This window comes from Pristis pectinata, chromosome 20 (genome assembly GCF_009764475.1).
Source record: "Pristis pectinata isolate sPriPec2 chromosome 20, sPriPec2.1.pri, whole genome shotgun sequence".
In the NCBI taxonomy this organism is placed as follows: domain Eukaryota; kingdom Metazoa; phylum Chordata; class Chondrichthyes; order Rhinopristiformes; family Pristidae; genus Pristis; species Pristis pectinata.
In genome coordinates this window covers 8,635,473-8,779,651 of record NC_067424.1, presented here as the reverse complement: position 1 = coordinate 8,779,651, position 144,179 = coordinate 8,635,473, and the positions used below count along the sequence as shown (strand labels likewise).

Below are 144,179 nucleotides of genomic sequence, written 5' to 3'. Positions count from 1 at the left end.
CCTGGACACACCTAACAAACTCTGCCCCATCTATCCCCTTTACACTAGAGGTGTCAATCAATATTAGTGAAGTTGAAATCGCCCATGACAACCACCCAGTTATTTTTGCACCTCTCCAAAATCTGCCTTCCAATCTGCTCCTCAGTGTCTCTGCTGCTATTGGGGGGTCTGTAGAATCCTCCCAATAGAGTGATTTCTCCCTTCCTGTTTCTGACTTCCACCCACACTGACTCAGTAGATGATCCCCCAGGACGTCCTCCCTTTCTACAACTTATATTGTCCCTGATCAGCAAAGCCACTTCCCCACATCTTTTACCTCCATCCCTGTCCCTTTTGAAGCATCAAGACCCCAGAATATCCAGCAGTCATTCCCGCCCTTGTGACAGCCAAATCTCTAATGGCCACAATGTCATAGTTCCACGTACTTACCCATGCTCTAAGTTCATCACCCTTGTTCCTGATACTTCTCACATTAAAGTAAACACACTTCAGCCCATCCAACTGACTGCAATTTTGCCCTTTCAACTGCCTATCCTTCCTCAGTCTTTCTACGTGCTGCATCTACTTGTACACTAAATGCACCAACCTCTGACCTATCACACGAGTTCCCATCCCTCTGCCAAACTTGTTTAAACCCACTCAACAGCTCTAGCAAACCTGCCTGCAAGAATATTTGTCCCCTTCCAGTTCGGGTGTAACCCTTTTGTACAGGTTGTACCTTCCTCAGAAGAGATCCTAGTGTTAAACAAATCTGAAACCTTGCCCCCTGCACCAACTCCTCAGCCACATATTCATCTGCCAAATCAACCTATTCTTACCCTCATTGGTAAGTGACACAGGCAGCAATCCAGAGATTACTATGCTTGAAGTCCTGCTTTTCAGCTTCCTACCTAGCTCCATATTTTCCCTCTTCAGGACCACATCTCTTTTCCTACCTATGTCATTGGTACCAATATGTACCATGACCTCTGGCTGTTCACCCTCCTCCTTCAGGATGTTGTGAACCCCATCCGAGACATCCCTGACCCTGGCACCCGGGAGGCAACATACAATCCGGGAGTCTGTTTCGTGTCCCCTTACTGTTGAATCCCCCATCATTACCAGTCTCCTCTCTCCCCACTTCCTTTCTGTGCCACACAACAAGGCTCAGTGCCAGAGACCTGGTCACTGCAGCTTTCCTCTAGTAGGTCGTTCCCCCCCCCCACCCCCCACAAACAATACCCAAAGCGGTATACCTGTTATTCAGGGGAATGGCCACAGGGTTACTCTGCACTAACTGCCTATTCTCCTTCCTTCCCCTGACAGTCAGCCAGCTACCTGCCTCCTGCAGTTTAGGATTGACTCTTATCCCTGTAGCTCTTATCTATGAACTCCTTGTTCTCCAGTAGGAGTCGAAGATCATCCAGTTTCAGCTCTAGTTCCCTAACATGGTCTGTAAGGAGCTGCAGCTGGATGCACCTCATGCAGATGTAGCTCTCAGGGAGACTGGAGGTCTCCCACAACTCTTATATCTCACAGGATGAACACACCACTGACCCTGAAGCCATTCTAAGTACTATGTGGAAGCATTGGAAAGGGCGCAGAGGAGATTTACCATGATGCTGCCTGGTTTAGAGGGTATGCATTATGAAGGGAGACTAAGGGAGCTAGGGCTTTTCTCTTTAGAGAGAAGGAAGATGAGAGGAGACATGATAAGAGGTATACAAAATATTGAGAGGAATAGATAAAGTGGACAGCCAACACCTCTTTCCCAGGGCACCATTGCTCAATACAAGCAGGAATGGCTTTAAAGTAATGGGTGGGAAGTTCAAGGGAGATATCAGAGGGAGGTTTTTTTTACCCAGAGAGTAGTTGGGGCATGGAAATGCACTGTCTGGGGCGGTGGTGGAGGCAGGTACATTGGTCAAATTCAAGAGATTACTAGATAAGCATATGGAGGAATTTAAAATAGAAGGATATGTGGGAGGAAGGGGTTAGATAGTCTTAGGTGAGGTTTAAAGGTCAGCACAACACTATAGGCCAAAGGGCCTGTATTGTGCTTTACTGTTCTATGTTCTTCAGCCTGGCAATAAAGGAAAAAAATCAAAGAAAGAAAGAAGCTAACCAGAGACTTACCTTTTCCTTGGCCTCCTCTCACCAAAGCCTCAGACCACCCCCAGTCTAACACTGGTCCACTCCAACAATAACCACTCCACTTGACGCTACCTTCTTTGTATTGGCTCCTGTTAATTAGCCAATCAACTATTAACAATTTGCAAATGTGCCTCTTTTAGACTCCTGCAAGGTGAAACCCAATAGCACAGAGACTCACCTCTTTTCAAAGTTCCCGCTCCAAAAATATTGATGTTTCAATATGAGACATCACAGTATGTGTTAGAAAGCTGAGTTATTTTAAGGGAGTTAAGATGAACTAAACTGAAAGGATGTCTACCCCCTCCCCCTCCTTTCACACTGTGACATTTCTCATCTTGCAGTGATACCACTTCAGACACAGCCAGGAGTCTATCACACTTCACTTGCACCACGCTCTGCCTCACCACAGCTGCAGAGCTTGCACTGAGGGGTTTTTCCATGGTCTTCTACTGTTCTTGTGTGACAGTCTTTCGAGTTTGTTTACAAAATCCCCTCAAAGGACTGTGACACCCTCACTGACTCACAGGAATCCTTGACCCTGAGAGCTCACAGAATGTAAGAGAAGCTTCCTGGAAGGAATTGGCCACCTTGAGTCCTGAGGAAGGGGGCAGAGAGTGGAGGGAGCACATCACATTCCAAATGGCCCTGTAAAACATCTCCTGCTCCAACCATGGTGGACTCTGCAGATCCCACACAGGGCTCTTCAGCTACCTCAGAACCCACAGCACTTAGGTGACAGGAGGTCACCCTTGATCCTGAGGCACTGCCCAAGAAGAGGAGGGTGACAGTCAAAGAACTGACACAATAACACATCAGAGACTAACGCTGGCTGGCCTGGATGTGAATGGTGATGGCAAAAAGAGAACCTGGAAATAGGTACTGAACGTGGCAAGTCAGGGATGTTAAATAAGGATCGTGCATAGTCCCACCTGGAATGATGACCTGAGACGGGGAGTGGGGAAGCACTTCTTCTGGCTGAAGAGTGCTTCCCATTTCCCAGGTTCTTACTCCACACAGGCCCTTACCCTGTGTGAACTCTCTATTGGAAGGTTGAGGAGAGAGGGGGAAGGGGATAAAGAGGGAGAGAGAGAAAGGAGAGAGAGGAGACGAGAGTGGATAAAGAGAGAGAGAGAGGAGACGAGACTGGATAAAGAGAGAAAAAGAGAGGAGAAAGAGAAAGAGAGAAGGTGAGACAGAGAGAAAGAAGAGATCAGGTAGAGAGAGAGAGAGAAAGGAACAGAGAGATGAGGAAGTGAGGAATGTGTCTGTGTGTGAGAAAGAGCGAGAGAGAGACAGAGAGAGTGACAGAGAAAGAGAGAGGGAGAGAAGAGACAGACAGATAGAGAGAGAGTGAAAGAGAGAGAGAGAGAGAGAGCAAGAGAGAGAGAAATAAAGAGAGAGAGATATTTGGAATTAACCAGTAATCATCACTGGTTATCCCTTGATTTGATGATGATCTCTTCTCAGTTCACTAATGGATCCCGGCGTGACTTTGTAATCCAGTTCTTGGTCCACATATCCTTCTGAGGTTTCCTTGAGGAAAAGCTGAAGATCAGTGGGGCTTCTTGCCTTTCCCTATCTACGTTTTTTGAGGCTGGCCCCCACAAAAGAGGTAATGATCTAATGAGATCAATTTGTGACCAGCTTTGATGTTCACATCTGTTTTCTTGAAGTTTGTCCTCAGTGTGTCTTTGTCGCATTTCTTTCAACCTCCATGTGGCTGTGAGCATAAAGCTTGTTTGGGGGTGAAGTCCTACCCTCCACCAGAGAGACAATCCTAACCCATCTACCTCCAAACCATCTGTTGCTGAAAAGTTCCTGTCAGGGTGTGGGCTTGGACCACCTTGAGGAAGATGTGATGTGATCTACATTTTCAGGTGGACCCACTGGGAGTAGTACTCCTACAAACCTTTCATCTACCAGGCCAAACCCTTTATCTCCATAAGTCTCAAAGCTTTTTTGGATGGTGCTAACCAGATTTGCCAGACTTACAAAATTCAAGATTCTGAGGCTTCCCCATGACTTGTCAAGTAGACAGGATGGTGAAAAGGTGTTTAGCACATTGGCCTTCATCAGTTAGGGCACTCAGTATAGGAGTTGGGACATTACGTTGTAGTTGTATAAGTCATTAGTGAGGCTGCACTTGGAGTACTGGGTACAGTTTTGGTCACCCTGTTAAAGGAAAGACATGGTTAAACTGGAAAGAGTGCAGAAAAGATTTACGAGGATGTTGCCAGGACTAGAGGGCCTGAGTTATAGGGAGAGGTTGGCCAGGCTAGGTCTTTATTCCTTGGAATGTAGGAAAATGAGGAGGCGACCTTAGAGAAGTGTTTAAAATTATGAGAAGTATAGATAAGGTGGATGGTAAGAGTTTTTTCTTCAAGGTAGGGGAGTCCAAAACTAAGGGGCATAGATTTAGGGTGAGAAGGGAAAGATTTAAAAGGAACCTGAGGGGCAACATTTTCATGCAGAGAGTGGTGAGTATATGGAACGAGCTGCCAGAAGAAATGGTTGAGGCAGGTACAATAGTATCATTTAAGAAACACTTGGATAGGTACATGGAGGGCAGGGAAGGGGACTGGAGGGATATGGGCTGAATACAGGAAAATGGGACTAGCTGGATGGACAACATGGATGGTATGGACTGGTTGGGCCGAAGGGTCTGTAACCGTGCTGTAACTATGACTCTATGATGACCACCAGGGTTTTCCACAATGATTCAAGTCCAAGTGCACTCATCATATGGAATGAGGTCAAGTAAAAATGCTTGATTACCCCACTCTTCTTCCTGGTCTGCATTCCAAATAACACCGCCCCAAACCAATTGGAACTGTGGCTAAATGGGCTGGATTCACACAGTCAGTTGGATCCTGGTGGACCCAGGGTTGACTCAACTGGTTCAGCTCACTCTGTGTTCAGTCAAAATTTCCCTCTTCCCCGCCAGCTTGAGTGAGCTGCAGTAACTCAAAGTTTAGGAAAAGGCCGTTTTGAAAAGCTGATTCCTTTATAGCTTCTGCCTTTAGAAACTACTCAGGACCACAGACCAAAAACTGGGAAGTGGGATTAATTTGGATAATTCTTCCTCTGCTGGCATGGACACAATGGGCCAAATGGCTGTCTGCACATTGTAAACCTCAATGATTCTACAAGTGGATAGTGATGTAGCTGGTGGAGCTGCTGCCTCACAGTTCCAGCTTTGTTGATCTAACTGGAGCACAACAGGGAGAGGCAAAACTGTTTCCTCTGTTTTGTGAATGTGAACAAGGGCCAAGAACCATGAGAGATAAAAGCAGAAACGCTGCAAATATTGCAATCAATGACCTCCACTATAGCTACAGCACTCACTAACTACAGCTTCATCATTTTCTCCTATAGTGGAGGGGTGAGGGAGCTGCGGTGGAGGAGTGAGGGAGCTGCAGTGGAGGGGTGAGGGAGCTGCGGTGGAGGAGTGAGGGAGCTGCAGTGGAGGGGGTGAGGGAGCTGCAGTGGAGGGGGTGAGGGAGCTGCGGTGGAGGGGGTGAGGGAGCTGCGGTGGAGGAGTGAGGGAGCTGCAGTGGAGGGGGTGAGGGAGCTGCAGTGGAGGGGGTGAGGGAGCTGCGGTGGAGGGGGTGAGGGAGCTGCAGTGGAGGGGTGAGGGAGCTGCAGTGGAGGAGTGAGGGAGCTGCAGTGGAGGGGGTGAGGGAGCTGCAGTGGAGGGGGTGAGGGAGCTGCGGTGGAGGGGGTGAGGGAGCTGCAGTGGAGGGGGTGAGGGAGCTGCGGTGGAGGGGTGAGGGAGCTGCAGTGGAGGGGGTGAGGGAGCTGCAGTGGAGGGGGTGAGGGAGCTGCGGTGGAGGGGTGAGGGAGCTGCAGTGGAGGAGTGAGGGAGCTGCGGTGGAGGGGTGAGGGAGCTGCAGTGGAGGAGTGAGGGAGCTGCAGTGGAGGGGGTGAGGGAGCTGCAGTGGAGGGGTGAGGGAGCTGCAGTGGAGGGGGTGAGGGAGCTGCGGTGGAGGGGGTGAGGGAGCTGCAGTGGAGTGAGGGAGCTGCGGTGGAGGAGTGAGGGAGCTGCGGTGGAGGGGGTGAGGGAGCTGCAGTGGAGGGGGTGAGGGAGCTGCAGTGGAGGGGGTGAGGGAGCTGCGGTGGAGGGGGTGAGGGAGCTGCAGTGGAGGGGGTGAGGGAGCTGCGGTGGAGGGGTGAGGGAGCTGCAGTGGAGGGGGTGAGGGAGCTGCAGTGGAGGGGGTGAGGGAGCTGCGGTGGAGGGGTGAGGGAGCTGCAGTGGAGGAGTGAGGGAGCTGCGGTGGAGGGGTGAGGGAGCTGCAGTGGAGGAGTGAGGGAGCTGCAGTGGAGGGGGTGAGGGAGCTGCAGTGGAGGGGTGAGGGAGCTGCAGTGGAGGGGGTGAGGGAGCTGCGGTGGAGGGGGTGAGGGAGCTGCAGTGGAGTGAGGGAGCTGCGGTGGAGGAGTGAGGGAGCTGCGGTGGAGGGGGTGAGGGAGCTGCAGTGGAGGGGTGAGGGAGCTGCAGTGGAGGAGTGAGGGAGCTGCAGTGGAGGGGGTGAGGGAGCTGCAGTGGAGGAATGAGGGAGCTGTGGTGGGGGGAGTGAGGGAGCTGCAGTGGAGGGGGTGAGGGAGCTGCAGTGGAGGGGGTGAGGGAGCTGCGGTGGAGGGGGTGAGGGAGCTGCAGTGGAGGGGGTGAGGGAGCTGCGGTGGAGGGGGTGAGGGAGCTGCAGTGGAGGGGTGAGGGAGCTGCAGTGGAGGGGTGAGGGAGCTGCAGTGGAGGGGGTGAGGGAGCTGCGGTGGAGGGGGTGAGGGAGCTGCAGTGGAGGGGGTGAGGGAGCTGCGGTGGAGGGGGTGAGGGAGCTGCGGTGGAGGGGGTGAGGGAGCTGCAGTGGAGGAGTGAGGGAGCTGTGGTGGGGGGAGTGAGGGAGCTGCAGTGGAGGGGGTGAGGGAGCTGCAGTGGAGGAGTGAGGGAGCTGCAGTGGAGGGGGTGAGGGAGCTGCAGTGGAGGGGGTGAGGGAGCTGCAGTGGAGGGGTGAGGGAGCTGCAGTGGAGGGGGTGAGGGAGCTGCAGTGGAGGGGTGAGGGAGCTGCAGTGGAGGGGGTGAGGGAGCTGCAGTGGAGGGGTGAGGGAGCTGCAGTGGAGGGGGTGAGGGAGCTGCAGTGGAGGGGGTGAGGGAGCTGCGGTGGAGGGGGTGAGGGAGCTGCAGTGGAGGAGTTGCTGCCAGAACTGCTGAGCATTTCCTTCTTGAACTGTTTTTATTGAAGTTTTGCAGCATCTGCTGCCTTTTGCCCTTTGAAAGAAAATTAATCAACTGCACTTAATCTCCCCAGCTACAGAGGAGGTCTTGAACAGAAAACCCTCTGATACCAGCTCAGTGATGTAATCATCCCACTACCATACCAACAAGTATGTTGAGATATAGGTCAGCTTTGAGGTGGTGACTGATCTAAAGGGAACAGAATTCCCCAACTAAACTGACATCCTCCTTATGACACACAGAGTGGGAAATAACTGGGAAATAGACTGGCATAATTATTCCTTTGGAATTCTGAAGGCTGAATTCAGATATAAAATCTGAAACGTGGTGTGAGCAAGTGCTGCTCTGTATTTGAACCATGATTTATTTAAAGAGTCAGTCAACTACAGCTTCTGTGGTTCTGAACTCTGACAGCAGAACCTTTGTTCTCTAAGCCCTTCTTTGTTCTCTAAGCCCTCTCTGTATTGTATCTCACTGTGAAAATTATGAAAAGAAGTCGAAGTCGAAGTCAAAGTCAAGTTTACTGTCATATGTGCAAGTACATCGATGCACAGGTGCAATGAAAAGCTTAATTGCAGCAGCATCACAGGCACATAGCATCAGATACTGTAAGCAGTATTCACAAGAAAAACATAAATTAAATATAAATTAAGCACAATTTTTAAAAGAAAGAACACAATTAAAACAAAGGAAAAACAAAGTCCATTTTATTGCAAAGTGATCAAAGTGGTCATAATATAGCTAAGCTCTAGTGATCAGGGTTGTGACAGTTGGTTCAAGGGAAGTAGCTGTTCTTGAACCTGGTGGTGTGGGACTTCAGGCTTCTGTACTACCTGCACGATGGTAGCTGTGAGAAGATGGCATAGCCCAGATGCTGGGGATCTTTGATGATGGATGTTGCCTTCTTGAGGCAGCACCTCCTGCAGATACTACCGATGGTGGGGAGGGTTGTGCCAGTGATGTATCGGGCTGAGTCCACTACTCTCTGCAGTTTCTTCCAGAATGGCAAGATATCTTTATAAACTTCAATGGCAAGATGTCTATAAATCCCAATAGCTGTGTCACTGCTTCCTGCAGCAAGAAATCATAAAAGAGAAAAGCATCATCTGATTTATTTTATTTTATTTCATAAATAAACTTCATTCATAATAAAAACTACATACTAAAGAATAAACACAGTGCAAAAAAACCTTTACATTCATGGTCATAGTGTAGCGTAAGTACGGTAGTGCAGCTGTTAGCGCAATGCTATTACAACGCCAGCGACCCAGGTTCAACTCTGGCCACTGTCTGTAAGGAGTTTGTACATTCTCCCTGTGTCTGTGTGGGTTTCCTCCAGGTGCTCCGGTTTCCTCCCACATTCCAAAGATGTATGGGTTAGGAAGTTGTGGGCATGCTATGTTGGCACTGGAAGCGTGGTGACACTTGTGGGCTGCCCCCAGAACACTCCACATAAAAGATGCATTTCATTGTGTGTTTCAATGTACATGTGACTAATAAAGAAATCTTATCTTATCTTATCGATACATTCAGTAGTGGTAATTTTTTTTAAACTGTAACACCATTTCCACTCATGTGGCCCCCATTGTTTGAGGAGTTCCTCCACTGGACTTAGCCCCTCCAAGTCCGGTAGTGGAAGGGGTCTAGACTGTGGTCCTTCCCCACAGAGCCTTTGCGTTGGCTGCACCAAGCTTCAGTTCATCCCTCAGCAATTACTCTGCAGCTTGGAAAGTGCCAGCTGGCAGCATTCCCTTATGGACAACTCACTGTGCTGGAAGACTAACAAGTGTCTTTCACTGAGTTGGTGATCATCAGGCAACACATGATGTCTGTCTCGGTGTAGATCAGCCTGTAGATCAGAGAGTCCTCTGTTACGCAGCTGCTGGGGATGTACCAGGACAAGAACCCTTGCATCCTTCTCTACACCCTCTTAGCAAATCCACAGTCTGCAAAGAGTTTGGACCATATCCCTCTAAACCTTTCCTATCCATATACTTGTCCAAATGTCTTTTAAATGCTGTTATTGTACATGCCTCAACCACTTCCTCTAGCACCTTATTTCATATACGCACCACCCTCCGCGTGAAGAAGTTGCCCCCAGGTCCCTTTTAAATCTTTCCCCTCTCACCTTAAACCTATGTCCTCTAGTTATTGATTCCCTTTCCCCGGGAAAAAGCCTGAGTGCGTTCACCCTATCGATGCCCCTCACAATTTTGTACACATCTTTAAGGTCACCCCTCAGCATCCTTCGTTCCAAAAAAATAAAGTCCTAACTTGCCCAACCTCACCCTCGAGTCCTGGCAACATTCTTGTAAATCTTCATTGCACTCTTTCCAGCTTAATGATGTCTCTTCTATAATAGGGTGACCAAAACTGTACACAATACTCCAGGTGTGGCCTCTCTAACTTGGTTGGATGGGCATCTTGGATGGCATAGACCAGTTAGGCCAAAGGGCCTCTTTCTGTGCTGTATGACTCTATGACTCTAACGTCTTGTACAACTGACGTTTCTCGTGCAGCTTCTTGGAGATAATTTCAGTAATGGAGGAAGTATAGGAGGGTGGCAAAGAAGAAGATGTGGGCACTCTGGAGTGAGATGGGGGATCACGAGGGTTTAGCAGTGGAGGGGAAGATGGAGCTCAGGCAGAGAGGCTGAGGGGAACTCTGGGGTGGAGGGAGGGGAAGTGACTGAGCTCCAATGAAGGGAGTGAGGGAGAGCTCAAGTAGGCAGTCTTTCATGGAGGGAGTGAGGCTTTAGTGGAGGAAGTGAGGGAGCCCAAGTGGAGGTGGGTGAAGGAGTTCTAGAGTTTGGATTGCTCAGTTGTGTAGTATGCAGCATCCTGCGATGAATTATCTGCAGCTGCTGTGTAGTTACTGCAGGCTTCCCTGCAACAGTCCAGGCACCTGGATATCCTTTCCAGAAGGATATTGGCCTTTTACCACAATGATTCTGTTGCCCGCATGACCCTTGTGTTATAGATGAGGTAAGAGTGTGAACCGGTACCAGGACCCAGGGGAGTTGGGGTACTCCTCACGCCCCAGGGTCCACCTCCCTGGGCAGTGCTGGCTGTGGTAAATCTCTGAAGACGAAAGCATCACGAGTGCTTTGCAGAACCACGGCATTCACTATCAGGAACATCTTCTGATCCTCAACCACCTGCTGGCTGTGGTAAATCTCTGAAGACGAAAGTATCATGAGCGCTTTGCAGAACCACGGTATTCACTATCAGGAACATCTTCTGATCCTCAAACACCTGCACGTTAAGGAAAACAAAACCCTTTTTGAGCGGATAGCTATTAAGGGAAGGGCAGGACAGACCCAAGTAGTTGAGCCGTTATCTCGCAGTGCCAGAGACCCTGGCTCGATCCTGACCTCTGAGGGGAGTTTGCACATTTTCCCTGTGACCGTGTGGGTTTCCTCTGGGTGCTCCAGTTCCCTCCCGCATTCTAAAGACGTGTGGGTTGGTAGGTTAATTGTCCACTGTAGATTGCCCCTGATGTGTAGGTGAGTGATAGAATCTGGGTGAAGTTGATGAGAACGTGGGGAGAAGAAAATGATTAATGTAGGATTAGTGTAAATAGGTGCGTGATGGCCAGTAGGGACTGGGTGGGCAGAAGGCCCTGTTTCTGGGTTGTATCGCTCTATCACTCAATGACTGACTAAGTGTAATCAAGACGGAGGTGCACTGTGGGGGTTGGAGAGTGGAGGTCAGACTTCACTCTTCCTCACCCTCACCCTGCATCTGGGCCTAGGGCCTGAGACAGGGCCTGGGACCTGATAGAGTTTGGGCTGTGGCTCATTTAGTCCTGAGGTAGGAGTCCCATGTTGGCCGGGGAGCAGGAAACCATCTCTGGATGGCGATCAGGTACCAGCTGAGCCTGGGTCCAGGGATACGTCTGGGCCACAGAGCATCCTGGGCCTGGGACCTGGGTCAAAGACATGGGTGCACTACACTGCTGGGCATGAGTCTGTGAATACCACACTGAGTACAGCATTGATAAGTGGGTGCAGTACTGTATGGACAGGTCTGTCATTGTTTAACACAGCGTGCAGACTTGGTGGCACAGGTCTGTCACTTTATTACATGATGTACAATATTGGTGGGTCTGACACTGCATAACACTGGTGTACAATGTTGTTGAATGAAGGTCTGTTACTATATAATACTGGGGTTTAGTACAGGTTGGGATGAGCCTGTCACTATATAAGACTGGGTTCAGTCCTGGTAGAGATGGGTCTGTCACTATATAACACTGGGTTCAGTACTGGCGGGGCATGTCTGTCACTATACAACACTGGGGTTCAGTATTGATGGGGACAGGTCTGTCACTATACAACACTGGGTTCGGTACTGGTGGCGACAAATCGCTCACTTTATAGCACGGTACAACACTGGTGGGTAAGGTCTGTCACACATAGGGTACAGGAGTGACAGGTACAGGCACATCACTTGAGCACAGCAATAGTGGCTACAAGTCTGTCACTGTTATACACAAGTGCTTTGCAGTTACAGGTGGTGTGCTTTTCAAAGTTATGATCACTCTGACAAGGTGAAAGTGAACAAACACATTGTTGAATTGATTAAGCAATTTTCTTCTTTGCTATGATAATGTAAAAACTTATTTCTTTTTATTTCTCTTTTTCTATCCACAAATTGTACATCCGAACCAAGCATTATTAACTCTAGTCTTTAAAGATCTACAACATTACAGCTTTTTTTCCAGTTAAATCAACTGTTTGGAATTGGATGTAGAATTTTCACAAGCCCCAGATGTTAGCATGAATTAGGGGATTTACCAGCATGTGTTTGCAATATATTATCAGGGACTAATTGAATTATAAGTGAATGGGTCTGAATCTGATAATTTAATCTGAGTTTTAAATTTGTGGGCGTTAACATATCGAATGACCTGTCCTGGCCCTGCACATAGATGCAATCACAAGTCAGCATCTTTACCTTCTTAGGAGGTTAAGGAGGTTTGGCTTGTCACCAAACCCTCTAACAAATTTCTACAGATGGACTGCTGAAAGTATCCTGACTGGTTGCATCATGGTCTGGTATGGCAATTCGAATGCACAAGAATGCAAGAAGCTGCAGAGAGTAGTGGACTCTGCCCAATACATTATGGGCACATCCCTCCCCACCATCCGTAGTACCTACAGGAGGTGCTGCCTCAGGAAGGCGACATCCATCATCAAAGATCCCCACCATCCAAGATGAGATCCATCTTCTCGCAGCTACCATCGGGCAGGAGGTACAGAAGCCTGAAGTCCCACACCACCAGGTTCAAGAACAGCTACTTCCCTTCAACCATTCAGTTCTTGAACAAACTGGCACAACCCTAATCACTAGAGTTTAGCAACACTGTGACCACTTTGATCACGTTGCACTAAAATGGACTTTGTTTTTTATTTGTTCTAATTGTGTTCTTTCTTGTAAAAATTGTGGTTAATTTATGTTTATGTTTTTCTTGTGAATGCTGCTTATATGATGCTATGTGCCTGTGATGCTTCCACAAGTAAGTTTTTCATTGCACCTATGTATACATGTACTCGTGCATATGACAATAAACTTGAATTTGACTAATTTGACTCTCACTCTAGTCATGAGGCACATGATCCAGGCTGATGCCTCAGTGCAGCACCAAGGGAAAACAGTACTCTCTGGGATGCTGTTTCTCAGGTGAGACATTGGCTCAAATTCCACTTCCAACTGGGATGCCGTCCATTCACCCTCCTTGCCCAGTACTTTCCTTGCATGTGTGCACATGGCTAATCTGACACAAGAACATAAGAAATAGGAGCAGGAGTTGGCCATCCACCTACCTGCCTTTTCCCCATAACCTTTAATTCCCCATGTTATGCAAAAAATTATCTAACTGTATCTTAAATATATTTAATGAGGTAGCCTCTACTGCTTCCATGGGCAGAGAATTCCACAGATTCACTACTCTCTGGGAAAAGCAGTTTCTCCTCATCTCCGTCCTAAATCTATTCCCTGAATCTTGAGGCTATGTCCCCTAGTTCTAGTCTCACCTACCAGTGGAAACGACCTTCCTGCCTCTATCTTATCTATCCCTTTCATAATTTTATATGTTTCTATAAGATCCTCTCTCATTCTTCTGAATTCCAGTGAGTATAGTCCCAGGCGACTCAATCTCTCCTCATAGGCTAACCCCCTCATCTCCGGAATCAACCTGGTGAACCTCCTCTGCACCACCTCCAAAGCCAGTATATCTTTCCTCAAGTAAGGAGACCAGAACTGCCCGCGGTACTCCAGGTGCGGCCTCACCAGTGCCCTGCACAGTTACAGCATAACCTCCCTGCTCTTAAATTCAATCCCCCTGACCTCCCCCTCCTTTCCTGAATCGATACAGGGGCTTATCTGATGAGCTGTGGGGATGGATACATTCTTTAATTGATCAATCGGATTCACACCAGCCATTCACCTAAATGGGGTCATCAAAATGGATGCAAAAGATAATTGATGGTAAGGACTTTTTACTTCATTTTAATGAATATTTAGTTTTTAATTAATCTACGTCAGTGTAAAAAGCTGGACTATAGGGGGATCCATAAAGATCAGAGGTAATCATCCCTGGTTTAGGTACACAATTACAAGGACAAGAGAAACACTAAAAAATGATTTTAATATTTAATAAACAATAAAAAGTCTAATCCGTTCAACAATATATTTACTGTCTATATCATCTCACTAGAGTGACAATCCATTTGAATTTGTAATTTTTCAGTTTTTTAAAACATTATTTGAATGAATTTCAACTGTTTCTAAATGTCTCTGGTCAAGCTGGATCAACCTCTGGCAGCATGAGCTGTCCGGGCCATCAGTGTTGTCGAGGTCAGGGTCTCTCAGGTCCCACTGCCCCCTGTTCACTCCACCTCGAGGAGGAGCTTCCACCACAAGGCCTCGAGGATGTTGGCAACCATGCTGACACAAAAAATTAATGCAACCCTGGAGACCAAAAAGTGTGAGGAAGGAGGGAGATATAAGTGTAAGACATGGCCTTGGTCTAAGATGAACAGGTTAGGACTTTATTCCTTGGAGCATAGAAGAACGAGGAGAGATTTGATAGAGGTTTACAAAATTATGAGGGGTATAGACAGAGTAAATGCGAGTAGGCTCTTTCCACCTAGATTAGGAGAGATAAGTACAAGAGGACGTGGCTTTAGGGTGAAAGGGGAAAGGTTTAGGGGGAACATTGGGGGGAACTTCTTCACTCAGAGAGTGGTGGGAGTGTGGAATGAGCTGCCCTCTGACGTGGTAAATGCGGGCTCACTCTTAAGTTTTAAGAATAAATTGGATAGATATATGGAGAGGAGAGGTCTGGAGGGTTATGGACCGAGTGCAGGTCAATGGGGCTAGAGGAATAAAGTTTCGGCACAGACTGGAAGGGCCGAATGGCCTGTTTTCTGTGCTGTAGTGTTCTATGGTTCTATGGTTCTATAACCTGGGCCATTACGCTGCAACGGCATCTGCCTCTCTGATGGACATTAAGACTCCCTTCCTGAAGAAAAGCAGAGAAATTATTCCTGGTGTTCTGGCCAATAGTGATCCCCCACCTAAAATCATGAGAACTGATTATCTTACGTTCTCTTGAAATGAGATACATATCCCATTGTCACTGAATAACCCAGAAACAAATTTAGAAACAAGTTTCAAGGTTACAGAACACCACCAAGTGGGCATCTCACCTATAAATACGTCACTTATCCACATCCTGTAGAACAGCAATGGCATTGCAAAATCCTAATGATGGGAATTTCAGTGCAAAACTCTCTGTGGGAGGAATTTGGCTTTGTTTGCTAGCATTAAACATTACCAAGAGGATTGGCTGGCAGTTGTACCCCTGACTTTTAATTCTGTCAATTTCAATGGAATGAATATGTGGGAAGAAGTGATTCATCAAAGGTCAATATTCTCAGAAGTGTTAAGTAATAGAGTCATAGAGTTATTACAAGATCACAAGGGAGCAGAAGAAGGCCATTCGGCCCATCGAGTCTGCTCCAAAGAAAAGGGGAAAAAGAAAAAAGAAATGAGAAATGGGGAGGGGAGGATGTCTGCTCCATGAGCAAAACAAAACTATTCTAACCCCAATTTCCGGCCTTATCCCCATATCCCTTGATACCTTGACTAATTAGATATCTATCTATCTCCTCCTTAAACGTCTCCAATGCTCTGGCCTCCACTGCTGTACGTGGCAAGGAATTCCATAAATTCACTGCCCTCTGACTAAAGAAATTTCTCCTCATCTCTGTTTTAAACCTGTACCCTCTAATTCTAAGATTGTGCCCTCTGGTCCTGGAGTCACCCACCAAGGGAAACAGCTTGGCTACATCTACTCTGTCCAGTCCTTTCAACATTTTAAATGTTTCTATGAGGTCCCCTCTCATTCTTCTGTACACCAGTGAGTACAGTCCAGAAAGTATAGAAAGTACATTAAGTACAGAAACAGGACGCTTGGCCCAACTGGTCCATGCCGACCAAGGTTCCCACCTAAGCTAGTCCCAGTTGTCCGCGTTTGGCCCATATCCATCTAGATCTTTTCTACCCATGCACCCGTCCAAGAACTTTTTAAATGTTGTGGATGTACCTGCCTCAACCACTTCCTCTGGCAGCTCATTCCATGTACTGTCCACTCTCAGGGTGAAAGAACTGCCCCCTCAAGTTTCCTATTAAATCTCTCCCCTCTCACCTTAAACCTATGCCCTCTAGTTCTTGATTCCCCAATCCTGGGAAAAAGACTATACGTATTCACCCTATCTATGCCCCTCATAATTTTGTATATCTCTATGAGATCACCCCTCATTCTCCTAAGCTGCAATGTAAAAAGTTCCATCTTGCTCAATCTCTCTCCAGAACTCCGTTCCTGAGTCCCAGCAACATCCTCATAAATCTCCTCTGCACTCTTTCCAGCTTAACGGCATCTTTTCAGGATGACCAAAACTGAGCACAATGTTCCAAATGCGGCCTCACCAATGTCTTGTACAGCTGCAATGTGACATTCCAACTTCTATACTCAGTGTCCTGAGTGTTCTAATGTGCCAAAAGCTTTTTTCACCACCCAAAAAACCTCACCACCTCCCCAATTTTGGATGGGGAAGTTTCTGTGAGATAAGTTTTTAAAATGCTGCATTTTAGCAGTTTGTTATATGTTAGAATATACCCCATGTCTGGATATTTGGTAAGGAGCTTCTGTGGTTTCTTGGGATTTTTCCACCAAAAGTGCTTTAAGGTTAAACTGGGAAAATAGAACAGCTATCAGAGTTATCCCCAACTAAACACTCTTGTTGTTATGATTTTCCATAACCATAAGCTTGGTTTAAAAAGGTTCTCCAAATTCATCTGCATTGAATAATTACACAGAGTAAAATAAGCTTGGTTGAACCTTCAGTTTTTAACATTTCTTTGTTTGGATAATCTTTAGAATTCAGGTTCTTGACCCAAAACCTTAACTATCCCTGTGCCTCCACAGATGGTGCTTGACCCACTGAGTGAGCAGCTTGCATTCAGGTCTGCATTTTCTTGCTAAGTGTTGCCTTGTTCCAACATGTCGCTTCAGTGGCTCAGCAGGTACAATCATTCAACTGGCCAGCGTGTTGGAAGGCTGGGAAGTTGGGTGATCACATAGCCGGTGGACAAAGGAGACCCCATCACCATCAGCAAACTAATGAGTATGGGAGTATTCTGTAGGAAGCAATGAGTAATGCACGGTTAATGTTCAATCAGTGCTTGCAAATTCTGCACATCAAAAATTTCTCACGATAACATCCTGTGAACTGAAAATAATTCTGCTGGTGCCCCAGATGGTAATCAAAGCATCTGATGCAATATCAGGTCACGGGCAATTAAGAAAACTGTTACAGTGGCATCTCTGTACCACAGCTTTCATATTCTCATAAAGTCCGATATCATGGTACAATCAGTGAAACATTGCTGAGGTGTTGCTTCTGCCGTTGACTGAGATCCAACAAAGACCAACTATCAGAAATATAATCATGAAAGTCAGGTTGAGGGAAAAGTATTGTTCAGGGCACTGGGGAGAAGCATTTCTCTTTCCACAGATGCTGCCTGACCTGCTTAGTATTTTCAGCATTTTCTATTTTCTGTTTTTATATCACATTGCCTCAGTTTTTCTCATCCTACTTGTATAATTCTAGTCTGCCAGGCAGCTCCCACCACCTTACCATTAACAACACACTGCACAGACCAAGAAGCTTAATGTGCTGGAAGCTTAAACTGCTGCCATTATGACATTTCAATTAAATCCTATCCCAGACATTCCTTTTATTCTGCACATCCCCCTCCCCCACCTTCTATCCTATGAAAATGTACTTGCATCTTTCTTCCCCCGTTCTAATGAAGTGTTGTGGACGTGAAGCGTTGACTGTTTCTCTTTGCACAGTTGGTGCTGAGTTTTTCCAGCCTTTTCTGTTTTTGTTTCAGAAGCATGTGTACGTGCAATTGTTCATGTTACGTGTATGTGTGCTTATGCATGTTTGTGTGTGCGTATGTGTGTGTGTGCATGTATGTATGTGCGCATGTATTTGATTTCATGTGTCTATGTGGACATGTCCATGTATTTGTGTAAATTTACAGGTATATGTGTATGTGGCATTCACTGTATCAGCACAGTCTTCAGCCATCTGACTGTTCAATAATCAAGATCTCATACTTGTACAAAACTCATAGTCTGCTGGGTAACAGTGATCCCTACCCTTGGAGACATGGACCAACTAAAGCAGGCACCTCAAAGCACTGGAGAGATATCACTGACACGATCTTTGGAAAGTTATTCCAAATCCACTGGCAGGATCAATGAATCAATGTCACTTCTGCTACATTTGCACTATCCAGATTCTAATTGCACTTAGCCAGCTATGGTTGGTGGACCATTTTGTCCACATATCTTGCAAAGCAAGCACTCTGCACAAGAGATTTCCTAGAAGTCAGGGGAAATGATTCAAGAATGTTCTCCAAGCTCTTTGAAGAAAACCTAGATACTCATTGACTGGTGGGAATCCCTGGCCCAGGAACACTCAAGACGGAGAAGGAGCATTTGGGAAGGCATTGAGCATCTCGGATCTTTGAACGGAGCATGTGGAGGCCAAGGGATAATGATGTAAAAATTGCAAAACCTTCTAAGCAGTCCACTCACCTTGCCCATCATTGCCTCCTCCCACAACTGTGGGTCCCACATTGGCCACTAGATCTCAGAGAACCTGCCCTGCTGTTGCTTCCTGAACGCACCATTTCAGAAACACAATTTTGTTCTCTGCACTGTTATAATTAATTTGGTTTTCCCAGCCCATGTGTAGATTAAAGTCTTCATGACTGCATTACACTTGTCATGCACCTCTGATTTGTTGGTTTATACCATGACCTACATTACCACTACTATTTGGGTGCTTAAAGACAAGTCCTACCAATATATTTTTATCCCTTTCTTAGACCACCTACACTGATTTGAGCCATGTGTGTAGGTATTCCTTTACTGTATCTAGCAAGTAGGTGTTTGTGCTCTTTGGACTAGGTACAAGTGTGGCAAATCCCCAGAGAAGGGATATTGGCTGCGAAAGATGGAATGGCCACAAAGGAAATTGTGAAATATTCCTCAGGATCTTTGAAAATGCGGAGGTTGGTGCCTGTGCCGAACATATAATGTTAAGCAAAAACTTCCAGAGAAAAATAGAACAGAGGAAAGAGGAAAAAGGATTTTGCAAAACATCAGTGATTGACATTGGAACAGAGCAAGATGTAAAGAAAATAAGAGGATTATCAGATGATGTACAGTTTGGCAGAAGTTTTTCATAAGTTATTGAAACTGTCTTTGAAGTTGAGTTTGTTGCTGCCAATCTTAATCTGACTAGGGAAAGGATGATGAGTTCGTGCAAAATTGAGAAAAACTTCTGGTTTAAGCTTTGGCTGCAGAGAGAACAGCAATACAAACATTTAGAACTTCTTGAAGTTAACATTAAATGATTTCCAGTTTTCAATGTACAAGGAAAGTCCCAGGACGTTGACAAGTAATTCAAATGAGTTAGATCAACAAGACAGGTAGTGTTACAAAATCTTTTCTGAGAGCCAATGCAGGCGATACAGTCATCACAAGTAACCCCTGGTCAATGAGAAAGTGATGACATTCTGCTCTGTGTCATAATGATGGAGTATCATGTCCAAGGGACAAGCTAGACATGAGTGTGATTAGGAATCTGACCCTTCCTCACACCAGGACGATCTTTTGACCCTTCCTGCATCTTACAATCCAGATATTGGATGCAGTGAATGACATGGGACGGTCTCAGTAGAACTAAGAGCACATCGGGCTGCTTCTTGCTTTCTTGTTACTTAGAGGACTCTGGGAGACCTGAGTGGGCAGGCTCAGAACAGAATGCAGCTTCCAATGTCCTCAGAGTTCAGTGCAACCAGCCAAATTTCCAGTATTTCATTGATGAGCTACGCGTTCATTGGTGCCTCAGTGATAGAGGCAGCTTTCCATTATTGGAAACACGCTTATTGGAGACCATTATTGGAGACTTAACAGACTGCAGATGCTGGAATCTGGAGCAACAAACAATGTGCTGGAGGAACTCAGCAGGTCGAGCAGCATCTGTGGAAAGAAAGGAACTGTAGACATTTAGGGTCAAATTCCTGCATCAGGACTGAAAGTGGAGAGGGGAGATGGCCAGTATAAAGAGGAGAGGGAGAGTGATGAGACAGGAGTCTGAGGTTATTGCTGGACTGAGGAGGGGTGAAAATTGACAGGTAGGTCGTGCCAGGTAAGGAGGGGGAGCAGGGGAGGAGTTGGGAGACAGTGGCAGGCAAATAATAAGTGGCAGGTTTGTTGATTCCATTATTGGACTTATGGTCACTCAGTGAGGATGGAGGTGGGGGGGGGGGGGGTGGGGGGCGAATGGTGTCCTCAGGGAAGAAGGCAACGACATGCCCATCTATGAACAACTAATCCCCAAGAATTTCGGAGGCATGTGGGTTATGGGGAACTGGGACAGAAGAGGAGCTGAGACCAGCATAGATCAGCCACGATCGTATTGAATGGTCAGAGTCAAGTTTATCGTCATATGCACTGGTACATGTATGCACAGGGGCAATGAAAAACTGACTTGCAGCAGCATCACAGGCACATAGCATCATATAAGAAGCATTCACAAGAAAAATATAAATTAAACAAATTATATACAATTTTTAAAAGAAAGAACATAATTAGAACAAAAAAAATGTCCATTTTAGTGCAAAGTGATCAAAGCGATCATAGCGTTGCTGAACTGTAGTGATTAGGGTTCAAGAGTCAAATGGTTGAAAGGAAGTGGCTGTTCTTGAACTGGCAGGTTTGAAGGGCCGAGTGGCCTCCTCCTACTCCTTTTTTTTGCGTCCTTTGTATCCCACTTGGAGCAACCTGAAGAGTTGCCATAGGATCACCATGGCAACCCTGACCTCACCCTATCAGTGATATTCCCTTTGTCTATCCATCCTCCCTGTAACTTATTTGTTTCTCACTTCCCCAGTTCTGATGAAGAGGCTTTGACCTGAAACATTAACTCAGTTCTTTTGTTGTTCTTTCGACCTATCAAGTGTTTCCAGCATTTTCCGTAATTATTTCAGGTTTCCAGCATCTGCAGTTTGTTGATTTTCAGAGTACTAACAGATTCATGTTTTCAAAGTCTTAACTGCAGATGTATGTCATAGGGGAGAGCAGTGGGGAGACTAGCCCATGGGGGCCTGGTCTGCTCTCCCCGTGGAGGTCAATATTACGGTAACTCTCAACTTCCTGGCCCCTGAATCATTCCAGGCAGCAGCATCAAATCTCTTCCCTCTTCCTCATCTTGCTTCTCCCTGCAGCATCAGGGGTCACCCAGGCTGTGGACTCACAAAGAAATCACTTCTCTTCTTTACTTCAGTGAGGAGGGAGATGGAAGCTCAGGCCTTTAAATTTGCCTGCATTGCTGACCTCCTGCGGTCACTGTTCCCCCATTAATAACCAGGATCTTTTCATTAACAGACAGGGTTTCCACTTCCTAAAGGTACAACCGACAGCTGGTCAGGAGTAAAATTTCTTGATGGTCAACATTATGTTTCATGACTCTTTTGCCCTGATGTACACTTTCAGCAGCCAACACTGTCCTGACAGGTGGATTCTGGAGGTCAAAGTATAACGTCTACTTCTGTGGTCGTTCAGATCAATTCAGACCCCAACCATAGTAGGTGATTGCTGTTACAGTGAGAGCCACCCAAGAACCACAATAGCAGTCTAAGGTTGCATTGCACTGGTGAGGTTGCATTGCCCGCATTAGCCTGAGAGTGCAGTGCAGTACACTCCAACTGATGGTGGAGTCTTCAGCACAGGGTGCTGCACTTGCAGGGAGGAGCTGGTGCCGCGGGAGGAGCAGGGAGACCCCGATCCTGAGGGCCATGTGATAGAGCCTGAAGAGCAACAGGAGCAAAGAGAACAGGAGAAGGAGGGAGGATACACGGCATATCCCAGCTTCTCTTCGATTCAAACAGCACGGAAACAGGCCCTTCAGCCCACCAAGTCCATGCCGACCATCAACCACCCATTAATCCTACACGAGTCTCAGTTATCTTGTTTTCTCTACATTCTCAACTCGCCCCAGATCCTCCCATGCACCTCCACACCAGGGGCAATTTCTGCAGACAATTAACCTACCGCACATCTTTGGGGTGTGGGAGGAAGCCAGATCATCTGCAGGAAACCCGTGTAGTTACAGGGAGAACATGCAAACTCCACACAGACAACACCCAAAGTCTCTGGCACTGTGAGGCAGTTGCTCCATTAACTATGGCACTGTGATGTGATGTGATTGAGAAAGACTTTCCACAAGGATCCTGCTAAATCCTAGTCCCCAGTGCAAGCCCTCTCCAGCGTGGAGTTCATGGTTTTGCAGCTTGGCACATCCTCCTGCCAGATCGTGGAAATGCATTCCTTCACAGTCCTTGTCATCTCCTGCATTCCACCAGGCAGGTCGATCAATGTGCTGAGCATTTGCTTGTGTATTTGGATCAGCCAGCATACCAATTATGTTCCTCATCTCCATCCTCTTCTTTCACAGTCAGAGAGTCATAGGGCCAGACAGTATGGAAACAGGCCCTTTGGCCCAACTGGTCTATGCTGACCAGCTAAGCTAGTACCAGTTGCCTGCATTTGGCCCATATCCATCTAAACCTTTCCTATCCACGTACCTGTCCATACCTTTTAAACGTTGTTAATGTACCTGCCTCAACCACTTCCTCTGGCAGCTCATTCCATATACTGACCACCCTCTGGGTAAAAAAGTTGCCCCTCAGGTTCCTATTAAATCTCTCCCGTCACACCCTAAATCAATGCCCTCCAGTTCTTGATTGCCCAACCCTAGGAAACAGACTGTGTGCATTCACCCACTCACGATTTTATACATCTCCATAAGATCACCCATCAAGTCTCCTATGCTCCAATGAATAAAGTCCCAGCTTGCTCAACCTCTCCCTATAACTCAGGCTCTTGCGTCCTGGCAACATCCCCGTAATTCTTTTCTGCACTCTTTCCAGCTTAATGGCATCTTTCCCATAGCAGGGCAGCCAAAATCGAACACAATATTCCAAATGAGGCCTCACCAACGTCTTGTACAACTGCAACATAACATCTCAACTTCTATACTCAATGCCCTGACTGATGAAGGCCAACGTGCCAAAAGCCTTCTTCATCAACCTGTCTACCTGTGACGCCACTTTCAGGGAACCATGAAGTTGTACTCCTAGGTCCCTCTGTTCCACAACACTCCTTGGGATTGAGGAAGACACGAGATCTGAGGACAGGGAGAGGCCTGCCTGTGCATTCTTTTAACTGCAGATGCTACTTTTGAGTTGACAGAGTGAGGTCTTGGTCCAATGGCAAACATGTCCAAGGTGATTGGAGACCAGGTTCTGCTGAAGAGGGTTAGTATATGCACAAGCGTGTGTACATACACACTCACTCAGACACGAAAACATGCACTCAAACACTCACTCAGATACCTAAAAATACACACACACGTGCTCTGGCCAGCACACACGTGAACATGCTTGCACACAAACACTCAGACACACACACACATACATACACAAACACACAGATACACAAGTGTTTGCACACACACATAATGTCTAGTTCAAACCCATTTCCTTGGCACCCCTCCATCTTGCTAATCTATCTCCAGCTCTTTCTCTCTATCTCACTTGTTTACAGGAAGTGACTCTGAATTGAACCATAATGTGAGATATGGAAACCAATTCACATGGTTGAGAGGTCAGCCTGAGCTGGCACCTGCCATATATCCCTTGTTCTTTTTCTCTTGCTCCTCTCTGCATTCAACAACAGAGCGGGGAAGATCCCAAAAACAGGTAAGGTAGCAAAGCCCAGTACAGATGCAGGGACCCCCTTCTAATGAATCCATATACCAGATCCTCTATGCCTTGTGCCAAACTGCAACCCATTTGTTCCTAGTTTATCGCCTCATAACATGAGCCGCTCTCCCTGACACACAGGGCCTCCCTCTTGGCATATATCTTACTTATGTGTCCTTCATCAAATTTTCTGAGAGGGACCAATTCATAAGTTTTGAAGACTTTGGTCTGAGGGCTTGGTCCCTCATCTCTGCATCCTCTTCCACTCCAGGCAGCTGTAATGTGTGTTATGACTGTCTGGATATCTTGATGACTGTACTTTCTGTTGGAGCAGAGTTCTAGCTGTTCTAAAAGAATGTGTTCTTGCAGGAGCCTAACAGAATCCACATCAGTGCTTTTCTCTTAGTCTAAGCCACCTTAATACCATTGCAATCTGCCTCTCTACAGCCCAGTAGTGTGCCCTCAAATGCCATTGAGCAAAAGTTAGAACAAACTGTGTTAGAAAAGGCATTGCAACCATCTGAAGCGAGGGAATGGAGTGTTGGAGACAGGGACAAATCAAGCACTGGGGTCTGAGTTTAATTTTTTTTAATTTAAAAAGTACACACAAAAAGAAAATCACAGTGCAAAACTTTTTTACATTCTTAGTTACTTAACTTGCTGTGAGGAGTAATGATCTGATACCTCTCCTGCTTAGATTAAGTTGAACCTTTCTGTATATAGTTTGGGTTTGTCAAGCAGTAAAAACCTCCACCTCCAATTACCTGAGCCAGTTTTGCTCTGCTACAATTGTATGAGACAGACCAACTTGCACGACATTAAAGGCTGTGTATAAATTATCACATTGCTTTGCATAGAGGGGGAGAGCATACAAGGAAAGAACACAACGACCTGAACTTTTGAGCAACCTGGTCGAAAATTGGACAGGTGAAGGGATCCATTGAGGGAAGGCTCGTGTCAGACGACTGTGGCTGAAGGAGTTATAAAGCAGGCAAAGGTGGGTTGAAGTGATAAGTGCTTGAGCTGGAGGATCAGATGGATAAGAGGTGGTGCCGGGGAAGCAGCAGTGTTAGCCTGGGGACGATGGATGTTGATGTTGGCAGACTGCTGGTCAAATGATCAGCTGGGATGTAGGATTGCAGCTTTATGTCATGGTGGGCAGGGGAAGCATAACTTAGTAATGAACAGGATGTGGGTGAAGAATATTCATTGAATGAATAGTGCTTTCACATATACTGAGTCTATTTATAAAATCATGATTAATCTGATTAATAGTTCCTGTGACTCAAGACTAGGCAGCAAGACAACACTTCCTCCCTGTCCCTTTTTTCCTCCTGACAGGGAATACTCTCTCCAGGCAACTTTTATTTGCAAGATTGACTGTCACTAAATGATAAGTTCTTTAAATCCCTACTGCAACATCTATCTTGGATTGACAATTTATTAAGGTAGTAATAAAAGCAATACTTTCTTAGCTGTTTAACACACATGAACAAAGTCTCTAAATCACTTTTGGCACCTGACTCTACTGTCAACTCTATCATGCCAATGAAAGATATGACCTGTTATTTGAGACATCCGAGTGTAATTAGGGCTGAATAAAGACATTTTATGTCTACAGCTGCGGTCTCCATGTGGTTCATTCGAAGTTACAACACTTTCCACAAATTCACATTGACTATTCAGTCTTATTATTCTTTAGGATGTGTTCTGGTATGATATCGTTCATTACAGATGCCAACATTTTTCTTCTGAGAAGAGACTAATATATTGACAGTTCCCTGTTTTCTTTCCCTCCTTTCTTAATGATTTATGCTCCGTTCTGTGGGAAAATTTCCTGAATCTGTAGAATTTGGAATGTTTACTAACTTCTTGCTCAACTCCTTTGATGGATGTAAATGTTTATCACCTGATAGATTGCCACCCTCTCCAGTACTTTTCCTGCTATTACATCTCTTTCAGTTCCTTGTTCTCACTTGAACCTTGGTTCTCTTATATTTCTGCTTGTTTTTTGTGTCTTCATCCATGAAGACTGACACAAAGTTGTTCTTTAATTCCTCTGCTCTTTTCTTAATCCTCGATATAAATTCTCCTGGATCCTCAATTGCATTTATAACACACTCATAGCTGCTCCAGACCATTTTTATGTTTCATGCCAGTTTACCCTCATACTCTATCTTACCTTCAGGTATGATATCTTTATTAGTCATATATACATTGAGACACACAGTGAAATGCATCTTTTGCGTAGAGTGGTCTGGGGGCAGCCTGCAAGTGTCGCCACGCTTCCGGTGTCCTTTCCTGAGGCCTGAATGCTCCCAATCCTCACGCTTACTGCTGTTTCTAGCAACTTTATCAGCCTCTTCCTTGATTTCATGATATCCTGGATATCCCGTCACCCACAGAAGGACTGCATATCCTATTGGCTTTCTGTACCTTAAAGGAATATTTTCTTTCTGCATTTTTAGGTACTACCACATGCTTGACTACTCCTCCCTTAGAGGCCAGTTTACAAAAAGATTATCAGTTAACACTTTCTCACTGCACAAAGCAAGATCTTGTTACCTCCTCAACATTTGGATCTGGATAACCATTTTGATCTGGATATCCGCTATCTATTCCTGCTAATTTGGCTTGTTCAATTTAAATGTAGAATAAAATCCTCCTTGTTTATAATCCCTGTTAAAACCACCTCCAACTTCCTCATTTATGCCATGCACGATATCACTAATATTTGGGTGTGGCTATAAATGACCATTTGCTGTTTCTTAGCTCGATCCAAACTGATTTGAATGCTCCATCATGATCTGCCAAGGCAAGATCATCTCTTCCTTTTGTACGGATCTCATCCCCTAGCATTATCCCACCTCTTTTCCCTGTCCTTCCTAAATGTTGACTATCCTTGAACATTCGGCTGCCAACTTTGGCAGCCACTTTTCTGTAAAGGCAATTAATTCATACCCATTCACTTGTCACAATGTTGAGCGAAGAGCGAGCTCGCGGAGAACTGGTATGAGACTGGAGTCGGGATGCTTCCTCAGAACCAAATGCAGGCAGCAACCGGAAGGAATCTTGCCTCGGGGCTCTGAGGTGGGGCCCTAACATGAAAACTGGATATCCTAAGAGGAACAGTGAAACCGGGACTACTCTAGAGTTGCCAGCTCTAAGCAGCCAGGAGACAAAGTATACCCAAAGGTTGACCAATACTCTGGCAACTAGTGCCAGTGAAACCAGGACTCTTATGCTAATCTCCTGATGGGGCTTAGGTGTGTGTCATTATGTGATAGTAGTGTATGGACTCCATGTGCTGCACAACAAGGCACCATCAATGGAGCCGAATCGAGGGCCAGCACTCGGAACCATGACAGTATCCACCCCCCCCCCCCCCCCCCCCTCAACGGGAGCCTCCAGGCAACCCACTGGGCTTACCTGGATGGTTCTGATGGAGTTCCAGAATGAAGGAGCGAGGAACCCAGGAACGTTCCTCCAGACCTTATCCCTCCCAATTGAACAAGTACTGAAGGCCCCTACCCCGGCGGCGTACATCCAGTAAACACTGGACAGTGTACGCTGGGTGGTCGTCAACAATCCGGGGGGGGAGTGGTGGAGGGTGCTCGGCTGGAGGGCACAACAGGCTGCTAGCCACTGGCTTCACCTGAGACACGTGGAAAGTGGGATGTATCCTCAGAGTCATAGGCAATTTGAGCCGGACCATTGTGGGATTGACAATCCGCTCAATTTCAAAAGGTCCCAAGAAGTGAGGAGCTAGTTTCTTGGGCTTGTTCTTGAGGGGGATGTCCTTAGCCGAGAGCCAAACCTTCTGCCCAGGCTGGTACACTGGTGCGGGAACCGGCTGATCAGTGAATCTCCAGTCGCGGCTGGCAGTATGGAGCAGGGCCGTGCGTGTCCTCCCAGACCTTGCGGCAATGGCAGAGATGGCCCTGAACTGAGGGCACAGCGATGTCCCCTTCATGGATGGAGAACAGAGGAGGTTGGTAACTGAGTGAGCATTCGAAGGTGGATCTTCCAGTGGCAGTGCAGACCAGAGTGTTGTGGGCGTACTCAACCCAAGCAAGGTGGGTGCTCCATGTCGACGGGTCGTTCGCTGTTATGCAGCGTAGCACTGTTTCCAAATCTTGATTCGCCCATTCGTCTGTGGATGAAAACCCAGCGATAGGCTTACAGACATTCCGAGGGCCTGACAGAAGGACCTCCATATTGCAGAGACAAACTGGGGACCCCGGTTGGAGACAATGTCTGTAGGGATTCCATGGAGGCGGAAGACGTGTTGGATGACCAGGTCGGATGTCTCTCGAGCTGTAGGGAGTTTGGGAAGGGCCACAAAATGCGCTGCTTTGGAAAAGTGGTCCACTATGGTGAGGACAGCAGTGTTGCCGTGAGAAGGGGGCAGTCCCGTGTCAAAATCCAGGGTGATATTGGATCAGACGGCTAGGTACAGGTAAGGGATGAAGCAGTCCAGCGGGTGGTCGGTGGGAGGCTTTTCCACGGGCACAGACAGTACAGGCAGAAACAAAGGAACAAGTATCAGAGTCCATGGAGGGCCACCAGAAGTGTTTCTTCAGGAGGAAAAGTGTCCTATCAATCCCCAGATGGCAGGCAAAACGAGAAGAATGTCCCCACTGCAGAACCTGAGACCACATGGACTCTGGTACAAAAAGGCTGTTGGGTGGTCCGTTACCTGGGTCAGGTTGGGCTCCCTTCACTACGGCCTCTATCTCCCAGTTGAGGGCTGCCACCATACAGGACCGGGGAAGGATGGTCTCGGGATTAGGATGGTCCTCCTTGGTAGTGTATTGCCAGGAGAGAGCATCGGGCTTCCCGTTCTTGGACCCAGGACGATATGTCAGCGTAAACTGGAACCTGCCAAAGAACAATGCCCACTGGGCTTGATGGGAATTCAGGCGTTTCGCAGTTTGTATATATTCCAAGTTCCTGTGGTCTGTCCAAACGATAAACGGATGTTCCGCCCCCTCTAGCCAGTGCCTCCACTCCTCTAACACAGGTTTGATTGCCAGTAAATCCTGGTTCCCCACATCGTAATTACGTGCTGCGGGGGACAACCAGCAAGAAAAAAAAAGCACAGGGGTGCCGTTTCTGATCCAAACCGGAGCGTTGAGAGAGGACTGCTCTCACCCTGGAGTCAGAGGCATCGACCTCCACAATGAATTGGCTGGAGGGGTCTGGTTGGACCAGGATAGGGGAGGACGTGAAGGGTTTCTTCAGGTCCGTGAACACTGAGTCAGCTTCAGGGTTCCACAGAAAAGGGGTCTTACGTGAAGTGAGTTGAGTAAGGGGCACCCTCACCCAACTATAATCCCTAACGAAACGGCAATAGAAATTTGCAAACCCCAGAAAGTGTTGGAGTTGCTTGCATGTCGTGGGGTCAAGGCCATTCCACCACTGCCTGGATCTTCTCGGGATCCGCCCTCAATGATGTAACCTAAGAAGCTGACAGAAGGGGACATGGAATTCACATTTCTCAGCTTTGACGAAGAGTTTGTTCTTCCAAAGCCTCTGGAGAACCTGACGGACATGCTGGGCGTGTTCCTGGAGAAGATCAGGATGTCATCCAGATAGACAGACACAAATCGATTTATGAAGTCCCGTAGGACATCATTGATTAGAGTTTGGAAGACAGCAGGAGCATTGGTGAGACCAAATGACATTACTAGGTATTCGAAGTGGCCGAGAGGGGTGTTAAATGCTGTCTTCCTCTCATCTCCCTCCCTTATCCTGACCAGATGGTAAGCGCTTTGTAAATCAAGTTTAGATAATATGGTGGCCCCGTAAAGAAGTTCAAACACAGAACTGATGAGCGGCAGTGGGTACTTGTTCTTGACAGTTATGTTATTTAGGCCCCAGTAGTCAATACACAGACGCAGTGAGTCATCTTTCTTCCCCACAAAGAAGAACCTGCGCCTACCAGGGAGGATGAGGGATGAATAAGATTGGGAGAGTTTCATTGACATACTCCTCCATTGCTTCCCTCTCTGGTCAGGACAAGTTATATAGTCGACTGGTAGGCAGTGGAGCTCGTGGGAGAATGGTCAATCGCACAATCATATGGCCAGTGTGGGGGCAGGGAAAGAGCCCTTTGTTTTCTAAATACTTGCCCCAGGTTGTGATACTCCGCTGGGACCCTGGACAAGTCTGGGGTTTCGGTGGCTGACGAACTAGCGGTAGCCTGTACCAGAGAAAGGCCTGACTGGAGACAAGTGGAGTGGCAGAACAGACTCCAACTGACTATCCTGCCCTTGGCCCAATCGAGGTGGGGATTGTGGCGGCTCAACCAGGGGTACCCAAGGACCATCAGCATCTGCTGGGAGTTTATCAGGTGAAATCGGACCTGTTCCCGATGGTCTCCAGAGATCAGCAATGACAGCAGAGGTGTACTGTGCACGACTCGGGTCAACAGTCTGCCATCTAGTGCCCGAACTTCTAGAGGGGTACTTAGTGGCTCCTGAGGAATCCCGGCCCAGGAGGCTACATCTTCATCCAACAAGTTTCCCTCGGCACCAAAGTCCACCAAGGCGGAAAGGGGTAGAGACTGTTGGAGGTGTCTTATGGTAGCTGGGATCAGCATCCAGTTCTGGGAGACCATAGGGAAAGTTGCCTGGCTCACCAGGACCCCCTATCTACTGGTGAGCCCTCTCCTCTTGGCCAAAAGGCAAGAGTGGCAAGGAAATGGCCAAGCTGGCCACAATAGAGGCAACTCCCAGCTCTTCACCACTGACGTCATTCAGAGGGAGAAAGGCGGTTCTGTCCCAGATGCATTGGTTGCTCTCCCGGGGTGGTGCAATTGGCTGGGTCTGGAGCACCTCTAGGTGCAGGAGAAGGAGCAGAGGCTTGTGCCAGGAGAGGCTGGGAAGGTGACCCGTGGGGTGAATGGAGGTGTTGGCTGAACCATCCTCTCTCTGCCATTCCCAGAGTCGGCTGTCCAGTCTAGTAGCTATGGAGATCAATGCATCCAGGCTGGTTGTCTCATCTCATGCCACCAACTCGTTCTTTATCCTGTTGCAGAGGCCTTGCCGAGAAAAAAAACACCCTGGAGAGCCTCCTCATTCCACCCTGAGTCGGCCACTAACGTCCAGAACTCCATGGAGTATACCATGATGCTGCGGGAGCCCTGACAGAGGGCGAGTAGTCGTTTGGCTGCCTGCTTACCCCTGATGGGATGGTCAAAGACCTTCCTCATTTCCTCGATGAAGGTGTGAAATGAGGAGCATGTCTCTGGCTGATTGTCCCAGATGGCGGTGGCCCATTCCAGCACACTTCCTCGCAACAACCCCACGATAAATGAGATCTTGGATCTCAGTGGTGTACGTGGAGGGCCACTGCTCAAGTACTAACAAGCATTGTAGTAGGAAGGACCCGCACTTTCCCAGATCCCCAGTGTGGAGTTCTGGGTCAGGTTCCTTGGGTGGTCGGGTAATCGAACCATAGGGTGATGCTCCTACAGATTGTCCGGGCTGATCAGAGTTCTCGGAGCGGAGAAGGTAAGAAGAGCAAAGACTCAGCTGATCTGTTAGCTGACCTGCCCAACATTAGAGTACAGCAGACTGCCATAACCTCCTGGAGCTGCTGGTCATTGCCAGCCCAGAAGTGAGCCCTGGCTAGTGAGGGCTTCATACAGGGGATTCACATCCACTGGGTTCACGGTGGCCAGAGTATTCAGTCACAATGTCAAGCAAAGAGTGAGCTTACGGAGAACCCAAATGCAGCACACTGGTACAAGACTGGAGTCAGGATGCTTCCTCAGAACCAAACGCAGGCAGCAACCAGAAGGAATCTTGCCTCGGGGCTCTGAGGTGCTGTCCCAACACGAAAACCGGATATCCTAAGAGGAACGGTGAAACCGGGATTACTCTAGAGTTGCCAGCTCTAAACAGCCAGGAGACAAAATATACCCAAAGATTGACCAATACTCTGGCAACTAGTGCTAGTGAAACCAGGGCTCTTATGCTAGTCTCCTGATGGGGCTCAGGTGTGTGTTGTTATGTGATTAGTAGTGTATGGACTCCATGTGCTTCACAACAAGGCACCATCAATGGAGCCGAATCGAGGGCCAGCACTCAGAACCATGACATCACTTCCATCAACACCATGAACCCATCTAATACTATCTTGTTGCAAATGCTATCAGCATTTAAGTAAAGCATCTGTAATTTTGCCATTTTAACATTCCATCGTACCTTAACCCCAGTTCTGCTTACCTTTATTTCTGCTGCCGATTTATTTTGCTTACTTTTTCTCTAACTTCAGTTCCCCCTTTCTTGAATTTCAACTGAGGTTCCCAAAACCCTGCCAATCCAGTTTAAAATCTCCCCAATCACACTAACCCCCTTATGCTCCCCACCCCCATGCAAGGATATTGATCCCAGCACAGCTGAGATGTAACCCATCCGACCTGCACAGGTATAATCTGCCCCAGAAACTGTCTCAATGCCTCAGAAATGTAAAGGTCTCCCTCTCGTACAATCCCAAAAACGAATCATTCATTTGCTCTACCCTCCTATTCCTGTACCTGTTGGGATGTGGCACTGGGAATAATCCTGAGATTACTACCTTTGAAGTCCTGCTTTTACTGTCTCCTTAGAATCTACTTGCAGGACCTTATCCCTTTCTCCAGCCCTATTGTTGGTATCATTGTGGATTCTACGGTCCCCATTCTGGACTCCAGATCCCAACAGCACTTTATCTCAGGTCCTGCTTCAACAAATCTTTACAATTACCTTCACTTTCACCTCATCAAATCACTCACCCCCATCCTGCAAACTCGCCTGGGAAGCCTTAAATGTGACTCACCCCAAACCGTAGCTAAGCAGATTCATAATTCATTGAGTCTTGTTCAGGGGCTGGAATCACTTTTATATGTTATCTGTGTGCTTCTCTCTCTCTCTCTCTTCTCTCTTCTCTCTTCTCTCTTCTCTCTTCTCTCTTCTCTCTCTCTCTCTCACTCCCCTGATGGGCAGGCACGGTAGTGTAGCGGTTAGTGTAATGCTTTACAGTGCCAGCAACCCGGGTTCAAATTCGGCCGCTGTCTGTAAGGAGTTTGTACGTTCTCCCCGTGTCTGCATGAGTTTCCACCGGGTGCACTGGTTTCCTCCCACTTTCCAAAGACCTATGGATTAGGAAGTTGTGGGCAGGCTGTGTTGGTGCCGGAAGCGTGGCAACACTTGCGGGCTGCCCCCAGAACACTCTACACAAAAAAGATGCATTTCACTGTGTGTTTCAATGTACATGTGACTAATAAAGATAAATTATTTTATCTTATCTCAGTCCTGAAAGGCTAACTCATTATCTAATTCTGGCCCCTTTGTCTAACCTGAAGGAACAGCCTCTTAGCAGCCACTCTGTCAATCCCTCTCAGAATCGAATGTGTCTCAATGAGATCATCTCTCATTTTCTAAACATCAAGTAGCACAGGCCAAACTTCTCAGCACAGAAGCCAAACCATTGAATTAATGTTGAACTAAGTCCAAGGCAAGAATGTCTTCCATCCTCCTTGGATTGTCTAGATCTTTGGTGGAGGAGTGTTTCGGACACGAGCTATATTTAACAGACGGAAAGACCACTGCACAGAATCTGTCCATCTCCATTATCAACATCTACAACATCCACCTACAGGGCACTGAACCCCAATGGAAATGTGGGCAGGAGTTTCCAACAGCAATGAGATAGCTGTGGATTATCTTGCAAGGGATTCCTCACTTCTGTAGAAGTTGAGGATCATGGGAGGGACAAGATTGAGGGGTGGGTAGGTGGGAAAGAGAGCGTGATGTCTTGACAAGCAGTCAGTTCCCAGAGTTATGGTGAAATATTCCCCACAGAATCTAACTGCAACCTTAATAAACAGAAAGTAAAATATAGACATGGTAACATATATCTAAAACAGACAAAAAGATATTCAATGATTTTAGTTCAAATATTTGGAACGCATTTCACAGTTTGTGCTCATGATTCTGTGGTCAGTGGTGGTTCGTGGTGTCTGTGCCGTCCGACTCAAACCAGACCCAGCCTCAACCCCATTCCCAATGCCAACTCCAAACACAGCCCAGCTCCAAACACAGCCCAGCTCCAAACACAGCCCAGCTCCAAACACAGCCCTGCTCCAAACACAGCCCAACTCCAAACACAGCCCTGCTCCAAACACAGACCCATCTCCAAATACAGTCCCCACTCTTAATACAGTCCCTACTTAAAACACAGCCCCATCCAACCACAGTCCGAACTCCAAACACTGTCCCACTCCAAACACAGTTCCCACTCCAAACACAGTCCCAGCTCCAAACACAGTTCCAGCTCCAAATGCAGCCCAACAAACACAGCTCCAACCCAGCTCCAACACCATTCCCAAATTCAACCACAACCCCATCTCCAAACACAGATACCAACGCCTCCAACCCAGCCCCAGCCACAGCCCTGCCCCCAACTCAATAGTCAAACATGAATCCAGCCCCAGTCCTACTCCCAGTCCCAACCCTACAGTCCCAATTACACTCCCAACCCCATCCTCAATCCCAACCACAACTGCAGACTCAGCCTCCAATTCAACCCCAGGACTAACTCTGGCCTCAGCCTCAGCCACAGTCTAGTTCCATCCCAAGCCTCAGCCTCAGCCCCAGCCCCAAACCAGTCCAACCCGTGCTCCTGATCCAGACCAAACCCCGGATCAAACCACAGCCCCAACTCTAGATAAATGTCTCGAGCTGAAATGTTGACAATTCCTTTCCCCGTTGAGCTCCTCCAAGTGTTTGTTGCTCCAGATGGAATCCCAGTCCCTGCCCAACCCTAAGATCTGACATTGGGTCCAGGTATCTGTAACTCACTTCCATACAGTGGATACACACATACCTCGGGATGGAGGGGACACAAGTAGTTGAATGGAGTGGATCTTATCCAAAAATCCCATTGGATTTTGCATTGTTTCTGACTTTACAATAAAATTGGAAACTGAACTGTACAAAAGTTCAAGAATACTGCTAGAAGACAAGCCTGAGAAAAAATAAAATGAGGAAGAATATTATGACCTAAAGGATAAAGGTTAAAGAAGTTAAGAATTGTGGAAGAAATAACTATGATCTGAGCGATGATGTAAGTCTGTAGGACTTTGAGTTAGCATACCATAAAAAGTTTTGATGAAGAACTGTACTTGAAAAACACAACAAGCTCTCTGGGGTCAAGGCTTAGGTCACCCAATGAATTGTAGTGGCTGTTGCTTCCCTGCGGCTAAAATATCTTTTACGACAAGCTATGAGAAGAGGAAAAGAAGGCCAAAAGGAGCACAGGGAATCCATTGAAAACACTAAGGGTCCATCACCAAATCACTTCCACAGCATGAGAGGTTAGAAAAGATAATTACATTGGGCAAAATTTCCAACTTGTGCAAGATCAAGTATGAGGAAATATTGATGGACTGCTCATTATACGATCTGCCCAGTGCTACTTTGGGAATAATAGATATCATCCACCATATTGATGAAAGATTCACCCATTGTAAGGAGTTCACATTAAACTTTCAAGTAAAAATATACATGAATGCTGCAGAGAGAGAGAGAGGGGCATGGAGTGATGAATAGGGGAAATCTTTTCTCCTTGCCTTGTTTTCAGCTTTTTTGGTCTGGTGGACAACTCTGAGACTCAACAAGCCAAGGATGTGGGGATATTGGATATATAAGATATTTAAGATACTTATTTATTACTCACATGTACATCTAAACACAGTGAAATACGTCTTTTTGCGTTACTGAGAATGTGCTGGGGGCAGCTCATAAGTGTCGCCGCTCTTCCGGCGCCAACATAGCATCTTGTCGTGGGGATGTGTCTTCATTTGCTAATTACTTTATCATCCTTTGTCACCGAGTTTGACAAGCGCTTGTTCCAATGAGTCTCTGATGCTCTCTGCCCTCCACCTTTCCCCCTCATCTCTCTGCTTCTTTCTCCTTTGCACTTTGAATTCATTTTATGTCTAAATATCCTTAGTTCTGATGAAAGGCCATCATTGACTCTCACCATGCATTCTGCCTGACCTTTGAACAGTTCCAGTGCTTCTGCTTTATTTCAGATTTCCAGCAGCTGAAGTTTTTTGCTTTAAACTAAGACATTACAACATACAGATGTGCAGTACCATTCCACCACTAGGAGAAACAAGGTGCCCCAGATATTCCAGGACTGATGCCTCTGTGCATTCTACATTGTCTTATCAATTTTTTATTTCTTCATGGATTGTGGTCATCACTGGCAAACCCAGGTAGTTATTGGCCATCTCTAACTGCCCTTAAGCTGAATACACTGTAAGGCCAATTCAGAGGGCGGTGAAGAGTTAACCACATCACTGTCACACACAGAGCAAACAGGAGATCTCCTTGGTGACCCCAAATGGATCGTTAAGACAAGGCAGCAGTTTCAGAGTTACCATTACCATCATCAACAAGATTATTTATCGAGTCACAGAGTAATACAGCACAGAAACAGGCCCTTTGGCCCAACTCATGTATGTTGACCAAGGTGCTCATCTGAGCTAGTCTCATTTGCTCACATTTGGTCCATATCTCTCAACCTTTCCTATCCATGTACCTGTACAAATGCCTTTTAAATGTTGTTGTACCTGCCTCAACCACTTCCTCTGGCAGCTTATTTCATATACTCACCACCCTCTGTGTGAAGAAGTTACCCCTCAGGTCCCTTTTAAATCTTTCCCCTCACACCTTAAACCTATGCCCACTAGTTAATTCACTAAATTTAAATTCTCCATCAGTTGTGACAGGATATAAATGCATATTGTTCAGGTTAATTATTCAGGTTATAAATAGAAAACTCAACAAGTGTTTCCGATATTTACTATTTTTTTCAAAGTTCAGTTTAAAAAACATAACATAACCGCAATGCCACCATATCCTCAGGTACTATGTCACAGCCTAATCTAACCCATATGTTAGAAGCAAGAGATCTGTGTTTGTTGGGCCTGCTAATGCCAAGTTGGTCTAACAGACTCTATGACTTGGATGGATATATCCTACAAGAAGCCAATAATAAATCACAGATACATCCATGGAAAATCTTCATCATTGAGGCATTTACCATTGGAAGAGTGGCACTGTAGGCAGTGCTACTGCCTCATGGTTCCAGGAACCTGGTTTCAACCTCTTGGAATTTGTTCTCCTTGTGACTGTATGGATTTCTCCAGTGCTCCTGCTTCTTCTCACACCTCAGGGATGGGACGCACTGGTTGGTAGTTTAGTTGGTCAATGTAAATTTCTCCGACTATAGGTGGGTGGTGGAAAAATCAGGACGGAGCTGATGAAGATGTGAGTGAGAATGGGTTACAGAGAAATAATCAGGTTTCAGATAAAAACAGAAAATGTCTGAAACACTAAGTAAGTTGTTAGGAATTCAGGAGTTATGGGATTATGTGAATATAGCAAGCATTAATTTAAACGAGAACCAGTCTTTAGTTCACAATGTAAATTGCAAGCAGTTTGAAACACCACCTATAAATTTGCCGATGACACCACTGCTATCGATAGAATCTCAGATGGCAATGTAGTGGCATACAGGGTGAGATACATCAGCTGGTTGAGTGGTGTCTCAATAACAACCCGCACTCAACGTCAGCAAGACCAAGGAACTGATTGTGGGCTTCAGGAAGGGGAAGTCCGGAGAACACACACCAGTCCTCATTGAGGGGTCAGCGGTGGAAAGGGTGAGCAGCTTTAAGTTCCTGGGTGTCAACATCTCAGAGGATCTATCCTGGGCCTAACACATTGATGCAATCACAAAGAAGGCACACCAGCAGCTCTACTTCGTTAGGAGTCTGAAGAGATTTGGTATGTCACCAAAGACTCTTGCAAATTTCTATAGATGTACAGTAGAGAGCATCCTAACTGGTTGCATCACAGCCTGGTATGGAGGATCCAATGCACAGGATCGCAAGAGGCTGCAGAGGGTTGTAGATTCAGCCAGCTCCATCTCGGGCACAACCCTCCCCACCACCAAGGACATCTTCAAGAAATGGTGCCTCAAAAAGGTGGCATCCATCACTGAGGACCCTCACCACGTGGGACATGCCCTCTTCTCATTACCACCATTGGGGAGGAGGTACAGGAGCCTGAAGACCCACACTCAACAATTCAGAAACAGCTTCTTCCCCTCTGCCATCAAATTTCTGAACGGTCCATGAACACTACCTCGTTATTCCTTTCTATTTGCACGATTTCCCTTTGTAATTTATAGTGATTTTATATCTTTGCACTGTACTGCTGCTGCAAAATGACAAATTTTATGTCATATAAGTCAATGATAACAATTCTGATTCTGATTTAGGACAGCTTTGTAAACAAACAGTACTGCCTACAGAGCACAGTCTACTGACCCACAGCAAGAGGCTGGCTGTTTAAGAGATATGGTTTGTAAAGTGATGTGACCACGAGGCATTCTCATCTGCATCAGCCAAACCTAAGATAATGGGGGTATGTTAACTGGCCTACATCAAACCAAGAGCACTGGATAAATTGTTTTGCATCTTTGTGACCAAGTTCAAGGAAGCTTGCAGACCAGACTGACGTTGTCACTTAACACATCAAACATGGTCACAGGCAGACTTGCTCCATCAATAGTTGGGATATTTGTTTACACAGAGAGTCAGCCCTCACAACAGTAATTTTGGGTGTCTGGGATCTCTATCCTCAGAAGCTTATTGACCATCCTTGTGAATTACTTTGTCCCAACAAAGGTATTTGAACATTCAGAGCTGTCTCCCATTGTAGATATGTAACTCAATGGAAGCACTGTCAGACTCAAAATATTGAAGTAAACAATGTCATATAGCGACTGAAATTGTATTGAATCACCTTTCTATAATCTTAAGATTATAAAATCTTGATGTATTTTAAGTTTGGGAGACTCTGCTGAGATGGTCTCCAGGAGAATGCCTGCTTATTGTCACAGTCAGATCCTTCCCTGTACAGACGACACATCATCCCCAATGCACACTGCCCTCAGGACGGCTGTGGTGGGGAGGAGATGGTCACCCAGCTCTTTGCAGACTGTGGATTTGCTAAGATGGTGTGGAGACGGATGCAAGGGTCCGTGTCCCCGTTCATCCCCAGCAGCTGTGTGACAGAGGACTCTCTGATCTACAGGCTATTCCCAGGGGCACACACCGAGACAGACATCAAGTGCTGCTGGAAGGTCATCAACTCGGTGAAGGACGCCCTGTGCTCTGCCCAAAGCTTGTTGGTCTTCCAGCACAGCGAGCTGTCCGTAGGGGAACGCTGCCGACTGGCACATTTCAGGCTGCAGGAGTACGTGCTGAGGGACGCACTGAAGCTGGGCGCAGCCAACGCAAAGGCTCTGTGGGGAAGGACCACAACCTAGGCTCCTTCGGCTACCGCACATGGAGGGGCTGAGTCGGGTGGGGAAGCTGCTCAAGCACTGAAATGGAGTATCACCCCAGGGAGCCACATGAGTGGCAATGGTTCTACAGCTTAAAGAAAAAGTGTTAACACTACTGAATGTATTGACCATATGACACCAATAATATAAAAAGTTTTTTTGCAATGTGTTTACCTTCTTGTATTTATTTTTTATTATGAATAAAGTTTATTTTTGAAATATAAAAAGATCTTGTGATGAATAAAGACCATTTACATCAACCAGCTTTGGTTTCTCTCCAGACTCAGTACATGGACACAACACAAGTCAGACAACATCTGAGATCAAAGAAACCCAATTAATATTTCAGGTCAAAAATTTTAAAAAAGACCTGTGGATGGTGGAGATCTGCTGAAGGGTTTTCGACCCGAAGATGTGATGTGCCCTGTTGTAATCTGTTGTAATTAATGTTTAAGATTCATGGCCTTTCATAAAGTTTGATCTGAGTAGTTAGTAAAATTTTTACGATCTGTCAATTAGGGCAAAGGTATTTGTTTTGCTTAGAAAAGGTTGAACTGCAAATATGAGAAATGTATTATGACAGACTGATTTGTATCTGCGCTCCAATGTGAGGTTGCTGGCTTCTGCTGATTAGGTTGGAAGGGGTGGATGAAGGAAAATTTGTTGAGGGGATGTGGTAACAGTGACGAAAGGGTGGTAGCTGTTGTGGGTTATCTCTTTTAGAACTTAGAACAGTACAGCACAGGCTCTTCAGCCCACCATAATGGCAATCTAAACAAATCCTATCTGAGTGACTGCACATGGTCCATACCCTCTGTTTACTTACCTGTTCATGTGGCAGTCTAAATGTCTCTTAAAAGTTGTTCTCGTTTCTGCTTCCACAATCTCCCCCTGGAAGCGCATTACAAGGTGAGGCTGGATAGAACATAGAACATAGAACACTACAGCACAGTACAGGCCCTTCGGCCCACGATGTTGTGCCGATATTTTATCCTGCTCTAATGTCTATCTGACCCTTCCCTCCCAGTTCTCTATCATTCATGTGTCTAAGAGTCTCTTAAACGTTCCTGATGTATCTGCCTCCACAACCTCTGCCGGCAGTGCGTTCCACACACACACCACTCCCTGTGTAAAAAACTTACCTCTGACATCCCCCCATACCTTCCTCCAATCAACTTAAAATTATGCCCCCTCGTCTTAGCCATTTTCGCCCTGGGAAAAAGTTTCTGACTGTCCACACGATCTATGCCTCTTATCATCTTGTACACCTCTATCAAGTCACCTCTCATCCTCCTTCTGTCCAAAGAGAAAAGCCCCAGCTCACTCAACCTATCCTCATAAGACATAGGTTGGGGCTTTTTCCCTGGAGCTTGGAGACCGAGGGGTGACCTTATAGAGGATTATATAATCAGGAGGGGCATAGATAAGGTGAATGGTCACAGTCTTTTCTCCCAGGCAGGTAAGTCCAAAACTAGAAGGCTTAGGTTTAAAGTGAGAGGGGAGAGTGAGTCCTGAGGGGCAGTTTTCCCACACAGAGCGTGGTGGGTTTGCGGAACAAGCTGCCAGAGGAAGTGGTAGAGGCGGGGACAATTATGACATTGAAGAGATATTTGGACAGGTACATGGATAGGAAAGCTTTAGAGTGATGTGGGCCAAACGCAGGCAAATGGGACTAGCTCAGTGAGGCAACTTGGTAAGCATGGATAAGTTGGGCTGAAGGATCATTTTCCCGAGAGAAACAAAGGACTGCAGATGCTGGAATCTAGATGAAAAAACAACAAGATGCTAGAGGAACTCAGTAGGCCAGGCAGCATCCGTGGAGAAAAGCAGGCGGTCAACGTTTCGGGTCAGGACCCCTCTTCCTAAAGATAGGAAAAGGGGAAGCCAATATACTGGGGGGGAAACAGAGCAGTGATCAAAGAGGGGAGGCAGGGTGGGCACAAGGTGGTGATAGGTAGACGCAAGTAAGAGATAGTGATGGCAGATGCAGGGGAGGAGGGGAGAGCAGATCCACCAGGGGATGGGTCAAAGGTATGGAGGAAGGCACCCTTGGGGAGAGGGGAGGAAAGGAAAAGGAGAGAGAGAGAAAAAATGGCAAGGAGGTAAAAGAGGGATAGGCTAGGAAAGGGAAGCAAAGAAGAGGCAAGGTTTTGGGGGATGGGATGGGGGGGGGGGAATTGGTTTACTGGAAGTGGGAGAATTCAATGTTCATCCAGTTAGGCTGTAAGGTCCCAAGACGGAAAATGAGGTGTTACTACTCCAGTTTGCATTTGGAATTCTCCTGGCAGTGGAGGAGGCTGAGGACTGACATATCAGTGCTGGAGTGGGATGGGGGAGTTGAAGTGACTGGCAACGGGGAGATGCAGATCGCGGTTATGGACGGAGAGTAGGTGTTCTACAAAATGGTCACCTAGTCTGCGTTTGCAGTCGCCAATGTAGAGGAGGCCACACTTGGAGCACCGAATGCAGAAGATGATATTAGGGGAGGTGCAGGTAAATCTCTGTCTCACCTGAAAGGACTGTTTGGGTCCCTGGATGGAGATAATGGAGGTGGTGTAGAGGCAGGTGTTGCACCTATGGCAGAGACAGTGGAATGTCCCTGGGACTTGATGGAGAACTGGGAGGGAATGTCATTGGGTGTATTTAAGTCCGAGGTTGATAGCTTCTTGATTGGAAAGGGGGTTAAGGGTTACAGGGAGAAAGCAGGAGAATGGGGTTGAAAAAAAATCAGCTATAATTGAATGGTGGAACAGACTCAATGGACGAAATGGCTTAGTTTTGCTCCTGTATCATATGGCTTTATGAATCAGAAATAACCCCATACCGAAACTCCTCTTTGATATTCCCTTGAACATCCCTTGCAGGATTGCAGTTTAAAGCTGACAACCAAATAACTATAAGCACAATAAATGCTTTCTACAAGTTTTCATTCATAATTATGTGATGCAGCCTTTCATGAATACAATGTAAAGCGAATAGCAACTGGAATGTAGTAAATGAGAAAATTCAGAAATAATGCAAATATGGGTTACATTAATAATGCCCAGGATCCACAGGTGAAGTTTCAAAAAAGAAATCTAGTTGGTACGTCAGGGGAAGTTGCACCTGAAGAAAATGTCATCCTGCATTCCACTCAGAGATGATCCACTCCAACCGACTGTCATTTCGCTAACCGCTCCAGTGTTGCCCTGACAATGGCTTCTCCTTCGACATAATTCTTATGAACTTCCATAGCAGGCTGAAGACAGATTCCGTTCCTTCTCACCCAGCATCAGGCCTGACACAACTCATCTTTTCGGTCAAGGATAGAATGCAGAACTATTGTGGCGTAGAATGATCTTTATCACAGTATGCTTCCAGCTGGACCAGCCATTTTCAGTTATCTTTTAATGTTATACGTTTCAGCTACAGCTCTGAAAGCCAAGATGCAGGTGAAGCAGGAAATTAGAAAAAGGTATGTTGATCTTTATTACAAGATAATTTGAATTCAGCAATGGTGTAGTCTTACTCCAAAGTGAGACTGCACCTGGAGTATTGTGTACTCTTGTAGTTTTCTTACTTAAAAGTACATAGATTTTCCAAAGAGGGAATGTAGCAAAAATTCACTAGCTAGTTCTGGGAATTATAGACCAGTGAATCTTACTTCAGTGGTGGGCAAATTATTAGTAAGGATTCTTAGGGACAGGATTTACAGCATTTGGAGAAGCGTAGTCAGATTAGGGATAGTCAGCATGGCTTTGTGAAGGGCAGGTCATGACTTATGAGCCTGATTGAATTCCTTGAGGATGTGACAAAATACATTGATGAGGGTAGAGCAGTGGATGTGGTGTATATGGACTTTAGTAAGGTGTTTGATTAGGTTCCCCATGAAAAAAAAAACCCAAGAAAATTTTAACCGCGCATAGAGTTAGTAATGTTAATAATTATCATGCTACACAACTACAGACTATCAGATTAGTACAGATACATGTTTCCCATTTAACATCGGGAAAGACAATCAGCAATCACATTATCTTTGCCTTTAATTTGAGTTATCATGAGATCAAACTCTTGCAAAATTAAACTCCAGTTTAACAGCCTTCTGTTCTTGTTTTTGACTCGGCTCAGAAACACCAATGGGTTATGATCTGTATACACAGTCAATGGTTTCTGAGCGGTGCAAACATATACACTGAAATGTTGCAAGGCTAAAACAAGCGACAGTAATTCTTTCTCTATGGTGGAATAATTCTTTTGATGCTCATTAAATTTCTTTGAAAAGTAAGCTACAGGATGGTCAATATCATCAAGGTCACCCTTCTGCAACAACACAGCTCCTGCAGCTTCATCACTGGCATCTACTGCTAATGAAAATGGCTTTTCAAAGTCAGGTGTTCTGAGCACAGGATGGTAGCATAAAATGGCTTTCAGCTTCTCAAATGCTTCTTGACAAGAATCTGTTCAAACAAACTTTACTCCCTTCTTCTGAAGATTAGTTAGGGGAAGAGCAATATCAGCAAAATTTTTACAAAATTTTCGACAATATCCAACCATTCCCAAAAATCTTCTAACAGTCCTCGTACCTGTGGGAATAGGGAACTCAGATATTGCTTGAACTTTTGCCTGAACAGGAGCTTGCTTGCCTTGACCTACAACATAACCAAGATACGTCACAGTGGCATGGCCAAATTCACTTTTAGCCAAGTTAACTGTAAGGTTAGCCTTGGAAAGTCTTTCAAACAACCTTTCTAACGCAGAGATGTGATCTTCCCAAGTATCATTCCCAGTCACTAAGTCGTCAATGTAGGCATCTGTATGTTTTAACCCATGAATCACTGAATTAATCATTCTTTGAAATGTTGCCGGAGCATTTTTCATTCCAAATGGCAAAACATTGTATTCATACAATCCAGAAGGGGTTACAAAGGGTGAAATCTCCCTTCCTCTATCTGTTAATGGAACACACCAGTACCCTTTTAATAGGTCAATCTTTGTAAGAAATTTTGCCTTTCCCACTCTGTCTATGCAATCATCCACCCTAGGAATAGGGTAAGCATCTGACTTTGTTACAGCATTCACTTTCCTGTAATCTGTGCAAAATCTAACAGTTCCATCAGGTTTAGGTACAATAACACAGGGCGAACTCCAATTTGAAGTAGAATGTCTAATAATATCATTTTCCAACATGTATTTGATTTCCTGATCAACAAGTTTACTTTTTTCCACATTCATTCGATATGGGTGTTGTTTGATTGGTTTTGCATCCCCAACATCAACATCATGGGTAATTATCGATGTTCTGTTTGGAACATCTGGGAACAGATTTTTAAATTTTAAAATTAATTCTCTCATCTGTTGTTTTTGTGAAACTTGTAAATGGTCCAACTTCGTTTCAAGGTTCTCCATGATATTTTGGTTTTTTAGTTTCGATGGAACAATATTTGGTCTAAATTGGCCTTCCTCAACATCAACATCAGGCATTCTAGAAACAACCTTTTCACCATCCACCAAGGCCACAACTGAATCCCTCTCATAATAAGGTTTTAGCATGTTTACATGACAGAGTTGTGTTTTCTTGCGTCTATCTGGCGTTTTGATTATATATGTTAGATCAGTCACTCGAGATTCAATAACATAGGGTCCAGAAAAACGAGCTTGCAAGGGATTATTTTGGCTAGGGAAAAATACCAACACCTTTTGCCCCACTGCGAATGTCCTAGGCCGAGCACGTCTATCAAAATATGTCTTCATTCTTATCTGGCTTGTTTTCAGATTCTCTCTCGCTAGCTGGCAGACTCTCTCCAACCGAGTTTTAAATTTTTGGACATAGTCCAACAGACTCAAGTGAACTTCCTCATTAACCCATTGCTCTCTTAACAACTCCAAAGGTCCTCTCACCCTATGTCCAAACACAAGCTCAAACGGACTAAATCCTATTGACTCCTGGATCGATTCTCTAACGGCAAACAAAAGTAAATGGATACCTTCGTCCCAATCCTTGGTGTTTTCAAAGCAATAAGTCTTCAGCATATTTTTGAGAGTAGAATGAAATCTCTCCAGAGCTCCTTGAGATTCTGGGTGATATGCAGATGATACAATCTGCTTTGCTCCCAGCTCATAGACTATTTGTTGAAACATTTTTGACATAAAATTACTACCTTGATCAGATTGGATTTCTTTTGGCAAACCAAACAAGGTAAAAAATTTTACAAGAGCCTTTGACACCGTCTTGGCCTTAATATTTCTAAGGGGTATTGCCTCTGGAAATCTAGAAGTGGCACACATGATGGTTAACAAATACTGATTTCCAGTCTTAGACTTTGGTAAGGGGCCAACACAGTCCACAATCACCTTCGAAAAGGGCTCCCCAAAAGCAGGAATTGGTTTCAATGGAGCCACAGGGGGTTTTTGATTTGGTTTACCTACCATCTGACATGTGTGGCAGGTTCGACAAAACATCACCACATCTTTTCTCAAACCAGGCCAATAGAATTGTTTCAAGATCTTCCCTACAGTTTTATTCACACCAAAATGACCACCCAAAGGCATACTATGGGCCAGGTTTAAAATCTCATCTCTATAAACTTTTGGAACAACAACCTGATGAATAACTTCCCATTCCTCATTAACAGGAACATGAGGAGGTCTCCATTTCCTCATTAACACTCCATTTTTGACATAGTATCCAGTTGGCACTTTTTCAATCTCCTCACATGAGAGAGCTTTTTCTTTCAATTCTGTCAACTCAGGGTCCTTTGTCTGTTCCACCATAAAATCCTTCCTCGACAAAGACAAATCTTTAAATTCAGGCTCACTATAAGGATGTTGATCCTCCAGTGAAGACAGAAAAGTCTCAGATAAGGCATCAAAATTTTCTTCCTGTTTAGGACTGTCACAAGGAACTACATCAGACTGCACCGGACTGTCTGTCTTGGCTAATTCTCTAGCTCTAGCTCGAGTCACCGCACATGATGGGTAAACATCTGAATCATCCTCAGACTCATCAATCCTTGGTTTGGTTGTTAACCGTACCACAGGATCACTTTCTCCATTTGCAAGGTCATTTCCCAATAACAAAGAAACTCCTTCCACTGGCAAACTAGGTCTTATCCCTATCTCGACTGGTCCTTCTACGAACTTTGACTTTAAAATCACCCTGTGAAAAGGGACAGACATGGTCTCACCTGTAACGCCTCGTACTAGATTTACTTCACCAGTGTCACTTTCTTCACCAAAATTTAAAACACTGTCCAGCAAGAGAGATTGACTAGCCCCAGTATCTCTAAGAATTTTCACTGGCACCTGGGGTGACTCATCATTCAGTGAAACAAAACCCTCTGATACATACGAACGGAATTCTTTTCTCACCTCCTCCAACTTTTCCGCTTTTCCCTCTTGCAAGGACTGATCTTTAACAGCATCTCCTAAACCTTTTTGATTTTTAATTGCCTGAAAGCAAGCATTGGGCCCAGCTTCCTTTTTCTTCAAAAGGGCACAATTAGATATCACGTGGCCAGGTTTCCTACAGTAATAACAAGTACGCTCAACAGGTTTCTCCAGCCCTGGCTTCTTTTCATCCTTTCCTTTTTGATTACCTCCCAATTTAATCTCCGGTTTACCTGGATTGTCTTTGTAACTCTTTTGAAAGGTTTTAGGTTGTTCCCATTTGGATTTATGGGTTAAAGCATAATCATCTGCCAACCTAGCAGTTTCTTGTAAAGTTTCCACTGCCTTTTCATTTAAATATGTTGTTAATTCAGCTGGAACACATCTTTTAAAGTCTTCCACCAGTATCAATTCTGTCAATTTATCGTAATCCCCATCTACATTTTTAGCCAGGCACCATCGTTCAAAACATATTCTCTTTCCATTGGCAAATTCCATATAAGTCTGATCTGCAGATTTCCTCAAGTCTCTGAATTTTTGTCTATAAGCCTCAGGGACCAATTCATAGGCCTTCAATATAGCTTGTTTTACCTTGGTATAATCAGCTGCATCCTCAACAGACAAAGCAGAATAAGCTTTTTGAGCTTTACCTTTAATCACACTCTGTACCATAAGAGCCCATCCTTTCCTTGGCCAGTTTGAACTCACAGCAACCTTTTCAAAATGTTGGAAATACTGATCAACCTGATCTTCTTCAAACGGAGGGACTAATCGAACCTCCCTGCTGGCTGAAAAACCATCATCAGAATCAGATTCCGAACTCCTACGCTTCATTTGTAACTCATGCTGCCTCTTTTTCTCCTCGTTATCCAGCTCCATCCTCTTCAATTCCATCTGCTTCATTGCTAGATCAGCCTCTATCTTCATCTGAGTTATCTTTTGTTCAGTCTCTAATTTCTTTTGTTCGGCCTCTAATCTCTTTTCCTCTCGTTCAGCTTCTAATTTATTTTGTTCTCGTTCAGCCTCTATCTTTGCCAGCTGCACCTGTGCCTCAGAAATTGCTATTTCACTGCCAGGAAACTGTTTTAACACTTCCTTCTCAAACACTTTCTTTTCCACATAATGGCCAGCTATCAGTCTCTGAATATCTGCCTTTCTCATAGACTGCTTTACTTCTGTAAGGTTTAGCCTTGTAGCAATCTTTATCAGATCATCCTTTTTCGCCACCTCCAATCCCTTTTGGGTTGGTGACTCCAAAAATGCCTTAATATCCATTGCTGCTGGTTTCCACACACACAAGGCAATTAAAAAGAATTTATCAGACCTCCCTCAAAAATCTTTGGATTGAATCTCGAACAAATTTCGTCAATCTGGGGTACAATCCCAGACGACACTCGTTAACCTTGGGAACTATCCCGGACGAGCCCCCAATTTTGTCACAAACCAGCAACAAAAGAAACACACTGAGCATGATTCAGTGTTAAAAACTATTTTATTAATCACTACTATTGATAATACGTAAAATAAAAGTAAAAATGTTAGTATGTTAGAATTCAAGAATGTTAAACCTCGAACGTTAACCCCAAAACTAAACTCTTCGTGTGTGTGTGTGACAAAGTCCAAAACTCCCAGTTCCTGAATGGTTCTTAAAGTTCAGTTCCGCAAGCCATAAGGTGAAACATGAGCAAGGGCTTCTTCAACAACCACCGTTGTCTGAAGATAAGATGTAGATGTAGAAAAACATAGAGAGAGTACATACGAAATCCAAATGTTCCACGATGGAACCCAAACGACACTTCAGTGTTTACTCGGTAGTGACTTCCTCACCCCGAAAAGCATCCGAACCGTGGTCGTCCACACACAAATACCTGTTTCCTTCTACAGGTCAGCAACAAAGTGAACTCCACCGGATTACTTCCAACTTCCATACATGGATTTCAGTGGCAAACACAGTTATTGTTTCTCATCCATCGATAGAGAAAACAAGCAGGCTGGTGTCTCTCTCCCTTCTCTCTCTCTCCTTCTTCTTCTTCAACAACGTCATTACGTCCTTTATCTTCTATTGACGTAAGCACGCCCCACACACACATACACACACACTCTCTATCTTAAAGGGACTTTCACTGAGTCCGTAACAAGAAGGTCGGGAGGCATGTGATCCAGGGAAACTTGGCTGTGTGGATTCAGAATTGGCTCGCCCATAGAAGAGGGTGGTGGTAGATGGAGCTTATTCTACCTGGAGGTCAGTGATCAGTGGTGTTCCACAGGGATCTGTTCTGGGCCCTCTGCTCTTTATGATTTTTATAAATGACTTGGATGAGGATGTGGAAGGCTGGGTTAGTAAATTTGCAGATGACACGAAGGTTGATGGCATTGTGGATAGTGTAGAAGGTGTTGAGCATAACAATGGGACATTGATAGGGTGCAAAGCTGGGCTGACAAGTTGCAAATGGAGTTCAACCTGGAAAAGTGTGAAGTGATTCACTTTGGAAGGTCGAATTTGAAGGCAGAATACAGGGTTAATGGCAGGATTCCTAGCAGTGTGGAGGAATAGAGGGACCTTAAGGTCCAAGTCCATAGATCCCTCAAAGTTACTGCACAAGTTGATAGGGTTGTTAAGAAGGCGTATAGTGTGTTGGCCTTCATTAGTCAGGGGATTGAGTTCAAGAGCTGCCAGATAATGTTGCAGCTCTATAAGACTCTGGTTAGACCACACGTGGAGTATGGTGTTCAGTTCTGGTTGCCTCATTATAGGAAGGATGTGGAAGCTTCAGAGAGAGTACAGAGGAGCTTTACCAGGATGCTGCTTGGATTGGAGGGCATGTCTTATGAGGATAGCTTAAGCAAGCTAGGGCTTTTGTCTTTGGAGAGGAGGATGAGAGGTGACCTGATAGAGGTGTACAAGATGATAAGAGGCATAGATCGTGTGGACAGTCAGAGACTTCTTCCCAGAGTGGAAATGGCTAACACGAGGGGGCATAATTTTAAGGTGTTTGGAGAACGGTATGGGGGGGGGGGATGTCAGAAGTATGTTTTTTTACACAGAGAGTGGTGGGTGCGTGGAACGCACTGCCGGCAGAGAAGTGGTGGAGGCAGTCATTGAAGAGATTCTTAGATAGGCATGTGGATGATAGAAAAATGGGGGGGGGGGGGGGTGGTATGTGGTAGGGAATGATTAGATTGATTTTAGAGTAGGCTAAAAGGTCGGCACAACATCATGGGCCGAAGGGCCTGTACTGTGCTGTAATGTTCTATGTTTCCTGGGATGGTGGGTTTGCAGAATGAGAAGAGATTGTGTGGGCTGAGCCTTTGTTCTTTACAGAATGAGAGGTGATCTCATTGAAACTTACCACATTCCTAGACGGCTCGACAGGGTGGATGTTTCCCAAACTGAGGAGTCTAGACTCAGGGGACACAGTTTCAGAGTAAGTGGTAAGCTACTTAGAACTGAGGTGAGGAGAAATCTTCTCATACAGAGGGTGGTGAATCTTTGGAATTTTCTACACTGGAGGGTTGCGGATACTCAGTTATAGAGTTTATTTAAAACAGGGTGTTAAAATAGTCCAGAAAATCTGCTAAATCGGCACTATCAACTCCCAAGTGTGCCAGATTAATGGAGTTTTATTCTATTCATAGATTCTCTTCTTCAATACCTGTGACTGTTAGTACATCCACTTGCTTGCATAGATATAGACCCTGTACTTGTTGTATCTTGTCCATTGTCATTTTGAAAGATTTATGGTGATACTTTCAAACCATAAAGTAATTTTGTGTGGGCATAAAAACATTTAGGAGATTTATTATCAAATACTTCACACTCTCCTTAACTATATTCAGCTGAGCATAGCAAAGTGCCAAAATAAACTTGGTGAAAACTTTTTCTCCTCCATGTAAGTTTTATGAAGGATACAGTTTGTTATCAGATGCTTTATTCAATGGCATCTTCTCATCCCCAGAGGTCAAACAGTCTTGCTGCTATCGATACTTCAGTAGATGTTGACCAGAATAGCTACACTGGAACTTAATTCCTTTCTGATATGTCCAGTTCTCTAACACATTTCGAGCTGGTCAACACTAGTAGTAGATTTGTTTTACACCTGGCTTTGTATAAATATGGGCTTTGCCATATTCAAAACCCACTTCTCCACACTGTGTCTAATAGTAGGATCAAGAACAATCTTGAAGCCTGAAAATTGAACACCTTTATCTGATGTAGCTTCTGATGTTGGCTCTTTTTATGAAGTTTTGTGTCCAATGTGATACTCTAAACATTTCTTTCACCCTGAAGACACCAATAATATCCTGAAGTTATTGAGGATGTATACTATGTCATGATCAAGCAGTGTACTCCCATGTCGATGCTCCTGTCACACACTGACCCAGGTCTTCGCTTTGAAGTAGTTTTGCTTTCCACCATTGCTGCTGGTGGCATAAAAATTCATAAGTTACACAGTGACGCAGCTAGTAGAGCAGCTGACTCACAGCGCCAGAGACCCGGGTTCAATCCTGACCTCAGGATGCACATTCTCCCTGTGACTGAATGGGATTTCCCCTGGTGCTCCGGTTTCCTCCCACATCCCAAAGATGTGTAGGTTGGTAGGTGAATTGGCCTCAGTAAATTACCACTAATGTGTCGGTGGAACTGCAGAGAGTTGATGGCAAGGTGGAAAGAATAAAAAAATGAGATAAATGTAGTGTAAATGCTACAGTTTTATCCCCCAGGCCGTCAGGCTCCTGAATACCCTGGAAGCAGGTTCAGACAAATGCTGCATCAAAAGCCCTGGTTTGCATAACGGCGCATAAGAACTTTGGCTGCTGCTGAACATGTTTATACATTTAGTGCAACACACTGAGTTCTGTATTTTCTTCGTCCAACTCGGTTTTGCACTAACCCTGCACTAATTTTGTATTCTCTATATACCGTTCTTTGCACTCTTTGTACTTGCACAATTTTTTTGTCTGCGTTTATTGTATGTCCTCTGTTATGTGAGTCTGGGGGAAACGACATTTTGTTCCTCCATGTGTTTTTGTAGCATATGGGTGAATGACAAAGTATAACTTGAACTTGAAATGGGTGGTTGAGGGTCAGCATTGACTTGATGGGCTGAAGGACCTGTTTCCAAGCTGCATCTCTAGAGTCATACAGCATAGAAACAGTCCAGGTGGCCTCTGAGTCCGTGCCAACCATATAACACCCATTTGCACTAATCCCACTTTATTTTCCTCACATTCTCATCAACTCCCCCCAGACTTAACTGGTCACCGAAACACCAGGGGCAATTTACAGCAGCCAATTAAACAATAAATCACCATGTCTTTGGGATGTGGGATGAATCTGGATTGTGCAGGGAAAACCCATGTAAACACAAGGAGAATGTACAAATTAATGCAGAGCAAGATCCCACAAACTGCAATGAGATAATTAGTCTTCGACGATATTTATTTCTTGAACAACTATCAGCCGGGGTACCAGAGAGACCACCACTTTTCCAAGGTATCAGAGAGAACATCACTGCTCCCTCTGGACATCTACATCTCCTTGACAGGGCTCACCTGAAAGATGGCACTTGCTACAGTGCAGCACCCCCTCAGAATGTCAGCCCAAGCATTGGAGATGAACTTGAACCTCAGATTCAGAGGCGAAAGTGCAAGTGACTTACCTCCTGACACCCCACTACCTACAAGGTCCAGGCAAGAAGCATGATGGAACACTCTCCACTCGCCTGGATGAATGAAATCCCAAAAACTCTCAAGAAGCTCGGTTCCATCCAGAACAAAGCAGCCCATTGGATTGGCACCCCATTCCCTCCACCACTGGCACTTTCAGGCTGCAGTGTGTACCACTACAAAATGCACTGCAATTATTCACCCTGATAATGCCTCCAAACCCACAACTTCTACCACAACAAAGGGCAAAGGCAGTACGTGCACAGGAACACCACCACTTGCAGTCCCCTCAGGTCCACACACCATCCTGACTCAGAATTAACAACTAAGCTATTTCCCTTGGTGGGTGAGTCCAGGACTAGAGGGCACAGTCTTAGAATTAGAGGGTACCTGTTTAGAACAGAGATGAGGAGAAATTTCTTTAGCCAGAGGATAGTGAATTTATGGAATTCTTTGCCACGTACAGCTGTGGAGGTCTGATCATTGGGGGCATTTAAGGAGGAGATTGATATGTATCTAATTCGTCAAAGTATCAAGGGATATGGGGAAAACACTGGAAATTGGGGCTAGATTGTAATAGTTTAGTTTAGCTCATGGAGCAGACTCGATGGGCCAAATGGCCTACTTCTGCTCCTTTGTCTTGTGATAACTGATTTTTCACTACCACTGGGTCTTAATCCTGGAACCCTCTCTCCAACAGCCGTGGGGAGCTTTCACTGGAAGGACAGCAGTGGTTCAACGTGACAGCTCACCACCACCTTCTTAAGGGCAATTAGGGATGGGCAATAAATGCTGGCCTTGCCAGCGATGCCCACATCCTGGAAAATAAATAAAGCAGCAGGACGTCCTGTCACCACTGTGGAGTTGCTGGAGGATTTCTGTTTGTGCTGCTGCTTCAGAGCTCCCAATGATTCTCTGTTGAATTCACCATGTGTCCAGATGACTCCCCACAGTAAGCCCAGAACAATAACCCTGTGCTTCCCTGCATCATTCCTGAATGTGGAAGTAATTTTATTTGACTTTATTTTTTTTTACAGAGAAAGTCTCCTGAATGTCACCTGTTTTCAGCTTGGTCAGTTCAATAAATAAATACCAAAGTTGAAATGATAAGTTTCCACAGGTGTTTGCATTTTGCCAAATGGCTAGCTGCATTCAAAACAATTAGTTTTATAACCTTTCCTCTTTGATAAATCATCCATTTCAGTCGAGATTAACCTGAATTCTTCCACCACCCCCAGCATCACCCTGCCTACAGTTCAAGCAGCAAGTCATCAACTTATCAAGTTTAAACTTGTCAGAGCAATTGAGACCAGGGTTGTGTTTAGTAGACTGTTTATGTATGAAATCGGATGCAGTTATACACACTTCAGATATATCAGTTTGCACATTAACTGCATGATGTTTCAAAGGCCCGTGTTGTCAATTGCAAAGGTCTGCACTTAAAAGCCTGCCACAGGATAACCTCTAAAACCTCTCCAGGCCATACAGCAGTACAGTAAGAGGACACTAGTTACAGCAAGAATACAGTGACAATGCATTAATTACAGTAATAGTTATTGTTACCTTGCAGTAAGAGTACATTGAAACGTTAAAACCTTTTAGGCTTAGTTAAGATTATTTACATAGCATGGCTACATTCTACAGAGTCATACTGTGTTGTATGATTACAGAACCCCGTGAACAGAGGTGTGCTGCTTTGACCATTTAAAGATGTTTGAAGTGCTTGAGAAGCTGGAAATAGAGATAAATTAACTCATAAACAAACATAATAGTGCTTCACATAAGAAAAAGAGGCAGCAGTAAGCTATTTGATCCCTCATGCTCCCACAACAGACCTTTTACTTAATGGAAAATGTTGCTGGAGACCTTTAAAATCTAAAGTACGCAAGACCCCCACGTTACAGGCTTTTGGGCAACGGAAGTTCGCCCTTAACGAATTCACAAATCACCACCGAAAATATGAAGTATGGAATAAAAATTCACTCCTCCGGTATTTGACATTTCTACCCTGGGAAAGGGATACCGGTTGTCTACCCTAGCTATGCCTCTCATAATTTTGTGGACTTCTGTCAGGTCTCGCCTCAGCCAGCGGGTGCAAAAGGCCAGGTTTGTCCGAACTCTCCTTATGGCTCATATCCTCTAACCCAGGCAGCATACTGGTGCACCCTCTCTGGGGCCTCCACATCCTTCCTGCAATGGGATGAACAGAACTGCACACAAAATGTAAATAGTCATGTTCCAGTGCCCACCTCTAGGTACTGTGGAGCACCAATTCCATCCAGCCCTCTAACCTTGCAGACGGGACCCATTGGGATGGACTGTGGTTCAAAGTTCAGAGAGAAATGGGCCAAATGCAGGTAAATGGAACTAGCTCAGGTAGGCACCTTGGTCAACATGGATGAGTTGGCCCGAAGGGCTTGTTTCTGTGCTGTATGATACGGAACTTAGGGTGAGAAAAAAAATAACTAACCACAAAATACAAAACAGACAACAATTTTGGTCAAGGGTTCGTGTTACGGAAAATCGTGATATGGACAGTTTTCTAGGAACGCAACCTATCTGTAATGCTGGGGTGTACCGAATCCAAAAATCTAGCTTTTACTTTAATAAAGTAATTAGTATACGGCAGGCTTGAAGCCTTTTACAGTGCTGTGTATTATGTGTTCTGTCAACTCTTCATGTTGGAGCAGTTTCCAGTGTTATTTCTAATAAAATGCCAGAATATCAGCCTTTAAACGTTCAGCGAAAGAACATGGTTAGGAAGCACTTTAACATGGCTTTTACAGAATGTGACCTACTCTATAGTTGTTAAATTATGTACATTTATTTTACATCTGACAGAACTGAAAGGCCTCAGAGCTCCACAGTAGCTTGGCAGCATTACAAGGAAAATGGCCGAGAACTGGCTTATCCCAGATCTTCAGGGCTTACAGGAAATTTCTGGGACGGATTTTTATTTGGTCCCAAGAAGGCATCAGAAGCACCTTTGCAAGTTCCTGCACTGCTGACTGGCATAGTTGGTTGGCACAGATATCCCCTGCCCCAGTGGCTTCCAGGATTGGAGAGGTGGCTGAGTGCATAAACTGTGCAAATGAAGTGTCTTCCTGAATGCCTTCCATCACTAGTGGGGTCAACACCGGAGGGAATCAAACATTTTTATAGAACATTGAACAGTACAGCACAGGAACAGGCTCTTTGACCCACAATGTCTGCACCAAACATAATGCCTGCACCAAACACAATGTCAGATTAAACCAAATCCCTTCTGCCTGCACATGATCCACATCCCTCCATTCCCCACATATTCATGCGCCCATCTAAAAACCTCTTAAACGCCACTATCGTATCTGCTTCCACCACTACCCCTAGAAGCCCGTTCCAGGCACCCACCACTGGATGAACAGTGAAAAAGATGCCCCACTCATTTCCCCCTCTTCACCTTAGATGCATGTCCCCTGGTATTTGACATTTCCACCCTGGAAAAAAGATTCTGACCCTCTCTGTGCCTCTTAGAGCCATACAACCACCATCAGGATTTCCACATACACCATCAAAACACTTTATATTTCAATCAAACTCCCTCACCTTTCTGAACTTCAGCGGATGCAAGCCCAGCCTCTTCAACCTTTCCTTAGAGGACAATCTGCCCATTTCACATTTTGACCTTCCCTGAACTGCTTCCAATGCATTAACATCCAAAACTACATACAGCACTTAAGATGTGGTCTCATCAATACCCTGTACTGATGCATAACCTCCTGCTTTTGCATTTGATTCCATTAGCAATAAACAATTACATTCTGTTAGACTTCTGAGCTACTTGCTCTACCTGATTGGACATGAGTGGACCAGAAAACTAGGTATTCTGTTAGTTAGCAATGACTAGGTGACTGATAATTAGTGGAATGACAGCAATATTACTTCACGGGAACTCAGTGGTGATATATTATCATGACATGCTCATTAACTAGTGACTTGTTGAAGTCAGACTATGGCAACTCTGGTCTGTTGAATCAGTAATATGTTGTTTCTCTTCAGCTACTATCTACTTTTTATGCAACATTTGTTTCTTAATATAAAAAGAACTTCTCATCCAGTGTTCATCCTTTTGCAGAAACCAATCTGGTTGCTCGAACTGTCTCCGACAGTGGGCAGTTTCTGCTCCTTTAGCCCAAAACAACAGAGGAAGAGTACAAGTATTCGCGTCAAACTACCTTGTGAAAAGAAAAGTCCTCTTCATGTTTCCCAGTTACAGATATTGAATAATAAACAAGTGTCTTTGTATGTGGCAGGGGTCCTACATTCATTGTTTGGCTTCTCATCAGTGCTGAAACTGTTTGGGTCAAAACATGGCGAGCTGCAGTCAGTAGCCAGCACTTCACAAGGAGTTCAGGCAGCAAGTTTCTCTGGGAAAATTCATGACACGTTCCGGGTCCATCAATAATATGGGAAGAATGCAATCACTGTCTGCTTCATAGAAGCCAGATACCCCATAAAACCTGCAACATAAAGGCTAGACGTTAGCTCTGATAGGGAATAGAAAGTTTGCTGTGAATTAATGACAGTTTATCTCAGCAGAATTTGAGGTACTGCTGCTTTTCTGATCCTACTTTATTAGGTCAGGGTATGGGGGAAGGAAAGCAAGGTGATTAGATGGAGCCAATATTCAGATTAACTGTGATTTAATTAAATAGTAGAGCAAGCTTGAGGCGCTGTGCAGTGTTCCTGTCTATTTTCAAATTGTAATGGATAAAGGTCTCTATGGTTATAAATACTTCAAAACCTTAAGGAGGCATGACCAACAGAGTTGCTGCCTCACAGATCCACTGACCCATGTAGGGCTGGAATCAGATGTGGAGAAACCAACATGAAGGAATAGAATAAGCAAATCACTAAGGAATAGAAATTTGCCTGTGATCATGCATTATTGTGGCAGCTCCTTCGATAGAACCCGATTCTGGAAGCACAGTAGAATACACAGCCAACAATATATATTGTGTAAAGAGCATAACATCAGGGGCAAATTTCCAGATTTGCAGCCCATGAACTTATTTGGGTCCCAGGATAGTTCTGGAGGGCAGGACCACAAGTGAACTGGATTTGCATTGGCCTTAAGATATTGGCTCTGTGTAAGCAGGATGATCTTAGGTTCATTTAGATCCATATCAGATTAAAACCTTTCCAATGCTTTCACTGGCACACTACGGTTATTTTGTTTTGGCATTACGGAATGATGACAATTCATCAAAACACTTACTTTTAAATATTCTTGGGAAGCCACTTCTGGAGGGCAGAAGCTGGAGCCAGTGTTCAAAATTGATTTTGTGATTACCCAATGTAAGCAAAAGTCAATACCAGTGAAGGTCACTGTGTTGTCAGCATCTACTTGGATGAGATCAATTGTCTCAGTCAAGAGCCAAAGGAGGGAATGTGGTGAAAGCAGAATCAAGGGTAGCTTCAAAAAGGAGAATGGATATATTGGAAAGGTACCAGTCAGGGAAAGATTACAGGCTATGTGGAAATTCAAGGCATGAGTTAATCATTCTCTCTTTCAGGGCATTCCTGAGTTCCCAGTTGCGTACTATTTCAATTCACCTTCCCATTCCCACACTGTCCATCCTTGGCCTTCTCCAGTGCCAGGGCGAGGTCCGACACAAACTAGAGGAACACCACCTCATATTCTGCCCGGGTGGTCTTGAACCCAATTGCATGAATATTGTTTTCCAATTTTATGTACCCTTCCCCTCAGGTGGGCTTTTCCCCCTCCCCTCCCTGTCCTTCCAATCCTCCTGCTGTCCTCCCATTTTTGTCCTCCGCCCTCCTTCAGCCCCCCCACCCCCACTGCCCCCCCCCCACTGCCCCCCGTTCTCTAACCTCGGAGTCTATCCACCCACTACACATATAGTTCACCCACAGGCTTCAACCCCTCCTCACCCCATCTGGTTCTGGTTCCAACTGCCATACACCTCTCCCCTAATGGTTCCCATTATCACCTCCTTATCAGATTCCAGCATTGGTAGCCCTTTGAGTTCCTGCTTATCTCCCTCTAGCAGCTGTCTCCACTCTCTGCTCCTCCTACCTCACTCCATCTGCCTGTCATTTTTTCTTCTCTTTGTCTGCCTCCATCTATCATCCCTCTGCCACTGCCTCCAACGCACCCCCACCCCTCCCCTCCCCTCCCTGCTCGTCATCCTTTACCCCTCCTCTACCAATAACCTCAGGCTCCTGTCTCACCACTCCCTCCCTCCTCTTTATACTGGCTATCTCCCCTTTCCATTCTCAGTCCTGATGCAGGGTTTTGACCCGAAACATCAACAATTTCTGTACCCCCTCACAAATGCTGTTCGACCCTCTGAATTCCTCCAGCAGATTGTTTGTTGCTCCAGATTCCAGAATCTGCAGTCTCCTTCAGGGAGCTTACACAGAAATGCAGGCTGGTGGTGCTGACTGTACAAGAAGAATGGAGAACTCAGAAAGTCAAAAACAAAAGCCAAAAATGCTGGATAAGGTAAGGTGAGGTAAGGTGAGATAAGATGAGATAAGATGAGATAAGATTTCTTTATTAGTCACGTGTACATCGAAACACACAGTGAAATACATCTTTTTGCATCGTGTGTTCTGGGGGCAGCCCGCAAGTGTCGCCATGCTTCCGGCGCCAACATAGCACGCCCACAACTTCCTAACCCGTACGTCTTTGGAATGTGGGAGGAAACCAGAGCAGCTGGAGGAAGCCCACGCAGACACGGGGAGAGCATACAAACTCCTTACAGACAGTGGGGGGAATTGAACCCGGGTCGCTGGTGCTGTAATAGTGTTACGCTAACCGCTACACTACCGTGCTTGTTGAGGATATACTCAACAGATCAGGCCGAAAGATCATTGACCTGAAATGTTCATTCTGTTTCTCTCTTTGTAGATGCTGCCTGACTTGTTGAGTATTTCTGGCACTTTTGGTTTCTATTTCTGATTTCCAGCATCTGCATCTATTTTTATTTTGGTCACAGGGTGGAAATGTCAGATGCTAGAGGATGTAGCTTTAAGGAGAGAGGGCGAAAGTTTGGAGGAGGCGTGCGGGGTAAATTTTTTTTTACACACAGTGAGTGGTAGGTGCCTGGAATGGACTGCAAGTGGTGGAAGCAGATACCATAGTGGGGTGGCATTTAGACAGCCACAAGAACACGCAGGGAATGGAGGGATATGGATCATGTGCAGGCAGACATTAGTTTAATTTGGCATCATGGTCAGCACAGACATCATGCGTACTTTTTTTATAATGTAGTTTTTCCTGCAATGTGGGAAACACAGCAGTGAATTTGTTCACACAGCTCTTACTAACTGCAATATGATAATACCTAGATGTTGACTGAGGGATTAGTATTGGCCAGGATACCAGGTATTTGTTCTTTGAAGTAGTGCTTTGCAACTACTTCGTTAGGAGTTTGAGGAGATTTGGTATATCACCAAAGGCTCTAACCAATTTCTACAGATGCAAGGTGGAGAGCATCCTGACTGGTTGCATCACAGCCTAGTATGGAGGCTCCAATGCACAGGATCGCAAGAGGCTGCAGAGGGTTATAGACTCAGCCAGCTCCGTCACAGGCACAATCTCCCCGCTTCCACCACTGAAGATATCTTCAAGAGGCAGTGACTCAAGAAGGCGGCATTTATCACTAAGGACCCTCACCATCCGGGGCATGCCCTCTTCCTGTTACTACCATCGGGGAGGTAGTACAGGAACCTGAAGACTTAATGATTCAGGAACAACTTCTTCCCCTCTGCCATCAGTTTTCCGAATGGCCCATAAACCCATCAACACTACATCATTATTCTTTGTTTCAGCACTATTTATTTTTGTAATTTACAATAATTTTAGGTCTTTGCACTGTACTGCTGCCGTAAAACAACAAATTTCACATCATATGTCAGTGAGAATAAATCTGATTCTGATTGTATCTGTGAGGACAGAGGGGCCTCAGTGTAATGTGATATCTGAAATGGTTCTCGAACATGAATTCCTGTTTCTGTCTGTGAAGTTGCTGATCTCATCAGCACAATGACTCCACTGGGCTGAACAGTGTAGCACGGCAGTATCAATCAGCTTCAGGTGTTTTCATGTCCAAACGGGTTATTTATGGGTAAAACTTTTTAAACACTTACCGCTCTTCTGCTCCTTTACAGGTCGTTAGGGTTCTTCCACAGAGTAATTACTGTAAAGAGAAAATTGCTAAAGGTTGACTGGCAGTCTGAGGAAAAGGCTAAAGCAGTGCCTAATTCTAACCAATCATAGCACATCCTGAATTCTTCATTTTATAAGCAGAGTGTCTATTGTTGACTGTGTCAGCCAATGGGTTAGAGGTGGGGCATGGCATATGACCATGGTCTTAGCAATCAATTGTCTTGTACTGTAAACAATGTCAATCTACCCATAGTCTATTTAAACAGAACTTATGACAGAAGCTACAGCAACGTTTTGTGATAAAAGAGGATAAATTCGCCAGAGTCAATCTCAGCCACTTTTGCTCATCGGGTTTGATTGACAGGAAGCAAGAAGCAATCTTTCAGAGGAACCCAGCAGATCAAGCAGTATCTGTGGGGGGGGGGGGGGGGGGGGGGGAGGGGAAAGGGGGGGTGGTGGGTGGTGGTGGGGAGAAATTGTTGACATTTCAGGTCGAAACACTGCATGCAGGGTTTTGACCTGAAACGTCAACAATTCCTTTCCCCCACACAGATGCTGCTCGACCCACTGAGTTCCTCCAGCAGGTTGTTTTTTTGCTCCAGACTCCAGCATCTGCAGTTTCTTACATGTTGATTGACTGGGAAGTCACCCAGTCTCCCATCATTGCAGTGGTTGGGAATACTGCTGTCACCATATGCAAGCTTTTATAAATGCCCGAGCCTTTCCATGGTGCTGGACATGACTCAAGGGCTACTTGTTCATCTTAAAGTGTTACCAATAATACATGGTGTAACTATCTGGAATGGTATTAAAAATAAGCAAGGTGTTATGATATTTGTTTGTGAGGATAAGAACCATTCACAGCTTAACTGTATATCAAAATATGCTTCACACAGTATGAAGTCATTATTAACTCATTAGGGCAAAAGCTAATACATATTTAACTAAAGATGGCCATTTCTATTATGTTATCTTGATTTCAAATAACAACATTTAAAAGACACTTGGACAGGTACGTGGATGGGAAAGGTTTAGAGGGATATTGGCCAAATGTAGGCAAATGGGATGAGCTTAGGTGGGCATCTGGTTGACATGGACGAGCTGGGCCAAAGGGCCTGTTTCCATGCTGTGTTGCACGATGCCTCTGACTCTATGTATGGAGGTGAAGCTTATTTGGAGGGGACCTAATTTGGATCTTCCACCCTATCTTTCCTCCAAAATTGTTCACCTTCAGAACGTTTGAGCCCAAATAGTAGGAACAGTTTGTTAATTGAAGTCCTTGCAAGCCTATGGGGAATAATTGCTGATGTTTTCTGACTAGACATGGATAAGAGAACCAATGGTCTTGTGGATATTTGCCAAACAGAGCCATCTGATGAGGCAAGGGCATTATCTATAGTACAGAAAGAAGTCATTGATTATTACTTGAAGCCAGTATTTACGCTCTTCTTGAGTTTCCTCCTACCCTTCCCTGTTTAACTATCAGTGAGTTCTTCTGTTCCCCCATGTACTTAACTAGCTTCCAATTAAAGTCATTCTTTTTTCTTCCCTCTCCTGTTGGGCAGAAGATACAAAAGCTTGAGAAAATATACCACCAGGCTCAAAGACAGCTTCTATCTTGCTGTTAACAGACTCTTGAATGGACCTCTCTTATGCTAAAAGATGAACACCTGATACCTCAATCTACCACATCGTGGCCCTTGCACTTTATTTGTCAACCAGCACTGCACTTTGTCTGTAACTGCAACACTATATTCTGCATTCTGTTTTCCTTTTTACTACCCTGATGTACTTAGTTATGGAATGGTCTGTTTGGATGGCAAGCAGACAAAAGCTTTTCACTGTATCTCAGTACAAATGACCATAATAAAGCAATAACAATACCAATCAAAACTGTTCATCTTAATACACGCATTGCTGATGTGATTACTTCACAACCATCTCCCACTTATGTGGGAAAACTCTTATGCTTTATCCAAATACAAGGAGCCCCAGCTAAGGAATTCAATTGCAGGTGCACACCAAGGATTATCAGCTTGTGAGCTTGGCAGTCAAGAGAGGCCCTTAGGTGGGGAAAATGGAGCAGGAAAAGAGCATCTCCTTGGTCTGTGCACTATAGGCAATGGGGAAACGCAAGGTAGTTCTGCAACATAACTGGGAGAAGCATTTGATGTACAGGGACTCCCTGGGTTACGGATGACATGACTTATGGAAATCTGACTTAATGCAAATTCTCCCAAAAAATTTTAAAGCATTTTTCAAGACAGGAAAGTTCATTACAGAAATGTAAACATCTTCAGAAATTTTGGAATAAGGATAGCAGCAAATTAATTCCAAAGACAATCAGACTCCAAAAAAATCTGTTTACATGTAACCTCCCTGCTGTAAGCAAACAGATACATTTTCTTTCAGAATAGCTGCTGGTTCACAGCAGGAAGCCACTTAATAGATTTGCTTTAGAAACTGACAAGGCAAATCTCTTCAACTGATACTTGCAAAGTACTTTATCAAACAATGTAGCATCCATCGATTCTTTAAGGCCATCAAAACTAGCCACTGGATGTGGGACATTCTGATTTTATACCACTGTAATTACATACAGGAAGACAATAAATAAATGTCAATACATAAATTCCATTTGCTTCCACAGATGCTGCTTGATACTGAGTTTTTTGCTCCATATTCCAGCATCTGAAGTTTCTTTTGTGTCTCCAATAAATAAACATTCATGTTCATCAACCCTCATTGAAATTGTTCATTTCTGACATGAGAAAAATTGGCTTATGGACAGTTCTCAGGAATGGAGGCCCTTACATAACCCAGGGACTGCCTGTACTCGAATGATAGAGAAAAATTGCATAAAATCCTACCTAGGTTCTAGGTCAAAACCTTGCAAAGCATATTCTCTGTAGTTCCTCCTCCGTATCTGGAAGGTGACATTAAAATCAAGAATATTGTTAGTTATGCATTTCCTCATTAGTTTTCCATTAATATTTCTCATGTGAGAATACCCAGTGAGATAACTTATACATTATGGTTTAAGAGTTGGGAACTGAACTAGTTTAAGTAAGTTTTTTTCTTCATCCAACTTGGTTTTGCACTAACCCTGCACTAATTTTGTATTCTGTACATACCATTTTTTGCACTATTTGTACTTGCACAATTTTTTGTCTGCATTTATTGTATGTCCTCTGTTGTGTGAGTCTGGGGGAAATGACATTTCGTTCCTCCATGTGTTTTTATATCATATGGGTGAATGACAATAAAGTATCACTTGAACTTGAAATTTTTCAACCAGTACAGAAACAACGAGCTCCTTCTGTCCTCTAAACATCTATGATTCTATGAATGAATACCTAATCTACAAACCTACTGCTGTGTGGGAGAAGTAGTAGGAGGCAGAAATTCTTCTTCGGTTGACAGCATTAAGTGGCGCTGAGGTATGGCTGCCTGTTGACTTTATCAGAAAAGAATAGATGGAGTGTGACTTATACTGTTGCACTTGTCAGCAACCAACAATTAATTATCACCCATTGGTTTCCTCCTTTTCAATACATTTCCCTTTTTATGGAACACGCACATACAATGAATTGTTGTAGATCTCTGGACCAGTGAGCCCTTGCATGCGTTGAGAATGGATCGGAAGGTTGCTTGTTGTAACTAGCAATAATGTGTGGCTGATTAAAACAATGCAAAGGACTCAGTACTTCTTAAAAATCAAGGTGTATTACATAAGTGATCCAAGTATTGGACCGGTGAGTCCACTTGTTCAGTCTCTTGCTCCTTTTTTAGTACACTGCTCACTCCCCTGTGGGTGTCTGGTCTGTTCCTGCTGTACAAATGCAATCCAATTTTATTGTTGGGGTGGTGGCTTGTCCTCTGTTGTACTGCTGAAATGTCACATGGGAACAGATGTAGATACAATCCTGTTCAGAAATATAATTCTCTTGAATTCAACAGAACCAAAAATCAAATGGGGAGCTCAAAGTACATACATTCCTGTGTCATGAGCATCCTCTCTCTGCAGACACTGCCTGACCTGCTGAGTGTTTCCAGCATTTTCTGTTTTTATTTCAAATTCCCAGCATCTGCAGTTTTTTGATTTCTCATTTACTGCTTCCCACATTTAGCACATACAATGAAAGACAAATTACTGCCATATTGGGATTTTGCATTTTGACTCAGTTGAATCCACTTACAAGAAAGTAGCCCTCAGCTATTCAGTCAGAGGGAATCACCTGTACAGACTGCTTTAAGGAGCTAAGAAGGGAGGCAGGCAGAGCAATTTAGTGAGGGAATTCTAGAATTATAGCATTTGAAGGCATAATAACCAATAACAGGCCAATAGAAATCAATGGCCAGAACCGGAGAAGGTTAGGGTAATTGGGAGGGGTGCCGTATGGCACAGACTAGAGAACAAAAGTGAGAATTTTAAATTGGAGGCTTTGTTCAATTGGGAGGTGATGTCGGACATTACCATCGCCTCTCATTTTGCAGCAAGCTGCCACTCAACTGACCCAGTTCAACAAAGAAATAGGTGATTGTCTAGAATGTTTGGAACCTGTAGGAAATATGGGGAAAGTCCTAAGATACTCTCAGGTGTTAATGCAGCTATAATGCTGCTCCTACTCCCTTACAGCCCAGCATGTTGGAACAGGCCATATTGTGTGTTTGTCAAGGAAATTCTATAAAATTGCATCACTTGTCGATGGACTGGTGTTCTAACCTGCCTTTTCTCACCACTCCACCCAAAACTCTAACAAAAAGAGACAGCAGGTGACAACAATCCTTTTCTGTGACGTAACCTCCAAATTTTCTCTACAGTTTCTGAAAAGGATAAACCACTTTAGAGCTGGGCTGGATCCCTTCAGAATTTGGCATTAGCTCAGTGCTGGTAATGTTCCTGCCTCAAGGCCAGAAGGCTACAGGTTCAAATCCCACCCCAGGTGCTTGAGTACTGAAGCTCAGCGTCAGTGTGCAACGCTGAGGAAGTGCTATAGTATTAGAGTAGTTCAGATGAGTCTTCTGGCCCTGTCTCCTCAGGTTTAAAAATCTGACTGTGGTATTCAAAGAACTGCAGGGGCGGTGTCCTTGAGAACATGAGTAAATAAAATATGAACATTTCAAAAAAAAAGTCCAGATTTCCATAGTCCTGTCATCAATCACCTCCACCCCCCATTATTCCATTCTATTTTAAAACCCTCTTTCTATTCTCCATCGCAATATTGGGCACCTGGGGTAAAGAGGTCACCTAACTGCTCAGCATCACTGAAGCTTCATTGTCCAGTATTATACTGCCTAGCCTTGTTAGGTCATTTGCCTAACTTTTTAGAGTGGCTGCCCACATTTGACCAGATATATTCCACTCCCCATTATCCCTGGTATGACGGAGACTAGCAAACAGCTGGTAGAGCAATCCTCAGGGGATTTTTAGAGATTGACACTGAGGCTTAGCAGTGAATCCAGTCTGCATCATCCTCATTCATGGACATTGAGACATTTTATCCATGTCTCCTTGCTTACAAACTATGAAAACCTACACTTTTCTTGCCCACTGGAACATTCCTCTCTCTCAGTTTTGCTCTGATTTACACTCTTCACATGCTGTTCCCAGTTTCCGAGGGGTGAAACATGGAGACGATGTCAGAGGAGATGGGGGTCACAACAGCAGCACTGGATCTCATTTTGATCACCTTGCCTTAGGTGGGAATGTGACGGTCCAGGAGAACATGCAGAAAGGGTTCGCAAAGTGGTTCCAGGGTCTGGGATTTCAGCTACAAAGTTCGACTGGAGAAAAGAGGCACTTCTCCTTGGAGTAAAGAATGTTGAGAGAAGATTTATGGTGAATCGTTAGTGGTTGAGATAGATGGGTGGAGGGAAATACATGGAGCAAGGATGGGGATTGGAACAAATTAAAAAAATTTAACCTAAAGGTATGGGAGAGGTGATGATCAGGAAATTACTGCCTGCAGAGGAGGTGGAAACGAAATCGATCAGGGAATTGTGTGGACACCTGAGACAGAACAATTTGCAAGGATAAGAATAAAGTGTAGTTGCCTAGCATTCTGGGAGCACCTCCACTAGCACCTGAATGACCTGTTTCCTTATTGTGTTAATTCTATGATTATACTATTATAGCTACAAGATCAGGAAAGGAAGACCAACAAATGAATGAGAAGCAACTACTTACCCTGATCTTCCGGAATACGTAGGTGAAAATGATTACCGAGATCATCACTAATAATAAAGCAATGATTATGGTGAATACAGAGCTTTTGTTCTTGCTGTAACTTCCATCTTTATTTGGGTCAGTATTTTTGTCTTTCCTACGGGTGACATCGAAAATCTGTGAGTAGGATACAGCAGGGCGGGACATGGACTGTGCTTTAGGTGCCAGTCCAACACTAGCAGTTGCTGTTTGTGATAAGGTGATGTCGTGATGAGGTGGCCAGGTTGTTGACATTTTCTCATTGATGGCGGGTCCCCCACTCTTGTCTTCTGTCACCATTGCAGTCTGTGTAGGAGGGACCGTGGAACTGGAGGGCTGTGGTGGGCTTGTACCAGGCGAGTACTGAGAGCATAAGTTTGTGAAGAAGTTGTTCGAGCTTGATCCATTGTGAAGGTTAGTCACACAAGAGTTCAAATCAGGGAAAGTGCTGTGATCTGTATGAATAATCAAACATGTCAGGTTTTTGAAAGGCTTCCTGCTGTGAACCAATTTCTACATTCCAAAGATTCCAACCCATGCTGTTCAACCACATACCCCATGAAGTCCCCTTCACAGCATGTAGATAACATCACTGCGATAAAGTACAGATAATGGATCAATGCCACCAAATTTCAATCAGCAAAAAGATAATACCTCCTTCGCAGCTGAAACAATAGTTGATTAACAGAAGGAGGGGAATGGTTGTCCAGAGAAAATACATGAAAAAAAACAAGATGCTGGAGAAACTCAGCTGGTCAAGCATTATCTATGGAGAAAAGCAGACGGTCAACATTTTGGGTCAGGACCCTTCTTCAGGACTGAAGATAGGAAAAGGGGAAGCCTGATATATAGGGGGGACAAAAAAAAAAGCAGTGATAGGTGGACAAAAGAGGGGAGGTGGGGTGAGCACAAGGTGGTGATAGGTAGATGCAGGTAAGAGACAGTGACAGGCAGGTGCGGAGGAGGAGGGGAGAGCAGATCCACTGGGGGATGGGTCTAAAGTATGGAGGCAGGTGGCATGGGGAGAGGGGAGGAGAGGAAAAGGAGAGGGAAAAAAAGAAAAAATGGCAAGGAGGAAAAAAGACAGATAGGCTAGGAAAAGGAGGAAAAGTAGAGGCAAGTGTGTGTGTGTGTGTGTGTGTTTGTTTACTTAAAGTGGGAGAATTCAATGTTCATCATGATAGGCTGTAAAGTCCCAAGATGGAAAATGAGGTGTTGCTCCTCCAGTTTGCGTTTGAATTTCTCCCGGCAGTGGAGGAGGCCGAGGACTGACATATCAATGATGCAGTGAGAGGGGGAGTTAAAGTAACTGGCAACAGGCAGATGCAGATCGTGGTTACGGACAGAGTGCAGGTGTTCTACCAAATGGTTACCCAGCCCGCATTTGGTCTCACCAATGTAGACCTTTCAGGTGAGGCAGAGAGTTACCTGCAACCCACCACCAAGCACATCTTCCCCTCCCCACCCCTTTCTACCTTTCACAGGGACCACTCTCTCCGCGACTCCCTAGTTCACTTCTCCTTCCCCACCCATCCCGCTCCTACCCCAGGGACATTCCACTGCCCCCGTCATAGGTGTAACAACTGCCCCTGCACCACCTCCATCCAGGGACCCAAATAGTCCTTTCAGGTGAGACAGAGATTCATTTGCACCTCCCTTAATATCATCAACTGCATTCGGTGCTCCAAGTGTGGCCTCCTCTACATTGGCGACACCAAACGCAGACTAGGTGATCATTTCGTAGAACACCTACGCTCCATCCATTACCACGATCTGCATCTCCCCATTGCCAGTCACTTCAGCTCCCCCTCCCACTCCATCACTGATATGTCAGTCCTCAGCCTCTTCCGCTGTCGGGAGAAATCCAAGTGCAAACTGGAGGAGCAACACCTCATCTTCCATCTTGGGACCTTACAGCCTAACAGGATAAACAATGAATTCTCCCACTTCAAGAAAACAAACACCATCCCACCCCCATCTTGCCTCTACTTTTCTTCCTTTTCCTAGCCTCTTTCTTTTTTCTCGCCATTTTTTTTCTCTCTCTCTCCTTTTCCTCTCCTCCCCTCATGCCACCTGCCTCCATACCTTTGACCCATCCCCTGGTGGATCTGCTCTCCCCTCCTTCCCCACACCTGCCTATCACTATCTCTTACCTGCATCTACCTATCACCACCTTGTGCCTACCCCCACTCCCCTCTTTTGTCCACTGCTGTCACTGCTCTGATATATTGGGCTTCCCCTTTTTCTATCTTCAGTCCTGAAGAAGGGTCCTGACTCAAAATGTTGACCGTCTGCTTTTCTCCACAGATACTGCTTGACCTGCTGAGTTCCTCCAGCATCTTGTTTTTTCGTCTAGATTCCAGCATCAGCAATCTCCAGATTCATCATGCATTTCTCCAGAATGCATGAGGAAGCTGCCAATGATTGAATAGGTTGAAGAGAGATTGCAACGACTGGATAGGTTGAAGAGGAAGCTGCAATGATTAGATAGGTTGAAGAGAAATTGCAATGATTGGATAGGTTGAAGAGAAATTGCAACGATTGGATAGGTTGAAGAAGACGCTGCAATGATTGGATAGGTTGAAGAGGACGCTGCAATGATTGGATAGGTTGAAGAGAAATTGTAACAATTGGACAGGTTGAAGAGGAGCTCTATTGACAGGACCACACGGTATTGAAGGAGCAAATCTGGGGAGAAGCCACAAGTTTACGTGATTGAGAATGCCTTTGGCAGGAATAATTGGTTACTTAAGTAAGCAGCAGCATTTTGGAAGGAAGCATTAAAGCATTGGTACGTGGACTTTGGATAAAATATTAAAAGCTGGAAAGAAGTAAATTTTTGAAGGTCAACCTTTCAAATATATACACAATCTGGTGTTTTGTTAGAAAAAAGAGGCTTATAGGCCAAAAGCAGAGAAGCACATGGAATGTATTAGGCGTGGGGAGAAGACATGCTTATGGGATCAAGAAGAGTTCTTTCAAAGAGCTAACAATAGCATGAAGGACTACATTTTCTCCACTGTGTAAAATTCTATGAAATCCCATTTACTTCTCAGGAAGCTGAGATCGTTTGAGGCTTGAACTTGGGAGTCGTTTTGATCCAGTAAGTATTCATACTGAAGCATGATAGCTTTAATGTATGCAAAAAGGTCAGTTGTACATCCTGTGACAATCCTTGGTGTTGGCATCGAACATGGTCCAGGACACTGTGGAGAGCAATATAAAGAAAACATTTATTTTCCACACTTAAAAGGTTACTGTTATATTTGTAGTGAGCAAATGTGAAGCCAATTCAATTAACCAATAAATGACAGCCTTTTCACAAAAAAAACTGGAACTGGTGTCTGCTCTGAAATTCCTCCAATCCCAACCACAAGCATCAGATTTGTCAAAAAAACTGCAGGCTTGTCTGAAGCTCATGCTTACAGACAGAATATTGGGGAGGAAAAAAGGAACATTCTTGGTGAGTTGTTCTTTCACTTTTACCCTTCACGCCCTTTTTTCATCCGCTCTGTGTTGTGTTAGTACACTTGGAGCTTTCCTGACATGTTTCTCCGAAGCTCCACTCATATTAGTTCATGTTTGTTCCCTTGGTCAACATTCCAACGTCATCCTCTCTTGCCGTTTTTTTCCTGGAGACTTGGGAACAGGCCGATAGGCTCCTTGTCCCTGTTTGGCCATTCAATCAGATTGTGGCTAATCTGTATCTCACCCCCAACTAATCATCTTCAATCCATAGCCTCCAGCATCCTCAACCATGGAAAATCTGTCAGTAAGAGTCTTGAAAAGGCTAATTGATGCTAAGTGTGCACAGAAGAGGGGGATATCCAGCTAGCCACTGTGCAAAAGCATTACATTTGTCAATTAGAGCATTGCTCAAGCAAAAATGTATTAAATTAGGGTAGAACAAGAGGTGCAACTTAGTAGAGCCACTGCCTCATTCTTCCAGTGACCTGGGTTTCATCCTGACCTCTGGTGCTGTCTGCGTGGAGTTTGCACGTTCTCCCTTTGACCTGAATGGGTTTCCTTTGGGTCCTCCAGTTTCCTCGCATACTGCAAAGATGTGCCGCTTGGTAGGTTAATTGGCCACTGTAAGTTGCCCACAGTGGGTTGGGGAGTTGAAGAAAGTGGGGGGAGAATAAAAATCGGGAGTAATTTAGGATTAGTGTAAATGGGTGAATGATGGTTGGCATGGACTTGATGGGCTGATGGGCCTGTTTCCATGCTGTATCTCTCACTGAGCCTACGTTGAAATTAAAGTCAGAAACTTGCACCTCTTGTCCTTCTGGGCCCTGAGGAGAGGCTGGAGAGGAGTCATAGAGTCATTGAGTTATACAGCATAGAATAACCCCTTTGGCCCAACTCCTCCATACTGACCAATTTTCCCACCTAAGCTAGTCCCATTTACATGCACTTGACCCATATCCCTCTAAACCCTTCCTATCCATGTACCTGTCGAAATATCTTTTAAATGTTTTAATGGCACCTGCTTCTACCATTCCTCTGGCAGCATGTTCCATATACCACACCTCTGTGTGGTAAAGGTTGTCCCTCAGGTTCCTATTAAATTTCTCCCCACTCACAAACCTATGCCCTCTAGTTCTTGATTCCCCAGCCCTGGGAAAAAGATTGAATGCATTCACCCTGTCTATGCCCCTTCACCCTACTTCTGCCTAATGGAGTAACTAATAATAAGTTGTAACTGTTGCCCTGGGGGTTAAAGCGTTAAATTTGAAGGGCAGTCAGCAAAAACATGGTTTGATTCCAAAACAAGGCTGGTGACTCATTGAAGTAAAGAGTTTAAAGTGATGAATGGATCTGATAACAAAACACAAACTACTGGAGGAACTCAGTGGGTCAGGCAGCATCTGTGGAGGGACAGGGATGGTCGACATTTCGGGTCGAGACCCTGCATCAGGACCTATGCAGGGTCACGACCCAAAATGAAACCAGCCCTTTGCCTCCACAGATACTGCTCAACCTGCTGAGTTCCTCCAGCACTTTGATTTTTGCTCCAGATTCCAGCATCTGCAGTCTCTTGTGTCTCCAATCGATTTGATAGGGTAATACAGAGAAACTAATCCTCCCATGTGGCACTAGGTTAAAATCATAGTTTGGTTCCCAGTCAGGAATTAAATCTGGAGGTTTGCTTTCACCCAAAGATTAGAGGAACCCTTTCCTCAAAAAGTTGCAGGTACTGGGCCGGACAACATCTCAGTTACTAGACCTGACAACATCTGAGGAATGGGAATTGTAGATTACTGTATGGTAAAGACATCCATAATGGATGTCAAAGGCTGGTTATTGGAATTTAGCAGATCAATCTAACTGAATAGGATAGGCCTGCGGGGCTGAATGGGCTGCTTCTGACCCTAGTTTCTAAAAACTGTCAGCTATGGCACAGTGGGATTCAGTGATTCCACTTTAGACTCTTGAAGTACTGAAGTGCAGGCTGATCTTCAGTGGAGAACTGAGGGTGTGCTGCATCATTGGAGTTGTAGTCTTTTGTATTAATGGTTAAACTGTTGCCCTGCCTGCTCTGTTGGATGGACATTTAATATCACACAATGCTCTTTTGGAGAAGAAAAGGGGAATTGTCCCAGGTGATCAGGTCAATGTTTATCCCTCTGTCTTTACTAAAGCCATTGCTGTCACTGGGAACTTGCTGTGTACCGACTGATTCTACATGCCCTCGGATAGTGAGAACTATACAAATGGACTTCTTTGGCTGGTTCAGAGCACTTCAGGACACTCTGAGAGGAATGTCCTAGGCACCACAGCAATGCAGAAATGAAGAAGGGTGGTGCAGATAGCACAGGGGTGGTGGGACAGTAAATGTGTACAAGGTGATTTACTTTCTAAATGTAAGATGTGATGATGAAGTATCTGTCACTGTGGATGATGCTTCCAACACTGAAAGGAAGCACTGGCTGAAATCACCGTCTTGGGTTGAGACTGGTTTTGCAAAATGCACAGATGGTAACACTTTCCCTATCAGACAGTTTACTCACACATCTTGTCTGATCAGAAAACCACACCCTGTCCGAATGTGTCTCCAGCAATCTCAGGACAATATCAATGTCTGATGATCACAACTCCAGGGTAGGGAATAAACGACACACATTATTCAATTCCTATGGGGACACAAGAGACTGCAGGTGCTGGAATCTGGAGCAAAAAAGACAAACTGCTCGAGGAAATCAATGGGTCAGGCAGCATCTGTTGAGGGAAATGGACAGTTGATGTATCAGGTTGAGGCCCTTTATCTGGACTGAAGGAGAGGTGGAGCAAGAGCTGGCAAGTGATAGGTGGATCTGGGTGAGGAGGGGTGATAGGCAGACGGAGGAGGGAAATGTGGAAATAGTGACAAGAGGCTGGGAGGTGAGAGGTGGAGGCAACAAAGGGCTGCAGATGATGGGATCTGCAAGGGAAGGAAGGTGGAGCATGGAACCAAATAGGGGAGGTGGGGCGGTGTGGTGAATGAGTTGATGGGCATGGCTGGAGGAGGGGAAAGACACAGGGTGATTGGGTGCTGGGGGCGTGTGGTGTGTGTGTAGGAGGACTGGATAGATCAGGAGGAGAGAGAAAAGGGCCGGGGGGGAGCAGGTCACCTGAAATTGGAGAATTCAACGTTCATGCCATCAGGTCGTAGACTGCTCAGGCGTGAGGTGCTGTTCCTCTAGTTTGTGCTTAGCCTCGCCCTGGCAGCGGCAGAAACCAGGGACAGATATGTCGGTGTGGGAATGGGGAGGGGAATTTCAACCAGGAGCTCCGAATGGCCATGGTGGATGGAGTGCAGGTACTCAGCAAATCTGTCACCAAGTTTGCGCCTGGTCTCACCAAATGTAAAGGAGGCCACATCAAGAGCACCAAATGCAATAGACACGGTTGAAGGAGATCCATGTGAATCTCTGCCTCACCAGGAAGGGCTGTTTAGGTCCCTGGATGGTGGTGAGGGAAGGAGTGTAGGAACATGCGTTACGCCTCCTATGGTTGCAGGGGAAAGTGCGTGGGGAAGGGAAGGGGGTTGAACAAACCAGGGAGTCATGAAGAGAGTGGCCCCTGTGGAAAACAGAAAGGGGTGGGGAGGGGAAGATGTGGCTGGTGGTGGGGTCACACTGTAGTTGGCTGAAATGTCGATGAGTGATGTGCTGGACGTGTAGGCTGGTGGGGTGATAGCTGAGGACCAAGGGAACTCTATCTCTGTTCGTTCTAGGGGGAGGTGGGGTAAGATCAGGTCCACAAAATAGAGGAGATGTGGGTGAGGGCTCCATTAGCCACAGTGGGGAGTAAAGCCGCATTTTCTGTAAAAGGAGGACATCTCGGATGTCCTGTAGAAGGCCTCATACTGAGAACAGATAACAAGGCTGGAGCAGAAAATAGCTTTAATAATGACATAAAAATGAGAAATAACAGCTGTGATGGAGGTGGTGGGGGAACAGATGCGTCACCACCCAGCATTCCAGTTACGGCCTTTCATTCTCACCACCATGTGTATGGATTACTTTGCCTTTGCAAAGCAGTCCAGGGTGTGCTGTGATGAGGATATTTGGACTCTGGCTGAATGAGTGAGCAAATACTTGGCAAATGAGTTGAACGTGTGGAAGGTTAAGGTCATGCACTTCAGTAAGTGGAATCAAATAGCAGACAACTGTCTACATGGAGAGAGATTACAAATGAGTTATGCACAGAGGGATCTAAGTCTGTTTGTGTATGAATCACAAAATGTTAACAGGAAGGTGCAGCCAATGGTTAGGGAGGCAAACAACTGTTTATTGTAAGAGGATTGGAGTTTAAAATTAGGGAAGTCTTGTTACAATTATACAGGGTGTTAGCAAGGCCACCCTTGGAGTACTGTGCACAGTTTTGGTTCCCTTATTTAAGAAAGGATATACTAGCATTGGAGGTAGTCCAAGAGAGATTCACTAGCCTAATTCCTGAGATAAGGGTGTTGTCCTATCACAAGCATCTAAAGATGTTGGATCTGTATTCTTTGGAGTTTCCCCCACTGACTCTGTCTACACTTCCATTGCCTCGGGAAAGCTGCCAACATAGTCAAGGATCCCCCCTACCCTGGTCATTCTCTCTACTCCCCTCTACCATCGGGCAGAAGATACGTCCTTCCTAAAGTGGGGTGACCAGGACTGCACAAAATATTCCAAGTGCAGCCAAACTCATGTTTTATAAAGTTTGATATAATGCCTCAGATCTTATTCTATGCCACATCTGATGAAGGCAAGTATGCCATCTGCCTTCTTCACCACCCTCTCCACCTGTGCTGCCACTTTCAGGGATTTATAGACCCCAAGGTCCTTCTGTTCATCAACCCTCCCTAGGACCCTACTGTTTACTGTGTATGTCCTACCTTTGTTTGCTCTCCCTAAATACATGGTTAGGATTAAATTCCATCTGCCACTTCTCTGCCCAACTTCCCAGTTGATCTTTATCCTACTGTAGCCTGAGACAATCTTCCTTACCATCCACAACACCAATTTTCATGTCATCAGCAAACGGACCTCCTACATTCACATCCAAGTTGTCAATGTATATTACAAACATCAAAGGTCCCAACGCAGACCTTTGTGATACAGCACTGGTCACAGACTTCTGATCAGGTAAACACCCTCCACCACCCTCTGCCTCCTGTTACCAAACCAATTTTGGATCCACTTTGTCACGTTGTCTTCTATCCCTTAGCATCCCCACCATCGAGGACATCTTCAAGGGGTGGTGCCTCAAGGCGGCGGCATCCATCACTAAGGGCTCTCACCATCTGGGACATGTCTTCTTCTCGTTACTACCATAGGGGAGGAGGTACAGCAGCCTGAAGACCCAAACTCAACAATTCAGGAACAGCTTCTTCCCCTCCGCCATCAGATTTCTGAATGGTCCATGAACACTACCTCATTATTTATCTTTCGCACCATTTATTTATTTTTGTAATTTATAGTAATTTTATGTCTTTGCACTGTACTGCCACTGCAAAACAACAAATTTCACATCACTTAAGTCAGTGATAATAAATCTGATTCTGATCTAAACTTTGGGATCAGCAAATATAAAGATTTTTTTTGGGGGGAGGGTGGTTGTGGAGGAAGCATTCTGGCTAGCCAAAGCCCACTTTTGCAAAACAAAACAGCAGCAAAAATTTGGAAGGAAACAACATTGATGTCAATATAGTGAGGAAGCATATTTAAAACAAAGCTTGGCAAGTTAAACATCCACTGATCCCAGTTTTAAGGATGGGTGATATGTAACAAACACCACAGTTATTCATTCATATAGACAGATGCACAGCCTTGACATAAAAGGAACCGGCAAACGCTTTGTGGGGTCTTTTAACCCCTTCATCTATGTTTATTTTAAACCTTTAATGAAACTCCTAGGCTAGTGACATAGTGTCTTGAAAACTTTTAACATTTGTCCCATTGCCAGTGAGTGTGGGACAGTTACAACTCCTGTGTGCATAGTCATCACTTACAAGGATCCCCTCTCATGCACTACATACAGCAATCCCATTCCACTATAAACAACAGGAAAGCAGCAGAAGTGACCAAACCTTGACTATAGCATCGTCCCCAGAGTAAATTGCTGACAGCCACTTTGTTATTTGCTTGGTATATTTGTAATTATTTGAGTCATTTTGAAAGTTACTCAATAGGTGGTCGAAGGTGTTGCTCAGCTGTTGAGTAGTGATGCTGATGAAACAGCAATTATTCTGCAGGGGAGAAGATAATGAAACAACATGAACATTTCTACCATCTGAGAAGTGATTATTTATACAATATCTATGTTGGAAATGTTGTCATAGAGTCACTGAGTCATAGAGTAACACAGCACTGAAACAGCTTGGCCCAACTCATCCATTCCGACCAAGATGCCCATCAAAGCCAGTCACACTTGCCTGCATTTGACCCATATCCCTATGAACCTTTCCTATCCATGTACCCGTCTCAAATGTCTTTTAAATGTTGTTATTTTTCCTTGCTCAACCACTTCCTCTGGCAGGTTGTTCCACATACAGACCACATACGTGAAGAAGTTGCCCCTCAGTTGACCGTGGTACATTTAATGCTTGGAATGAAGACAACGCACACTCACGAATACTGATCATAATCAGGCTGTATGGGACAACTTGCACTGGGGACGAGACGGTCGCCCACCTCTTTGCGGGCTGTGGGTTTGCGAGGAGGGTGTGGCGAAAGATGCAAGGGTCCTTGTCATGGTTCATCCCCAGCAGCTGCGTAACAGAGGATTGTCTGATCTACGGGCTGTTCCCGGGGACGCACACAAAGACGGACATCAACTGCTGCTGGAAGGTCATCAACTCGGTGAAAGATGCCCTTTGGTCTGCCTGAAACTTGTTGGACTCCTAGTATTGTGAGATGTCTGTAGGGGAATGCTGCCGACTAGCACATTCCAGGCTGCAGGAGTACGTGCTGAGGGACACACTGAAGCTGGGTGCAGCCAATGCAAGGGCTAAGTGGGGAAGGACTACAGTTTAGGGTTCTTCTGCTACTGGAGAGGGAGGGGCAGAGTCAGGTGAGGAAGCCCCTTAAATATTGTAGCACCCCAGGGAGCCACACGAGTGGCATAGGTGCTGTGTATTTTTATATACAAAGGTAACACTAATGATTGATTTGGACACAAATCTAAAGGTTTGCACTGTTTTATTGTTGTATATAGTTTTTTTATGATGAATAAAGTTTATTTTGGAATTTAAAAAAACCTTGTATTTTACCTCTGAAATTGATTCCATTGAAGCACAACATGTTGACATTACAATACAGTGTGTTTAGATCTTACTGACCATGGATGAATTACTTTGAGCAGGTCTGTACACAGTTTCCCTGAGTTAACTGATCTCAATATTTCAGATAAGGTTACAGCAGGCTCAGCAAGACAATGTGCTTGCTCTCAAGAGTTGTCTTGATCCCAGTTTAAGAATGGGTGATATGCAACAAACACACAGTTGTCCATTCACATAGATAGATGAACAGCATTGACACCAAAGGCTGTGCATCTACCAACTTTGCTCTCAAAAGTTGTCCTGATCCCAGTTTTAAGAATGGGTGATATGTCCTTTTCCTTCCTGTCTGGAAAGTATGAGTGCAGGAAATTTACCTTTGTTTCCCTAGCTAGAGGGATTGGGGGGGTATTGGCTACCAGTTGGATTCATCTCCTAACACTGTGCTCCACTGAAGTCAGTGGAATCTGAATAGGTCCCCCAGCCAATTGAACTCACTTTGTTCTTTATAAATTTCACAAGATGTGGATGTCACTGGCATTGCCACCATATATTGTCTGTCCCTAATTGCCCTGGAGCTAAGGAGACAGTCTAGAGTGATCCATACTGGTGGAGTGTTGTGCAAACCAGAATGACTGATGGCAGATTTCCTTCTCTGAAAGACATCAGTAAGAGGATTTTTTTTTACAACAACGACTGCCTCATGGTTACTGTTACTGAGACTAGCTTTTCTTACAAAACAGATTTTATTTGATGAAGTAATTTAAATACTCCAACTGATATCAGGATATTTGAACAATGGTTCAGGCCTCAGGATACCAATCCAGCAATTTAGGGTAGGGGCTTGGACTAAACGATCATGTAAGTCAATCAAATAATCTGCTGATATTCACAAAGAGTAGCATGAACCAGTGTAGGATAACAGAAAACTGCCATTGTTGATGGAAGACCAGCAACCAATTCCAGGAAAAAATGAAAAGTAATTAGAGTCCAGCAGAAGGGGTGTAATGTACGTAATGTTTAGAGAAGACATCAGGTGTCATTGTAGCTCAGTGGTAGATTTCTCACCTAGAAGGTACGAATGCAAACCCCATCCTAAAGAATATGATAATAACTGATTTTCCAATGTGGTTTTGCATTGCAAACATCACTGTCTTTTGGTGGAGATGTAAACACTGGCTTATCTGCTTCTCAGCTGAATTGAAAAACTGCCATGTCATTTTTCAAGAAACCTCATTGTTACCCTTCATCCCACAATCCCTGACCTGAAATATTAACTGGTTTCTCTTTCCGCAGATGGTTCTTGACTGGCTGAGTTCTTCCAGAATTTTCTGTTTTTGTTTCTGATTTATGAGTGCATTTTCATACTGCTGTTCCTCGAAAGCTGCTAAGCACAAATTGCCTCGTTTGACTGTACCTCAAGAGTGGGTTCTGTTTGCAAGTTAATTCATTGGCTGCAGAGTGCTCTGGGGTGAGGATGTGAAGAATTGTTGATAATAAAGTGTTTAGGTGAACTTGTTTGGAGGTTATTTGCATATTTGCACAGGTTCAATTTAGGCCTTAAGTTTAATCTGTACAAATATCTTGGTTTCACATTTACGTCCATCCTTAAGGTGAGGTGCCTTTTAATCCATTTCAGTCTGTCTGGTGAAGGTACTCCACAGTGCTCTCAGGTAAGGAGTTCTAAGGCTTAGACCCGGTGACTATGATTAAGGGAATGAATGTTCAGTGTGGTTTATGGGGGCGCCAATCAAGCGGGCTGCTTTGTCCTAGGTACTATTGAGTTTCACAGGAGTTGTAAGAGCTGTGCTCATCCTAGAAAGTGGAGAATATTGCATCTCACTCCTAAATTGTGTCTTATAAATGATGGAAAGTCTTTGGAAGGTCTGGAAGTAAGTGTTACCTGACCTCTGAGCTGCTCCTATCACCATAGGATTTATGTGGCTAATCCAGTTGAGTTTCTGGTTAATGGTGACCTCTGGGATATTGATGGTGGGGGACTCAGCAATGGTAAAGCCATTGAATGTCAAGAGTAGGTCATATTGCCACAGGTTAATACTGAAATAATTTAGACGGACACCATTGTTTCAAACCACCTGCTGGTTCTGATTTGTGACTCTAATTCTATCCTCTTTCCCAAAAAGGAATCCATCCAGCGCACCATTTTATAAATCTCTCTCTACTTAGCATTTAATGCTCAAATTGTGAATTTCTCAACACCTTGCAGACCAAATGTAGATTGGGTGATCACATTGCAGAAGATCTTTGTTCAGTCCACAAGCATATTCTGAGGATCCTGTTACCAGAAACTTTAATTTGCCTTCTACTCCCACTCTGACTTTCTCTGCTCCTGAATAAGCTCAAGGGAGGCTCGAGGACTGTAATTTTCTGACGTTACAGTCTGCTGAACCGAAGAATTTTGGCTGGGTGCCAGTTTCGGAACCCCTGCATTTTCCTTTGCTGTTATCAGACAATAATTCTGCTTCTCCCAGTTATACTTGCTCCAAACTGGCCCTTTCTTTCTTTGTCACAATATAGAATCACAAAATACTTGCAGCATGGAAGGAGGCTATTCAGTCTGAACCGGCCCTATATAAGAGCTGTCCAGTTTGTCTCATTCCCGCTCCTTATAGCTCTGTAAATTCTTCCCTATTGGATATTTTTCCAGTTCTGTTCTAAAGGCTACAATTGAATTTGCCTCGAATATTCACCCAGGCAGTGCATTCTATAACCCAATAACTCATATAGTTAGAGAGCAATACAGCACAGAAACAGGCCCTTCGGCCCAACTCGTCCATGCTGACCAAGACGCTCATCTAAATTAGTCCCACTTGCCCATATTTGGCCCATATCCCTCTAAACCTTTCCTATCCATGTACTTGTCCAAATGTCTTTTACATCTTGTTATTGTACCTGCCTCAACCACTTCCTCTGGAAGCTCATTCCATATACTCACCACCCTCTGCATGAAGAAGTTGCCCCTCAGATCCCTTTTAAATCTTTCCCCTCTCACCTTAAACCTATGTCCTATTTTTTGATTCCCTTTCCTTGAGAAACAGAATGTGTGCATTCACCCTATCTATGCCCCTCATGATTTTATACACCTCTATAAGGTCACCCCTCAGTCTACGACACTCTAGTGACTGAAGTCTTAGCCTGCCCAACTTCCCCCTATAATTCAAGCCTTTTGAGTCCTGCTAACGTTATCATACATCTTCTTTGCACTCTTTCAAGCTCACTCACTGCATGAAGAGTTTTTGCTTGTGTCACTTTTGATTCTTTAACCAATCACCTTCCCTGCTTCGTGACCCTCCTCACTCTCTGATCTGCTTATACACTTCATGATTTTAAGTAACGCCATAGCATCCTCTTACAGCTACTTTGGTCACTTCTCTTTTTCAGCATTCTGTTCATCATTTATACAGTATCTCTCCGGCATTCTGTTCTCTCCACCTCTCTCCATCTTAAAATTTGTTCGTTTTTAACTTTTCACTGTTCTGATGAAATGCAACCAGCCTAAGAGGTTAACTCTGTTTCTCATTCCATACTTGTTTCCTGACCTGCTCAGGATTTCCAGCACATCTGTTTTTATGCTGGGAATGTCAGAACTGGCTTCTGTGTTCCACCACAATACTCATTTATACAGCAAAATAATTTAGAGAGAACATCAAACCCATCCTGTTGTAAAGTTAATACAGCATAAAAAATCCTTACCAGATTTTTAGCATCTATATCTGTTAAAACTTCATACTGTACCATACTTGGGAGCAGATTATCATTCTGGAAAAGACAGATATAGTTAAGACTGCTGAAATTAGTGTATTTGAAGTAAATCAGAGTTAACAGCCTCTGTGGTATTTTAGCAAGGGCTGAAGCTCTTACAGGTAGTTTTACAAAGAAAGTTTAAGCTATATGAAAGTTAGTAGCATCACGTGGGAAATTAATAGTTCAGGCTATAATAGAGTAGAGGTATATTAAAAGGAGAACAGGGTTTATTGGTATTAACAAGAGCAAATGCATTAGGCAGTGATGCAGTGGGGTACCAGCATTATATCGTTTGAGTTTTCTAACCAGTAGATCGATCATTTCCCGACATCTCTGTATGGCTGCTTTTGCGTTTTCGCTGTAAGCACGCCATGAATCCGATGCATTAACTGGCAGCAGTAACACAAGACACAATAAGCAGAGTGCCTGTAATAAAATGAAGAAACAGTCATTGCAATCGGTGTGGCTTAGTAGTGTGTGTACAAACAGGCAGTTATTCAGGCATGCCAATCGGCACAACAACTATATCTCACCACGCTATCAACATTCCCCTCATGCGTTTATCCAGTTTAAGTCTGCGGAATAAAACATCCTTTGCTTTCACTCCCTATGGCACTAAACCCTCTATTTGGGTAAATCCTTTGAGTACATGCCAGGGTGCCAATTTATATTTTGTAGAGAGGCAAAACCTGGGACTTAGAAGTTGGGATCCAGGGGTAGGGATTTTAGACCAAAGGTTAAGTGGAGAATCTGGGGTTGTTCACCTTATAGCAAAAAAGGTAGAGCACAGATTCATTAAAGGTGCACAGCATCATGTTAAGGAGCTAAATGTATCTTAGCTCACCTGCCACACGGTAGCAAGCTCCATATTTTCACCCTATTTATATGCTTTCAACACTTTCAAACATTTGTGTTGTGGACAGTGTCCACACCAGTGACTCCTGGGTCAGAAGTGGCACAGTAAGATGCAAGATCTAAGCCTGAATCTCCTGGAAGGTGCTTGACCGTGCCAACCTCAATGAGTTAGTGGTAAACATTGTCAAATTCTGGGTCCACATCCAGGAAGAATATTTCAGATCAACTCTTACACTTGTTAGATACAGAGGCTTCCACCTTATCACCCTAGGCAGGACTTGAACTCCAAGTGGAAGGACATTTGCGCTTGTAAAAGCAAGGGGAGACACAAGAGACTGCAGATGCTAGAATGTGGTGCAACAATCTGCTGGAGGAACTCAGTGGGTTGAGCAGCATCTGTTGGGGGGGTGGGGGGAGGAATTGTTGATGCAGGGCTCTGACTTGAAGCGTCAACAACTCCTTTTGCCCCCCAAATAGTAAAAGCAATTTTTGAATTTTGGCAAGCGATAGAATGGACCATGTGGAGCTATGTTTAACATCACTAGTGTACAGCACATGTTGGAAATTCTCCAACCATACTGCGAGGCACTACATTATGGGATGGTGATACACAATGCTATTTTACTGCTGTGATGGAAATATTTAAAGGTAGGGTGAACTGGCTAATTGAAATAACTGGAAGCAAAATGTACCACAGAATCTTCTTAGTGCAAGGAGTCCTCCCTGCACTGTTAGGACATTGGAGGTGACCTTGGCATATGGAGCAGCTCTCTGTAATTAGAATAAGCAAGCACAGAGAGAGATAGCTACCCACTGGCAGTATAACTTGGGTTTGTCATTTGCACAGATTATGAGTAATATGTGTGGAATCTTGAGTTTTTCCGCTTGTTATGTTTCTGGTAGGTTGATTAAGTTACAAAAGAGTCACTTGGAATTTTTTTTAATCCAGCGTGCACAGTCGGGAATTCCCCCTTGCAAAATTGGGAATTGCCCTTCATTGTGTCTGCTGAATTCCATAAACACAAAACATGATAAAAAAAATCCCTGTGAAAATCAAAAAGGAATTTGAAAAATTTTAATGCAGCTGAGAAACAGAGAAGACCTTTAAAGGATTGAAAGAAACTGCTTCTTTGGACAGAGGATATAAATCCCTTTATATATTCAATGATGAAAGATATCCCACATCCCGTGACATATTCTGGTATAACTTGAAAAAATCACTTCTTAATGAAAGACAGCTGTCCTCAGCTTTGCTTCTGAGCCAGAAGGCTCAGGGTTAGAATTCCACAGCAGGCACTTGCACACATTATCTAGGCTGACACTCCCAGTGCAGCAATAAAGGACTGCACCACTGTCAGAGGTGCCCGCTTTTGGGTGAGATGTATCTCTGAGGTCCCATGGGTCCTCAGGGCTTTATATCGTAATAGAGCAGGGAATTCTCCTCAGTGTCCTGGGCAAGACTTTTTACTCAGTTTTCTCTTTAAAAATTGTCTGCTGCTTTTCCTACATTACAAAACCACACTGCGTTTATTTGGCTACAAAATGCTTTGGAACCCCTCGGGGTCAGAAGTATTGTGGCATTACTACTGCCATTGCCAAATCCCCCAACTGATCCAGGCATGTAAGTACTGTGTGTACAATGGCAAGTCAGGGGAGGGGATGGATGGGAGTGACTCCCCAAAGCCCTTCTACCATCTATAAAGGCACAAGACAGGAGTGCGGTAGAACACCTTCCACTTGACTTGATGGCTGCAGCTCCAACAACACTCGAGAAGCTTGACACTATCCAGGACAAAGCAGCCTGCTTGACTGGCATCCTGTCCATCACTTCTGACATTCATTCCTTGCATTGCTGGCAGAACTGCCTGCAGTGTGTGCCGTCAACAAATTTGGTTGCAAGGTCAGTCAAATTACTTGAATAGGCTACGTGGACAGAACATCCCAAACTTGTGACCTTCACCATCAAGGTGGACAGAAGCAGATGCAAGGGACCACCACCATCTCCTCCAAGTCAAAGACTTCCTGGCATGGAAAATACATCACCATTCCTTCACCACCACTGGATGGAAATCCTGGCTCTCCCTACCCAACAAGACAGTGGGAGTATCTTCAACACACTGGGCTGCAGCAGTTCAAAGATAATTGGTCTGCACATCCCCAAGAGCAATTACGGAATAAATTCAGCGTAACCAGTGAGACTTACACCCTGAAAAATGAATGTGAACAAAAATTGCTATTTTTTTAAAATCACAGTTCAAAGACCTGGTCATTTTAGCTCCAGTATGAAATCTAATGTCACAGGCACACAGGCAGACAATTTAATACTTCAAGCCTTTTCTACCATTAAGTGTGGCCTAACCAACTATTTGTACGACTGTAAAATAATGTCCCAACTCCTATACAAAATGCCTCAGCCCGTACGCTTTCTTCAGCACTCGATGTTGCCATTTTCAGCAAGCTATGAACTTGTACCTCAAAGTCTTGCTGTTCAATTACACTCCCCAGGGCCCTGCTATTCACTGTGTATGTCCTGCCCTGGTTTAACTTCCTGACAATTCTGACAATTCGCACTTGTTAGAGTTAAATTCCATCAGCCTTTCCCTTGCGCACTTTCCTAGTTGATCTAGATCCTGTTGAAAACTTAGAAAACCTTCTTCACTGTCCACTACACTATCAATTTTGATGTCATCTGCAAACTTACTAATCACACCACCAAATAATTAATATATATGACGAACAATAAAAGACCCAGCACCAATCCCCGTGACACACCACTGGTTACAGGTCTCCAATATAAAAAGCAAACCTCCACTACCACCCTCTGTCTCCTACCACTAAACCAATTTTTTATGCAATTTGCTATCTCTTTCTGGATCAGATATATTCCAACCTTTTGGACCATCATACCATGCAGGACATTATCAAAATCCTTGCTAAAGTCGACAAAGGTAAAGTCCACTGCCCAGCCCTTGTCAATCCTCTTGGTCACCTCCTCAAAAAGCTCAATCAAATTTCTGATCTCCCACTAACAAAGCCATGCTAACTAGCCCTAATCAGTACATGCCTTTCCAAATGCAAATAAATCCTGTCCCTCAGAATCCCTTCCAATTACTTTCCCACCACTGATGTTAGGCTCACTGGCCTGTAGTTCCCCGGTTTGTCCTTGAAGCCCTTCTTAAATAAAGGCACAAGATTATGGCTAATAAAGATACAAAAATCTCTGCCAGGGTCTCAGCAATCTCCTCCCTTGTTTGCCACAATGTCCTGGGGATTTATCCACCTTTATGCACTTCAAGACTGCCAACACCTCTTCCTTCGTAATGCTGATATGCTTTAGGATATCACTGTTCCCTACCCTGAACTCAACAGCTTCCATGACCTTCTCCACAGTAAATACAGATCATAAGTATTCATTTAAGACCTCACCCATCATCTTGGCTCCACAATAGATTACCACACTAAACCTTAAGGAGACCTACTCACTCCCTAGTGACCCTTTTTTATCTTAATATATTTATAGAACCTTTCAGATTCTCCTTTATCTTATCTGCCAAGGATATCTCATGCCCCCTTTTTGCCTTCTTAAGTGTAGTCCCACATCCTTTATACTCTTCAAGGGACTCATTTGATCCCAGCTGCCTATACCTGACATAGGCCTCCTTCTATATCCTGCCCAGAGCCTCAATATCCATCATCATCCAAGGTTCCCTTATCCTGCCAGCCTTGCCCTTTATTCTAACAGGAAGATACTGGCCCTAAATTCTTTCTATCTCACTATTAAAAGTATTCCATTTGACACACATCCCTTTACCTGCTAACAGACTTTCCCAACCCACCTTTTCAAGCTCCTGTGTAATGCCATTGAAACTAGACTTCTCCCAAATTTAGGACTTTTAATTTGTGAACCAGTCCTTTCGTTTTCCATAATTATCTTGAAACTAATAGCATTATGGTCATTCATGACACATCAGCCACTTGCCCAGCCTAAGTTCCTAAGAGGAGGTCGAGTATAGACCCTTCTCCAGAAGAGCCATCTACATATTACTTCAGAAAACATTCCTGGACACACTTAACAATTTCAGCCCCATCAAATCCCTTAGTTAAGTGAATTTACAAGAGTTCAAGCCCTTTCTCGACACTCTGCAGAATAACTTCCTGGCAAAAGTACTCACTTTATTATGAATGGTTCACATGGGGATTGAAAGTGATTAGAATTTTACAGTTCAACATTCCTGAGAACAAATGCTTAAAAACCCCCATCCTCACATATTTTAAACGTGTAACATAACAGGAATGTTTTTAATCCCAATGAGCCAACAAGTATTAAAACCCTTTCCAGAAATGTGCTAGTTCATTGTCGACGTTAACTCTTGCTTTAGTTAACAGTGGAATTCCCTCTGTCTGTGTTAACCCAAGAGCACGTTCAGACTTCATGCTGCTGCAAACCATAGTGACTCACAGGTATCATCGTCTACTAGCTCATCATTTGAATCACTCTCTTCTTGATACTGATGAGGCTTGCAAACCGTCTCATTCGAACAGGTGTATATCTTTAGTAATGGAGAGACAATTAATCTCTTTTCAAGTTGCAATGAGGTGATTGAGTCATAAAGCAGTCCAGCACAGAAACAGGCCCTTCGGCCCAACTCGTCCATGCCAACCAAGATGCCCATCCAAGCTAGTCCCATTTGCCCGCGTTTGACCCATGTCCCTCTAAACCATTCTACTCATGTACCTGTCTAAATGTCTTTTAAATGTTGTTTTTGTACCTGCCTCAACCAGCTCGTTTCATATATGTATCACCATCTATGTGAAAAAATTGTCCCTCGAGTTCCTATTAAATCTTTCCCCTCTCACCTTAAGCCTATGCCCTTTAGTTCTTGATTCTTCAACCCTGGGAAAAAGACTGTGTGCATTCACCCTATCTATGCTCCTATGACTGGGGCCAAGCTTGGATAGTTTTAGAAAACTACTCATTGGAAAGGATTAAGATACTTTCTTTGGTATTAGTTGTGGACTAATAGTAAAGTTCTGACATGGCTTATGATAGTTTCTCAGCCACATGGCCACAGGATGTGGGTGTCTCAGGGTTCAAAGCTGGCTTGACTAACCCTGACCTGGAGGAAGATTAATGTGGGCCATTTTCAACAGCACACAAACCAAGCCCAGTAGACATTAATGAAATGTAGTACACAGAACATAGAACAGTATAGCACAGAACAGGCCCTTCGGCCCACAATGTTGTGCTGGCATAGCTATTCTCTCCTACCTACAGAATGCCCATATCCCTCTATTTTCCTCTCATTCATGTGCCCATCCAAGGCCATCCTAAAAGCCCCCAATGAATTTGCCTCCATCACCCTATCAGGCAATGCATTCCAGACATCCACCACTCTCTCAGTAACAAACGTACCCCTCACATCTGTTCTGAACCTACCCCCCTCACCTTAATAGCATGCTTTCTGGTATTGGATCACTCAATAATGGGAAAAATATATTGCTTGTCCACCCTATCTATGCCCCTCATAAGTTTACACACTTCCAATGGATCACTCCTCAGCCTCTGCCGCTCTAGGGAAAGGAGCCCAAGTTTTTCCAGCCTTTCCTGATAGCACATGCCCTCTGATCCAGGCAGCATCCTAGTGAACCTCCTCTACACCTTCTCTGAAGCCTCGACATCCTTCCTATAGTGAGGTGACCAGAATTGCATGCAATACTCTAAATGTGGCCTAACCAGAGTTCTATAGAGATGCATCACAACTTCTTGACTCCTATACTCAATACCCCTAATAATAAATGCAAGCATTCCATAAGCCTTCTTAACCACCCTGTCTACCTGTGAAGGCACTTTCAATGAGCCATGGACTTGCACCCCAAGGTCTCTCTGCTCTTCAACACTGTTAAGGGTCTTGCCCTTAAGAGTGTACTGTCTCTTGACATTAGTCCTACCAAGGTACAACACCTCACATTTATCCCAGTTAAACTCCATCTGCCATTTCTCTGCCCACATCTGCAGCTGATCTATATCACACTGTATCCGTCGCCAGTCTTCTACACTATTCACAACTCCACCAATCTTGGTATCATCTGCAAACTTACTAACCCATCCATCAACATCCTCGTCCATGTCATTTATGTACATCACAAACAGCAGAGGTCCCAGCACAGATCCCTGCGGAACACCACTACTCACAGGCCTCCAGCCCGAATAAGTCCCTTCAACCACCACCCTTTGTCTTTTACAGGCAAGCGAGTTCTGGATCCACACAGCCAATTCTCCACTGACCCCATGTATCCGAACTTAAGTGCTAAAAAGTTTTCTTCTGGATCATGTATAAATAATGGCAATTTTTACACCTCTGAGATATAACTAACTTCTTCCAGAATGTACAATGATAAATTCACTTGATAGTCAGCTTTGTTAATGGCTGACAAAATTTGGCTGACAATTTACAGGAAGATTAGTTCTGGATGACTCTCTTACTTCTGAGTCCAGGATTCAACCAAACAGAGAACAAGATAGTCATTATTCCAAATTGGCTCAGTGTATAATGTAGAAGACTCCAGAGGGATCCACGGAGCACAAATTGCCAATACCAGATCTGGATCACTGCTCAGTCTGTCCTGTTACGAATAAAGCTAGAACATTCCCGTAAAGAATAAGTGTTGTAAACAGAGAAATAATTGCAGCAAAACCGTGCCTTGCAGCTCAACTCCTATCTGTGTGCTGCTTGCCTTGGACAGTAACCAAGGAAACCTGATGTAGGAGGAAGTCAATACCTGGGTCTTCTGACTTCATTCCCTTCCTGGGTCAATCTAACAAGCCATTCAAACTCCTCAGTTCCAATAGAGTGACTTTCTAGAAACGGATTCCTGAAAATGATGGTACTCCAGGATCTGGATGCAGCAGAATCAGAATCAGATTCAGGATCAGGATTGTTATCACTGACACATTGTGAAATGTGTTTTTTTGTGGCAGCAGTACAGTGCAAGACATAAAAATTACTATAAGTTACAAAAATGGAGGGTTATGCCCATGATGGAGCTGGCAGAGTCTACAACCCTCTGCAGCCTCTTTCGATCCTGTGTATTGGAGACTCCATACCAGGCATTTCCATCCGTTTGCTGTATTCCATCACAAGGATGCCACCTGCACTGGAACAACTGCATTTCACAGCATATTTTCTTCCATTATACACAGCTAGGGACTGGCCAGAGAGGAGGTGTTCACCAACTCTGGCCAGTTTTCTCTTTATCAGCTTTAGTTTGTACTCTGTTCACCTTCACATGGTATTTTACATGTTTCCATGGCAATGACAACCTACCCACCAATCAGGAGCTCAGCTGTATTTCTCTCCACTCACTCAGGTCCCAATTCCTACTCTGGATACATGCTGCCTCCGTTGTTGGCTCTCACCCAGATCCTACAGAGCACTGGCAAAGGGAATGGACTTCACCGATATCCCAAACAAAGACCTGGCTCCAGAGCTAAATATTGCACCTCATTGAATAAAATGAGTTTACAGCACAGAAGGAGGCCATTCAGACCACTATGTCCATGCTGGCCAAAGTAGACTTTAAGTTCATCCTCATGCTTTATTCATGACCCTTCAAGTACTCATCCATGTTATTCCTCAACATGGTGAGTGTTTCTACCTCCACTGCCCTTCCAAGCACCTCCTACTGTCTTTGTTTATTCCAAACTCCTCTAGGAGTGGGATATACCCCAGGTTACTGAGAGAGACAAGAGATGAGATTGCTGGGGCCTTGACCAAGATCTTTATGCCCTCTCTAGTCACAGGCGAGGTCCCGGAGGACTGGCGAGTAGCTAATGTTGTTCCATTATTCAAGAAGGGAAATAGGGATAATCCTGGAAATGATAGACTGGTGAGTCTCATGTCAGTGGCAGAGAAGTTACTGGAAAGGATTCTTAGGGATACGATTTATGAGCATTTGGAAAACCATGGCATAATTAGGTACAGTCAGCATGGCTTTGTGTGGGGCAAGTCACGTCTTACTAATTTGATTTGAGTTTTTTGAGGAGGTGACGAAGGTGATTGATGAAGGTAGAGCAATGGATGTTGTCTACGTGGATTTTTGTAAGGCACTTGACAAGGTCCCTCATGGGAGGCTCATCCAGAAGATTAAGATGCATGGGATCCACGGTGCATTGGCCGTTTGGATTCAGGATTGGCTTGCCCATATAAGACAGAAGGTAGTGGTTGATAGGACTTATTCTAGCTGGAGGTCTGTGACTAGTGATGTTCCACAGGGATCCGTACTGGGACCTCTGCTGTTTGAATAAATGACCTGGACGAAAACATAGGTGGGTGGGTTAGTAAGTTTGCAGATGTTACTAAGATTGGTGGTGTTGTGGATGGTGCAGAAGACTGCCAAAGGATAAGGCGGGATACAGATCAGTTGCAGATATGGGTGGAAAAACAGCAGATGGAGTTTAACCCGGCCAAATGTGAAATGTTGCACTTTGGGAGATCAAATTTAAAGGGACAGTACACCATTAATGCAAGACAACAATGTTGATGTTACAGAGGGATCTTGAGTCCATAGTTCCCTGAAAGTGGCTACAAGGTTGATAGGGTGCTAAAGAAGGCATATGGTATGCTTGCCTTTATTAGTTGAGGAATTGAGTTCAAGATTTGGGAAGTTATGTTGCAGCTTTATAAAACTCTAGTTAGGCCCCATCTGGGGTATTGCATTCAGTTCTGGTCGCCCCAATACAGGAAGGATATGAGGATTTGGAAAAGGTGCAGAAGAGGTTTACCAGATTGCTGCCTGGATTAGAGGGCATGTGCTATAAGGAGAGGTTGGACAAACTTGGGTTGTTTCCTCTGGAGGCTGAGGGGAGATCTGATCGAGCTTTATAAGATTATGAGAGGCATAAATAGAGTAGACAGCCAATATCTTTTTCCCAGGGTTGAAATGTCTACTACCAGAGGGCATGCAATTGAGGTGAGAGGGGATAAGTTCAAAGGAGATGTGAGGGGGAAGTTTTTTTTTACACAGAGAGTGGTGGGTGCCTGGAATGCGCTGGCAGGGGTGGCAGTGGAAGCAAATATGATGGAGGCTTTCAAGAGGCTCTTAGATCGGTACATGAATGTGCAGGGAATGGAAGGATATGGACATTGTGTAGGCAGAAGGGATTAGTTTAGTTGGGCATTTGATTACTAATTTAATTAGTTCGGCACAACATCGTGGGCTGAAGGGCCTCTACCTGTGCTGTACTGTTCTATGTTCTCTCTAATCCTTCTACTCATTAACTTAAATCTATGGTGTTGCTGAATTCTCCACTAAAACAATCAATTACTTTTTGGTTCTCTGTAACTTTCTACTTCACCATAAAATCTCCCTTCAGTATTTTATTCTGCCAAAGAAAATAACCCCAGCCCAAAGAGTTTCTCTACATATCTGTAATTCTGTCTCCCTAGTGTAGTTAAGTCTTTCCTCTGGTGTGGTGAACAGCATTGTACACATTGTTCCAACTGAGGCTTGGCTAATATATAGTTCTAGCATGACCTCACAGCTTTATGTCCTTGCCAATAAGAACAAATATCCCGCACGCCTTTTAATCTTTACATTCTCATTGACGAGAGTCAAAATAAATCCTCTCTTAAGGTTTCTCAGTGGCACAATATTAAATGAATTTGCTGAATCCCACCTAGTTTTGATATTCTTTAATGTGAGCGATGAATGAAAACAGTAATGCAAGAGCAGAATACTGCAGATGCCAGAAATCTGAAATAAAAGTGATCATGCTGGAAATATTCAGCAGGTCATGCAACATCCGCAGATGTAGAAACTGTGTGAATGTTTCAGCTCAATGACCGGTCGTCAGAATTGGGAAAAGGTAAAAATGAAAAGAAATTTTTAATTGCAGAACAAGTGGTGAGGAGAAAAGAGAACCTAGCACTCTGCTTCTGAAATTCATCTTGGTCCAATGCTACTACATACGATCCACCATAGAAAGCATCCTATCCAGATGCATCATGGCTTGGCTTGGCAACCACTCTGCTGTGACTGCAAGAAACTGCGGACACAGCTCAGCACATCACAGAAACCAGCCTCCCCTCCATGGAGCAGTGTACACTTCTCACTGCCTCGGTAAAGCAGCCAACATATTCAAAGACCCCACCCAACCTGGACATTCTCTCTTCTCCCCCCTCCCATCGGCCAGAAGATAAAAAAGCCTGAAAGCACGTACCACCAGGCTCAAGGACAGCTTCTATCCCGCTGTTATAAGACTATTGAATGGTCCCTTAGTATGATAAGATGGACTCTTGAACCTCACAATCTACCTTGTTATGGCCTTGCACGTTGTTATCTGCCATCACTGCACTTTGTCTGTAATTGTAACACTTTACTTTGCATTGTTATTGTTTTTACCTTGTACTTACCTCAACGCACTGTTGTAATGCATTGATCTGTATGGACAGTATGCACGGCAGGTTTTTCACTGTACCTCAGTACATGTGACAATAATAAACCAATTTACTAATTTACCAATTTTAGCATGTGTAATGTTACAGACTATATAGGAACTTGTAGGTTTAGAGTTTCCGCTCTCAAGATAAATACCTGCCATCTTGGAATCCCAGTTGTTTTTGCACCTTCCATAGCATAAAATTTGAGGATTATTTTCTAGATTCTGCACTAAGCCGTCATTTTGATCATTTTCCCCATTCAATCTTCACATTTGTTTGGAAAGTGGGGCAAATATCCTGCTTTAATGTAATCTACTCTGATAGTGAAATTTCCTGACACGACCTCCCCATCAAATGCGCAGAGAAGCCGGGATATAATTCATGTCATCCTGGCTGACACGGTGCTCCAAGTTAAATGCATCGTTTGTAGAAGACTTGTAAATGATACTTGAAACTGAGGTGAGGTACCAACTCTTGTTGGACCTAATCATGGAGGCTTCACCAGTTAAGTAGACTTTGGCGCCCTAGCACTAATATTTATGTGATAAACAAACATGTAGAAAGAAAGACAATTAAAAAATTTGATCAGAAGGGAAAACTATCCTTAGATCAGTTGAGATGAATATGGATGTGGTGCACTATCTGCTTTCAATATTGGGTTCTACTTAAGTCAAGGGAAGTACATCTCGGAAGTGCAGTGTGATGATCAGATACTTCAAGAAAGCACATTTGGCACCACCAATTTTAGGTCAAATTTATTGCTGCTGGTGTTTTTACTCATAAATTCTTAGACAAAATACATTTGACAGGTTTGACAGTGGACAAACAATGACCAAAATTTAAAGTAAATATGCATAAATTGCAAAAAAAAACTTCCTTTAGGCACAATGATCCAAAAGGAAAAGTGGTCATCTGTGGCTGTCAGGAGAAACTAAAGAGAACATTAAATCAAAGCTTATAAAGCTGCCAGAAATATCAGCAAGATTTCTGATAATCTCTTGCTGTGACAGAAGTCTGAATTAGTCAGAGTCTGGTTGATCCAAGACTGTCCTCTTACTCAGAAAATGTCAGTCATCTCTCTGCTTTGGAGATCTGGTATCAGACATGTGGAGTATGTAGTCATACAACAGAGCCTGTTAACTTGACCAGAGCCTCAATTTTGGGGATATTTGCCTGGGAGAGGATGCTGATATTGGTTTGCTTATCTTGCTTGTGTATTTAGAGGATTTTTCAGCAAAACCATTGACGGTACTTCTCCAAAACTTTGAGGTACTTGCTAAGGATAGTTTGTGCATGCTGGGAATCTGAGCTCCAAGCCACTGTTGACTCATTCATTACACATTATAAGAGAAAAAGTCTTGCACTAAACATTCATTAAACACAAGTCCTCTGCCAATGTGCCTCCACTGCCCCACACCACTCTCAGATACAGGTTCACAATGAGACCCTGGTAAATATGGACCACTTTCCTTATTTCAGGAGCTACCTCTCAATGAAGGCAGATATCAATGATAAAATTCACCACTGCTTCCATGAACCAGTGTAGCTTTTGCTGCCTGATAGATCAAGATCACAAATCTAGCACCTCAGTCATGTTTTACCATATAGAAAATAGCAGAGAACATTGAATAAATAGTAGAGAAACAGGCCATTTGGCCCAAGTGGTCTATGTTAGTGATTACATTGCACGTGAGGCTTCACCCAGCCCTCATTAGCTAAGATTTCTTTATTAGTCACATGTACATCAAAACACGCAAGTGAAATACATCTTTTGCGTACAGTGTTCTGGGGGCAGCCCGCAAGTGTCGCCATGCTTCCGGCACCAACATAGCATGCCCACAACTTCCTAACCCGTATGTCTTTGGAACGCGAGAGGAAACCGGAGCACCCGGAGGAAACTCATGCCGACACGGGGAGAACGTACAAACTCCTTACAGATGGTGGCCGGAATTGAACCTGGGTTGCTGGCGCTGAAACAGCATTATGCTAACCACTACACTACCGTGCCTGTATCATAAACCACTACCGTAAACACACCAACAGAACTTTCTGTTCCTTTCCCCCTCATGTAGCTTCCCCTGAAATGCATCCTTGCTAATTACCTCAGGCACTACCTCTGATTCTATCTTCCACATTCTAACCACTTGCTGGGTAAAGAAATGTTTTTTGATTTTCCTGTTCAGTGACTGTATTTTATCTATTGGGACTCCCTTGCAAGCGGAATCATCTTCACTCCCCCTACCCAATTTTTTTAGTCATTAGATGTCCTGCTCACTCATCTACATTCTTGCCTCCATAATCCACTCATCCATTCCCCACAACAAAATTTGAGTCACTTGTCTCATGGGAGAGATTGGGCGTGTGAGCTAAGACCAGAGGGGAGTGTGGGATGATGGAGGATGAGAGGAAATGCATGAGGCCATAAAAAACTCAAAGAGAGCCGACCTGTGTCTTATTCCCCATCATAAGCTCCATGATAGGCCCTAAAACAAATTAGGCCCATGCAAAGGACCAGTTTGAGGTGGGCTTTGCATATGTCTGAAAAATGGTTTGATGCCAGTTTTGGATTGGAGTTTTCTTAGGTGCCCACAAATGTCACTCCCAAAACATGGGCCTCAGAGAGTTGGCTGAGACTTTGAAAAGGATACAACAATTTAGTTTGTTCACCAGTCTTGACCACTGCTGGCCTAATGGTTGATGTCTCCATGAATGGCTTAATGGCTTAACTGCTAAGGTTACATAAAAACAGAAAAGATTGGTAATACTCAGCAGAACTGGCAGAATCTGTGGAGAGTGAGATAAATTTACGTTTCAGGTCGATGACCATCAGAACTAGAAAAAGTAAGAAATTAAACCTATTTTTAAGTTGCAGAGAAGGAAAAGCGGTGGGAGCGAGAACAAAGGCAACTTCTGTGAATGGACAGAGGACATAAGAGACTGATAGACTGAAGTGATGGCAGTGGTACCGGCTGAGGGAAGGCAAGGGAGAGCACATCTAATCTGTCTGGAAGAGACGTAAATAGAAAGCAATGAGTGAGGTCAGGAGAGGGACAAAATACAATGCTGGAATCGTCAGATACAAAACGATGCAGGTGTCGGGAACCTGAAAAGAAGAGAATGGTGGAAATGTTTAACAACCTGTGGCGAGAGAAAACAGAGTGAATGGCACATGGTCCCCACACAGATTTCGAGAGATCAGTCCTCAGCAGAGACTCTAATGTTATCCTTTTATGCTCCAGTCTTTATGAAATCTGAGCCTGACCTGACATTAATGTTTAATTTCTAACATTCATTGGTTCTGTTCAATGGCACTGACCTGAAATATTAACTTCTGTTTCCCTCTCCAAGCAGCTGAGTATTTAAAGTATTTTCTTTTATAGCTAGACTTCCTGTATTTGCATTTCTGTTGGCTTTTAGTCTTAATATTACCAAGAGAAATGGCTAGATTAATCATCCATTAGAAAATTACAAAATTCTTTCCCGATACATGGGATGTATTCCCTAGAAATAAGTTTGGAAGTAAGTTTCAACTAATTTACTCATCTGCAATTATGGTCACAAGGACTGAGAAAATCTTGAATGGAATTATCATTACAAGTTGAAAAAAAATAGTGACAAAGGGAAGACAGTCTCCGTCTCTCTCCCACACACATTCTCTCTGTCTGCACAATGACTTTCATCTCTTCCTAATACTATTCTGAATTGATAAGTCATATCCCTTTCTAGTGTCACACTAAGCTCCATGCCTGGAGTATTGGCTATTATAGTAAAGCAAAAACAAAAATTCATGCAGAACAATTTGACACTAAATCAATGAGAAAGCCCAATCTGTTCCAAGGCACTTGGGTAACTTTGACAGTCAGGAACTCTGGTAATGGCAAAGGATTAAAATCACAAAAACTTTTCTCGTGCTTTTAGTCATAATTTTATTTTGGACCTGCAGCCAGCCAAAGAGAGCAATATTGATCAACAAGCAATCTGCTGGAGGAACTCAGCAGGTCAAGCAGCATGGGCAGAGAAAAGGAATTAACATTTCAGGTCAAAACCTTGCATCAGGACTGAGAGCGGAAAAGGAAGAAAGCCAGTAGAAAGAAGAGAGGGGGAGGGGTGAGACAGGGGGCCAGTAGGTGATTGGTGGACCAAGGATGGGTGAAGGATGATGGGCAGATGGAGCAGGTTGGGGAGGGGAAGGGTTGTTGAGAGACAAATGGTGGAGGCAGGAAAAACAAAAGAGCAAATGGAGCCAGCTAGGGGGAGGGAAGGGTGAAGGTGAAGACAGCTAGGAGGGTGATCAGCAGGAAGACTAAGGCTACCAGTGCCGGAATCCAATATATAAGGAAGGTGGTTAATGGGAACCATTAGGGGAGAGGTGCAGGGCAGATGCAACCATATGGGGGAGTGGGGGAATATCGTGGTTAAAATATGTGGGTAGTAGGTAGATGAAACCAGGAGTGGGGAGGGAGATGGATAATGGGTGATGGGGGGCTGGAGGAGATGAATGGGAGGACCGGAGGTGGATCAGAATGGGAGAGGTGTATGTGTGTGGTGGGGGAAACACAGGAGGTAAGGGCCACCTGAAATTGTAACATTCAGTGTTAATACCACTGGGTTGTAGTCTATCCAGGCGGAATATGAGGTGTTGTTCCTCTAGTTTGCATTGGGCCTCACCCTGGCAGTGGAGGGGGCTGAAGAAGGATAGGTCAGTGTGGGAATGGGAAGGGGAGTTGAAATAGCATGCAATTGGGACCTGGGGATGGCCATTGCAGACAGAGCATTGATGTTCTGCAAATCAGTTTCCTAGTCTGCCCCTGGTCTCGCCGATGTAGAGGAGGCCACATCAGGAGCACTGAATGCAGTAGATAAGATAGGAGAGTAATATAGTCTTTTATCATGGCCTTTTCTACATCCTTTTACTTCTACACCCATGTAAGCTTTTATGGAAAAAACTCAAAAGAAAGTTATATATGTATGTGGATTGAGCCTCTTGTCCATTTAGCATGTCCCAAAGGGTGTCACAGCCTTAAAATGTAGCTAATATTGCCTTATTGGCAGATATGGAGGGTGATTTGCACAGTTCAAGGCCTGCCAAATATCACTGCAGTTAATGACCATTTAATGGCATAGAATTGTTCTGCAGTCACTTCTGCTAAACACACAATTTAACAGTGTCTGCACATTGTACAAGCTTCAGAAATCAATTCCAGTGGAGTAGAATACATCACTATATTTGCTCGACTAGCATTGTGGCCGAGGACCAATTTCCAGCCTAGTGTGTGAACTGCTGGCATTGGTCAGGGGCTAATGTTGGCCAAGTCTACGGGAGATCTACCACAATTGCCTTGGGATGGTTCATATCCAGCTGAGAGGCTGGAGGGTTCTCAGAATAACACTGCGTCCTAAAAATGGCATGTCTGACGCTGTAGAATCACGGAGTAATATAGCACGGAAACAGGCCCTTCGGCCCAACTCGTCCATGCTGACCAAAGTGCTCACTTAAGCTAGTCCCATTTGCCTGCATTTGGCTCACATCCCTCTAAACCTTTCCTATCCACGTACCTGTCCCAAGTTCCTTTTCAATGTTGTTATTGTACCTGCCTCAACTACTTCCACTGGCAGCTCGTTCCATATACACACTCCCCGTAGCATTCCTCGAGCCAAGTTATTGGTCCAAATCCAGACCTTGGATGAAGATATAATGGCTGCTCTTTGTTTTGGAAATGTAGTCCATGAATTTCAATCCATTAGTTTATAGGATAGAAATCCAGAAGCAGCAATTTCCTGAGACATGTGGATGAAGTGAGAAGGGACTAAACAATCCCTTGACCGCCACCAGCCTAAGACTTTGGACTTTTCCCATTTCCTCAAAATCAAAATTAAATGGTCCACCACTTGGACTGAATTTAAGACTTTGCTTGAGTCTTTTTTTTCTCATTTGGAACCTGAAGTTAAATTTATTTTGGTTGCAATGTTTCTCTTGACTATTTTCCTTACAAAGACCTTAAATGATTAAATGGTCAGTTGCAATTAGCAGTAACCATATCGTAAAATAATGAACGAACAGTAACAATCACTTGTGAGAACTCTCTGCAGGAGTCGGGGATAGATTTGAAGTCAGATTGGGAACAACTGTACATGAGGGTTAGCATTGACCTGATGGACTGAATGATCACCTGTACCACCTTATCTGGCCAAAAACTCAGGCATACAGAACATGTTTCATTTTTGAAGCACTATTAATGGGGGATGCTGTCTTCTTGCTTGACATGTGTTCCTGACATTCATTGTAAATGTTGGTGCTTATGGTGTGGCTCATGCTAAAATGGTTAATAAAGTCACTGCCTCACAGCACTGGAGACCCCTGTTCAATCCTGACCTCGGGTGCTCGCTGTGTGGAGTTTGCATGTATTTCCTGTGACTGTGCCGGTTTCTTCCAGGTGCTCTGGTTTCCTCCTACATCCCAAAGTCATGTAGGTTGGTGGGCTAACCGGCCAATGTAGAGCGTTCCTGGTGCATGAGTGATTGGTAGAATCTGTGGTGTGGGGGCGGGGGGGGGTAGTTTATGGGAAGAATAAAATATGGGATTAATATAGAATGGAGTGTGAAGGGGTGGTTTGATGGTTGGCGTGGACTTGATGGGCTGAAGGGCCTGTTTCTGTGCTGTATCTCTCTATGACTATTGCAAAACTGGCTAAGAAAAATCATTAAATTATGTTGAGGGTTTCAGTATTAAAAGGGCAAGGTAACTGAAACAGTTGAGAATCTTGATGCAGACAACTGACTGTAAAGAAATGACCTCCTAGACAAGGCCTGTGACTTTATTTGACTGTTTAAAAAGTTTAGAAAATGTGACATTTCTAAAACAACAGATGTTTACAGCATAGAGAGCAAACTAATGTGGTGAAATGAAAATCTCCTGCCAAAGGTAAATTGCAACTTTATTTTGAAACTCCACTGATGTTAAAGCAACAACATGGAAGAAGTTCTAAGGAGATTTCAGGCAATGGTACTTCTATAAAAATGTTAACTGCATATATAAATCTGAAATACAGACACAAAATGTTGGAGACTTTCAGCAGCTTCTGTGCAAAGAGAAACAGAGTCAATGTTTCAGGTCGAAGACCCTTTGTCAGAACTGGAAAAGTGAGGAAACAAGATCATCATCTTTCCAAAAACATACTTTGTTCGTAATGTATTCAGTTAATGCAATCAGGATATGTCTTTCTCTGTATTGATTGTACCATTAATTCAATTCATTCTCTTACAATGTCAACACCAACTGTGTTTCCTTTATTATTGATATGTGTACTAAGATACAGTGAAAAACTTTTGTTTGTGTGCCATCCAGGCAGATGATGCCACACATAATTCCATCGAGGTAGTAAAGAAAAACAGAATGTAGAATATAGTGTAGCAGCTACAGAGAAAGTGCAATGCAGGTAAACAAATAAAGTGCAAGTGCCCCTACGAGGTAAATTAGAAGATCAAGAATGATTGGGAGAGGTTCAATCTGTTTGCAAACCAGAGGCAGTCATTTACTGACTTCACATTTATGTTATGATGATACAAAGTGAAACTTCTTGACACTGATATTACTTAACTTGTGTGAATGGAGCCCTAGATTATTCAAGATTTATGAGTTAGTACTCTATCCTTTTACAATAAAACACTCGTGCTATCTGTGATAAGAACTGAGGAAGGGCCAAAGGTCCTTCAACCTTGTCAACAAGTTTCCTTCTTGTCAATTTCATAACTGTGACTAATTTCAGGTATAATTATTATAACTCCGTAACTAACAATGCACTGGTTTGTTTCCATTAATTGCTGCAGCAGCTTAAAAAGACCACTCACTTCTCGAGAGTACGGACAATACTAGCACATTCAAGAATTTGATCCTGATGCAGATTTACACCGAGCACCAGAATTGTTACACAAGAGATTCTGCAGATGCTGGAATCTGGAGCAACACGCACAAAACACTGGAGGAACTCAGCAGGTCAGGCAGCATCTACGGAGGGCAATAAACAGTCAACGTTTCAGGTCGAGACCCTTCATCAGGACCGGAAAGGAAGAGGGCAGAGTCCAGAATAAGAAGGGAGGGGAAGGGGGAGGAGTACATGCAGGCAGATGTAGCCTCAGAGGATCAGAGAGTCCTCTGTTACACAGCTGCTGGGGATCAACCAGGACACAGACCCTTGCATCCGTCTCCACACTCCCTTTGCAAATCCACACTCTGCAAAGAGGTGGGTGACCGTCTCTTCCCCACTGCAGCCGTCCTGAATGCAGTGTACATTGGGGGATGGTATGTCGTCTGTACAGGAAGGCTCTGACAGGGAGGGTCCCTTTCAATGCCAGCCAGGCGAGATCTTGTTGCTTGTTGGTGAGATCTGGTTGATGGGGCAGTCTGCCAGATGGTTTGGACAGTCTGCTCAGGGAACCACCCCACCGTATCCAGAGAGTCCCTGTCCCGCAGTGTCTGCAGGACTTTCCATACTGACTACTGGCTGATGGACTTGTGGTCAAAGGTGTTTACTTCGAAGAACTCTTCCACAAAGGACAGGTAGTGTGGCAGCATCCAGCTGACTTGGACGTTGCGTGGTAACGGGGCCAGGCCTATCTTCTGCAGCACCAGGGACAGGTAGAACATCCGCATGTAGTGACATTTGGTGCCTATGTACTTTGGATCCACACATCGACTGATACAGCCACACTAAAAATGGTCATCAGGATGAGGGCAGCATTGGGTACACTTTTGACCCAATTCTCTGGGGACTTGTGCAGCATGGTCCAACAGACTCGCTCCATCTTGGACCCCCAGATAAACTGGAAGATGTCCCAGGTGATTACGGAGGCAGAGGAGCAAGGAACAGGCCACACCTGTGCCAAGTACAGCAGCCGAGAGCACATCATACCCGATAACCAAGTTCTTCCCAGTTATTGACAGAGAACGCCATTTCCACAGACCTAATTTTTGTTTTACCTTCCCAATCTGCTCCAGCCAATTCTTGTTACGCACTTCCTAACCAGATCCTCAGCATCTTCAGGTAGTCAGACCCGACGGTGAGGGGACATTGGATCGGTCAGGCCAGTTACCGAAGAGCATGGCCTCGCTCTTCCTGTGGTTGACTCTGGCCCCCGATGCCAACTCAAACTGGTCACAGATGCTGATCAATCTGCAAACTGACCGTGGGTCCGAGCATAAGACGGCGAAATCTTCCATGTACAGGGAGGTTTTGACTCGTGTGCCTCCACTGCCTGGCAATGTCACCCCTCTTGTGCTCTCGTCCTTCCTGATGGATTTGACAAAGGGTTCTATGCAGCACACGAAGAAGAAAGGGGAGAGTGGACAACCCTGCCTGACTCCAGACTTGATGGGGAAACTATCTGTCTCCCATCCATTGATTTGGACTGCACTATAGATATCTGTGTAGAGCAGTTGGATCCAATTTCTGAATCCCTCGCTAAAACCCATTTTGGAGAGCAAGTCCATCATGAACGTGCGTGATATCCTGTCAAAGGCCTTCTCCTGGTCCAAGCTAACCAGGAAAGCATCCACTCCTCTGTCCTGCATGCAGGCAATGGTATCCCTGAGTAGTGCAAGGCTGTCAGAGATTTCCCTACCTGGTACAGTACAGGTTTGGTCTGGGTGGATCACTTGTCTTTCATAAAACGTGGACGTCACTGGCGAGATTATGGTTTATTGCCCAATTGTCCTTGAGATTGTGACACTGAGGTATCTCCTTAATGTACTGTAACTTTGTGGTGAAGGAATCCACAGTATTATCAGGTAGGAACATAGAACATTACAGCACAATACAGGCCCTTCGGCCCACAATGTTGTGCCGACATTTTATCCTGCTCTAAGATCTATCTAACCCTTCCCTCCCACATAGCCCCTCATTTCTCTATCATTCATGTGTCTATCCAAGAGTCTCTTAAATGTCCCTAATGTATCTGCCCCCACAACCTCTGCCGGCAGTGCATTCCACACACCCACCACTCTGTAAAAAAAAACTTACCTCTGCCATCGCCCTTATATCTTCTTCCAATCACCTTAAAATTATGTCCGCTTGTGTTAGCCATTGTCACCCCGGGGAAAAGTCTCTGAGTGTCCACTCAATCTATGTTAAGTTAATTATGCCGTGTTGAAATGGTTACAACTTATGATAATTATGCTGCACGAAATCTCCTTAATCCCTTTATGAATTAATAAATTTTTAGAACATACTTCCAAACAATGAATGAACAAACGGCAGCACCAGCAAGGAAAGTTTGGCATCTGTGCGACCACTGGCCCTTATCAAGGGTTATTGGTTGCATCATTAACTATGGAAACAAATTACCTTGCATACACATGTTGCTTAGCGGAGTCATTGGGTGTAAAACAGATAAATTAATCTGGGCTGTAAAGTTAACTGAGTTTGAAGAGTGTGGGTACTCCCTCAGCAGTTCAAGAAAGAATGAAAGAAATGTTTATGTTACGTGACTAGATTGAGCTGAGTCTCAAGCGCCAAACCCTGTTTAGAAAAATACCTTACTCGGCACTGATAAGAAAGCAGAGAAATGGAAGCAAGGGGAAGGAAATGGGATCAGAGAGCTTGGTCAAATTGCTTTGAACATCACCGGGTCCTTTGAGGAATCCTAATGGACATGTACTTGTTTACAGCACAGAATGTTGCCATTTTCACCAAGCCATCTCTGCCAGCTCGTTGCCACAGCAACCTACTCCTTAAATCCATCATCTTTAGGCTTTTCTGACTTGCGTCCTATTTTCCCTCAACCAGTTCAATTATTTCCATCTCAGCAATTTTCAATGGCATAGCATTCCAGGCTAAGACAGTCCTCAATATAAAGAAATTCCTCCCAACCACCCTCTTACCATCTCCTCAAACAGTGGGAATAGTTTTGCTCTCACAGTCACTCTATCACAGCCCCTCTCAGCATAATAACCTCTTATTGGACAGGTTCTCCGAGTAATATAAAGGAAGCAGGGGAAAACAAACAGGGAATCAGGAGGGTTAAAAGGAGCCATCGGCACGGTAGTGTAGTGGTTAGTGTAACGCTATTACAGTGCCAGCGACCTGCCTTCAATTCCTGCCGCTGTCTGTAAGGAGTGTGTACGTTCTCCCTGTGTGTCAGTGTGGGTTTCCTCTGGGTGCTTCACTTTCCTCCCACATTCCAAAGACGTACAGGTTAGGAAGTTGTGGACATGCTATGTTGGCACTGGAGGAGTGGTGACACTTGTGGGCTGCACCCAGCACATTCTCAGTAACGCAAAAATATAAGATAAGATTTCTTTATTAGTCACACGTACATCGAAGCACACAGTGAAATGTATCTTTTGCCTAGAGTGTTCTGGGGGCAGCCCGCAAGTATCGCCATGCTTCTGTCGCCAACGTTGTGTGCTCATAACTTCCTAACCCACACGCCAGTCGGTACAAACGCAGAACGGTACAGCACAGGAGCAGGCCCTTTGGCCCACTGCCTCTGAGCTGAATACGACGCCAATGTAACTAATCCTATCTCCAACCCCGGTAAGCCACCCATTTACAAGAGGGTTGAGTGCAGTGTTTGCAACAATAAAAGGAATTGCACTGTGCTCCAGAGATACACTCAAGGATGCACATTTCACTGTGTGTTTCAATGTACATGTGACTGATAAATATATATCTTAACTTAAATATCTTTGGCGAGTAGGGTTAAAGAGAATCCCAAGGCATTTTTATACATACGTTAAAGACAAGAGGGTAACTAGGGAGAGGGTAGGGCTACTCAAGGACAAAGAAGAGAGTTTATACCTGGAGTCAGAGGAAGTTATAAGGTACTGAATGAGTACTTTACATCAGTATTCACCAAGGAGAAGAACAGGAAGATAAGGGAGATCAGGGAGGGGTATGTTGATATTCTAGGGCGTGTTGATATCGAGGAGGTAGTGGTGTTGGAGTTCTTGAAGAACCTTAAGGTGGATAAGTCTCCAGGGATGCAGCAGGATCTATAGACCAGTTGGAAATAGGAGCATGGAAATGGCAGATGGAGTTTAATCTGGACAAGTGTGAGCTGTTGCACTTTGGGAGCTCAAAGGCAAGAGGAAAGTATCTTGTAAATGTAGGACCCTCAGGAGCACAGATGTACAGAGGGACATAGGGGTGCAAGTCCATAGCTCCTTGAAAGTGGTAACACAGGTAGGGTATTAAAGAAGGTGAACGGCATACTTGCCTTCATCAGTCAGATTGTTGATTATAAAAGATGGGTGATCATATTGCAGTTGTATAAAACTGGTTTGGCCATACTTGGAGTATCGTGTACAGTTCTGGTTGCTGCAGGGCATGAAGGATGTGAAGGCTTTGAAGAGGCTGCAGTAGAGTTCACCAGGATGTTGCCCGGATTAGAGAGTATTAGCTATAAAGAGAGGTTGGGTAAACTTGGATTGTTTTCTCTGGAGCAACAGAGGCTGAGGGGCAATATCAGTGTATAAAATTATGAGAAGCATAGGTAGCATAGCTAGTCAGAGCTTATTTTTCCCCAGGGTGGAAATATCAAATAATAGAGGGCATGGATTTATGGTGAGTTGGGGAAAGTTTAAAGGAGATTTATGAGGCAAGATTTTTGTTTACACAGGAGTGCTGCCAGGGGAAGTGGTGGAAGCAGATACAACGGCAACATGTAAGAGGCATTTTGACAGGCACGTGAACAGACAGGGAATGGAGGGACATCGACCATGTGCAGGCAGATGGGATTAGTTTAGATTGGCATCATGGTCAGCGTGGTCAAAGGGCCTGTTCCCGTGCTGGACTGTTGTGTATTTTATGTTCTAATTTAATCTTTATTTCCTCTGCACAGGCCTAGCAACTGAGGCCTCAGTTCATATCCAACTTGGTGAATTTATTCTATATGCTCCCCATGATTTTTAACACTCTCTCAATAATGGGGTGTTCCAAACCACACAATATTCAAAATGTAGCCTTACCACTGTTCCGTACATATTTATTTTGCATGTTCACTTGTATACATCATGGCCCCATTTAAAATGTCTACTGGTTTTCTTTATAATTTTACCTGTACTCACATTAAGCTCCACAGTTCTCCCTTCACCCCTCCTCAACGCCCTTTGATTAATATATAGATTGTCCTTTGCACTTTAAACCAAAATATATTATCAGACCTGATACATCAAACTTTGCTCAAGGTGCGCGATGGCAGGTAAACAAATACGGAAATGACTTCTGGAATCCACGAAACTCCATCTAGTGGTGGATGTGCACAGGTACGGGTGAGACTGCACTTCAGACAACATCAGGCAGGAATAAAGATTGCTCTACAGACGTATTTCATGTTGTATAGGAGTAATTGACTGCCAGTAGAGCTTGTAGTCAAAACCAAGTGTGACAATTGTCTGAAGCAACAATAGGGAGTTGGGAATAATTACATAAAACTGATGTTTGGATATTTCTTTCTGGTTGTTTATCTCCTTATTGCTTGTGGCATGCACAGCTTGGCTGTTGTATGTTCTTATTACATTGCAAAATGACTTAATTGGTTATGACACGCTTAGGGCATTTTGAAACTGTGAACAGTGCTATTTAGTTCCTTTATTCCTCACAATCTTTTTATTAATAGACTAGGTTCTACGGATATAATTCCTAATGCCCACACTGATAATGTGAGGAGTCCATGAGTATTGAGGATGACTGCATCTGTGGGTTCATTAGTGGTTGGTGAGATGAGTGTGGGACTCACAGGCAAATGCCATCAGTGGGGTAGGAAGTTCTTGGCAGGGAGGAGGTGATGGCTAGCATGGGAGGAAGTATAGTTCAGCTTCTGTTTGCTTCCATTGAAGAGACTTGAGGTACTTACTGCCATCCTGAATGCACCTCCTCCATTTTGAACAGTTTTAGACCACAGATTCCCAGGATGTTACATTTTATTCCCCCCAAGAAGGTCTGAGAACATTCTGAAATGGCTTCCTCTGCCTTCCTGGTGATTTCTTCCTGTGACTAGTCTAGTGTTGGGCATGCCTGCAATGAGGCCCTTCCTTTGCAGATGTCTTGTGTCATAGATGCTGGGGTTTGTTGGCCTTGGGGAGGATCCTGATGTTATTTTGCTCATCCTGCCAGATGACCTGGAAGACTTTGCAGAGGAAAGTCTCTGCAAAGTGGTATCTCTCACATGGTGTCTCTCCAGTGCCCTGGGATGTCTGATGTAGGTAGTCCAGCTCTCAGAATTTACAGGAGGGCAGGTATCACAGCTGGCTTGTAGACCATGTGTTCTGCACAGGATTTGAGGGTCTTGATCTTTGAATATTCCTCTCCTTGGATGCCCAAGGGCTGTGTTGACACTTTGGAAGCAGTGGTGAATTTCATCATCAATGTCTGCCTTCACAGAAAGGTGAAACCTGAGATATGGAAAGTGGTCTATGTTGTCTGAGGTGTCGTCATTGACTTCTATTGTCTGATGGTGCTGTTGTGCAGTGTGGGCAGGTAGGTAGAAGCCCCATATTTAAGGGTGTTAAGTATAAGGCACAATCTCTTATACACTTCAGTGAACAAGCAGACAGTGGCCTGAAACTCAACCTCTGAATGTGCACACACGCCAGCATTATCTGTCTTGTTCAGCTCAGAGACGGAGGTTGGAGTGATTTTAGTTTTGGAGAGGAGATGACATAGGTTGAATAGTTTCTCATTTGTCCTGAAGATCAGCTCCACTTTAGTGGGCCACTTGTTGAAAGTGGACTTTTTTTTGTTCTAATTGTGTTCCTTCTTATAAAAATTGTGTATAATTTATGTTTGTTTTTCTTGTGAATGCTGTTTATCTGATACTATGTACCTGTGATTAAGTCTTCAATTGCACCTGTGCACACATGCACTTGTGCATATGACAATAAACTCGACTTTGACTTTGAAGATGAAGTGAGAAAGCCTGAGCTGAGGGTTGGAGCTCGACACAAGTCTGCACTGGATTGGGTATCAGCACTGCAGATTGGTTTTATTTGATAAATTGACCTTTTTCTTAGGTGGTCCCTTAAAATAGAGGATGACTTGCTTCTATGGGTTCTGGAGTGAGTGATGACACCAATGTTGGACCTTCAGATTCTATCACTGATAAGGTAGGAGGTGCATATTGGGACACGTGGGTGGGTAGCTTGTGAGGGGGAACACTCCTGGGCTTCCATGTGATCCCAACTCATGGACTCAAAGTTCTCAGTGCTATCCTGAATGTTTCTTTTCTACTCTGAGTGGTCATGGGTCAGGGATTTCCAGGACCCAGTAGGAATGTTTCATTCTATTTAAGAGACTCTTAGAACATCCTTGAATCTTTTCCTCTGAATCTTTGCTAGTTTATTCCTATGACAGAGTGATCCCTGCCTTTCTACATGCACCTGAGATTTGGAATACCTGCAATAGGCACCTCAAAGCACAGGAGGGATACCTTTGCAAAGATGCCTTCTTTGCAAAAACTTCCAAATCCACTGGCAGGATAAGTAAACCAATACCAGTGTCCTCTCCCCAGCCAACATCCCTGGTGTTAAGACCTGAAGTGCCCTCTGTCAGTTGATTTCCAGGCCCGGTACCAGAGCTCTGAAACAAACACTATATTCGACAAGCATTTAAAAACAAGTAAAATGTCTTGCAGTTACATGATGCCTTCTTCATACCTTCCAATATAACTCAAAGTGTTTTACCGACATTGACTGAAATGTTGCTTCTGTTGTAAAGCAGGACATGCAGAGACCAACTGCTCTGTGAGTACAAATAGTCCATTTCAGAGATGCTGATTGGTGGATCATTGTTGGTGAGGGCATCAGGTGTGACTTCCCTGCTCCTGGGATCCTGTACATCCCCCGAGAGACCAATGGAGTCTCAAGACCCCATGTAAAAGGTGAGAACTCCAACAGTGTAATCTCTGGATGAGTCTCTGCAGTAGGGCATTTAGCATCATCCTTCTTTGCCGCTAAAGACTGAGTAATTTTCTCAATTGTTTCAGAGCCCATTGTATTAACAGTGCACTGTATTAACAGATTCAGCTGCCAACCACAATCAATATCTATCCTGCAACTGAAGCAGACACGATGAAGAAATCTTTGCTACACTTATTGAATGTGGCTCCTGTTACTCATAAACTGCCAGCATGAGAGAACAAAATAGGCAAAATGCCTTGCGCTATCTTGCCAATAAGACGGAGGACCAAAAGTAAAGCACCCACCCCCCCATAGTGCATGATACACACATGGGGACAAACCCAAACTTTCCATAGAGCAAACAAAAAAGTGTGCCCTGGTCACAAATCCATTTATTCTACACTATAAGTAAGTGACTGACAATAATCAATGCTATATTGGAATGCACTTCTGGAATACAAACAGCACAGGGATAATCAAGAATAATTGCAAAGCAATTCAAACAGAAACAGTGCACAGAATGTAACTTTAAATTGTGTTAGTGCTAGGCTAAGCTGTGATAGAAAGGGTTGGTGGGATAGGTTCCCTCTTTACTATATTAACTCAATAACACTTTTGTGCCTAAACTTTGAACGGGAGATTGGTATGTTCACGTTTAAGTAGGAAGGCCCAATAGGAACAAAATAAACTGCCCTGCTCCTGCCTCTCCACTGGGACCTGGCTGCTCTTAACTCAAAAGCCAATTATGCTTCAAATCACCGTTAGCAGAATGTCCTGGCAATTGATTAACAGTAAACGTGAATACTTCATAAATCATTTTGTAAATACAAAAGTTAATTATTAAATTTTGACATTGACTATTCTGTTGAGTTTATTCTAAATCTGAAAGAAGTACTGAGATTGATAAGGACAATAATAAAGACAGCAAGGTGAGCTACAGACAGAGAAACTGTGCTGGAGATTAATATTTGGGCTTCAGCTCCTGCCTCTATATATCCACCACCTCCAACCCCAATCTTCCTCTGACCACTGCATCTTGTGCTTCTACAATGATGGCAGGGACCTCAGCTGCCTGGGTCCCAGTCACTGGAACTCCGTGTGATATCTAACATTAAAGAGATATTTTCATAGCAATGCTTTTAAATACACATCTGATCCTCTAATGTTATAATTTGGCATATACTGTCATCTGTTTATTCTATCATGCACTGTAGGGTTCATCTGTCAGATTTTTGTAAAAATAGTCTGGGAATGGAAAAGTTGTTCATGAAATCCTGTATTATTTCCTTATATTTTCTAACATCACAAATTCTTGCTGCCAAAGTCCTCTCCAAAACTTGCATATGTGTGTGCGCGTGTACGCACCTGTGTGTGTGTGCGTGCACACATGCGTGTTTGTGTCTTTGTGTGCATATATGTGCTTTTTTGTTTATCCCTATATGCTTGGGAATGTGCCTGTGTAGATGTGTCTGAATCCATGTGCATGTCCATGTGTCTTAAGTTCACATGTGCTTGTACATGACCCCACGTGTTTCTGTCTGTGCTTTTGTATGTGACTGTATCTATGTGTGAGAGAGAGAGAGAGCGACACCTGTCCTTGTGCATTTGTGTCTATATGTCTTGTGCTGTGTGTCCTCTGTGTATACATTTCTGTCCACATGTATACATGTCTCTGTGTGTGTGTGTGTGTGTGTGTGTGCGTGTGCGTGCGTGTCCAAAATTGTCACACCTCATGGCACAGAAGGATGCTTCTTGACCCATTACATCCAAAGGTTTACGTACCTATGTATGTCTGCAGCTCTCCACATGTGTCTGTGTGCCCTTGTAACTGTGTGTCCCTGTCTGTGTGTAAGTGAACATGGGAGTATGTGTCAGTGAGTTTGCATGACAGTGCCTGTACTTGCGCATGTATGTCAATGGGCAGGTCAGGGGAGTTCCAGCTGCATCTTTGTGGTTTTTCAAAAGATACCTTTCATAGATCTATTTTGAGTTTTTGGAATGACAAAATGAATCACATCTGGGGTGAAATTCCTTGGGAATTGACCAGACATTATAAATGAGGAAGAGCCTTCATTTAACAATTGACCTCGCTACCTTTTCAATGATTGTAACTCCACGGTACAGACTGGATTTACAGGTATCAGGTGTGGTGAAGAGACCCTGCTCCCTCCTCAAACCCTCACCAAAGTATGAAGATCAGCTACAGATAAAACTGAGTCATTGAGAAGTAATGTTCCATTGAAGCTAGTAAACGGACTTATCGCAGCTCTCCTTAATGAATCTAAAGGCCATAGGTTCACGCACCTCTCAATGCATTGGCACATAATCATAGCTGACAGGTCAGTGCAACTATGATACAATACTGTATCCTCAGTGGTTCTATACTGCTTAATATTCTCTGGGCAAATGAAAGTTCCCATTACATTGTTAAGGGTTTTCCTAGTGACTTGCTCGATATTTATGCCTCAGCTCACAGGATTCAGAGTTCATCATGAATATGCTGCAGAAAGAAATAATTGTTGTATATGGTTTGTTTTTTTATGATGAATAAAGTTTATTTTGGAATAAAAAAAATGGTTCTCCCAGGTCGAGGCTATCCCATTGCACTTTGGGTGCGCTGACGCCTGCGATGTCCCCAAATGCGGGACACTCGACTGCAAAATTTGTGGTAGTGGGGGACTGTGTTCGCGCTTTCCCCTGATATTTAATTAAAAGACAGAATTGATGGCCTCCTTTCCCCGCAGCATGGCGCTGACGAAGAAATACCAAAACAGAGCCACGAGTGGCATCGGTGCTGTGTTTTTTTTAATATATAAAAAGATTGATCTGTACACAAATGTAAAGGTTTGCACTCTTTTATTGTTGTATATTTTTTTATGATGAATAAAGTCTATTTTGGATTTTAAAAAATTGACTGTGGGGTGATATCCTGTGGTTGTGAAATGTGTTAAAGGGAAGTAGTGTATTTCTTGCTCTAGCAACAAACAATCCATTGGAGGAACTCTGCGAGTTGAGCAGCATCTGTGGGGGAGATAGGAATGTTAACGTTCCGGGTCAAAACCCTGCACCGGAACCTGTGTCTCTATTTCTTGCTTAAGTCCTGGCTTGAAACCTTTCGTTCCTCCCACCAAAAACCATCTCCTTCCCTTCCTCAGTTCCTCTCCCACTCTCCCTCCTTCCATCCTTTGTTCCCCTCCTCTCTCTGATCTCCTTGTTCTCCCTCCAGTGCTGGGTATCCCACTCCCTCCACTGCTCAACCCCTGCCCCTACTCTCTAACTCCGAGAAAAGCCCTGAGCAGTTTGCAGCCTAAGTTTGAAAATGATTGGGCAACTTCTGCCCAGGTCCTAGTGGCCAGTCTCTGGCCTAGCAGGGACCCCCAGGTCCCATCCCACAACTCCTGGGCCTCCTCTGAAAGGAGGGAGGTGGCCAACTGCCTGATACAGCCTGGTGCTAGCAGTCTCTCAGGCCGGTCTCTGATGAGCCTCGGCTAGGTTGTTGGATCCCGCTCCATCCTCATTAATCCATGCTTGGTGGGGATGGATTCATCCCAGCTCTCGGGAATTGACTCACACCTCCACTGTTACCAGAAGCCTAGTGATTAAGGGGATGGGGGGAAACCAAGGAGAAGGAAGCAATGGGCAAGGGTAATGCTAGGATAAGGTCCTTAGTTGCTCTCAGTCAAACACCATGGGCAGACCATGTCAATCACATGTCTATCACCACGATCCTGAAACACACACATCATTCTGAGCTCTGTCTTGGGAGGGATTCATGGCTGTGCTCAAGGCTTCCTCGAAGAAGTACAACATGCCCACTCCTGGAAGCCTCTGGATCACAACCAATCAAAGTGATGAAAGGGCTTTCAGGATGTTATTGAGAACCTTGGGGCCATGCATCAGGAGCACACAGAAGTCCTGTGTGTGTGAGTGTGTGTGTGTGTGTGTGTTTAAGTGGGCATCATGAGCACGTCTATATACACATATGTGAAAATGCCTCTGGACCCCCTTGATATTGGACTACAATCCCACCCTATTATAAGTCCATGTGGTGGGAACACCCACCCAACACTGATAATAAAATTCACCAGCTCAACCTTTGGTTGCCTAAGAAAGAGTGGGATCCCACAATGGCCACCTCAAAAACCACAGAAACAAGTCATCCTTAACCACACTGAACTGCCTTAGAAGAAGAGGAGGAAGTAGTCACCAGAATACAACACTACATGTCCTTTATACAAAAGGCTATTTGCAGCTGGAAACAAAAATTGTGTCCTAGAAGAGATTTGTAATAACAGCACGCACTCCAGCATAAACAACGCTGTGTCTTAGATTCCAACTGTTGTCATATTTTTCTGTGGTATTGCATAACTTAAAACAAGACACAAACCACCATTATTATTCTTATGATTAATGTGGCTCTGTCAGATTAAGAGTCCCAATTTAAATTGCTCTTTAACATGGAGTGCATGCTGTCTTTTAAGACAGTGATGATACCTACAGTTTTAATCTGTTATCCTTTTCCATTCACTAATTCTAATTAAAAGAACAACAGACAGTTTGAATCATAGAATTGTGACTGAACTCTATCCTGCTTGGTAATTTACATATTCATCTCCTCTTGCTTATTTACATATTTTTGTTTGCTCCTCCGGTAGACTGACCTCCTGTGATTCCCTAATGCTGTTACTATCTTGGTTACACAGCTGCACTGCTATTATTCTCTCCTACCCTCAATCCCACACAGAACCCGTGTTCTGATGAAAGGTCACCGACTTGAAACATTAATTCTGCTTCTCTCTGCTGAGTATTTCCAGCTTTTTCTGGTTTTATTTCAGATTTCCGGCATCTGCCGTATTTTGCTTTGCTGCATACTGTTAAACATTGGGACATGAAGTTCATGGGTAGAACCTCTAACCTTAACTGTAAGCTTTGAAAATTCTATTGTTCAATGTGGAAGAATACAATGTTTTTGTAATAATATTAATGGACAACTAACTTTAATTGACAACCACACCCAGACTGATAATAACAATCGAGAAAGCTTTCATGATCCCAAACCCTAACCACAACCTTGAATGATCCCTGCTGCAGCTGTAAATGCTAATATTCCCTGAATCATGTCCGTAGGTGTTTGTGGCCACTCTTCGCCACCACTCAAGTTGGGAGTTTTCAAACCTATTTCAATTAGGATGAAGGACTGCCATTTATTCCAAAACCATGATGAACCCCAAAGTGCTCTACATCAATGTTAGCCCAAAACCTCAGCTCAGTTGGTGCTATCTGAGGCAGAGGTTCTGGGTTCAAGTTCTGCTCCAGAGAGGATTACAAATACCTAAGCTGATGTTCCAGTGCGCAACTGAGGGGCTGTTACATTATTGAGCCTCAGAAATTAAACTGAGGCTACGCAAAAGATCTTATGGTTAGCCCTGGTGGCCATGACAAAGCGGTGAGCTCGATATGAAAAGGCAGCAATAATATCCCGTGCAAGGCATTGATGTCAGAATGTAGACACAAAGGACTGCAGATGCTGGAATCTAGAACAACAAAAAAAAGTGCTGGAGGAATTGAATGGGTCAGCCAGCATCGGTGGAGTGAGATGGGCGACCGACGTTTCGGGTCAAGACCCTTCTTTGGAGCTAGATTGAGATCCTTTTACTGACATCTCTTGCCAATCTCAAGGCGTTAAAGTGAATTGCACATTGAAATCTCTATAGACTCAATTTAACCCAGTAATAAATGCCTGTATAAGTCATTTAAGTCATTTTTGATATGTGCTCGAGAAACAGCCACAAATGGATCCAGTTTTTAGGCTAGGGTGTCATGAGTTCACAAGGCAGCAAACTATTTTGTTTAAACTTTAGGATTTATGGAGAAGCAAGCTTCAGACTTAATCCTTTTGAAAGAAATAATAACAACTTATTTTGGAACTACATATATACTCTCCACATGTGGACTGACTTAAGTATCAGTATTGCACAAGTTCTGATACTCTTCACAGAGAGAAGGATGTATAGACTTCTGTGGTATCATTTAGTGATTCGTTGGGAGAGTGTTGACTCATGCCAGCTTTGGATCTTCAAGCACTACAGGCTTCCCAACATGGAATGTTCAATGTGGAAGTATAAAGAGCAATTGTCAGCATTGGTATGATTGTGAGAGTTATACCCATAATTAATCTGGAAGTAGATAGGATAGCAACATTTAAGAGGCATTAGGACAGGCACATGAACAGACAGGGAATGGAGGGATATAGACCACGTGCAGGCAGATTGGTTAGTTGTATTAGCATGGTCAGCACAGACATCGTGGGCCAAAGGGCCTGTTCCTGTGCTATACTGTTCTACCTTCTATGTTTTAATCCCCTCATGGGTGTGCTGGTTACAGACACCGAGCAGATTTTCTTCTTCACTGCCTGAAGCTGGTAACTGCAGAATTATACGATAAGATGGACTCTGATCTCACAGTCTACCTTGTTGTGACCTTGCACCTTATTGCACTGCACTTCCTCTGTTGCTGTGACACTTTACTCTGTACTGTTATTGTTTTTACCTGTACTACATCAATGCACTCTGTACTAACCCAATGTAACTGCACTGTGTAATGAATTGATCTGTGTGATCAGTATGCAAGACAAGTTTTTCACTGTACCTCGGTACAAATGACAATAATAAACCAATACCAATACAGAATAAGATGGTATCAATGTTTGTGCCTCATGCAAACCCTCTCCCCACTCCCCATCCAACCCCTTCATCGTGACCTCCCCTTCTTCCTTAAATGCAGGTGAAGCAGGAAATCTGCCACTATGTTTTCCTGTGCACTTTCATTATAGAATGGAGAAAGTCTTATCTTATCTTATTATCTGGGCATGTTGTAGCTCAGCTGGGTGTTGGTTACCCAGGTGATTGCCTGAAAATGTTAGTATAAACCCTGATATTCTTCTTCACTGAACAAATAAAAAGTAAAAGCATTTCTAAACAGGATTGTATATCAGAGCCACAAACAATTTCACCCTTGGTAAACATTATGCTTCAATACATCAGTTTAAAATACAAACCATTGATTCTTAACTGGTCTCCTAAATTCCTGCTTTCATTGGATTAGATAAAGCAATCAGCATAGACATAAGCCATTTGATCCATCTAACTCATGCTAGTGTTTATGCCGCCCAGTTTTTTCCCCTTCTGCACACACCAGCAAACCTCACGACTGGGAATTATTCCTTCTTCTCTCATGTGTTTATTTAAACTCCCCATTAACACAGCCACACCCTTGTAACCATATCATCTGCTAACAGTGACAGTAATTGATGTGATAATGCAGTGGTTAAATTCTCAGACTAATAGCTAGAGATCTAGACTATCGATCCTGAGTTCAGATCCCATAGTGAATTCAAATAAATAAAAAGTATTTTTGAAGGAAAAAAAAGCTAATCTCAATGATGGCAAACATGAAACCAGATGAAGGAGCCTGACCCAAAACATTGACTGTCAACTTCCCTTTGCAGATGCTGCCTGACCTGCTGAATTTGGTTTTTTGCTCCAGTTTCCAGCATCTGCATCTCTTGTGTCTCCATGTAAAAACCCATCTGGTTCTCTGATGTTGCATAGGGAAGGAAATCTGCTATCCTCACCCAGTCTGGACTGTATCTGACTCCTGACCCCCACCACTGAAGACTGTCTAGCCTCCTCAACTGAGGGCCAATCGGGGGTAGACAATAAATGTTGGCATTGCCGGTGATGGCCTATGAACAAATAAATTCTCACTATTCTTTGGCAGGTCTTTTATGAATTTCCTTCTCAATTTATGTGACTATTATACAACAAGGACTCCTAGTTTGAATACAAATAACCCTGTCAAACCTGTTGAAGATCACTGTCAGGTCACTCTTTGGCTTGCCTTCATCCCAGAACAGAACCCCACCCCATCCAATCCTGTTGAATAGATAACCTGGAGAGTAATATGCAGAGAGCCTTCCATTCATTGAGGTGACCAACCATCTTCTTAAAGCCTTCTCTCCTTCTCCACCCACCTCGTCTCCAGCTCTTGGGATACCAGTGCCCCTAAGATTGACACCATCGACTCATGCTAATTACTGCCTTTGCGCTAAGTAACCAAGACAGATCGCCCCAGTTCTGCTCTGTCACCCACCTGCCATCCTGCCCATGAACCCGCAACTACCCTCAGTGTTGCTCTGTCCTTCGCTCACTCCTTCTCCAAGCTCATCAACAGAAAATGCTGAGAACACTCAGCAGGTCAGGCAGGAGCTGTGGAGATCTGATGAAGGGTCCTTGGCCTGAAACATTAATCTGTTTCTCTCTCCACAGATGCTGCCTGACCTGCTGAGTGTTTCCAGCATTTTCCATTTTTGTTTCAGATTTTCAGCATCTGCATTTCTTTTTTGATTTCTACAAGCTCATCTTGTCCATAAGACCCATTCCCTACTCTCTTAGCTCTAGTCCACTGAACAGCTGGGCCCACAAATTTCCTTGCTGCAAGCCCTCCCCATGCCAACTACATTGTTAATGCTTCCTTCATAAACACCTTGGGATTTACTTCATTAAAGACGTCACACATGTCTGTGTGTGCTGCGTTATTGTAAGCTTTTGTACCTGAGAACCTCTCTCACTCACTTTTACATCCAGTATTTTTAGGCGGTGATTGAAAATGTGATGGTCTTCCTGGATGATATCCTAAGATGCTCTCCAATGCAACGATTCACTCCACAATATTTAGTAATGCTGATACCATAGTCATTGGCTTGTGCAGAATTTTGGGTGCAAATGGAACAGTTAGACTGGAGACACAACAAAGAATGGGAGATAATGGAGAAAGGAACAGAAATCTAAGCTGGTGGGGTAAGATGAAGGTGCATTTCTTTGGTATTGACTTAAAAGATAGATGTAAGCTCTTCAACCTGAAACATTAATTCTGTTTTTCTCTCCCCTGACCTGCTGAGTACTTCAATGATTTCTGTGTTCTTCTTAGATTTCCAGCATCTGCAATATTTTGCTTTTGATTACTGGTATTGACTTTCTTGGCTGGTCAAGGAAGGCTAACCAGTTTGGGTGTGTTTTCTTTGGAGGTTAGAGGAAAGAGGGGTGATCTTATTGAAAAATATCTGATCCTAAGGGGGCATGACATTGAGATGTTTTCAGCAGTGGGAGAGTCTTGAACAAGGGCACATAGTTTCAAGATAAGGGGGTGGTCATTTAAAACTGAGGGATGCTGAAATTTCTTCTCGCCAGGTGGTGGTGAACCTCTGGAATTCTCTACCGTGGAGAGTTGGAGAGTCCAGATCATTAAAAATACTTAAACTGGGAGTAGATACAACATTGAATGGGGTAGATCAGCCAGATTGTATTGAATGGTAGGGCAGGTTTGAATGGTCCAGATAGCTTACTCCTTCTCCTATTATCTTCTGCGTTCTCGTGGCAGAACAGTCTGTTTCTGTTAAACATTGTCTTCCATTTATTGTCAAGCCACCAAACGTTTTGATGATGTCAGTCTCAGGGTTTGCTGAACCTTGGTGACCAATACTAACGTTCACTTCTTTCTTGGCAGCCCTGGTGGTTTTTGCAGCAAGTCCTTTCTTAGTAACTGCCTTGATCACACCTACAGCCACTGTCTGTCACATGTCAAACAGTGACTGTAGCAAAGAGGTGGAGATTCACAAAAGTATTCCACATACATAGGCGTGTGGGGATTATCCTGGTGTTTTTCTGTAAGGGAAAGTACGTGCCAGAGGCACACATGAATCCTGGTAAAAAAAAGGGAAATCTTGGCATAATAGCATAGATCCTAGAACAGTGCAGGAGGATGTCATAGAGTCATACAGCATGCAAACAGGCCCTTCAGCCCAGTTGGACCATCCTGACCAAGATGCCCATCTAAGTTAGTCCCATTTGCCTGCATTTGGCCCATATCCCTCTAAACCTTCCCTATCCATGTACCTGTGCAACCATCTTTTAAAAGTTGTTATTGCACCTGTCTCAGCCACTTCCAGAGGAAGCTCATTCCATTTATGTACCACCATCTGTGTAAAAAAAGTTGCCCCTCAGTGTCCTATTAAATCTTTCCCTTCTCACCTTAAACTTATGCCTTCTAGTTCTTGATTCCCCAACCCTGGGAAAAAGACAGAGTGCTTTCACACTTTCTATGCCCCTCATGATTTTATATACCTCTATAAGATAAGCCCATCGCTTTTAAAAAGCTATCCAGCTAATCCCACCCTCCTCACCCCTTCCACAAGACCCTAGTATGGAGAATCCAATGCACAGGATCGCAAGAGGCTGCAGAGGGTTGTAAACTCAGCCAGCTCCATCACGGGCACAGCCCTCCCTGCCTCCGAGGACATCTTCAAGAGGCGGTGCCTCAAGAAGCTGGCATCCATCACTAAGGACCCTCACCACCCGGGACATGCCCTCTTCTCGTCACTACCATCAGGAAGGAGGTACAGGAGCCTGAAGACCCGCACTCAACAATTCAGGAACAGCTTCTTCCCCTCTGCCATCAAATTTTTGAAACCATGAACACTACCTCATTATTCCTTTCTTTGCACTATTTATTTATTTTTGTAATTCACAGTAATTTTGTGTCTTTGCACTGTACTGCTGCCACAAAACAACAAATTTCACATCATATAAATCAGTGATAATAAATCTGATTCTGATTCTACGAATCTCTCCTTCTCAAAAGGTAGCTCTCCAGAAAAGATGGGTCCCTAACTGATCTTTCAATAATGAAGGAGTTAGGTCATCTAGAAGAAGTATTCACAGGGCAGGGGTTCGGGTGGGGAGGGGAAAACCTAAACCTCTCGGCTGGAAAAAAAACTGGTCACTAGTAATCACAAATTCAGCGATTAGGCAGATGTCCCTCAGGGAGATTAGAGATTAGAATTGCATAGAGTGATTGGAGCAAATGAGACAAACTCTTTATATGCACACATAGGGTAAGTGAGTAAAACAACATGGTTAGATAAAGAGAACATTCATATGAAAGATAAACTTCTTAGAGATATCGATCCAAAGGCCAGTTTCCACTCAAAAAAATTCTACATTTATCTCAAATTTCCTTCTGAGAGTTAATCTTGAATCGGTTTCCACTATCAGGCAGGTACTTTCCAGCTCACCAACTTTTTGTACTTGCTCAGATGAGAGAGAAAAGGGAGATGCAGACTAAAAATGGAAAATATGTGTGCACCGTAGCAAGTCACAGTGGCCAGTGGCCAAAAGCACCCACAGTTTCAAATATCTTATCTGCTTATCTTATTCCTCTCCTTTCATGTATCTCAAGTACACACACACACACACAGCTTGGTAACAGATGCCTGCTTGGCAGGATCAGTGAGAGAAATAGGAATTCTTAAAGCCTGCCCTTCAGTTTACTTCAATTCTTAATGCTTAATATTACAACCATTCTTTACTAAACGATTTCTGGCAAGTCATTTGTTCAAAATGTTTCTAGCTGTAGTTACCAGGAGGTGATAGCTAAGTTTGCAGCAGTTAAATAATTTTGGATTAAAGTCATTGCACAGTTTTGCAAGAGCCAAGTTTTGCACAGCAAGATTCCTCAAAAAAGTATGGAAATTTATTTGAGCGATTATAGGTTGGAAGATTAGCTAGTACACTCGGGAGGGCTCCCCACTAAAATAGAATCAAGGGATTTTATACATGTACCTGTTGGAGCACACGGGGGTTTGGTTTGATGGATCCCACTGGAAAGCAACCTCTGCAAAATGGGACTTGGATAATGTCTGGATGTGGCGACAAGAGTAGTGCCGGCTGTCACTAGCTGAGGTGCAATTCAAGCACGCTGCTGCATGCTAATTAACTGGAAAGTCAGGCAGACTCACAGATAGGAACCTCACTTGGCCTTTGCCTCAAGAGATGGTGATTTCCAGGGACTGGACTAACAACACGAAAGGGACAACGGGATAGAGATAAAGAGACACAGGACATTTCTATGGAGGCACTTTTAAAATGCAGCATTTCGGACAGAGAAAGGCAACAGTCACCAACTACGAAAGTGAAAGTATAGGCAAAACATATCGATGCTACCTAATCAGTAAACCTCAGGTACTCCACGCCTGAGGCGAACCGAGCCTCCCTCTGCAAGATAACTTTCCTTGTGGCATTAAGTCCAACAATAGAGTGAAGCTCCTCACTGTAGGAAAGCCCTCACTGGAGACCGTGTAGCGCCAGCTGTCACTAACCTCGCGTTTGCAGAGAGTCGCTTGCTTCTTCATAGGGAGCAGATGTTAGGAGTAACTCCTGGGTCTGGATAACGCGCCTTTTCAGGGGCACTTCACATCACATTTGTCAGCGCGCATGGCTCAGTGGCTACGGGTAATACCTGGGATGAACGAGCACACTCACTCTGTCTCTCTCTCTCTCTCTCTCTCTCTCTCTCTCGCTGCGGAGACGAAATTTCGCAACCCACCCCCTGGGCCATGTGATTTCCCGGCAGCCAGACTCTTTTGAGAGAGAACGAGCAACAGTTGTTGCACAGCGACCCGAGCGGCTCTCCGGAGTCCGGCACTCGCTCTCCGTCTGATCACCGGGAGGCAGGCAGTCGGTGAAGCACGCTTCGGTGTGAGCACCGTGCAGTGTCCATTACTGACCCGGGACGGTGTCCAATACTGACCCGGGACGGCGAACATTACTGACCCGAGTCGGTGTCCATCCCTGACCCAGAGCAGTGTCCATTACTGACCCGGGACGGTGTCCAATACTGACCCGGGACGGCGAACATTACCGACCCGGTACAGTGTCCCTTACTGACTCAGTTCAGTTTCCATCAGAGATCCAGTACTGTGTCCATTATTGACCCAGTACAGTGTTCATTATTGACCCGGTTTAGTGCACATTACTGACCAGGCATAGAGTCCATTACTGACCCAGTGCAGTGTCCATTATTAACCTGTTAACCACTGACCTGATAAGTAAGAAACATTATGGCCATTTGATGCAGAGAGCAATCCTACCCCCTGCAGTAATCTGAACGATTACTGCACACCTCATGACCACATTCATTGGCCTGTTAGATAGTATCTAATTGAAGAACCTTTTCAAAATTTTGAATGTTTAACATTGCCTTTCTCCCTGTTCATTCTTAAAATAATTTAATGAGGTTGTTCTAACAATATATCCTGTTTTGAAATCTCTTTTGAATATTCACTCTTTAACTTTAGGTATGACTGTACATTGTTTATAATGAATAGTATTTTTATTAATTATGATATTTTCAGACTTCTGAGTGGGATGCAGATGAGTTGAAGCACTTTCTCGACTTCTGCATGGCTGATCATGTGAAAGATGTTGAACCCCTTTGGTTTTGAAGTTTGTTCCCTGGCTGAGGCTCAATCCTCAATTAGTCAAAAATTCTCATGTTAAACTGGCTGTAGCTTCACTTGATGCCAAGAACACACGTTCCTTCCATTGCTACAGAACAATTGTAAGTTAATATACCATATGATGTTGGTTGTATTCACATAAACTTGGCCAAACTTGATGGCCTCAGTGCCACCAGGCTCAAGGACAGCTTCTATCCCACTGTTATAAGATTATTGAATAGATCCTCTTGTACGATAAGATGGACTCTTGACTTCACAACCTACCTTGTCATTGGCCCTTGTACCTTATTGTCTGTCTGCACTGCACTTTCTCTGTAACTGTAATGCTTTATTCTGCATCTGTTTTGCTTTTCCCTTGTACTACCTCGATGTACTGATGTGGTGAAATGATCTGTATGGATGGCGTGCAAAACAAAGTTTTTCACTATACTTCAGTACATGTGACAATAACAAACCATGTACCAATTGCCAATTGCCCATCCAGTGCCAGTGCTATGAACTCTCATAAAATGGCATTTAATTTACTGGAATAGTGTGTGAGAAGGTCATTGAGTAGATGATCATAGATGGTCAAGGGCCTAAAGCTTGCTTTTGGAAAGTAGTGATAAGGTCCAGAGGATCTCAGGATGAGGTTCAGTAGGTGAAGTCTATAATTGGTCAGTTGGGTTGACAAAGAATACATTTGGCTTGGCATTCTGCTCTCTTACAATGAATTATATTGTTTGCAGGTTGCTGGAGCACAGGATATGCTTTGGTTTGCTCCTTCATTCCAGCTCATGAAACTACCTTGTTTTGACAAGTGGAAACATGGTGTTTCACTGGGTTGGAGAAACATAAGCTTTGATTCACCCACTAAATCTTATGCTCAGGTGTAACTGATCGCTCATTGGCTTCTGAAATATTTTGGAACAAGTACAGTTACTAGGAACGTGCTTTGTCTTATTCTGTTAATTTAGGGTCATTGTGATAAGACAATCTGAAAGACATTTCCTCTCTGCATGTAGAGTCCTGAGACTTTAAACTTATAATCACTCACTTTTAAAAAAAAATTAGCAACTGATATCATCGATACACTGAGAATTCCTCATAAATAAATGGAATATGGTAAGAATAGTCCATGAGAAAATTACGTTCAGTTTCTACGCAGTTTTACATGCTTCTACTTTCTGGATATTGGGAACAATGGTAATTGGTACATGATCTTGTGATTATTGTGACATGTACCAAGATACAGTGGAAAAACTTTGTTTTGCATGCCATCTATACAGTTCATTCCATAAGTAGATCGAGGCAGTACAAAGGGAAAGGCAATAGCAGAATGCAGAATATAGTGTTACTGTTACAGTTACAGAGAAAGTACAGTGCAGGTAGACAAATAAGGTGCAAGGGCCATGACAAGACAGATTGAGAGATCAAGAATTCATCTCTATTGTACAAGAGGTCCGTTCACTAGACATAATAGCAGGATAGAAGCGGTCCTTGTTCCTGGTGATGCATATTTTCAAGCTTTTGAATTTTCTGCCCAATGGGATGGGGGCAGAAGAGAGAATGACTGGGGTGGGTGGAGCTTTTGATTATGTTGGCTGCTTTCCCAGGGCAGCTGGAAGTGTAGACAGGATAGTTTGTAGTGTAATAGACAATGTAGTTTATAACAAACTTTAACAACTGAAAATAAATTCTGAATGTGATCCAAAGCAAGAAAAGGACATTCCAGAATGATAGACTAGAGGCATAAACAAAGATCATCGATTTTAAGGGTACTCCTTTAAGCTGTTTGGAAGAATGTTGATATTTTTAGCTCACTCCCACGAACTGTTCAGCTCCGGATACAAAAGAAAGAAAAGACTGGAGATTCATCGCCTAAGAATTGATGCATTAATGATTTCAGTATCCCAAGACCTGTCCCTCACTGTATAAATCTGAGCCAAGATCATATCCCTGAATGTTTACCTTTCTCACATTCTTTTATCTAATAGTACTCTTACGCTGCAGTTATAAAACTAGGTTTAATTATCACTCAGACACTTCATTCCATTGTGTAGGCTTACATTTCATTGCAACACAGAGAAATCACGTCAATATAAGCAGTACCATTTTTCAGATCGGATATCCTGATCAATAGAGATTAGTTGAATTTCACTGTTTTCAGCAGAATTCCTCATTTTGAATCTTATCAAAAATCAAGTTAATTTTGAATGAGACAAATGAAGGCTGAGGTTTGGATGAGAAATGGGTGATGGCTTGAACTTGAATTCTTTATTTTCTGTTTTGCATCTGAGACTCAGCAGTTCCAAGTAGTAAGTGAGAAAGATCAAACCCTCTGAAATACTCAGTTTGAAGGACAGGAGTTCCCCACTCATGCTTCCAATGCATGTATACTGCAGCAACCTTAACTAATGGGTGTTAAGGTCCCTTTCCACTTTCTAGTAAGGCAGCTCTCAATATTTATTCCTAACCAGAAAAAGTAGATTATCTCATAGTTGTTTGTAGGACCCTGCTGCACCCAAAATGGCCATTGTCTTTGCTACTGCTAAACCAGCTGTACACCTCATTGGTTGGGCAGTTCATTGAGATATTCTGGGTGGGGAAAGCTCTTTAATAGTGCAATTTTTAACTTAAAAATTCCATTGTAAAAGATTCTAAAAATTCTCTGTCTACATTTCTTACTGCCTTGGTAAAGCAGCTAGCATAATCAAAGATCCCACCCACCCCAGACGTTCTCTCTTCTCCCCCCTCCCATTGGGCAGAAGATAGAAAAGGTGATAGCACATACCACCAGGCTCAAGGACAGTTATGACTATTGAATGGATCCCTAGTACGATAAGATGGACTCTTGACCTGACAATCTACCTCGTTGTGACGTTGCACCTTACTGTCTACCTGCACTGCACTTTCACTGTACTGTAACACTTTATTCTGCACTCTGTTATTGTTTTACCTTGTACTACCTCAATGCACTGTTGTAATGATTGATCTGTATGCAAGACAAGTTTTTCACTGTACCTCCGTACCTGTGACAACGATAAACCAATTTAGCAATTTAACTTGCTGGACCACGGGCATAAAGCTACTAAATAAATACAAGAATCACGTTAGCAGGTTGATATAAGAATATAAGGGATGGAAGCAGGAAAAGATCATTTCATCTCTTACACTATCCAGATGCATCACACCTTGGTATGGCAACTGTTTTGCTCAAGACCGCAATAAATTGCAGAGAGTTGTGAATGCAGCCCAGTCCATCACAAACACCAGCCTCTCCTCCATTGACTCTGACTACACTTCCCGCTGCCTTGGTAAAGCAACCAACATAATCATGGACCCCTCTGACCCCGGTCATTTTCTCTTCTCCCCCCTCCTATCGGGCAGAAGAAACAAAAGCTTGAGAATATGTACCACCGGGCTTAAGGACAGCATCACGGTAGTGTAGCAGTTAGCGTAACGCTATTTCAGTGCTAGTGACCCGGGTTCAATTCTGGCCACTGTCTGTAAGGAGTTTGTATGTTCTCCCCGTGTCTGCGTGGGTTTCCTTCGGGTGCTCCAGTTTCCTCCCACATTTCAAAGACGTACAGGTTAGGAAGTCGTGGGTATGCTATGTTGGCGCTGGCAGCGTGACAACACTTGCAGGCTGCCCCCAGACCACTCTACGCAGAAAGATGCATTTCACTGTGTATTTTGATGTACATGTGACTAATAAAGATATCTCATCTTATCCCGCTGTTGTAAGACTCTTGAATGGACAATGAAGATGAACTCTTGATCTCTCAATCTACTTGTCATGCTCCTTGCTACTTATTTATCTGCCTGCACTGCACCTTCTCTGTAACTGTAACAGGGTATTCTGCATTCTGTTTTGTTTCCCTTTTGTACTATCTCGACGTACTGAGGTTTGGAATGATCTGTATTGATGGCATGAAATAAAAAGCTTTTCACTGTATCTTGATACATGTGACAATAATAAACTAATTAGCAATTACCTGTTCCGTCACTCAGTAAGATTGTAATTTATTATATTCCTTGATTCCTTTTATATCTAATAATGTATTGATTTCTAAGATGTCTAGGAGGTATTTTTCTTCTTGAACTATGACCTTTTTTTGACCATAATAGACAGAGCTCTTGACTGCATCTTATCTCTTTCTCTCATTGCTCCTTCTCCTATTGGACAGAGCAAGGATAGAGTTCCCCTGGTCCTCACTTTCCACCGCACCAGTCTCCGCACTTAATGTGCTTTCGCATTTTCTGTTACATTTAATGAGATTTCACCACCACGCACATCTCCCCCTCCCCTTCATGACTACCTAGTCTGCACTTCTGTCTCCAGCAATCACCTCCCTCCTCATGGCCTTGTCCCAGGAGATGCAGCACCTGTCCTTTCAACTCTCCCCTTCCCAATATCCAGGGACCCAACCAGTGTAGCGCGTAATTCACTAGCTATGGAATATGGTCACTTCAACATCACTTCAACATCAGAGAAACCAAGTGTAGATTGGATCACAACTTTGCAGAGCACCTGCAACTTCAGAGGTATGTCCTTCTCTCTCTCTCTCTCTCTCTCTCACTCTCTCGCTTTCACCCTCGCTCTCACCCTCGCTCTCACATACACAGACGCTGACTAACCTCCAAACAGAGCAGCTGTGATTAACAAGAATACATCGGCTACCCTCAGCTGGCACAACCCTCACTGGTATTACTCAGTCACTCTTGCTCACCATCCTATCACTGACTGTCAGTTTGTTCGTTCCACCCCACCCCCTTCTCTGCAGCCGAAAACCTGTTTGCCTTCTAACTTTACCCACTTTGGATGAAAGGTCACTGAGTTGAAACTTTACCCTTACAGAGTATCCCCAGCATTATCTCAGATAAACTAGATTTCAGTGCACATGGTATTTATTTTCCACTTTCCTTGATTCTAAGAGAAAGTCAAAGCACTTGAAGAAGCAGGTATCTGGAGAAAACAATTAGTATAAATTTCTCCTTAAACCCCACTCACTTTCAAGTCAAATGTGTAACTATGGGAACTTGGGTGAGCCCAAGTTATGCCTGTCTCTTCTTTAAGGAACAGTGCTTACATCAGTCCTATTGAGGCACGTCTCTCACTTTTTCCTGTACACCGATGACTGTATTGGTGCTGCTTCCTGCACTCACTCTGAACTCAGAAATATCATTATATTTGCTGCCTATTTCTATCCTGACACCTTCTCGTGATCCATATTTGATTTTCCCTTTCCCTTTCTTGACATCTCTATCTCCCAGGAGACAGGTTTGCAACCGATATCTGTTAACTCCCACAGCTATCCCAGCTACAGCTCCTCCCTTCCTGCTTCCTTAAAGGACTCCATTCCATTCTCCATTCCTCCATTTCAGTCCTATCTGCTCTGATGATGAGTCTTTCAACACCAGTGTCTTTAAGATGTCATTCTTTTTATTTAATGGTGGCTCTTTCTTCCACCAGAGTTGACAGGGCTCTTAATTACTTCTGCTCTATTTCCCATACTCCCGCTCTCACCCCTCTTCTCCTACCCTCAACAAGGATAGGGTTCCTTGTCCTCAGATTCCATCCACCTGATATTCAATGGATCATCCCACATAACTTCTCCCACCTTCAATGCAATTCCACCACCAGTACATCTTCCCATTCCCACCACCCCCTTTCAGCATTCCAAAGTGACTGCTCCCTCCCCATCTCCCTAGTCCACTTTTCCATATCACACAACTACTCCCCATCTCACGGCACTTTCCCATGGATCGTCAGGAATCCAACACCTGACCTTTAATCGCTTCTTTCCCCCATCCTTGTGCCAAAACACTCCTTCCAGATGGAACAGCAATTCACTTGCACTTCTTCCAATTTGGTGTATTGTAATGGTGTTCATAATGTCGGTCTACTTCACTTTGGATAAACCAAATACAGACCACTTTGTACAACACCCAAGTTCTGTCCACAGGGCAACTCTGAGCTCCCAATCACCTATCACTTTAATTTTCCATCTCATTTCCATTCTAATCTCTCTATCTTTTGCTCCTACTTTGCTCCAAAGATGCCCACTGTAAGCTTGAGGAATCTCACCTCATCTTCGGTCTGGGTACACTGAAGCCTTCTGGACTCAATACTCAATCCAATAATATTCAGAACCATACTTTTGTTCCCTTCCATTGATGTGACTGCACTTTTTGTTTCAATGTATTTCTTTTTTTCTTTTCTGTTTTCTAAGTACTTGTTACCTTGACAATCAAACCAGAGAGTGCTGGAAACACTCAGCAGGTCAGGCAGCATCTGTGGAAAGAGAAACAGAGTTAATATTTCAGATCAAAAACTCTTCATGAGAACTGGGAAAGAGAGCAAACAAATAAGGTTTTCAGAGAGGATGAACAGGACAAAGATTATCTTTGACGAGGTGATCCTGCTGTTTACAGAGCTGTCTGGTTGATTGATCAATGAGGGAATTTAGAGATTTACCTTGACAACTTTAAACTGCACGGATCACAGACTTCCATAGAGACATAGAGAGATACAGCACGGAACCAGGCCCTTCAACCCAGTGAGTCTGTGCTGACCATTAAGCACCTATTTACATCAATCCTAGTCTAAGCTGTATTGTTTTCCGCACTTTCCCATCAACTCCCACTGCTGCCCCAATTCTACCAATCATCCACACTAGGGAAAATTTCCATTGGATGATTAACCTACCAGCTCACTTCTGGGATATTGGAAGAAAGGCACCCAGAGGAAAGCCACACAGTCACAGGAAGAATGTGCAAACCCCACAGAATCAGCATCAAAGGTCAGGAGAGAAACCAGTCAGTTACTTCCGTGACCTTTGATTGATTGCTACCCCGTCCTTGTTGGCAGAAAGGAGAGGATAGTTCATCTCCATCAAAGCAAAAGAACATTGCAGTGAGGATTTCTTTTTGGAACTGAAGCCTCTCCAAACAGTTCACTTCTCAGATAGAGAGAGAGAGAGACTGCATCTCGTGCATCATCACGTAAAACTGACAGAATGTGGGAGCTTGGCCCACGGACGACTGTCAATTTAATGGATTCCAGGAAGGTATGCAGCAGTCAGGAAGAACCCATTAAAGATTATGTTGTTCCTCTGGGTGACTAGTTCTTAAAAATAAAACCAAGCAAGTTTAAGTAAAGCTAGTATTCCATATCAGGGCCGTGGGGGCTGATTCTGGGCATTATGAAATAACTGTGAGCGAGGTCCCAGTTAACAAAAGCTGAGGGGTGACCTTTAAGAGGTTTATAAAATTATGAGGATGTTGATAGGGTCACTGTCTTTTTCCCATGGTAGGGAAGTCTAAAACTAGAGGACATAGGTGCAAGTTCAGTGAGGAGAAATTTAAAGGAGACCTGAGGGGCAAGTTTTTCACATAGAGGGTGGTGCGTATACGAGCTGCCAGATGAGGTAGTAGAGGCCGTTACAATCATAACGTTTAACAATATTTGGACAGGTACATGGATAGGAAAGGTTTAGAGGGACATGGACCAAGTATAGGCAAATGGGATTGGCTTAGATGGGCATCTATATCAAGTTGGGCTGAAGGGCCTGTTTCCGTGCTATTTAACTCTGAATCTATGAATCTAGACTTAAAACACTTCAGCCACTCTATTTTAAGCATACATTCAAAAACAGAGGTGAGTGGGATCAGTACTATAATTCATTTCCTCAGAATCACCACACATAACTATTTTGTTATACTGAGTCTGTTGCATCTACACAAGATGAATTGGGATTTTACATTTATAAGTGTTGGCACAAGATCACTCCTCATTGCTAGTACATTTTGCCTCAGAATATCTACAGTATAGAAAAACAATGCGTTTTAGAGTTATCCAAGGAGAATTTCAACAGTTTTTAAACTGCCATCAGATGATTCTTCCCTTGATTTAATATTTAACTGGCTTCTGGATGGTGATGAATGCAGCAGAACCTTGTTCTCTAGTTAGGGAAAATCAGTGTGATTCCACTCAATTAGACAGCTGGAATGTCAGGGGCATCGGATACATCCTTTCCAGTATCAGTTGCAGTTTATCCAACTGCATGCAGAGTCTTAAGAGTCAGGACTATCAGCACTGTAACTGTTGTAACGTGAAACATTGCAGCAATAAATTTATGCACAGCACTGCATTTTTAATCTCAAGCCAGTATGATCCAAATTCAGCTTCATCATTCTCCAGTTTCGGCAACCTGCTCCCTCTCTGTCCCTTTTCTCTCTCGCCCTGATCTACCCAGTCCCTCCTACACCCACCCCACCTCCCCCATCACCCCGTTGCTTCCCCCTCCTCCACCCCACTCCATCTGACCATCACCCACACACTCCTCCCACTGGCTTCCCTCCCAAGCTGTTCCCATCCGCCCTCCCCACCTCCCTCACTTGATTCCATGCTCCGCCGTCCTCTCCTATCAGACTCCATCATCTGCAGCCCTTTGTTGCCTCCACCGATCACCTCCCCGCCTCTGTTGATATTTCCACTCTCCCCTCCTCCATCTGCCTATCACCCCTCCTCACCTGTTGCTTGCCACCTCTTGCTCCATTCCTTCCCTCCACCTCTTTATACTGGCCATCTCCCCTCTTATCTTTTAGTCCAGATGAAAGGTCTCGACCCGAAACGTCGACCGTCCATTTCTCTTCATCGACGCTGCCCAACCTGTTGAATTCCTCCAACAGTTTGCTTTTTGCTTCATCTGTATCAGCTCTGTCCGCTGCAACAGCCAGGACTTCCTGGTGGCCACCCACTTCAATTCCACATCCCATTCCCATGCTGACGCTTTTATCCATGGCCTCCTCTACTGCCAAGTTGAGGCCAGGCGCAGGTTGGAGGAACAACACCTCATATTCTGCCTTGGGAGTCTCCAACCTGATGGCCTTAACATTGATTTCTCTAACTTCCGGTAACCCCACCCCTTTCTTTTTCTTCCCAACCACCCCCCCCCCCCACCACTCCTTTGTCTTCCCTTGTTCCTATGGCTCCCCTCCCCTGCCTTGTTGACCTGCCCATCTTGTCTCCTCCCTTCCTCCATCCTTTATCCCATGGTCCACTGGCCTCTCCTACCGGATTCCTCCTTCTTTGGCCCTTGGCCTCTTCTACCTATCACCTCTCAGCTTATTACATCTTCTCCCCCTCCCGCACTCATCTCCCTCTCACCTGATCTCACCTATCCCCTGCCTGCGTGTGCTCCTCCCCCTGCCCCCACCTTCTTATTCTGGCTTCTGCCCTCTTCCTTTCCAGTCCTGATGAACCGTCTCGGGCCAAAACGTCGACTGTTTAATTCCCTCCATGGATGCTGCCTGACCTGTTGAGTTCCTCCAGCACTTTTTGTGTATTACTCCAGATACATCCAGCATCTGCAGAATTTCTTGCTAGTTATCTTGCTATCCGCTGGGATTACCAGGCTAACCCACACTGTCAATGCATTTTGAACAGTTGAGTCACAGTGCCGCACGGCACAGAAACAGTCCACTTGCCTCACCGAAACTCAACCTTCCAAGATTGTGCTGCTTCGCCTACTGGCATTACCTTCCCAGCCACAACTGACCTGTCCTCGATCTTAAACATTTTCATCAATAGACACAGATTTTTTCCTCATCAGGGCATTTGATCCTGACATAATATTGATCTATTTCAGTTTTGTAAACAATAACCCTTATTATCTATATGACAATAGGAACTTCATCATCTCTTCCATATGTGTCCCTGTTTTCCTGAGTCATGGTTCTATGGGTACCTTGCCTGGATATTCTCTTGCATGAGTGCCAATAGCACAGTTGACTGGCGGAAATGATCAAGGGCAGTAAATGGGTGATCCTTCCACCATCATAATTACTCAAACAGTGAAGGTCACAAAAGGGAAAGGAAAGTACTTGTATTTCCAGAGTACCAATTATTGTCTCCTGGTGATTTACAGCCAATAAATACATAATTGTCATTGCAACATTAAAATTAACAGAAAGCAATATATGTACTACACTGCCCCACATTCAGCAATAAAATATGTGAACAGGCAACATGCTATTTTACTTAGCAATTAGTCTGTTCCAGCTCCTATGGAAAACCACTCCTATTTTCCTTCCAATGGTGCTTTGGAATTTTTTATATCCACTTGAACTGGGGCCTTGGCTTGATGTCTTGTTAAAAAATAGTGCCTCTGACCATTGTGCTTCTCTCAGTAGTTCTACTGGATTGAGAGGGGCATAAAGCCAAGAACTTCTTAATTATTTCAACAGGAGTACGACAAGCTAATGCAAACTGACAGAGTAATCACAAATTAAAATATTGAGCCCTGGTGAAAGATTGGAGAAATTTAAGCATTGAATGCTGGAGACCAGAAGGTTAAGAGAAGACCTCATTAAGTTATGCCAACTATTATTTCATAAAGAAACAGGTTTGTGTATGGTGTACACCTCCCATAGGTGTCATGTTGGGCTGGATCGAGCTCCGATGTGGGCAGTAGTTCCACAGGGCTCTGCCACCCATCCATCCTCTAATGTGTGGTGTGTCTCAATGCAGTGTGGAAGTGCGGGATATGGGGGAGGTCAGGGTCCACCAATGGCTCCACCAAAGGCTCCAGCTTGCCTCAATGGACTTCAAATCCGACTCCTCAGCCAAGCAAGCATGACTTGAGTGAGGTCACCAACCTTCATTAAGAAGGTTAGTTCAGAATAGGAACCATGTTTATTTTTTTTCTTTATTACATTTTATATTATAAATTAATTTACAGTATCACAGAATGAGAAAATGGAAAGAGGCCATGGTCTGTACAGGCTCTGTGCAAGAGTAATTCAGCCTGTCCGCTCTCCACATCATCCTGAAAATTCTTTCAATTCAAATACTTATCTAACTCCCTTTTGAATGCTACAATTAAGTCTGTCTCCACCACTTCTCCAGCAGCACGTTCCAGATCCCAATCACTTACTGTGTAAATAGATTTTTCCTTGTGTCACTTGAGGTTTAATTGCCAATCCCCTTCACCAATGGGAACAGTTTCCCTCCATCTTCCCATGGTTCTCCGTCAGCATTCCCTGTTCCCCGGCCATTAAACCCAGCTCCTCTGGTCTGTCCTTTTGAGTACAGTCCTCATGCCTGGAATCATTTCAGAAAATCTTTGCCACACCTAAAACCTTTAGACTGCTCCTCAAGTGTTGGATGCAGAACTAGCCAAAATATTCCAGTGGCAGCTGAACCAGTGTTTTTTTTAAAGATTCATCATAACTTCCTTGTTATTGTACTCTGTGCCATTATTTAAAAAAAGCCCAGATCTCAGTTCCAACCTGAAACATTAACTCCTTCTCTTCCCACAGATGCTGTTGAGTTTTTCCAGCATTTTCTGTTTTTATTTCAGGATTTCACATGTTGTTTAACCAGCTACTCAATCTGCCCTGACACTACTATGGAAAAGTAACTCCTTTCAAGCTTGTGCCTCTGGTTTAGGCTGCCTCTCCTTAATTTTCCTCCAAATTGGAACACTGAATTTCTGAATGATAAATTTCATCTGCTCACATGTCCATGTGTCCCTGAAGTCTGCTATCCTTCACACTGGTCAAAAGCCCTCAAAGTTTTAGGTTGTTTCCAGATCTGGAACATGTGTCATTGTCATCCAAGTCTAAGTCTACAACATTGACGGTTTTTAATCATTGTGTGGGGGATATCAAACTCTGGCATTTTGACAATGTACCTACGTTGGCATGAGTAGAATTTGCCAATCAGGATCTAAGTGGTTTCTCCCTGCATTTTAATATAATGCAAGTTTCAACAAAACAAACCATTGAGCACAACAGAGGAGCCGCTTTATCTTACTTCAGAGTCCATTTTGGAAGGAGGTGAGGTTTGGGGTGGGTTTTGGGTTGAGTATTGGAGGGGTGGTAGGGCTGAGGATAATTGGCAACTCCTGGATCCCACCCTGCAAATAGAAGTGTTTGCAGAGAGAGGGTCAGCAGGCAAGTCTGTAAAAGAACCACACCACAGTGAGGGGCAGACTGTAGGGAAACTACATCACAGTGAGGGGCAGACTGTAGGGGAACTACACCACAGTGTGAGGGGCAAGACTGTAGGGGAACTACACTACAGGGGTGGGCAGACTGTAGGGGAACTACATCACAGTGAGAGGCAGACTATAGGGGAACTACACCACAGTAAGGGGCAGACTGTAGGGGAACTACACTACAGTGAGGAGCAAGACTGTAGGGGAACTACACTACAGGGGTGGGCAGACTGTAGGGGAACTACAGCACAGTGAGGCACAGACTGTAGGGGAACTACACCACAGTGGAAAGGACACACGAGGGAGGGATGACATCATCCAGAACAAAACAACTGGCTTAGGTGGTCCCTTATCAACCCTTCTAATCTTTCATTTCCTCTATCTGGGGTGCACAGTGGTCAAAGTTTGTACTGTTATTCATCAATGGCAGCTGTGAAGGAACTACAGTGGGAAGAAGTCAGTAGAGGGGAAGGTCGGATCTCTTGCTTGTTAACAGCTGGTTCTTGTATCAGATTTACTGTACTGATGGATATTGATTTGCCTGTCATTAGCACAGCTTGCTTAGATCCAAGATAATAATCACATCTTTGGACTAAGTGCTGGCCAGTTGACAGTTTGCACGTGTTGAGATGGACATGGGTACACTGTGCATCAGAAGTATGCTCATTTGGGAGGTCACTATTAAACGGATGTGCTTATGATTATTTATGTTGTTCAGTTTCAAAGTTGAAATGACTTATGTTGCGGTTGAGTTGCTTAATCAGCAAGTATTTCACCTCCCATGCTTTTCCTGAATCCCTTACCATGATGCAGAACATGGCAGACTGACACCTACAGTTCTCTGATCTTTCTGTTGAAGACTTTCATTGTAGGTAAAGCTACAAGACTAGAAGTCTGCTGCAGTATAACACCAATAACCCAGCATACTTGGAACTTTGTAAATGTTGGTGGTAAATTTGTAAAAGCTTTGTAAAAGCGCTGGTAAATTTATAAAGCGTGCAAGGAAGGAGGCCCTGTTAAAGGGAATGGAAACTGGGGCCTGGTGTGGTTAAAGGGAGTGGGGAATGGGGGCCTGGTGTGGTTAAAGGGAGTGGGGAACGGGGGCCTGGTGTGGTTAAAGGGAGTGGGGAACGAGGGCCTGGTGTGTTAAAGGGAGTGGGAACTGGGGCCTGGTGTGGTTAATGGGAGCTGGGAACTGGGGCCTGGGTGTGGTTAAGTGGAGTGGAAAAGTTGGGCCTGGTGTGGTTAAAGGAGTGGGAACTGGGGCCTGGTGTGGTTAATGGAGCTGGGAACTGGGGCCTGGTGTGGTTAAGTGGAGTGGAAAGTTGGGCCTGGTGTGGTTAAAGGGAGTGGGAGCTGGGGCCTGGTGGGGTTAAAGGGAGTGGGGAACTGGGGACTGGAGTGGTTAAAGGGAGTGGGGAACTGGGTCCTGGTGTGGTTAAAGGGAGTGGGGAACTGGGGACTGGTGGGGTTAATGGGAGCTGGGGAACTGGGGACTGGAGTGGTTAAAGGGAGTGGGGAACTGGGTCCTGGTGTGGTTAAAGGGAGTGGGGAACTGGTCCTGGTGTGGTTAAAGGGAGTGGGAACTGGGGCCTGGTGTGGTTAATGGGAGCTGGGTCCTGGTGGGGATAAAGGGATTGGGGAACTGGGTCCTGGTGTGGTTAAAGAGAGCGGGGAGCTGGGTCCTGGTGGGGTTAAAGAAAGTGGGGAACTGGGGCCTGGTGTGTTTAAAGGGAATGGAAACTGAGGCCTGGTGTGGTTAAAGGGAATGGAAACTGGGGCCTGGTGTGGTTAATGGGAGCTGGGAACTGGTGCCTGGTGGGGTTAAAGGCAGTGGGGAACTGGGCCATGTGTGGTTAAAGGGAATGGGAACTGGAGTGCTGGTGGGGTAAAAGGGAATGGGGAACTGGGGTCCTGGTGAGTTGAAGGGAAATGTGGGAACTGCCACCAACCCTACTCCCCACCCCCACCCAGAGTTTAAAGGGAACTGGAGTCTTGGTGAGTGGGAAGGGAGTAGAGCAAACATTACCCAGCTCGCTAAATACTGACCCATCAGGATTTCTGAATGGTGAATTATCAGAGTTTCACTGTATTACCTGACCTGGGACTTCTGACTCTGAGTGAACTCTGAGAGCATTCTCAATGCACTGGAAAAATGAAATTCACATTGGTGCAAAGTGAATGGAGTAGCTTTGCAGGCTGTTATGGACAGTGAAAGTCCCTTTAAGATAGAGAGTGTGTGTGTATGTGTGTGTGGGGCGTGCTTACGTCAATAGAAGATAAAGGACGTAATGACGTTGTTGAAGAAGTCAGAAGAAGAAGAAGAAAGAGAGAGAGAGAAGGGAGAGAGACACCAGCCTGTTTGTTTTCTCTATCGATGGAATGAGAAACAATAACTGTGTTTGCCACTGAAATCCATGTATGGAAGTTGGAAGTAATCCGGTGGAGTTCACTTTGTTGCTGACCTGTAGAAGGAAACAGGTATTTGTATGTGGACGACCACGGTTCGGGTGCTTTTCGGGGTGAGGAAGTCACTACCGAGTAAACACTGAAGTGTCGTTTGGGTTCCATCGTGGAACATTTGGATTTCGTATGTACTCTCTCTATGTTTTTCTACATCTACATCTTATCTTCAGACAACGGTGGTTGTTGAAGAAGCCCTTGCTCATGTTTCACCTTATGGCTTGCGGAACTGAACTTTAAGAACCATTCAGGAACTGGGAGTTTTGGACTTTGTCACACACACACACGAAGAGTTTAGTTTTGGGGTTAACGTTCGAGGTTTAACATTCTTGAATTCTAACATACTAACATTTTTACTTTATTTTACGTATTATCATAAGTAGTGATTAATAAAATAGTTTTTAACACTGAATCATGCTCAGTGTGTTTCTTTTGTTGCTGGTTTGTGACAAAATACATATTTTATTAATATATAGATTGGTTCTTCACTGTATGGACTGAGTTCTGATGTAAGAGCCTGTTTCACTCTTACCAATGCCACCTGACGGACTAAGTATTTCCACCTTTTACTCTTAGAATTAAGCTGTTCTCTTGCCAAACACATTTTCAGAAGTTTTCATTTTCTTTTGTAAATTTTGTGTCTGATTTACCGGTCACCCAGTTTTGGTCCAGAGAGAGCAGATGACTAACTTCTCATTGTTGCAACAATATTCCTTATATGTCTGACATGTTTGATAGTCAGCTACTCCACTACTTATTTCCACTAATCCAATCTGATGTCATGTTGCTAGGTTTCCAGTAGGAACAGCAAAACCAGGGTGAGGGTAAAAAGCAGGAAGGACACTATACACTATTAAGAGTCTGAGCTATAAGAAGGACCTCGGTTGCCAGAAAAAAGGTGTGTGTTGCCATAAAGGACAACCAAGCAGAGGGTAATATAGATTTCTTTATTAGTCACATGTACATCGAAACACACAGCGAAATGCTCTTTGCATAGAGTGTTCTGGGTGCAGCCCGCAATGTGTCACCACGCTTCCGGCGTCAACATGGCATGCCCACAACTTCCTAACCCGTACGCCTTTGGAATGTGGGAGGAAACCAGAGCACCCGGGGAAACCCACACAGACACAGGGAGAATGTACAAGCTCCTTCAGATAGCAGCTGGAATTGAACCTGGTTGCTGGCGCTGTAATGGCGTTACGCTAACCGCTACATGCATTGTATCCAAATGGAGAGTGTCAAGTGGAGTTAAGTTGAGTCAAGTTGAGTTTACTGTCATATGCACAAGTACATGTTAGCGCAGGTGCAATGAAAAACTAACTTGCAGCAGCATCACAGGCACATAGGATCAGATACACAACATTCACAAGAAAAACATAAATATAAATTATGCAAAACTATACAAAAGAACACAATTAGAAACAAAAAACCTCAGTCCATTGTAGTGCAAAATGGTCAAAGTGGTCATGGTGTTGCTATACTGAGGTAGCGATTAGGGTTGTGCAGGGGTTGGTTCAAGAACTGAATGATTGAAAAGGAAGAAGCTGTTATTGAAATAGTGGTGTGGGACTTCAGGCTTTTGTACCTCCTGCCCAATGGTAGCTGCGAGAAGATGGCATGGCCCGGATGGTGGGAGCATTGATGATAGATGCTGCTTTCTTGAGGCAGCGCCTTGGGTAGGTACTTCTGATGGTGTGAGCTTTGACAAGGGCAATTGCACACCAGAGAGAGAGTGTAACTCTATAATGATGGCCAATGCATCTCAGGAGGAGAGTGTGAGCTATATCAAAAGCCTCGTACACCAGAGGGACAGATGTGCATATCTGGATTAATATATTCCACTTGTATTATTCTGACTGCCAACTATTTCTCCAGGTTACTCAGACCCATTTTTTAGCAAGTGCCGTTCTTGGCAGAAAAACTTCCCTGTCCCTGCACGAAGGTTTGCCCCTGGTTTTGTACACCATGGGGAATCCATCATGAAACATGGCACACAGCATTCACACCACCATGTGTCTTGATATCATAGGCTTCTTGATCTTTGGTCAAGCAACGGCTTCCCAGAGGTAATAATAACCATAAAGAATGCTCCTGACCTGGATTTGTGGAAAGGAAGGCTGATAATAAAGGAGCCTATTCAAATCTCCTTGCAGCCAATGTTCTGTCAAATAATGAGCAACTGAGCCAAGCTCTTTATCAGCACAAGGGAAGTGGTTGCTTCTTCTGAATACATCCTAGATACATGTAGGAAATTTGCCAATATAATAGCGAAATCATTTTGAAGTAGAGGAGAACATAGAAATTGAAGCAGGCTATATGATAACAATATCATATAATAACATTGAACATTAATTTCATGTGGAGAAATGGAAAATTGAGTTTAATCCGGGCAAGTGTGACGTCTGCCTTTGGAAGTCCAAAATAAAGAGAGTGCACAGTTAATGGCAGGATCCTTAACAGCACTGATAAACAGAGGGATCTTGGTGTCCAGGTATGCGATTCCCTAAAAGTGGCCAGGACAGGTTGTTAGGGTGGTAAAGAAGGCATATGCATGCTTGGCTTTATTAGTTGAGGCATTGAGTTCAAGAGCCAGGAAGTAATGTTACAGCTTTATAAAACTCCAGTTAGGGTCACATTTAGAGTATTGCGTTCAATTCTGGTCATCCCATTATAGGAAGGATGTGGAGGCTTTGGAGAAGATGCAGAGGAGGTTTACCAGGATGCTGCCTGGTTTGGAGGACATGTGTTATGAGGAGAGTTTGGACAAGCTGGATTGTTTCCTCTGGAGCGGCGGAGACTGAGTGGAGATTTGATAGAAGTTTATAAAATTATGTGAGACTTAGATAGAGTAGGTGGCCAGTATATTTTTGGAATGTCTAGTACTACAGGGCATGTATTTAAGGTGAGGGGGGAAAATGCAAAGGAGATGTGCGGGGCAAGTTCTTTTACACAGAGAGTGGTAAGAGCCTAGAATACACTGCCAGGGTGGTGGTGGAGGCAGAAAACATAGGAACATTTAAGAGACGCTTAGATAGGCCTGGAATATGCAGAGAAGGGAGGGATATGGTCAATGTGTGGGGAAGATGGTTTAGATTAATTGGGACTCATTAGTTTAATTAGTTCAGCACAACGTTGTGGGCTGAAGGGCCTGTCCTGTGCTGTATTGTTCTATGCTCTATCACGATTAGGCAGAATTAACATGAGTTTATAAAATGGAAATTGTATGTAACACATTTGATAGAGTTCTTTGAGCATGTAACTTGGCAGGTAGATGAGAGTGGATGTAGAGTACTTAGATTTCCACAAAACATTCAATTGCAGCAATGGGCACAAACAGGTCGTCTCCCCACTCTTGTAGTTTGGGTTCAATTCCGACCTCCAGTCCTTTCTATGTGGAGTTTGCACATTCTCCTCACATGCTCCAGTTTCCTCCCACATCTCAAAGGTGTGCTGGTTGGTAGGTTAATTCTTCACTGTCTGTTACCTCTACTGTATGTGATAAGTCAGCGCAGAGTTGATGGGCATGTGAGAGAGAATAGGTTACTGAGAAATGAGAGAGGGAATGAGATTGATAGAATCGGTCTGAGAACTAGCATAGATTTGATGGGTCAAGTGGCCTCCTTCTGTGTCATAAGGAAATATATGATAGGCACCACATAAAAATTATGAGAGGCATGGATGGGGTAGATAGTGAGAAACCTTTCTCCATGGTAAAGTGTCATAGACCAGAGGGCTTACCTGGGTCAGTTCCAGTGAGTTACACCAGGATGTGTACTTGATGTTCTTGTCCACATTTAGATTTATGTGGCAGATAAATGAAGGAAGTAAATATCGAGGACTTGCCAATGTTAAATCTAAAACTAATGAGATGATTTATGAAGTAGAATGATTGAGGTGATCTGGAAACACTTAAGTTTGTCTCCTTACATTTATGTATTCCCAAGCAGTTTCCAGATGTATGAGGGACATAAAGTCTTACTGACAATGAACTTAAGAATGATAAGAAAATATGTTGCTTATTTCAGGAATCTGAGCATTGCCTCGTGGGATTCCTTGTATGTAAAATGGCTCCCTGTACTTGTTATTACTTGTCAGCATTCGAATGCACTCCCATTGTATCTTTCATTCTAATCTCTGCAACGTCTCTATGATCTCTGCTGCTCTTCTGCTCTTTGACCACATTCTCACCCTCTTGTGTCTCCATAGTTTTTGCATCTGGCTACTTAGTTTTAAGCCTGCTATTGCTGCCTCATCACTTGAACAGGATTATTTGATTTTCAACCAAATTGTACATGAGGTTTTAAGCGGTTTGGTTTAGCTTACTTTTAATGCTTTCAATTAATATTACATCAGTTGAGTGCATTATGAATTTTTTACTTTAAAATTTTTAACAAATAAACTGTATATTTTAAATAATTTAACTATTTATATAATTAAATAAGTATGGATTTTTTTTTCAGATTAGTAACATTGGCCACAAAATCCTGGATTGTTGTAAAAGCACATCCCGTTTACTAATGCCCTTCATGGAAGGAAATCTGCTGTCCTTCTTTGATCTGACACTTCCTGGCACTCTCTCTGTTCTTTCAGCTGAGTTTAATAAGCCACGAATTAGCAGTTTTCCTCTCTGACTGTGGGGGGTCATTACAGGTCATGTAAAATCCTACCTTTGTCACGTTCCTGCCTAACTTGCATTGAAGCAGAAGTTGATTTGACAGGTGGCAACAGTTAGCTCAAGTAAAACACATTAAGAAGCTGGCTACTCTGTTGGAGAGGCAGAGTCACTGAACCTCCCTTTGCGGAGGCATCTGTCGAAGGTCGATTGTTGAAGAGCAGTGCTAAGCACCCTTCGTCTTTCTGAATGGAATGCTGGAAAAAAAAAGCTACTGGATCAAATTGCCACATGAGAAATAATTCTTGCTGCTTAATTGGATGTTAAAAAGAGTTTTGGAAGCATTATACTGCAGAAATGTAATGATTTTGCTATTAACATTCTACCCCTGGCAAATGTCAAACTGACACTGGAGGAGCTGAGCAACTGTGATCAACGGTCACGATCTGTTATGCCTTTGCACCGTACTGCTGCCGCAAACAAACAAATTTCACGACCTATGTCAGTGATAATAAACCTGATTCTGATTCTAAAACACCCAGGGCTACTCTGATCACAACTCTCAAACCTGCATCCTATCCAAGAAGAAGGCCATTCAGAGCCTTACACTCTCGCCAGCCTGAAGTGCATTTAGGTTAATTCCATTTCCCCCAGCCTTTGAAGATTACAGCTCTTCATGGCAACATCCATCATTAAAAATCCCCACCATTCAGGCCATGCAGATACCATCGGGCAGGAGGTACAGAAGCCTGAAGTCCCACACCACCAGGTTCAAGAACAGCTACTTCCCTTCATCCATTCAGTTCTTGAACCAACTGCAAAACCCTAATCACTACAGTTTAACAACACAATGACCACTTTGATCACTTTGAACTAAAATGGACTTTTTGTTCTAATTGTGTTCTTTCTTGTAAAAAATGTGTATAATTCATGTTTAATTATGTTTTTCTTGTGAATGCTGCTTGTATGATGCTATGTGCCTGTGATGCTGCTGCAAGTAAGATTTTTCATTGCACCTGTGCATACATATACTTGTGCACATGACAATAAACTCGACTTTGACTTTGACTTTGATCCAGATGATTTTTAAATGTGGTAAGTGTTTCTGCCTCTCCAGCCTTTTAGAAAATGAGTTCCAGGTCTTCACCACTCATTGAATGAAAAATTGTTTTTCTTGGATTTTCTATAATCCTTCTACCAATCAACTTAAATCCCTGGAAGGATTAGAGGAAATTTCAGAAAAATAAAATTTCACTCAATGAGGTAGGCTCTGTGCTAGGGGAAATAAGTTCTTCCCATTTACCTTGTGTCTAGCCCTCATACACAATTAATTTCCTTTGTTCCTGGACAGTCCCAGCTCTTGACTATAATTTTTCAGTTATGGAAACATCCCTGTAAACCTCATTTGCATTTTATCCTTGCAGTTCCAATGTTCCCATGTCACTTTAACTACACTGTGGCAATAGATATTTCTGGAGTCATACAGCATGGAAACAGGCCCTTCAGCCCAACTCAACCATGCCGACCAAGATGCTCATCTAAGTGAGTCCTGTTTACCTCTGCATGGCCCATATCCCTCCAAACCTTTCCTATCCATGTACCTGTTCGAATGTCTTTCAAAATGTTGTTATTGTACCTGCTTCAACCACTATCTCTCTCAGCTTGTTCCATATACGGACGACCCTCTGCGGAAAGAAGTTGCACCTCAGGTCCCTTTTAAATCTTTCACTTCTCACCTATGCCCTCTAGTATATCATTCCCTTTCTTTGGGAAAAGGACTGGGTGCATTCACCCTATCTATGCCCCTCATGATTTTGTACACCTATTTAAGATCACCCCTCAGTCTCCTGTGCTCCAAGGAATAAAGTCCTAGCCTGCCCAACTTTTCCCTTTAACTCAGGCCCTCGAGTCCTGGCAACATTCTTGTAAATCTTCTTTGTACTCTTACAAGCTTAATGACGTCTTTCCTATAACTGGGCAATCAAAACTGTACGCAATACTCCAGGTGCAACCTCACCAATGTCTTGTATAACTGCAACATAATGTCCCAATTTCAGCACTCGACGTCTTGACTGATGAAGGCCAGCATGCCAAATGCCTTCTTCACCACCCCTTTTACCTGTGACACCACTTTCAGGGAACTATGTACTTGTACTTCTAGGTCCCTCTGTTCTACAACACTCCCCAGAGCCTACCATTCACTGCAAGAGTCCTATCCTGGTGTAACTTCCCAAAATGCAACACCTTGCACTTATTTGAATTAAATGCCACTTGCCATGCTTTGGCCCACTTACTCAGCCGATCAAGAGCCCCCTGTAATTTTTGATAACCTTCTTTACTGTCTGTGATACCACCTATTTTAGTGTCACCTGCAAACTGACTAACCACGCCTTGTACATTCTCATCCAAGTCATTTATATAAATCATGAACAACAATGGGCCCAGCACTGATCCTTGTGGCATACCACTAGTCACGGGCCTCCAGTCCACAACAGCAACCTTCTACCATCACTCGCTCTTAAGTTCAAGTTTATTGTTGTCACAGGCGTACATACACAAGGTATAAGTGCCATGAAAACTAGCAGCAACAGCTCTATACATTACAAGACGGGGACAAACTTAAGTTAACATAAACTTAAATTAGCATGTTATGCATAACTTACATGATACAACAAAATAAACACAATGACACTAGGGCAAGACCGTGAGAGAGAAAAAAAATAGTCTGAGGTAGTGTTAAGGATTTTCAGGTGAGTTCAAGAACCTGATGGCAGTGGGGAAGAAGCTGTTGTTGAACCTTGAGGTGTGGGTCTTCAGGCTCTGCTTCCTACCATCAAGCCAATTATGCATCCACTTAGTTAGTTCTACTGGATCCAATGCCATTTCACCTTCCAGACTAGCCTTCCATGTGGGACCTTGTCAAAGGCCTTGCTAAAGTCCATGTAGACAACATCCACAGGCCTACCTTCATCAGTCCTCTTGGTTACATCTTCAAAAAACTAGCAGATTTGTGAGACATGATTTCCCATGCACAAGGTCATGCTGATTATCCCTAATCAGTCCTTGAGTCCTTGTCTATCCAAATGCTGGCAGATCCTGTATTTACATAACTTGAGATGTGGGCACCATTGTCAGCTTTTGTGTTTTAGCACAGCTCTTTCCCCCCAAGTGGCCCTCCTCTTCAGAATCAGAATCAGGTTTATTATCACTGACACAGGGCAGGTATGGTAGTGTAGGGCAGGCACAGTAGTGTAGGGCAGGCATGGTAGTGTAGTGATTAGCATAACACTATGACAGTACCAGCAGCCCAGGTTCAATTCCAGCCGCTGTCTGTAAGGGGTTTGTACGTTCTCCCCGTGACTGCGTGAGTTTTCTCCGGGTGCTCCGGTTTCCTCCCACATTCCAAAGACCTACGGGTTAGGAAGTTGTGGGCATGCTATGTTGGCGCCGGAAGGAGGGC

The 144,179-nt window shown here is 44.2% G+C and overlaps 1 protein-coding gene and 1 pseudogene across 1 annotated transcript; one reads left to right on the top strand and one right to left on the bottom strand.

Moving 5' to 3' along the window:
• Positions 1–53,536: 53,536 nt before the first annotated feature.
• LOC127580988 (uncharacterized) lies at positions 53,537–120,721 on the bottom strand. The gene is made up of 9 exons (XM_052035025.1): positions 120,518–120,721; positions 81,424–81,543; positions 81,067–81,132; positions 76,165–76,323; positions 69,655–69,811; positions 66,588–67,060; positions 63,268–63,323; positions 60,379–60,428; positions 53,537–56,720 (listed from the first exon to the last, which is right to left on the bottom strand). The coding sequence occupies exons 1-8, from the start codon at positions 120,548–120,550 to the stop codon at positions 60,404–60,406; spliced, it is 1,089 nt and encodes a 362-aa protein (XP_051890985.1). The 5' UTR covers positions 120,551–120,721; the 3' UTR covers positions 53,537–56,720; positions 60,379–60,403.
• On the top strand, positions 110,854–111,003 carry LOC127581079 (uncharacterized; annotated as a pseudogene).
• Positions 120,722–144,179: the final 23,458 nt, after the last annotated feature.

Excerpts from the sequence above, each read along its gene's own strand:
- LOC127580988 (XM_052035025.1), bottom strand. The coding sequence starts at position 120,550 with ATGAAGAAGCAAGCGACTCTCTGCAAACGCGAG. Across the intron at positions 67,061-69,654 it reads CGATCTCAGCTTCCTGAGAA|ATCACAGCACTTTCCCTGAT; the intron begins GTAAATGGGATT and ends TTATTCATACAG. Across the intron at positions 60,429-63,267 it reads GGTTTTGACCTAGAACCTAG|TAATTACTCTGTGGAAGAAC; the intron begins GTAGGATTTTAT and ends TTCTCTTTACAG.